This window comes from Urocitellus parryii, chromosome X (genome assembly GCF_045843805.1).
Source record: "Urocitellus parryii isolate mUroPar1 chromosome X, mUroPar1.hap1, whole genome shotgun sequence".
NCBI classification, from domain to species: domain Eukaryota; kingdom Metazoa; phylum Chordata; class Mammalia; order Rodentia; family Sciuridae; genus Urocitellus; species Urocitellus parryii.
The window spans coordinates 92,206,016-92,327,911 of record NC_135547.1 but is presented as its reverse complement, the minus strand read 5'-3'; the positions used below and the strand labels follow the sequence as shown (position 1 = coordinate 92,327,911).

Here is a 121,896-nt window from a genome sequence, read left to right as displayed (position 1 = left end):
TTCTTTCAGACATGTTTCTGAGAATTTCAAATTAACAATAATTAAAAACAAAAACAAAAACAAATTATCTGGGCATGGTGGCTCATACCTGTAATCCCAGCAGCTCCCGAGGCTGAGGCTGAGGCAGGAGGACCATGAGTTTAAACCCAGCCTCAGCAACTTAAGTGAGGCCCTGAGTAGCTCAGTAAGACCCTGCTTCCAAATAAAATACAAAAAAGGGCTGGAGATGTGGCTCAGTGGTTGAGTGCCACTAAATTCAATCCCTAGTTTTAAAAAAAAAACACAGCAACCATTTCTTTTAAATATTTGAAAAGTTTTAGGTGGATAATTAGGAGGGAGAGATTGGAAAACCAGTCAGCCTGTTTGGGTTTTCATTTTTGTTTTAATACAGATGGCCTCCAACTTAGATGGTTCAATTTAAGAGTTTTCATCTTTAAGATGGTGCAAAAGAGATATGCATTCAGTAGAAACTGAACTTCATTTCTTTCTTTTTTTTTTTTTTTGTATTTTGTTGTTTTCGTTGGTACTGGGCATTTTACCACTGAGCTACATCCCTGGCCCTTTTTAATTTTTAAAATTTGGAGACAGGGTCTCTCTAAGTTGCTGAGGCTGGCCTGAAACTTGTAATCCTCCTGCCTCACCCTCCTGAGTTGCAGGGATCACAGGCATGCACCAGTATGCCTGGTGTAAGGGTTTTAATGTGATGATGAAGATGCTGATGATAAAACCCAGGTCACCTTAAAAGGCCTTCATGTCTTGACAGGTACTTCAGGGTCCTTGGCTGATGTCTTGCCATTGTGAGGGGGTTGGAGTGAATCTATGAGATAAAGGACTGCCCTTGAGTCAGCTGTGCCCCTCAACCCTTCCATCCTATCTCTACCTTCCCTCCCTTTAGCCCCTCTCTACAGCACATGAGCAGTGAGCTTCAGAGAGGATTTTACTCATCTTTTTGTAAATATTGGGCAAGAGTCAGAAGTCTATCTTCAAATACTGCCTAGAAATTAAAATTTTAAAACAAATTCAGTCATATTTAAGTGATTTAAAGTTAGAAATATACCCCCCCACACACTTGGAGCCCCTCACTGAACTCCAACAGCAGTTGTTTCCTAACCTTGAATGGTACTGAGGTGGCCCTGCACTGGGACATGGGGATTCATGGGTCTGGGCATTCAATTTCAGAAAAAAAAAATATTTTTATGAAAGTTTCTAACCTATAAGAATTTGCCAGAAATCAAAATGTTTAGAATTATGTTTGAAGCCACTTTTTGCCATGCATTTTTTATTGAGGTATATTTTACATACAGTAAAAATGTATACCCATTTTCAGCATAGAGTTCAATGAGTTTTGATAAATACATACAGAACATTCCTCTCAACTCCAAAAATTCCTCCATGTCTTAGTCTGTTCTCTGTTACTAAAATAGTACACCTAGGGCTGGGTAATTTATAAAGAAGTTTATTTTGGCTCATGGTTCTGAAGGTCAGGAAGTTCAAGAGCACTGTGCTGGCATCTGCTTGGCTTCTGGTGAGGGCCTCATGGTCCACAGCAGAGGGGAGGAAGGTGGGTGGAGAAGAAGGGAGGCGAAAAGGGGGCCAGATGCTTTATAACAACTGATTCTCAAGATCAAGAAAGACATTCATCCCTCTTACAGGCTCCACGTCCCAATACCCCTACATGGAAAACCAAATTTCACCATTGGTGAAGGCGATCCCCCACTCACTGTCTTGACAGGGTCACAGTGAGAAAAAGTGCTGGCAAAGCCGCTTTCCCACTGTCTTGACAGGGTCACAGTGAGGATGAATGCTGGCAAAGCCACGCTGGTTGGTGGGTAACCGAAACCATGAGACTTTTTTTTTATGTAATTGGGACTTTTCATTTTCATGCTTATGTTCCTGACAGGAGGCATGAGCATGTTAAATGCCAAACAAATTAAATTTCAGATGGCTAGAACAGAACAGGTAGTTCATGCCTTGGAGGCTGTTCTACTACCCCTCAGCATATCAAGGACAAAGTAGAAGGCTGTTCTTCTATCTCAGTACATTGAGGACAAATCTGATAATGGACAACAATCATCCTCTGAAAGGTCATGAGAATTTTAGGCACCACATTGATTATATCAACTAGAACCCAAGCCCATATTTCCGGCCTCTTAGAAAACCTAATCATTATGCTTATTTTACAAAGTTTACCACATGCAGTCTCATTTTTGATTAAGGAAAGTTATATTATACACTTAGGAAAGTTAAAACATATAAAGATATATTCTTCTCTTTTTATAAACCCCTTTTTTACTTTACATAGGGATATATGATGAGCATAGTTAATATTGGTGGAAAGTGGATTGATGTTTAGAACTTACTTTCTATTGAGAAAGATTATAAAGATATGAGAACTAGTGCACCTTGATTGAGAAACAAAGAAACTCTTTGAGAAAGCAGCTCAACCAGTTTTATGAGAATAAATTTAGGAATTAACTAAAATAGCTTTATAAGACACAATTTTAGAATAATGTTAGAAATATTATTTTATTTAGATTCTTAAGTTTAGAAATTCTTAAGTTTTTAGTTGTATGGGTTTCTGATATGTTTTAAGAATGATTTATAAACTTTAGGATGTTTTAAGTATAAGATTTAAGGGGACTTTTTTAGATGGGAATTTTAGATTAGAAATAAAGTACAAGTGTACTTTAAACTTAAAGGTTAATGATGGTTAGGAGACTTAGAGTCTGGTTACGTAGTTTGGCATTAGTTAATAAGAAAATAGCATATCTTGGGGAAAATAGTAAATCTTGGGAAAATCTGAAAAATGTAAATTAGTGACGTATTTTATTAATGATTCTGTACTTTTAATAATTAAATAACTAAAGGTCATATCCTGGAAAAATGTAAATTAATGTTACATTTTTTTGTACCCCCAATCATGGTTAAGGAAATGTCATGTCTTGGCAAAGTTTTAAATTATATAATCAATGACATATTCTGAATCTATAATGATGAGAAAAAATGTAATAAAAGATGACCCAGAGAAAGCTGCATTAGAGCTCTCTCTCTGGAGATTGCTCCAACAGAACGACTCCTGTCTCATCTTTTCGCCAACACCACTCATCCTTCAGGACTCCCTGGACCCCGCTAGGGCAGGACCCCAGCACACCATGATTTGGGGTGGCGAAAAACCACATCCAGACCACACCAATGTTCTTCATATTCTCCCCCCAAAACAGAAAGTAATCTGATTCCCTTCTCTGTAGATTCGTTTTGTCTGGTGTAGAATTTCATACAGCAGAATTTCTCTTTGGTGTCTGGCTTCTTTCCCTCCACATTAGGTCTAAGAGATTCATCAACACTGTTCCATAGTTCGTTCCCTTTCATTGCTGAGCAGTATTCCTTTATCTCTGTCAGTTCTTTTGTCAGATACTTAGGCTGTTTCCAGGTTTTTTTTCTGATATGAAGAAAGCTAACTGAACATTTATGTAGAAGCTTTGGTGCAAACATTTTGCAGCTAGCTCATCAGAACCTACTTTGTGCACCTCTTTTTGACTCTGGTTCAGTGATGTCATATTGGTAGCTTGAAATAGCCACAGTGGGAATCTAAATGCCACAACTAAAAAATGCTACAAGGAAGAGCTCTTTTTCTTTCCTGCTAACATCAGCATACCACTGGACATATGTTTTCAATTCTCTGAATTAAATACCTAGAAGCCATATTGCTGGGTTACATGGTAGGTTTATATTGAACTTTATACAAAGGTGACAAACTGTTTCCTAAGAGACTGTACCATTTTACACTCCTGATATATGAAATGCTTCAGTTGCTGCTCCACATTCTCTTCAATCCTTGGTATTGTCATTCTTTTTAATTTTAGACATTAAATGGTGAAGATCTGCACAAAAAGGGGGAGGTGGGAAATGGAAATTATACGAAGGCCTGGTAAGTAGAACTTCTAAACTTCTGTTTTGTTTCTTTTTTTTTTTTTTTTTTTGGCTTGGGATTGAAACCAGGGGAACTTACCCACTGAGCCACATCCCCAGCCCTTTTATAGTTTATTTAGAGACAGAGTCTCACTGAGTTATTTAGGGCCTCACTAAGTTGTGAGGCTGGCTTGGCACTCAAAATCCTCCTGCCTAAGTCTCCTGAGCCACTGGGATTACAGATGTGCGCCACCACACCTGGTTTCTATTTCTTTTAATAGAAAAAGTACTCAGTGAAGCAAGTTGAGGCCTCCTTACCTAGTGACCTTTCTCTCTTCTTTCTCATCTGGAGCCAGATACATGGATGAAACTCCTAAGGAGACAAGGAGATAGGGATATTGTTTATATTGTTTGCATTTCAAAGAGATGGCTCCAATGTTCTTAAGGAATCAAAAAGGGATGCTAAATGTTTAACAGGAGAATGTTATCACTTCAAAGACAAAAGGCCGTTCAAATAATTGGGGAAATAATTAAAAAGAAAATCTCCTGCCAACCCAGTAAAGACTCTCCACAAAGATAGAAAAAAAAATGAAAAATTTCATTAATGTATAAGCATTAAACTAGGCTGTGATTCATATCACAAGAAATCTGATAACACATTTCTTTTTTTTGGGGGGGGGGGCGGACTACTGGAGATAGAAGTCAGAGGCACTTGACCACTGAGCCACATCCCCAGTCCTATTTTGTATTATATCTAGAGACAGATTCTCACTGAGTCGCTTAGGACCTTGCTAAATTGCTGAGGCTGGCTTTGAACTCACAATTCTCTTGTCTTGGCCTCCTAAGTCACTGGGAACACAGCCATGTGCCACTGTGCCAGGCCTGCTAAGACATTTCAAAGACAGAAATGTCATGCTTTTATGTAGCCAGGCAGATATACATGTTTTCAAAATAACTAATAACTTGTCCTCAAGTAAGAAACTTGACAGCACCATTTGGGACACAGAGTTCATCCCAAATTCAATTGGGATTGCAACCTGTTAATTAATTTCCTTTATCCAAAAGAAAACTAAGACTGTAATCTCTATGACATTTGGATAACAACTTGGAGCTAAGCTTGGAGGCTGAAATTCCTTCAGAGGCAGGGAGATAGGGTTGTTACTTTCATTGTTTACATTTCAAGTAGATGCCTCCAAGGCTCTTACGAAAACACAATTGTCTTTATCCAAAGGAAAACTAAGATTTATATCTCTATGACAAGCCCGTTAACAACTTGGAGGCAGGAATACAAAATTCCCAGAGAGAGGGAGATAGGGATGTTATTTTCATTCTAAACCTTTCAAAGAAATGGCTACAAGGCCCTTAAGGAAAACACTCTGAAAACTGTAAAACTGGCAAGACATCTACTTAGCTTTTAAAATGATTTACATACGTCTCAATCGGTCAGAGAAAAATTTATAATTTTTTTCTGAAGTAAATGATCGAAGAAAAGATGGGCAGGGGAGGGGTCTTTTTAAAATTTTTCTTTAAGTTGTTGATGGACCTTTATTTTATTTATTTACATGCGGTGCTAAGGATCAAACCCAGTGCCTCATACATACTAGGCAAGTGCTCTACCACTGAGCCACAACCCCAGCCTGGTCTTTCTTTTTTGATACCAGGAAATAGTTAACTTTCAATTTTTTAAAAAATTTATCCTACAATACTGCCACACATTGACTGCTACAGTGCTCCATTCCAGATCCATGTTTCCCTCTTCACCTATCTTTCAAAATCCTCATCAATCCCTTTACTAAAGGAAGCATCCCAGAACTACTGTTCTGGTCACCTCTCCAAGGGCCAGACCCCCAGCCCCCAGTCACTCCAGAGGAACCACTGTAATCAAAGGCTATGACTAGTTTCCTAGAGCTGCTAAACATTGCACATCATTTTGGTCTGATTTCAACCCATTTCAAAGATAGTAAAACTGAGACACAGGAAAATCCTAAAAGGATGCTCAGGGTACTACCCCCAAATTGCATTTAAGGATTTCAACGCTCGCAACCGCTAAGGGCAGCCTCAAATGACCAGTGTGTGTGTGGGGGGGAAACCTTCGTTATTCCAGGACACAATCGAGGGTAAAAACCCTTCGCACGCAGTTCTCGCCCGACTGCGCCTGCGCGAGTCAGAGCGTGCGAGTTTGCCCCAGACACTGACGTTACTGGCCGCCCCTCCTAATCCGGAACACGACCAACATTCCGCTGGTCCTGCCTTGACAGGCGTGGCCGTAATCCAATAAAAATGGAGGGCTGAGTCCCTCTGAGCCAATGGCAAAAGTTTGAGGGGAGGTGGAGGCGGAATGTGAGAGGAAACAAGAAGACAGGCCCAAGATGGAGGCGGTGGCGGCAGTAGCGGCGTGACAGGTGAGGGCGGGCCCGGTAGATTTCGTTTCTGGAGCGGCCGCCAGGCACAGGCACGGAGCCCGGACCAAAAGCTCAGCTCCAGGATGGCTGCGCCTGTACTCAGGCGCCCCCCGCCCGGAACTGGAGGAGTGGTTTGACCCGGGGCGAGACCATCATCAACAGCGGGGGCGGGGTGGGTAGACAGGAATAGGCGGGCAAGGCTGTGGGATGGTTTCGCCTGCAGCGAGTGCCCGCGCGCCTGCGCAGAGCCCGAAAACCTTCGGGAGGCGGGACCAGGCCAGAATGGGGTCTGGATCGTGAGTGTGGTTTCCAGATTCAGTCTTGAACTCCTTAGAGTGTCTGATAATTTTCTTACTAACTCCAGAGACTTAGTGGGGATGCCCCCTCACTCCTTGGCTTCCTTATTCTGGATCAATGTTTATACCCCTAGGGAAATATCTGAGTATTCCATTACCCCTCTTTCACCTTCCCAAGCTCCTTCCGTGATCCACCGCAGAATTTACGCCAGTAATCTGTTTGTGACCCCTCATTTGTTGTCAGGGGGAATTTTGGAGACTCCCCACCCCCACCTTACTTCCATTTTCTCAAATCTACACCATTATCTTCCTTTTCTTTTCCCTATGCCAAATGTCTGGTGAGCCACCATTACCAACCCCGTTTGGCCCAATGTGTGGTGACTCCCATTATCCACCGTTCTCCCCATTACAGTCCCTAGTGACTCCTATTACATATGTCCAGCATACTGTCTGGTGACCTCCATTAAGCACCTATCACAATATTTGTGATCCTGCCATCAACTTTATACCCCAGGGCTTAGGGACACCCATGATACCTTTATTTTCCCAAATTAAGGGCAATATCTAATAATCCTCCCATTTCCTTTCCTCCCCCTGTGACTGCTCCTTCACCACAGTGGTCACCCCCTTCTCCATTAAAAGGCCAGGACAGCCTGTTCATGCCCATTATGTAACTGACACCCCCAGTGCAGTGCGTGCTGACTTCCCCATTAGTCCCTGGCACAAAGTCTTGTATACTCCTGTATCTTCCAGGACAGTGTGTGCTGCTTCTCATTGTGTCCCTGCTGCCTCTCTGCTGCAGTGAGTTTGGAGATCTTGTCACCCAAGAATGAGACAAACAGCAGGAGAGTCTAAGCAGAGGAGGGACTGAGTAGACTTCAGATGTTAACAGGATCCTTAGGCTGTTGTATGGAAATTAGGCTGCAGAGGACAGTGGGAATCTGGAGATGGAATTTTTTTTTATGGTACTGGGAATTAAACCTAGGGACACTTTACCACTGAATTGCCTCCCTAGTTCTTTTGCTTTATATGTTAAGACAGGGTCTCACTAAGTTGTTGAGGCTAGCATCAAACTTGAGATACCCCTGCCTCAGCCTTCTGAGTCATGGAAATTGCAGGCATACACCACCATGCCAGGCTAGAGATGAAATTTTTATGTATTTATTTGCAGTGCTAGGGATTGAAACCCAGGACACTCTGCCACTGAGACATATCCCTAGCCCTTTATTAATTTTTAATTTTGAGACATGGTCTTGCTAAATTGCTGAGTCTGATCTTAAACTTGCAGTTTTCCTGTCTCAGCCTCCTGATTCACTGAGATTATAGGCATGAACCACCGTACTGGGCTGGAGATGGAATTTTATTTTATTCCCTGACACTTTGCTTGTAGAATCATTGTTTGACCTCTGAAATTCTCCTCTGTTTACTCTCTCCTAGGAGCCTCATGGCACCTGCCCAGCCTCACCTCAGACCATCTTGACAAAGTCTTAGGCTCCATGGAGCCGCCACGGGGCCCCCCTGCCAACGGGGCTGAGCCGTCCCGGGCAGTGGGCACTGTCAAAGTGTACCTACCCAACAAGCAACGCACAGTGGTGAGTCACAGAGGTGAAACTCTTAGGGGTTGTGGATGGACCCAGTTATAAGTTTTGAGATTGGCAGGGTGACAAGGGCTTGGGAGTGGCAGGGTGACAAGGGCTTGGGAGTGGCCATTGCAGAGGAATGGGATTATCAGCTGGGGCTGTTTCTGTTGGGCACTGAGGGCCTCTGCCTCTGCATACACACATACAGGTGACTGTCCGGGATGGCATGAGTGTCTACGACTCGCTAGACAAGGCCCTCAAGGTGCGAGGCCTCAATCAGGATTGCTGCGTGGTCTACAGACTCATCAAAGGGTAAGTGTGACAGTAATAATAAGTAAGTGTGGGTGAGCATAGTGGCACACACATGTAACCTCAGTGACTCAGGAGGCCAAGGCAGAAGGATCACAAGTTTGAGGCCAACCTGGGCAACTTAGCAAGACCCTATCTTATAATAAAAATTAAAAAGGGCTGGGATGGTACCTTAGTGACAGAGTTACTTGCCTAGCGTGTGCAAGACCCAAAGTGAGATACTCAGTACCACAAAAAAGTGACTCCCATGCCACCTACTTGTACTCCCCAGAGTCATCCCTTTCCTTCTTTACTCTGTTGTGAAGCCTTGCATTAGTTCACTTAACCTATAAGCTTATCCATCTTTTATGTCATTACTTCATTAGTTCATTGACCTGGAAGTCTGCAACTCATTATCTTCTTGGCCCCAAGTCCTCACCCTGCAGTCACCTCCTTGCAGAGTTCATCTATTTTGCTTTTTCACGATTTCATGAACTCATGAGTTTTCTCCTTCCTCAGCTTCTCCATTTGCTGCTGAGTTGGGCTTTATTGACTTTCCATAGATTCCCCTGTTCTGGGGTTCCTTAATTTTTTATCCTGTTCATACATTGCATTTTATATTTTTAACTCCTTATCAGCCCCTTTCCCAGGCTGGCTTGGCACTTCTTAGATAGTCTTATTTGCCTCTTACCTTGTAATTAAGACAATAGACCCTTCACACAATCTCCTGGTGGCTCCTGGCAAGTCACTTCCTCTAATCCTATGTCCCTATCTGTAAAATGGGGACAAGGATAGTGACTAATTTAATGAGAATTAAACATGCCAAATATTAGTCCATGGATCTGGAGCTCGGAGGGACTTTGGGGGCTTCCCTGCCTCCCATGATCCCTACCCACCTTCCTACTCATTGCTCTCCATGTCCCTTGCAGGCGAAAGACAGTCACTGCCTGGGACACAGCCATCGCCCCCCTGGATGGTGAGGAACTCATTGTGGAGGTCCTCGAGGATGTGCCGCTGACCATGCACAATTTTGTGAGTGAAGCGTGGACAGAAGCAGCAGGCCATGGGGGTGGGAAGGGCCCTTGACCGGGCCTCAACCTTCCCTGCTGTGTGGAAACAGGTACGGAAGACATACTTCAGCCTGGCTTTCTGTGACTTCTGCCTTAAGTTTCTGTTCCATGGCTTCCGCTGCCAAACCTGTGGCTACAAGTTCCACCAGCATTGTTCCTCCAAGGTTCCCACAGTCTGTGTTGACATGAGTACCAACCGCCGACCGTGAGCCTGGCCTGGGGTGGTTGGGGGAATGGGGAGGGCAGAGACCAGCCATAAGGCCCTTGTAGACAGCTTATCTGTGTTTTCTTGTTTTACACCCTGAATGCCCTCAAGGATCTACCACAGTGTCCAAGATTTGTCTGGAGGCTCCAGGCAGCATGAGGCTCCCTCAAACTGCCCTCGGAATGAGCTGCTAACCTCCCAGGGTCCCAGGTAGGAATACCTTAGGGGCACTGGGGGAGAAAAAAATCTGGGGGTCCCTGCAGACCACGGACCATACTTTTATTCATTTATTTAGTTGACAAACATTTATTGAGCATCTACAAGAGTAAAGGTATGGAGCTATGGGATCTTGGGCAATTTACCTAATCTCTCTAGGTGTCAGTTTTCCCATCTGTTAAAAGGGAATGATACGGGGGATGGGGATGTGGCTCAAGCGGTAGCGCGCTGGCCTGGCATGCGTGTGGCCCGGGTTCGATCCTCAGCACCACATACCAACAAAGATGTTGTGTCCGCCAAGAACTAAAAAATAAATATTTAAAAAATTCTCTCTCTCTCTCTCTCTCTCTCTCTCTCTCTCTCCTCTCTCACTCTCTCTTTAAAAAAAAAAAAAAGGGAATGATACTTTTTACCACGCAAGGCTCTAGTGAGGATTCAGTGAGGTAAAATGTGTAGAGTGTTTAGAGAATTACCTGGTATAGAATAAATAATAATTTATTATTATTAATTATGAACATATAAGCAGCTAACTACTACATTCGTTCTTCCAGCATAACCTTGTGCAAACCTTTCCATTTTGAAATACATATTACTTATCATAAATTACTTTCCTTTGATTTTTTATATTAAGTATTAAAATGATACATAAATAGATGTATATAATATATAGGTGTGTATTTTATAGTGTTCATACTTAATATGGTTTATTTTTATTATGTGTTGTATTATGGAATATTTTTCTATATACAAAACACCATATATTTTTTATAATACATAAAAGGGTAAGTTTAATTTGGGATATATGTGGATTAATTACCTCTGAATTTCAGAATAGTGAAAGAAACATTAGAAAATCTTTTCATAACATTATAATTTGTATAATCCACATATGGTATATGACATGTTACATGATGATATGTTTTACAACATTACCGTTGTAATACAAGGTGTATTATACAATACATATTTGAATATTATATGTCATTGTAATATATAATTATGAAATTCATATCTTAACCTTTTTCCCCACATCTTTGTCCCTCACTGTCCCTCCTTTAGGCCTTCAGTGTCACCTTCTTTGAGTAGCCTCCCCTGACACCCCCGGGACACTTTCTATCCTCTTATTTTGTTCTCTTTTTCCCATTCTTGCTCCTATCACCTGTGTTCTCATTATGTATTTCTTTATCTTGATTCCTCTCTTCCTCTGCTGGAATATTGGCTCCACAAGGGCATTTATTTGTTTTGTTCACAGTTTTATCACTTACACCTAGAATGGTTATCTGATACGTGGCAGGCACTCAATAGGTGTTTCTTGAACAAACAAATGCCAGTATAACCAGTTGGCATTTGCTGTGAATGAGCCAAAGGCATGTTTGGGGTGGCAGGGGTGGGCTCCCTGGGTTTTCTGCTTCATTCCATAACAACTTCCCAGCCTTTTTTCTGTCAGCCCCTGCACTCAGCACCATGACCGGGAGCACTTCCCCTTCCCTGCCTCAGCCAACGCCCCCCTGCAGCGCATCCGCTCCACATCCACTCCCAACGTCCACATGGTCAGCACCACAGCTCACATGGACTCCAGCCTCATGCAGGTGAGTGGCAAGGGGGGCACTGGAGGAGCATGGTGCAGGGGGTGAGAGCCATTTCTATTGGCCTCCATGTGCTCACCTTGATTTCTGTCCCCCATCTTTCAGCTCACTGGCCAGAGTTTCGGCACCAATGGTGAGCACCCACCCACCCCACTCCATGCTTACACTCTGTGCCTTCTCTGCCCTGCTGCCCCACTTGCCTCCACTCACATCCTCTCCACAACTGCAGCTGCTGGTAGTAGAGGTGGTGGTGATGGAGGCCCGCGGGGGAGCCCCAACCCAGCCAGTGTGTCCTCGGGGAGGAAGTCCCCACATTCCAAGTCACCTTCAGAGCAGCGGGAGCGGAAGTCCTTGGCTGATGAAAAGAAGAAAGTGGTACACTCAAGCGGGAATCTTGGGAAGGGGGCACTGCAGGCTGAGTGACATGGGTTGAAGGGTGTGGGCAGGCCCCTCAGATGATGCCCATCTGGCCCACAGAAGAACCTCGGGTACCGGGACTCAGGCTATTACTGGGAGGTGCCACCCAGTGAGGTGCAGCTGCTGAATAGAATTGGGACGGGCTCGTTTGGAACCGTGTTTCGCGGGAGGTGGCATGGTGATGTGGCTGTGAAGGTGCTCAAGGTAGCCCAACCCACTGCTGAGCAGGCCCAGGCCTTCAAGAACGAGATGCAGGTGCTCAGGTGAGGTCGCATGTTTGTGTGGATGGGGTGGTGGGGAGGGGCATGGCAGGTGTGGCCTTGGTACGTCTCTGGGAAAAAGCCATGCTTGGGGTACTTCTTGGATGTCATCTACATTTATGTCATATTGGAACCATAGTCAGAAGTCATTTCTCTCTGAAGGATGTTCCTTTTCCCTTTGGTCAATGGGCATGTTTAGATGGCCTCCATAATTAGAAAAAAATATATACCTTTAGATGACCTCTGATGATGCTGATATCAGCATGGATATTAATTAATGGCTCTGCTTCCTAATTTGAGTCTTCTCATTTGCCTACTTTGAACTAGGCCTGGGATAGGCTTTCATTGTCATGGTCATGGTCATGGGCATGGAGGTGAAGAGCATAATGTTAAGTAACAGTAGCTCCAGGAAAGCTCATGGCTTTCCTTCCTCACTGTTGTGCAGAACCATTCATGTTATATTTATTGTGTTGCAGGCTTGGTTTTGTTTTTATTTTTTATTTTTTCGTACCTGGATTGAACCCAGGGGCACTTAACCACTGAGCCACATCCCCAGCCCTTTTTATTTTTTGAGACAGGGTCTTGCTAAGTTGTTGAGCCTGGTTTTGAACTTGCCATCTTCCTGCCTCAGCCTCCTGATCCGCTGGGATTACAGGCGTGTGCACGCAGCCACAGGCTTGCTATTAATTATCATAATGCCTTGATACAAAGAACAATATTGTTAATTACAATCATAACCATAAGATTAAGATCATTAAGATTATAATCATAAGATTATAATCATTAAGATTATAATTGCTATGATTAATGTCTATTAACATATTTAATTTATGCTGAGAAACTCAGGTGTTCTCTTTTTGTGCTACAGTTGTTACATAGCATAGTACTATATGCCTGTGTTCTATATAAGCAGAATGGTATACATTTTTTTGTGTGTGTCTGTGTATGTGTGTGTGTGGTGCTGTTGATGGAATGCCATATATACACCCTGCCAATGAGCTACACCTCCAGCCCCCAGGACTATATAGCTTCTGCTACTCCTCAGGATGTCAGCATGGGCTCTTCCTCTCTGTCAAATGGACACAATTATGTTATAGAGTTGATATTATCATAATTACTTGTTCCATATTAATATTTATGCTGACAATGGATAGCACAGTAAGAAAACTTTTATTCTTATTTCTTCTCTGTGAAATGGCAGTGATTGGGAGCATGTGGTAATTTCCATAGACTTACCACTATTAAGAATTGTCAGCTGGACTGGGGATGTAGTTCAGTTGGTAGAGTGCTTGCCTCACATGCACAAGGCCCTGGGTTCTACCCCAGGACCACGCACAAAAAAATACTTAATTAATTAAATTAAATGCAGTACTGTTTAAAAAACAAGAATCCTCAGCTGGGCACAGTGATGCATACTTGTAATCCCAGCAGCTCAGCAGGCTGAGGCAGGAGGATCTTGAGTTCAAAGCCAGTGTCAGCAACTTAGTAAGGCCCTGAGCAACTCAGTGAGACCCTGTTTCTAAATAAAATATAAAAAAGGGCTGGGGACATGGCTCAGGGGTTATGTGCCCCTGGGTTCAATCCCCAGTACCAAAAAGAATCTTTATGTGCTCTGTTTTTCTCCCTGACATGATCAAAATTTCAGAGCATCATCAAAGTTATTTGTGTTTGTTTTGCCATTTTTAGTTAATACTTTGATAAGGAATGAAACTTTTCTCATAAATTAGGGTAAAATGATTTGTGCCTGGTAGAGTTTCTGTGAGATAGATCCAGGTACACAGGAGCAATGACAACAAGGACAGTGATGTTTTCAGTGTGCTTACTATATGGTCAGCCCTGTTCTAAAGCACCTTACAGGTTGTTTACTCACTCATCTATCCCCATATCCCTATAAGTTAGTCACTGTAACGATCTCAGTTTTACAGTTAAGCAATGTGAGGACCAGAGAGGTTAAATGTCTTCCCCAAGGTTGCACAGCGAGGAACTGGTGAAGCCTAGATTTGAACTCAGGACATGAATCTATACTCCAAGCTCTACCTCTAAGCCTCTCACAGTGATTAATCACTCTCACAGTGATTAGATACTATTAATCTAATAGTATCTGCCTGTCTGTGGTCTGGGATTGGGGTGGGACATTACACAGGGGAAGGCTATAAGCATTACCTGATACCCATATTTTAGCCCTGCATTGTCAGTATAATGATGTCATGTCAATGAGGAAGGTTGGTATTCCACTTTTTCATTTGTAAAATGGTCACAGTAGTCCCAGTCTGAGGTGTGGAGGGTATTAATGATCAGAGGTGCTGCTGGTAGGCAGAGGGGTAGGGGCATTAATCCCTCCCTCTAGCTTTGGTTGGGAGACTCTCATGAAGCAACTTAGGATATAGGGCCCCAGCAGAGCACCATAGCCCAGTAAACATCTTACAAATTCATGGACTCTGGCAACAGTCTGGCCCTGAGCACCTGAAAAGCCTGGGGAATGGTCCAGGCGATGTATGACAGTTGTTGTTTGTCTTCCCCACCCCTGAAACTCCGCTTTCTACCTGCAGGAAGACACGGCATGTCAACATCTTGCTGTTCATGGGCTTCATGACCCGGCCAGGATTTGCCATCATCACACAGTGGTGTGAGGGCTCCAGCCTCTACCACCACCTGCATGTGGCTGACACACGCTTCGACATGGTCCAGCTAATTGATGTCGCCAGGCAGACTGCCCAGGGCATGGAGTGAGCCTTTTGCCTTGGGGACTAGGGAGGGGTAGTGGGGAGGAGAGTAGAGGAGGTAAGTAGCCTCCAGCCAACTCACCGCCTACCTCTACCCCACAGCTACCTCCATGCCAAGAATATCATCCACCGAGACCTCAAGTCTAATAGTATCTGCCTGTCTGTGGGGTGGGATATTACACAGGGGGGAGGCTCTTGTGTGGGGATTTCTGAGGATGAATGGGGAAGGGTACACGTTGCCTGGCTCCTTGTTGGATATCAGAACTGTGGCTGGTAAGGGGGCCTTAATGGGGTGCCCTTGGTTAGGAGTCAGAGGTGTGGCTGGTTTCGGTACTCTTGGGGACTGTGGTCAGGTTGTGAGATGTAGCAGTTGTGAACATTATAGGGAGTTTCTGACCAGGGTTATAGATATGGTTGGTTTAGGTGCCATTCAAGGGGCTTTTTGGTCAAGAGTCGCAGTGGGACCAAGTGTGGAGGGCATTAATTATGCATAATTTTATGATATTGGGGGCTTCTGATCAGGGTCAGAAAAATCACTAATACCAGACATTAATGATAACCTTCCAGTCAGGGTGATTGATAGGCTTGACTATTGGAAATCTATAGTGGCCCTTGACCCCAGTGGACATCTTCCTGCATGAGGGGCTCACAGTGAAGATAGGCGACTTTGGCCTGGCCACAGTGAAGACAAGATGGAGTGGGGCCCAACCCTTGGAGCAGCCCTCAGGCTCCGTGCTTTGGATGGTGAGTTGGGTCAGGCTGGATGGGGAGGGGCATAGGGAGACACATGTTCCTAGATTGGGACATATGGAGCCAAACAGACAGGGATGCCTGTGACAGTGTGGGTGTTATGTTTCACCTTGTGGGGGTAGCTCCAAGTTGTGCCAGTGTGGCCAGCCAGATGTGGAACTGTGGGCCACATCTGCTGTCCCTCATGCTTTCCCTGCCCCATCTGGCCTATCGAAGGCGGCTGAGGTGATCCGTATGCAGGACCCAAACCCCTACAGTTTCCAGTCGGACGTCTATGCCTACGGGGTTGTGCTCTATGAGCTCATGACAGGCTCACTGCCTTACAGTCACATTGGCAGCCGTGATCAGGTAAGCCCTACACATTACCCATGGTTTCCCTCTGTCCTTCACACCCCATATCCCTTGCTCTGCACAAAGAATGGTACACTTCACCCAGAAACCTAGAATTTTCTGGAATGAGAACTCCAAGAGTTAATCCCATAAGGTATCCTATGCCAACTTCCCTCCTTCCCCTACATCCACAACCTCTGGGACAAAAGCCTTAAAGCCCAGAATCCTCTGAATCTTGTACCCAGAATGCTCTAGACCCCAAGATACTCAGAAGCCTTCCAGAGATTTCCTAGGCATCTACAGTCTTCTCTGGGTACTCAAAATACTACAGGTTCCCAAAACCCAGAATTCTATTTCTTTGAGAAATAAAATCCCCCATGCTTCCAGAATATTCACAAATACTCAAAATCACCCAGACTTTGAGTATCTGTCAGGCTCTGGGATCCTGGTACCCATAATTTTGTAGGCCCCAGAATCTCATAGTTCTTTGGGTTCAGGGCCTAGAACCTCCCAGGCCCTCAGGAACCCAGAATCCTCTGACTCCTAACCAAGGGCACCCCATTAAGGCCCCCTTACCAGCCAAGTGTCTGGGGGAAGGCTTAAGGGGAACACTCAGAGTCCTGCAGAAAATGTGGACTCAGACATTTAGGTCCCAGACTTCCATGGAAATACAAGTTTCCCCAGATTCAGAACTGCATGTTTCCCCAAGGCTCAGTACTTTCTAGGTTCTAAGCCCCCTAGACAACTGTGGACTTAGTCCTGTATACCTACAATCTTCAACAACCCCAAACTTAAATTCTTCTATTTTGTAGCAGAGAAACCTCCCAAGTCTTCAGAGACTCATAATTCTCTGGGCCTTAATACCCTGGAGTTCCCCCTATTCCCCCAAAATGAGCTTTCCACATCACTCAAGACCCCAAATTCTCTGCATCTAACAGCTCAAACCCTAAAACTACCCCATTCCTGCCCCTCCCTCAGATCATCTTCATGGTAGGCCGTGGCTATCTGTCTCCGGACCTCAGCAAAATCTCCAGTAACTGCCCCAAGGCCATGCGGCGCCTGCTGTCTGACTGCCTCAAGTTCCAGCGGGAGGAACGGCCCCTCTTCCCCCAGGTGAGCTGGGTAGGAGGACTGGATACCTTGATAGGGGGACTCCAAGGCAGAGGGAGAGTGGGGATGGAGCCAGATGTGAATGTGAATTGTGTCAAAGGCTCAGATACACTGTGTGTGTGTGTGTGTGTGTGTGTGTGTGTGTGTGTGTGTTTCCCCATTAGGCTGGGGCCTGGGGTGTTGGGGTGCCCATGGAGCTCCAGACACTCCTCCTCATCCCCACCTGCCCCCAGATCCTGGCCACGATTGAGCTGCTGCAACGGTCACTCCCCAAGATTGAGCGGAGTGCCTCTGAACCCTCCTTGCACCGCACCCAGGCTGATGAGTTGCCTGCCTGCCTCCTCAGCGTAGCCCGCCTTGTGCCTTAGGCCCTGCCCCCAGCCACCGGGGAGCCCACCTCAGTCTGCCACGCCATGGAGTCCTGCCTACCAGCCAGTGTTCCATCTCTGTCTTGATACTGCCTCAGGATCCCACATCTCTCACCCTGGGAGATGGTGGTGATCCCTTTGAGCTCTTCAGTTCCTCTGGAATTGGGGGACCCCCCCCCAAAGACTGAGACTCCTGCCTCTTCCATAATTTGGTTTACTCTTGGCTTTGGGGAATACTTCTAAATTTGGGGTGCACCTCCATCTCCACTAGCTGGAATTTGTGGCAGGGATTCCACTTAGAACCTCTCTGGAATTTGTGCCTAATGTGCCTTCACTGGATTTTGGGGTCCCCAGCACCCCATATGGATTTGGGGGTCTTCTGTGTCTCCCCTGCCAGTCAAGGACTCCCCTCTTTCTTCACCAAGAAGCACAGAATTCTGCTGGGCCTTTGCTTGTTTATTTTGCTTCCCGACTCTTCTCTGGGGTTCAGAGCCGCTGAGGGGAGGGAGTCCAGGCAAGGAGTGGAGGTTGGGGGGAGGTGCAGACCACACAAACAGCGTCACTGCACGCATCACCACAGGCGGCACGATGAACGAGGACCACATATGCCAAGCACGGCACAAGAGGAGGCCACGTCAGTCACAGACACAGACATCACGGCAAAGGTGGGGAAGTGGGAGACCATTGGCCTTCCCTGTGCAAAGGATTCTGGGTGGATGGGTGGAGTTTGCATATTTAAAGACAGCTGTCAGAGGCAGGAAACTCGGGAGGGGGGTCCCTGGGGGAACCGAGGGGTCCTAGAAGTGAGAGGAGCTCCCAGTGTGTTGAATGGTGTTGAGAGGAAGAGGGTGAAGGGAGATTTTTATGGAACTGTGGTGGGTGGTATTTGAAGATGTGGGTCTCCAGAGAGATGGGGGATCCATGGAGAGGGTTTTAAAGGTAGGGGTTTCTCAGAATTGGAAAATTTTGATGAGGAACAAGGTGTGCTGGAGAGATTTAGGACCAGGAATAGGTTTTGCCAGGAGTTTCTGGACTCAAGGAGGGCATTCAGTGGTGTTAGGGCCAGAAACAGGTTGCCTGGTATTTGGGAGCTTCCAGGAAGGAAATATCCTTTGGGTTACTGGGAGTGGAGGTCTTAAGGAATTTGGAGATTCTAAAACAGTAGATCTTGAGGTGACCAGGAGCAGGATTCTAATAGGACTTGGGGATCCCAAACGTGAGAACTGGATTTAGGACCAGGTGTCACAAGGGACTTAGGCATCTTGAGGAATGATAAGTGGGATGTTGGAGAACCAGGAGAGGAGTTCTCAAGGAATTTAGAGATTCCAAAAGTGAATAATGGATTCAGGGCCCAGAGAGGGTTTGCCCAGGGATTTGGGGATTCTCAGGGTGGGGTGTCAGTCGGAGAAGAGGCTGGCGAAAGACTTCCTCAGGCTGCGGATGGTCTCAGCTTTCACCTCGTCCTGGCTAAGGCTGGGCCTGGGCGGGGCTGGCTCTGGAAGGTTGAAGGCATTGGTCAGAGACTGGGATTTGCTAGAGAGAGACAAGGTGGAGGCGTGGGAGGAAGGGGGGAAGAGGAAGGGGAGGAGGGGAGAGAAACACAACGTTACCCCAGGCCCGGCCCCAGCCCTGCCCCTCTGATCCTGGGGCTGTGCCTCTGACCTTTCCCCCCACCACCACCTCGGGCCTGAACCCTGATGGATTCTTGAGGCTGGGAGGACATGTGGGATGGGCGGAGCCCAGGGCCAGGGAGTTGAGATGTGGGGCCAGCTGGGGAGACTGAGATGCAAGGTGTGGAAGTGTGGGATTGGTGAGAGGAGTCATGGGCTGAATCATATCTTTGAATTCTAGGCTAGTTTGATATGAAAGGGGAGATGAGGTTTTAGGGGGAGGGGTTTGGATTGGACCAGAAGAAGTAAAGAGAATGGTGTGATGATTTGGGAGGATACTGAGGTAGGCCAAAAGGATTTGTGGTGGACCAGAAATGAGCCCATACTTTAGGCGAAAGCCTGAGGCTCTACTGCTGAGTGAAATGATACAAGGACTATGAGTCAGTGAGGAGGTGTTTTAGGGATGGGTTGGGGGGAAGAGGCAGGGAATTTGGCAGGGAAGTGCTCAAAATGGGTCAGCCAGGCGCCTGGGTTGGGCCAAGGACCTGGAATGGGGACTTTCCCAGGGCCTGTTGGGAAGAATCTGAACTGAAAGAATTTCTCTGGGATTCTGGCACCAAATCCCTGGAATGGAGACAAAAGGATCTGGGATGGAGGGGAGGAGTGAAAGCCCAGGGGAGGGGTTTGGCTTCAGCTCCCACTAAATAGGTCCATGGTCTGAGGAGCATGGGAACTAGGGCTGCCCTACTGGGGCCAGAGCCCGCTTTGTGAGCAGCAAGGTGAAGGCTGCTGTAGGAGTCCCCTTACTTGAGCTGGGGGTGAGGGGGTCCCCCGGCAGCGGCGGTGGCAGGTGGCGGCACGTCCTGGCTGGGTTTCTGGGCCAGCTGTGGTTTGGCAGGACGTCCAGCGGGACCTGGGCCGCTAGGCCTGGGCTGCTGCGTGGTGGGTGGCCCAGTGCGGGGTCCGGGACCTGCCTGGCTGGCTTGGCGTGTAGGACCAGCAGGGCCTGGGGGTTTCTGGGGAGGGCCTTGGCGCTGCGGCCCACCAGGTGGGGCCCCTGAGGCCTTTGGTGGAGCTGGACCAGAGACAGATGTTTGTCGGGTAGCCTGTGGGGGGCCTGCCTGGCGCTGGGGAGATGGGGAGGCAGGTGGGCGGGCTGCTGGAGGCGCCCCAGGGCCTCCTGCCACTGGCCGGGATTGGCGGCCTTGACCCTGGGTCATCTGTGCAGCCTGGGATGCGGGCTGCTGGGGTGCGGATGTGGGACTTGGTAGGCGCTGAGGCAGAGGGCTGCCAGCTGGGGGTCCAAGGCCCGAAAGGTGCTGCTGGCCCTGTGGTGGAGGGCGCTGTTGTAGTGGGGGTCCCTGGCGCTGGGGCCCTGGGCCAGGCTGTGGAGGGCCACCTGGGGGACAGAGAGAGAAGGCACATATGAGAGGGAGCCAGTGAAAGATGGGGTCTACTTGAGACCAGAGGGGCTGAGAAAGCCTGCCCTCACTTACCCTGGGGCGGAGGTCGCTGCTGAGCTGGAGGCCCTGCAGGCTGCTGGGAGGTCTGGCGGCCCAAGGGAAGGGCCCCTGGGGATGGAGTCTACGGCAGAGGAATGGAGAAGACAGGTTAAACATAGTTACCAACCTATGGAGCACCAGCCAAATCAGGGTGACATGGATTCCCTCTTTGCTGGGTGTTGCCCCATTTGTGGCCAGATGAGGAGATATGGGGTTTTGAGGCTACCATCCCATACTCAGGGGTAGAGAAGCACTCAGGGAAGTCAGGGTAGCAGTGAGTTATCATTTTTTAAACAACTGGCAGTTATAGCCACATGTGCATTAAGGTGATGCTAGTTGAACCTCTGGTTATAAAGTTTTAATTCCTACACAATTGCCAGCCTCTGCCACCTTAACAAAACTGATTATGCTCTGCCATCTTAGCCTACTGATTATGGGTTCAATGGGGTATCTTGACCAAGGGCTGGCCTCCCTGCCAGTAGCTCAATGCCAAGGGCCTTACCTGGCTGTGGGAGCCCCTGCCAGGGGAGGCATCCCTCTGCCGCTGCCGGGGCAGGGCCTGAGCCATCTTGTTGACCACGAGTTCCACGATGAGCTGCTTATCTTCATCCTGGTGGTCACCTATAAGAGGCATGGAGGATCCCACCACCTGGGGGATGAAAAGGGATCCAGTGAGTGGCAAGGCAGAAAGTGCATGTGAGGTGACAGTGAGAATACTTTTGCTTGGCAAAAGCAAGGCACTGCAAGGAAGTGAGCTCCAGTTTTTAAGTGGCCTTGATTATTTCCTGTGAGGAGGGCTTGTCTGTTATGAGGCACCTGACAGCTTCCTAGGTACATTAGAGCAGGGTCTGCAAATCAGGGCCCTTGGGCCAAATCTGGCTTGGCATGCTGCCTGTTTTTGTATGGGCTATGAGCCAAGGATGGTACCAGGGATTGAAGCCAGGGGCACTTAACCACTGAGTCACACCCCCCAGCCCTTTTTTATATTTTAAAAAAATTTTTAGTTGTAGATGAACATGATACCTTATTTTATTTATTTATATTTATGTGGTGCTGAGGATCGAACTCAGTGCCTCACTCATGCTAGGCAAGCACTCAGCCACTGAACTACAACCCCAGTCCCTCCCCAGCCCTTTTAAAATTTTTTTTGGAGACAGGATCTCACTGAGTTAATTAGGGTCTCGCAAAGTTGCTGAGGCTGGCTTTGAACTTGCAATCCTCCTGCCTCAGCCTCCCGAGCCGCTAGGATTATAGGTGTGCGCCACCGCACCGGGCCTGATATCTTTTAATGGTTAAAAAAAAATGAAAAGATTTGATGACATGTAAAAAATAAGAAATTTAAATTTCAGTGTCCATAAACAAATTTTGGACACAAATACATACATTGTATCCCCATCACACTTAAGGTGTTTACATATTGTCTTTAGCTGCTTTTGCAGAGTTGAGTCACTGCAATAGACAGTATGGCCAACAAAGTCCAAAATATATACTGTCTGGTTCTTTATAGAAAATGTTTGCCAGTCCCCACTTTATATTTGCTAGGTGCTTTGTCTTTTACAACATGCTTCACCATTGGCCCAGTTTCACAGAACAATTTCAAGGTAACTAAGTGCTTTGCCATTCATCAAGATATCTTGATTCACTGAGCACTTTCTAGTTTAATACGTTTTACCATTCACCAAGGATGTCCAAGTTCATAGAGCAGGTTAGTTTTGGGGGTTTTTTTTGGTTGGTTTTATGGTGCTGGGGATGGCCCATGACCTTGTGCATGCTCCACAAGCACTCCACCACTGACCTACAAACCCTGACCCCAGCTTAGAGTTTAAGTGTTTTGACATTTGCTAGGGATGTCCCAGTTCACAAGGTATTTTACAGTTTACCAAACACATTGTCATTTGCTGAGGACTTTCAGAGCTGCAGAGTGCTTCACAGTTCTGTGTGTTGATGCTATGGATGTGTTCCTCACTCTGTGCCCCACTGATCTCTGGGTGCTCCCACCTCAATGATGTGATCCCTTCCGTCCTTTCCATGCAGTGCTTCCACCGCGCAGATGTCCAGTCCCCCAAAGATCTCCGAGCATGTATCCACCCACAGCTTGTACCTGCCAAGAAGAGGGGCAGGGCAGCCTATCAGCGCTTTGCTCAGGTGCCCACACTCCTGCCCTCCCCCCTCCCCCACCCCTCCCTTCCTCCACCCCTCCCCCTCCCCCACCCCCACCCCTCTTCTGAGTTCAGGTGCCCCACCTGTCAGACATGGCGATCTGCTCAAGCATCGCAGAGCCTGTGTTGGTCTTCCAGTTCCCTGACACTGACGTCCTCCTGGAGGACAAGAGAAGAGAGAGTTAGGGGGTCTCTGGGCTGCATGGGACAGAGCAGGGGACCCCTTCCTGAGCGCCCATCTCTCCACTCACATGTAAGCTTTGTAGTTCTGCCCAATCTTCTGGACACGCACATCATATTTGGCATCAATGAAGGGCTCAGCAGTGGCATATGTCTTGGTCAGCGCCACAACACTTGCAATGTCCTGAAAGTCGTGCTGATTGTCCACTTTGACCTATGGGCATAGGGGTGGGGATCAGAACAGCAGTGGGGAGTGGGTGCTCCTGGAGTGGTGTGTACACATGACACACAGTACATTAAAAATTAGGTGGGCACTCTAAAGCACTCAAGCATGCATAATTGTGGGTCTCCTGTTTTGTCCATGGGCACAAACACAGAGTTGGGTATATACAACTCTATGAGCATGCTAAAAAATACCACTAAATTGACCATTTTAAATGGGTAAGTTCTAAGGCATGTGAATTCTCAATAAAGCTGTAAAAAAATCCTTTGTGTCCATACAGTATGCACATATGGGCAGCCAGACACAGACCTGGTTGTATACACAATATACAAACATAGAAGTGGGACACACTCAAACTTACAAATTACAAGTCTGCTTATACACACACAGACAAAATCAGCTAGATGGCAAGCATACTGGACCCCAAGACCCTGGAACATAAAAAATGACTTGGTGCATATTCAGCACAGAGACATGCATATCCACACAGATACAGTGCTGGAGATGCTAACATGGTAACAGGACGTACAAAATTGGCTGAACACACATTAAAAAAGTAGACTGACAAAATAGTTGAATATGAGAAAGCAAAAATCTAAATAGATGAAGACATCCCAGGACACACTGTCAAACTTACTGGTGTGCACTGAGCTCACAAAGACACACACCTACAAGACCATAGTGCCAGGAGCATTCATGGCAAATACGTGCACACCACGAGCACACACCCCAGCTGGAAACTCACCTTGCCCATTCCCGAGTGTGCATGCCCCATCTTCACAACCACAGGGTACGTTGTGCTGCTAAGCTGGAGGGGACAAAGGCAGAAGAGGCATGGTCAGGGAAGGAGTGCCAACCACCAAGAGTGAGTTGGTGTTCAGCAACCCAATCCAGCATGAGCCACAGTATGAGCATTTTGCAGAAAAGGTGGGTTAGACCCAGTCGGGCAGCAGCTGGGAGTCACACAGCATCTCCAAGCTCAGATTCAAACCCAGTCCTGCCTGCCTGTCCCTCCCTCCACCCACTAAGTCCCACACTTCCTGCCCCTGGTTTCCCAGGGCAAGGCATGGGATGAGGGTGGGGGACTTTCCCAGAAAAGAGAAAGTTTGTTTTTACAGTGGATGGATGACAGTGAGGTGAATGTGCATGTGTGTATGGGGGTGTGGTGGTTAGCATGTAGCAATCGGACCTCTCAGCCAAGCATTGTATGTAAGCCTCATCCACACACGTACACAACTTTCGAGACACACAAACCCTCAGACTTGATCTACCCAGCCAAACCTAGAGATGCTCAAGCACGTTGAGAAGACCAACCAACATATGCCCAAAGCACACATAACTCTGGGGCTACAGAGACCCACACAGTCATTCCCCACAAGGCCATTCTGCCATCCGGGGGCTCAAAACATGGACAGAAGCCAGTACTCCTGGACTCAAACACACATCAGCGCCCTTGCCCAAACCTGACTGACAGAGAAATGCCCAGATCCTTTGGGTCACTCATACAATACAGAGGCTCACACAATTTTTCAGGCACATGCATGCAACAGAACTGGGCATATATTCAACACAGGCACACATGGAACACTCCTAGTCACATGCACAACCAATAGAAGGATCTACACAACAAACAGGAGGAGCATACACTTCTAGGTCTTCACATAACCAGAGCTGCATAACATAGACCCATGCCACACTCTGGGGCACACAAAAAGTATATCAAGACACACACACACACACACACACACACACACAAAACATGCCTTGCCATATGTGAAACACAGATATATGCACAATCAGAGATATCCACAACTCTCCTAAGTTTACAGACAACACTGCTGGGCATTCACACACACATTTAGGCACCACAGCACATGGGCACTTGTGCAGGGCCCCTGCCTCCTGCTGACAGGGTAGAGATGGCATTCCCGGAGGGGCTGCTGGGGCGGTGGTGGTTCCCAGTTCCCGACAGGCACAGGAAGCTGGCAGACTCAGAGTGACCAATTGACCTTCAGGCTTTGCCCTCCCTCTGCACCCCTCCTTCCTCATTTCTCAAATGACTGGCGTCACTGAAGGGGGGCAGGAGGACTTAGGCATGATGTTAAGACTGCGGATGGGGGAGGTGAGAGGAATCCTCCAGGCATCATGCCAGAGAAACAATCAGACGCATGTGTGACATTCTACTCAGGCAGACGCATAGCACACACCAGTGGATGATACATTCTTGATTGCATATGTGTCCTACAACTCCCAGAAGCAAACAGCAAAAAATAATCAGGCATACCTGACTCTCAGGGATGGGCTTACAACACACAGAGGGGGCACACATGCAACTCCCAGCAGCAGAAACATAGCAGAGAGCTGTGTGCGCACATGCGTAACCAGCTCCGCTTTCTAGGTCTTTTTCATAAACCGTCCTTGCTTCCCCTGGACCTGAGGCTGAACACAATGCTGTGGATATGTGTAAGTATGTGCCCTTCCAGGTACACACTTCAGGGGACTTTGGATCCCTAGATTTGAATCTTTCTTTTTTTTTGTACCAGGCATTGAACCCAAGGGTGCTTTACCATGGAAACACATCCTCTCCCCTTTGTAAATATTTTTTTTTAATTTTATTTTAGAGACAGTGTCTCACTGAGTTGCTAATTGCCTTGCTAAGTTGTTGAGGTTGGCTTTGAAATCGTCATCCTCCTGCCTCAGCCTCCCATGCCACTGGGATTACAGGCATGTACTACTTAGGGTCTTGCTCTGTTGCTCAGGCTGGTCTTGAACTCCCGGACTCGTTTGATCCTCCTAGCTGGGTGCAGTGGTACACAACTGTAAACCCAGCTACTCAGAAGGCTGAGGCAGAAGGATGACAAGTTCAAGGCCAGCCTCAACAATTTAGGGAGATCTTGTCTCAAGATGAAATAGAAGAATTGGGGCTGTAGATCAGTGGTAGAGCACCCCTGGGTTCAATCCCCAGTAACACAAAAACCAAAAACAAAATAAATCAAGGGATCCTCCTTTCCACCTTAGCCTCCCCAGTAGCTGGGACTTTCAGGCAGGCACCAATGGGCCCAGCTTCCATACTTGAATCTTGGCCTCTCCTCTGCCTAAGGCCATTTGACATCCCAGATAGTTTGGTTAACCCTTCTGGGACTCAGTTTCTTGTTGTGTACAATGGGCACAATCAGACCAAGCACTTGGTACATTGTGGGGATCATCCCTTGTATACATGACAACTGGTCCCTTTGGGCCACCACACCTCTCCAACTCCCTAGATGGTCACAGATCCAGACACCCCTCTGTGAAACCCACATCCACCTCATTTCAAACCTGTGCAATAACCCAGATCCATACAACTCCTCAGAAGTAAATAGTCGGCAAAACTGAGTGCTGACTCAGATTTCAGAGATAAAGAGTTGGCGTCAGAATCAGGGTCAGTGAGGAACCAAGACAGGACTTTCCCTGTCTTCACTTCTCCCTCAATCCTGCCATGGAGTTACTCAGACCCCTGTCTCATTTACTCTCACTTCCCGACTTTCACAATCAGCTTCTACAAATTTTTGGTTTTCTTTCCTTCCTCCTTTTATTGTCCCTCCAATGTAGTTATTTCTTCACCCTCATTCCTGGGCAGATGGCTCGACCCCTATTGTGTCTCAGTTTCCTCATTGTGTAATGAGTATATGAACCTTATCTAGGGATGTCGGGAAGAGTATCAGCTAGCATTAATGAACAAGGAGGTGGGTCACCGGGACTGATTGAAAGAGATAATGTACATACAATGGCTTCAGAGCATACCTTCTGAAGTGCTGATAGTGGTTTGCATTGTGTTGTTGTGGTTATTGAACTAACCTCCCTAAGTTAACCAAACTTAATTAGCAAGGAGGTAGCAGACAGTGAATGAGATAATTTACACTAAGTCCAAAGCCCACAGTACACAGTAAGTACTCTGTAAGTGGCTGCTGTCATCATCCTCTCATCATTATTGGTCTATCCTCCCTAAATTGACCAAGAATGTTCATCAGCCCTCAGAACCCTCCCCAGGACACCCGGGAATATTCCTGCATCATTGGGAAGCTGGTGGGCAGGGGTTGCCTCATTCCACCCCCCACCAGGGGTGTGGAACAGTTAGTGGGGTAGGGGCAGGGCAGGATGGGGTGGGGAACAGGTTTTTACTGACTCACTAACTTCTTTCACCACCATTCACTCAACCCCCCTCCTAATGCTCTCTGATGCTCACTAGCACCATTCCCTGCCTTCCAGTACTGTGCCATACTTGGGTTGGGGTCCCAGAGTCACTGAGCCTAGATTCAAACCCAGCCATGCCTTGTCTTCACTACCTTTATGTCTCATATTTCCTCATTTGTAAAAAGGGAATCCTACTTGTTTCCACCTTCAAGGCTTGTTGTGAGCTTGAAGTGAGATAAATAACTATGCTGATTGCCTGGTACAGAGTCAGTGCTATATAAATGCTATTTGCCTGAGTATGTGCTTTTATTTGTTTTTGTGTTTTTTATTTGATCTGCGGCACTGGGGATGCAACAGAGGGATTCATGTGTGGTAAAACAGTGTTTTGCCACTGAGCTACACCCTGTCTTGTCTTGTTCATGTGTTTTTTGAGAAAGGTTCTAACCCAGGCTGTGGCTCCATGCCGCCCGGTTCCAGTCTCAGTTCTACCACGTATTAACTCTATGTTCTTGTATAAGTCACATAAATCTTTTTTAAATTTTATTTATTTATTTTTGGTGGTGGTAGTGGTTCTAGGGATTGAACCCAGAGATGCTTTAACACTGAGCTACGTCTACTTTTTAAAAAATATTTTTTTAAGTTATAGATGGACACAATACCTTTATTTTTATGTGGTGCTAAGGATGGAACCTAGTGCCTCATACGTTCCTGTTAGGCAGGTACTCTACCACTGAGCTACAGCCCCAAACTCTCCAAGTCCTTTTTATTTATTTTATTTTTTAAAAATGTTTTTATTAGTTATTGATGGACCTTTATTTATTTATATGTGGTGCTGAGACTCAAACCCAGTGTCTCGCACATGCTAAGCAAGCGCTCTACCACTGAGCCACAACCCCAGCCCCTTATTTATTTATTTATTTTATTTTGAGCCAGGACCTTGCTTGTTCGAGCCTCTATCTTGTTCGATCCTCGTGCTTCAGCCTCCAGGATCACTGGCATTACAAGCATATGCTACCATGCTTGGGAAGTCACGTAACCTCTTGGTGCCTCACTTTCCTCACTTTGTGTTTCTCCCCATTCGCTTGCCTTATCTCCCTCCACCGCTTCTGCTTAATTTGTCCCCTGTCCACCCCCTCACCAGAACGTCAGACACACCAGGAATGGAAGGGGGTTTTATGGGCTCCGCACACAGTTGATGCACAATGTTGAAAGAATGAAATAAGTCGGGCTTCGGCCGTGGGGAATTTGGGAGATGTGGGTGATTGGAGAGAACTGGGCGATTTCAGGGACTTGGCGGACTGTCGCCTCTCCTAGGAGGCCGCTAGGCAGGAATGCTCACAACGTGGAGCTGGGGGAGGGGTGCGGCGGGCGTGGCGGGCGGGAGGAGCGGGCGGGCAGAGGAGGGTGGCTCTTTGGGCTGCCCTGCTCTGATGGTGGGCGGATGAGTAATAACATCCAGGAAGCCTGCAGGCCTGTGATTTCCTCGCCAACCCCGCCCCTCGCGTGGTGGACATTTATCCTCTACCGCTCAGGCCCTGCCGCCATCGCCGCAGACCCAGCGCCTAGAGATACAGCAGAGGTAAGCGGAGATCCGTGTGTCCTGGTGGGGCTGGGGCTGGGCCCGACTGGATCCTGTCCGTGTGCTGGCTGCTGACCTTTCTACTCGGGTGCCAGATACTCTGCCTGGCCTGCGAGTACCAGGATCCTGTGCTGGTTGGGGATGAGAGGGGGCACGGAAAGGGGACGTCTGGAATTCTTCCCCCCAAACCGGCACTCCAAACTCCCTTGAACCCCTGGCATCCATCCCCAGCTTCCCCAAACCCATGACCCCCTAATACCACAAAGGCTCCCCAGCCTTCTAACTCCCTGGAATCCACTCATTGCCCCACTAAGTCCCCCACTCCAAACCTCTGCATTCCCTAAACTCTCCCTATCCCCAAACGCCTCCTTCCCCAAACACCTAAATCTCAAAACTTCCTCTGCCCTCACATCCCCCAAGTACCTCCATCACCTTTAGCCCCCCACCACTTCCCCTAACCCATTGGACTCCCCAATTCCCCCAGCTCCCTAAAACCCAACCTCCTCCCAATTCAACTTTTTAAAATCCCCAGTCACCTATATCTCAATATGCATAACCCCTGACCTCCCCCAAACTCTTCTAGACCACAATATCCAAATTTCTCACCCCCAAACTTTTCAGCTTCCAGACTTTCCCAACCCCCTTAAATCCTCAAACTTCCCAGGCCTCTTATTCACCAAATGACAACCTCAAAATTCCCCAACTCAGTCCCCTAAATTCCTAAACTCTCCCAACTCTAAATCCCCACACTCCTCTGTGCTCCCCAACTCTTTAAGATCCCCAAACTTCCCAACATCTCAGGCCCAAATCCCAGGCCCATAATTCTCCCTCCCCAGGCTGCCAGGGGTCAGCAGATCAGCTGGGCTGGGGGCCACCTGACACTTCTCTCCCCTACAGAAACTACCATGGCCCCTTTTGTACCGCTGGCCTCTGGCATCCTGTTGTTGTCACTGATAGCCCCCAGCTGGGCCTGCACCTGTGCCCCACCCCACCCACAGACAGCTTTCTGCAACTCCGATGTTGGTGAGTTTGACCCCTTCTCTACCCACACACTCTGCTTAGCTTTCCCTCTCAGTCCAGAGGGTCTCACAATGGTGGTTAACTCTAGAACAATTCAGCTCGCCCCTGCATATCTCTGTTGTGGCTACAATAGCATCCTGATTTCCATGGATGTGCTGGAAATCAGGATGCTATTGTATTTTGTGCTGGCTGCTCCTTCCACTGGTACACCCTTCCCCTCAGGTATCCAAATGGATGACTGCCCCAAAAGTCACCTTCTGGGGTGGATTTACCTGAACATCCTGATTAAAATGTTAGCTCTTGCCCCCTAGTCCTGATCCTCTGTTAAAGTCAGATTATTCAGGACCATCCCAGTAGGTAAGGGACCATGGCAAGGGAATTTTGCAGAAGGGAAATAGATTGGGTTCAACTCCCAATATAGCATGGGTAAATGGGAATCTATAGCCAATGATCAATTGAGAGGTCAGTTAATGGAACATCACTAAGAGAAAACATCAGGAGTAAGGGAGTGGACTTCTGACCTAACAATGTTCTTGCTGAAGACAGGCCAGTGTGATCAGACATCATGGGGAAGAATGAGGAACCCCCACAGATATTGAGGGGAGTTAAATGAAGGTGGGGTAAACTGACCTATCAGGGTTCTTTCCTTAAACTGAATTTTACAAGAAAGTGAACAGATGGGCCTGGGAGAACATTCAGGAACCTGACTCAAGTTTGGTCAAGCAAAGAATCTTTGCCGCCTCTTTACCCAGCTCTGTAATTCCCAATTGCCCTTAACATCTTCTAATTCCACAAATTTATTTATTTTGTTTCTTTTTAATCTGTCTCCTAGCTAGAATGTGAAGGGACTTCAGTGTTTTGTTCACTGTTGTACCTTTAAAGCCCTGAACAGTGCCTGACATGCAGTAGGCAATCTGAAATATTTGTTGGGTGCATGAACAGATGAATGTACAAATGAAAAAGGCTTAAAGTAGTGCCTGATGAAGATTAGGACTTCAATACATAGATGAATCAATTAACAGATGTATAAATCACTTAGCATGCTGTCTGGCACTCATTAATCCCTATTTGTATCTGTGCTTTACTGGTATTAATATGATGATGATTTTTATTGGTTAATGCTGTTCCTTTGACTCCTTTCCTTCCCCTCCTCTCCTGCAGTCATAAGAGCCAAGTTTATGGGGCTCCCAGAAGTCAATCAGGACATGGGTTACCAGCGTTATGAGATCAAGATGACAAAGGTATTCCCCTGCCCCCTCCCTAGCAGTCCCCAACATCTTCCTCCTCCTCAAAACAGAAGCCTCCGGCCACAGCGGGTTGGTGAGGAAATTGTGATCTGGGGAATTAGGTAGATGACTTCAGGGAAGAACGAGGAGTGGGAGGATTATGTCAGTAAAAGAGACTCTTCCCCTCATCCATCAACAGATGTTCAAAGGCTTCCAGGCCTTGGGGCCTGCCGCTGACATCCGGTTTCTCTACACCCCCGCTATGGAGAGCGTCTGCGGATACTTCCACAACTCCCAGAACCGCAGCGAGGAGTTTCTCATCGCGGGTGAGGCTCCACCCCTTCGCCCTGGGCCACACCAACCCGTTCTCAGAAGCTGCCCAGCAACCGGGTGGGGGTGAGGCTTTGAAAGGAATGGTCTCAGTTGAAATTGGGACCGCCCCAATTTCAGCCTATCAGAAGGCTGAGACTTTGCCTAGTTGGGGGGTCTATATGCCCAGGGCGCCAATCAGATGTCGTCCTGTCTCCTGACCGAGCCAATCAAAAGCTCCCTGTTGGTCCCCCCCCTCCCTCCCAGGACAACTGCAGAATAAGCTCTTGCACATCACCACCTGCAGTTTCGTGGCTCCCTGGACCAGTCTGAGCCCAGCTCAGCGCAAGGGTTTCACCAAGACCTACAGTGCTGGCTGCGAGGCATGCACAGTGAGTGCCTGAGCTCTGCCTTCCACCTGGACATTGTTCTTGGGGTTCTTTCCCAAACCGTGGGCTCATTTCTTGCCCCCTCCACTGGCTATTCCTTGTCCTTGTATCTGCTTCCCAAACCCATGAGCTGTCCCTGCTCTCTCTTGCTATTTCCCCAAACCTGAGATTGCTCCCTTGGAAATTCTTGTTTATCCTCTGCCCTGTGTCTGATAACCTTGGGACTGCCTGCTCCTTGACGTCTTTACCTGCCCCTCTAACTCTCCCTGGTGATTATTCTGTAATCCCACTTCCAGTTCCTGACCCCTGGGGGAGATATATATATATTTTACTTCCCTAGAACATCTCCAACAACCCAAAGTGTTGTTCTCCATACCTACCAACTCTCCCCCAGCGCATCTCATTCTTGCCTTACAGTTGACTGATCTACTCGCCAGGTGCATTACATTGACCTGGCCATTCTAAGACTGTTCCCTGATACCCCCGAATGTCCTGTGATCCCAACGACTGAGAGGCCTTACTACCTATCTTTTGCTTAAATTCCCTGCACACCTGCTCTTCCCTACTACTGCCAATTGTTCCTTGCCCCATGGGAAAATTCGCCAGTCTGCTTGACTGATCCCAAGCGACTATTTCCTAACCACTTTTCTAGTACAATGATCCTTTCACTGGTTTCCTGTTCCCCCAAGGGGAGGGTTTCTTCCTGGGTCTCTCCAGCAGCTCAAGGTTGCAAGGCAAAGAAGGGAATGTTCTCCACAGGAGGGAGGAAGAGAAGGAGAAGCCCTCAAAGGTGAACCTCTCTCCTCTCTTTCAGGTGTTTGCCTGTTCATCCATTCCCTGCAAACTGGAGAAAGACACTCAGTGCTTGTGGACAGACCAGCTCCTCGATGGCTCTGAGAGAGGATTCCAGAGCCGTAACCTAGCGTGCCTGCCCCGGGAGCCAGGGGTGTGTACCTGGCAGTCCCTACGAGTCCGGATGGCCTGAAGCCTGCCTCCAGTGGAAGCTAAAGCCCACATGGTGTTTGCCCCCTTCCAACTCCCAACTTTTTTTTCTCCAAGATGATGAAATAAAGAGCTACCACCCAGCAGACACTGTCTCTGTAGTGCTTGGGAACAAACCCATGTTAGTGATGAACTGGTGGGGGTACCCTGGGACCAATGAGGCAGGGAGGGATGCAAGATGTTGGGTTTGGGGCTGGAGGTGTAGCTCAGGGGAAGGGTGCTTGTTTAACACACACAGGCCCTGGATTCCACACTTAGAAAAAAAAAATGTTGGGGTTTTATATTTTACATAAAAGTTTATGTATTGGTAATATTTTTTTTTTTGGTACTGGGGATTAAACCCAGGGGCTCTTAACCACTGAGTCACATCTTCAACCCTTTTTATATTTTATTTTGAGACAGGGTCTCACTACATTGTTTAGAGCCTCACTAAATTGCTGAGGCTGGCTTTGAACACGCAATCTTCCTACCCTAGCCTCCTAAATCACTGGGATTATAGGCATGTGACAGCTCCTGGCAATAATCTCAATATTGGCCTTAGAACTGCTGATCTGCAATATCAGTAATAGTTATTTAATATGCGTAAACAATTCCAACTTAATAAATAGTTTCTCTACTCAACACTTTAAAATATTTTACTATAATGATTTCTAATTCCTATTTGCCCAGGATTCTCTAGTTAATAAGTTATCCCACAGCTGTAAATTCCCCTATTCACAAATCTCAGCAGTTCACAAACTCCTTGACAAAAGCCCAATCAATTGGAAAAAGCTCTCAGGCATTCTCCTGATGTTTGTTCAGTAGGATTCCCCACCCAAACCTTTGTCATGTCCCCACCCTTAGGCTTTGTAGTATAAATCTGTCTTGAGTAAAAGGGTCCCCTACTACAACCCAGCCAGGGAAGAAGGGGTAGCCCTGGCCCTCCATCCATGGCCTGCAGAAGATTACTTACTTAGGGGTTATTTGGGGTATAGAAGAGGTTGAATGGAGAGAAGGTATGATCCTGAAATCCCCAAGCTTTGTCCTAATCTCCCCTCCCCTTTCCTCCTCTCTATACTCTTCTGACCAACTCTGGAGGAAACTGTGACAGCAATTTAGTGCAGGTAGAGTTCACAATCTGGAACAACCAGATATATCAGCCCATAACCTCTACACTCCTTCCCCATGCAGCTGTCTCCTCATCTAAACAGGTCTCTGGACCTGATCCTCACTTTTATGGCTCATCTTCCTACATAGAACCTGGGTCTTGGTGGTGCATGCCTGTAATCCCAGTGACTCAGGAAGCAGAAGCAGGAGGATCTAACTTTGAGCAGCATCAGCAACTTAGCAAGACCCTATCTAAAAAGGGGAGAGGATATAGCTCAGTTGTGCCCTTGGGTTCAATCCCTAGCACTGCAAAAAATGAAACAAATCAAAAAACTGAGTGAGAGACCCTCCAAACACTCCCTTCCTAGGTCTCCTTGCTCCTACAGTTGGGCCTAGGCTCTGCTAAGCCTTCCCAGTCCCTGCATCCCACCTCTAGTATCCAAAGGTCCTGACTCAAGGGAGGCTGTAGGAGTCAGAATTTCAGATTGGGGCAAACACTCAGTGGAACACCTAAGTTGGCCCTTGAAAAAGGTGATAAGTTATCCCACAGCTGTGAATTCCTCTATTCACAAATCTCAGCAGTTGATAAACTCATTGACAATGGACTATCAATTGGCAAACAGCTCTCAGGCACTGTCCTGATGCTTGTCCAGTGAGGATTCCTGACAGAAACCTTTGTCAGTGTCCCCACCCTTAGGTGAATGGGGAAAATATGTCTTCTTTGGTGAAGAAACCCCCCCCCAAATTCTCTCCCATCCAACTACGTGTTGCTCCTACCAATAAGAATGTGAGTCTTGGGTTGGGGGCATGCAGCTCAGTGGTAGAGTACTTGCTTAGGATGCTCAAGACCCTGGATTCAATCACCAGCAGTGGAAAAAAAAAATAGGTCTCCTCTAGGGTATCCTGAGTCACCAAGCATGGACCCCTCTGTCCTCTGTGGTCCTGCTGCAGAGCTTTCTACACTCCTAGGAGGTTACCTAGGCCCAAATTATGTACTGGATCAGGATGGGCAGATTTTAAATACCCACTTGCCTCAGGAGGGAACATCCATTGCAGTAACAATATTTGTGTCAATATCCGTGTCTCCTCAGGGGATTGGCCCCCAGTCTACTAAAAGGAGCAAACAGCAGCCTTTGCTGATTGATGTAACTCCAAGGGAAAGGCCTGGGTCCTGTTTTGGCGCTAGTGACCTTGTTGCTGATAGTGAGACTTCAATAGCTCCTGATTATTCACTAAACCTTAGTACCAACTCCCTGCACTCTTGAGTTGCTCTATGATTTCAGGGCTCATTCTTTGAGCCCTTAGCTATCCTAGCCCTGGGGAGGAAGGTGCAGTAGAAGGTGGCAGGGGAAGGATAGAACCCAGTGTGGTGATCATTCTGATAACCAGTTTACCCCACAGATGGGTCCTGTACCCAGACCCAGTCCAGCATGGACACGGCTGACTAGTACTTCAGTGTACATGGAGACCAGAACAGCATACAAGGCTACTTCCTGAAGAGAACTGGCATAAGCTCCTGGCAGGATCTGCAGTCTTGGGATAATCACACCCCCACCACCCTTCTAGAAAATCCATTAAAGTGAACAGCCCCCAAGCATTCAGTGTGTCTCTGTGTGGATCTTTTTGGAGACTATGATGGCCAAGAGGAAGCATGTGGAGGAGTCACAGTAATATGAGGTGTGCAGCATGAGATCTAGCTCAGGGTAACTTGGGGACTGGCCCTTCCCTTACCTGAGCCTCAGTCTTCCTGCTTAAAAATGGGAATCACAGCCCAGTGCAGTGGCGCATGCCTGTAATCCCAGTGGCTTGGGAGGCTGAGGCAGGAAGATCTCAAGTTCAAAGCCAGCTTCAGCAAAAGCAAGGCTCTAAGTAACTCAGTGAGACTCTGTCTCTAAATAAAATAAAAAATAGGGCTAGGGATGTGGCTTGGTGGTAAGTGCCCCTGAGTTCAATCTCTCTGGAACCAAAAAAAAAAAAAAAGGGTATCACCAATCCCCAAAAAACCAAAGGCCAAATGTTCTCTCTGATATGCAGATACTAATACCCAATAAGGGGGTGGAGGGAAGAATACAAGTTCATTGGATTAAACAAAGGGGAATGAACAGAAGGGAGGGAGGATGGGAATAGGAAAGACAGTAGAATGAATCAGACATAACTTTCCTATGTTCATATATGAATACACGACCAGTGTAACTCCACATCATGTACAACCACAAGAATGGGAAGTGATACTCCATGTATGTATAATATGTCAAAATACATTCTATTGTCATGCATATCTAAAAAGAACAAATAAAAATGGGCATCACATCTCTACCCAGAGTCCTTCAGAGGTTGAAGGATGATTATGAGGAGTATTTGCCCTTGAATATTTTTCAGGGTTCCATCCTGAGCACCACACATGTGCAAACAACAGACAAATAAACAATCTCTCATAACAATAACTTAATGTGCAATATTACTGACAGTGACTTAATTTCTAGACAGGAAGTGTAGTGTACTGATTGAGACCATGAACCCTGGGCTAGGGATGTAGCTCAGTTGGTAGAGTGCTTGCCTCACATGTACAAGGCCCTCGGTTCAATCCCCAGCACCACAAACAACAACAAAAAACCATGAACCCAGGAGGTAGGTCATCTGCACTTAAATCCTGTCCCTGCCATGTCCTAGTTCTATGTCCTTGGGGAAAACCATATTGCCATTCTATGCCTCAGTTACCACATTTGTAAAATAGGGATAAAGAGTGTGTCCAACTCATAGTGACAATGTGCTTATTAAATGAGATCATATAGCAGTTATAAGTAGTATTTATAGTAAGTATAAATTAATGTGTAACTTTAGTAGTGATAATTTTTTTTTTGTGGTGGTGGGAATTGAGCCTAAGGGCACTCTACTCTGAGCTATAGCCCCAGCCCCTTTTTTACACTTTTTTTTTCTTTTTTGGTACCGGGTATTGAACCCAGGAACACTTAAACACTGAGCCGTATCCCCAGACCTTTTTCATATTTTATTTAGAGACAGGGTCTCACTGAGTTGCTAAGTGCCTTGTTAAATTGCTGAGACTGGCTTTGAACTTGCAATCTTCCTACCTCAGCCTCCCAAATTGCTGGGATTACATGCATGTGCCACCACACCCAGCTCCTTTCTTACTTTTATTTTGAGACAAGATCTCACTACATTGCTGAGGCTGGCCTCAAACTTACAATCTCCTACCTTAATTTACCAAGTCACTGGGATTACAGATGTGGGCCCCAATGATAATTCTTATCAGTACTGCTTATTACAATATTACAAATAATATTTGATATTAGAAATAGTATATAGGGGCTGGGGATGTGGCTCAAGCGGTAGCGTCCTCCCCTGGCATGCGTGGGGCACTGGGTTCGATCCTCAGCACCACATAAAAATAAAATAAAGATGTTGTGTCCACCGAAAACTAAAAAATAAATATTAAAAAATTCACTCTCTCTCTCTCTCTCAAAAAAAAAAAAGAAATAGTATATAAAACTGAAAATAAGGTATATTAGTAGCAACAATTTAATGCACTCTAGAAATCTTGGTTTAACTTACAATCATGATAATCTTGAGATGTTACAAATATTTAATATGCTCATTTGAAATACTATTATTCTTATTACAATGTTTGCATAATGCTTTCCAGGGTGCATTTCCCTCCACCCACATGTCAACATTTTCAAAGACTTCTGAGAAAACCTATCTCCCACCCTATGATAATGTTCCCCGCTATGCAGTCCTCATTGTGGACAAATCCCTCCTTTTATAAATCTCTACTGTTGTCAAGACTACAGATAACAAATCTCTAAGCCCTTGGTAAATCCTTCCTTTGATTAGTCCCCTCTCCTCACTGAGACAAATTCCCTCTTCACAAATACCCCACTAAGAAATATCTTCTTATTCATAAATATTGCATTGCCATCTCCCCATTAATCTCCCCTACTGACAAATCTTCTCATTCACAGCTACCCAGCAGGAATCTATTGCCTGCTGATGACCCCAGCCACAAATACCTCTGTTCATAACTATCCACCCATCGGCATTGCACCAGTTGAAAAAATCTCTCTGCTCCTGAATATTTTTTTCATGAATATTTTTCTATGAAATAATTCCCACTGACAGGCTCTACTGGCAAATCTTCCCATTCACCCATTTTGACCCACGGCATGTCTCCCCATTGTCCAGTAAGAATGATAAACTCCCCCCTTCATACCTGCCCAGCAAAAGGCTCCACTGATGAGCCCTCTCATCAGTGTCAAGTCTTTCCATTTAGAAATTTTCACTATTGATATTTGTATCATTGATAAGCCTGTTTTAAAAAATCTATTCAGCCTATCACAGTGGTGCATGCCTATAATCCCAGCGATTTGGGAGACTGAGGCAGGAGGATTACAAGTTTGAGGCCAGATCAGGCTATTTATCAAGGACTTAAGAAACTCTGAGTGACCCTGACTCAAAAATTAAAGCATAAAATAAAAATAGCTGGTGATGTGGCTCAGTGGTAAAATGCCCCTGTGAACCATTCCTAGTGTCAAAATAATAATAAATATAAAATAAAAAAAATAAAAAAATAAAATAAAACTTTTTCTATTCAGAAAAACCTACCTATGCATATATTCTTTATCAATTGCCCCTTCATCCTTAAATAATTCCATTTGGAAAATATTCCTGCTAGAAGAGCTCCCAACAAACTACCCCATATGGTGAGCCATCTCTGGCCACTACCCAGTGACAGATGGAGAGGTCAATTTATATAAGACCTGCCTTTCCTTTTTATTAATTGTGAATGACACCAATATCTCACTATTCAGCTCTGAATACCTTCTATGCCAGTAGAGGTGGTAAAAATCAGAGAACCAACCTTGATTACACGTAGAACCTTCCTTCTGGATGTGGGGGTGAAGCCTTAGCATTTTGTTTTTGTTTTTGTTTTGGTACGGAGGGTTAACCTCAGGAGAGTTTTACCACTTTCCGTTTCCAGCCCATTTTTTCAAATATTTTTTTAGGTGAAGATGGACATAATACTTTTATTTCACTTATGCATTTTTATGTGGTGCTGAGGATCGAACCTAGGGCCTCACACATGCGAGGCAAGCGCTCTACCACTGAGCCATAACCCCAGCCCCTCCAGCCCATTTTTTTTTAAAAAAATATTTTTTAGATGTTAATGAACCTTTATTTTATCCATTTATCTCTGTGTGGTGCTGAGAATCAAACCCCGTGCCTCACACATGCTAGGCAAGTGCTCTACCACTGAGCCACAACCCCAGCTCAAATCCAGCCCATTTTTTTTATTTTTAATTTTGAGACAAGGTCTCACTAAGTTGCTGAGGTTGGCCTTGAACTTGCAGCCCTCCTGCCTCAGCCTCTTTAGTCACTGGGATTATAGGCATGTGCCAATGTACCTGACTAAGCCTGAGGTTTTTTTTTTTTTTTAAAGGAAGATTGATTGAAAGTTGGTTTAAGAAGCTGTTAGAGCCCAGATATATTCCCAATTACCAATTCCCTGTTCCAGTAGAAGGCTAGAGCTACTATCCCCTGAGAGGGTAAAAGGGGGCTGGTTCATGTGGGCAGGAATGCCTTAGCTCTACCTCCCAGTGTTGACTATTTATCGACCACTGAGCTTGGACCTCCTGCTAAGGCTTTGTGGAGAGCTACACCTCTGACCTAAGGAGGTGAGTCCCCAGACTCAGTGTGCTTTCTCCCCAACACACCCTGGGGGCCTCCCCCTAACCCTAGGAGAGCAATATTGTTAGATAGATGCTCCCAAAATACTCTCATGATTGGGGGTGACATGGACCAAGGACATGTCTTGCTTCAATCCCCCATCCTCATGTCCTGCATGCCCCTGCTATGAATCTCTGCTTTGTTTCTGACTCTAAGACCACTCTTGGGCAGTGTAAAGTGCAATTCTTGTGAAGTGCAGGTTTTCATCCCTTGAAGAGCCTGGAGGGGATAGAGGTCATGCCTCACTGACACCACACAGCATTATGAGTTCAAAATCACCAGGGCTGGGGGATAGCTCAGTGGTAGAGTGCTTGCCTAGCACGCCTGAGGCCCTGGGTTCCATTCCTAGCACAAAAACCCAAACCAAACAAAACCAAAAGCTACTGATAGGACTCAGACTCTAACCCTTAAAACCATAAATGCTTCTCAGTCCCAGTTTCCTCCCCTGTTGTTTCCCCCTCACAGTCTCTAATCAAGATCTGAATCTCTTATTGATAGAAGCACCCCCAAATAAAGAGCAGTATTGTTTTATATGTGTTTGTGCATGTGTGTGTGTGTGTGTGTGTGTGAGAGAGAGAGAGAGAGAGAGAGAGAGAGAGAGAGAGAGAGAATACCTACCAAGAACAACTGCAGTAACACCCATGAAGAGAGGTTCCCTTTAGGAATTTCTCACTGCCAGTCACTCAACCTATCCCCACCCTGTATGGACTCCCTCTGAACCAGTCCAGAAAAAAAGAATTTCCATCTCTGGAGGATTCTTGTCACCAGGTGCCCCAGTGAAGATTACTGTACCTCCAATTTCAGTGGACCGCAGCTAATTCCGTTCCCAACCAACAATGTCCTGAATCTTTGAGATTGGCCCCTTGGGGATCACAGTGTGTCCTAGTCAAGGGACATCTGGTCACATCTTAACTGACCCTCAGGGTATGACCTCTGTCTCCTGCAGACTCTTCAGGGGATGAACACTTGACCTTTACAAGATGCAAGAATGTGTCCTTGGAAGGGTCTCAAGGAGAAGCATAAAGAGGGCTTCCTGAATAGCCACAGGAAAGGATGCAACTGGGCCTCAGTGGGTCCCTCAATGTTCCTGCAGTCCTGGCTGCTCTAGCTCATCCCCGTTCTTTCTACTGCCTGCTTCCAGTTGCTGTTCCCTGCTTCCTCTTCGCTTTCCTGGCTCCCTGCACCCTGCTTCTCCTGCATGGCCCCTACCCTGCTCCTGCTCCAGTTCTCTATTCCCCATTCCTTGTTCCATCTCAGTTTGTGATTCCTCTTTATTATTCCCTGTGTGGTTTCACTGTTCCCTGGCCCCTCTGCTTGGCCTTAGTGCCTGATGCCTTTATGACGACAGCATGTGAAGCAGTGCCATGCCTAAATTGCTTCCAGGGGCTTGGCCATTCCCAGAATCCCAGTCTTGCACAGCGCCCAGAGTGGCATGTGCTTCTCTGAGCACTGGCAAAAAGAACATGAGGGACTGGGGCTGTAGCTCAGGGGTTGAGCGCTTGCCTCACATGTGTGAAGCACTGAGTTCAATCTTCGGGGCCACATTAAAAAAAAAAAAAGAAATAAAATAAATATACTGTGTCCATCTACAACTAAAACAATATTTTAAAAAAGAGGGCTGGGGTTGTGGCTCAGTGGTAGAGCACTCGCCTAGCACGTGTGAGGCCCTAGGTTCGATCCTCAGCACCACATGAAAATAAATACACAAAATAAAGGTATTATGTACAACTAAAAAATAAACATAGAAAAAAGAACATGAGGGCTGGGGATGTGGCTCAAGCGGTAGCGCGCTCGCCTGGCATGCGTGCGGCCCGGGTTCGATCCTCAGCACCACATACCAACAAAGATGTTGTGTCCGCCAAGAATTAAAAAAAAATATTAAAAATTCTCTCTCCTCCCTCCCTCTCTCTCTCCCCTCTCACTCTCTCTTTAAAAAAAAAAAAAAAAAAAAAAAAAAAAAAGAAAAAAGAACATGAAACCATGAACTTGGCTGCCTTCCTTCGTGACCTTCCTCAGACTTAAATCTCTCTGAGACCATAAACCACTCCCAACTGCCGCACCACTGGAAGTCTCCTGAAGACCATCAGCTTCTATCTGTGCTGCAATTATGTTCAAGTACTATTTCTTGATCTGGGTACAGGTGACAGAGTTTTTCATGATGAAAATTTAACAAGCTGTACACTTAGGATGTGTTTCCTTTTCTGAATTTGTCATATCTCAATAAAACTAGCCACTCAAAAGAAATTTCCAGGGCTGGGGTGTGGCTCAGTGATGGAGTGCTTGCCTAGTATGTACAAGGCCCTGAGTTCCATCTCCAGTATTGCAAAAGTAATTAATTAATTAATTAGTTAATTTTTTTCCCAACTTATGAAAGACTATTTTAAAAATTGCCAGGCGTGGTGCCCTTGCTTTAATACCAGCTACTTGTGAGGCTGAGGCAGAAGGATTGCAAGCGCAAGGCAAACCTCAGCAAACCCTCAAAATTAAATTTTTGAAAAAGGGCTGGGGGTACAGCTCAGTGGTAGAACACTCTTGAGTTCCATCCCCAATATGGTGCGTGTGCATGCGCATGCACACACATATACACACACAGAGAGAAAAGAAAAAAGTAACATCCCACCCTATTGACAGATCTCCCATGCACCTCTTTCTAGCTCTTCACTCACTCCTTCCCTGTCTCCTTCACACAATTTTCACATCCTTGACCCTGTTGATTCTCACCTTTGGTCAATGGATGCTTTCCTTTCTTTATTTCTTTTCTTTTCTTTCTTTTGTTTTTGTTTTTTTGTACCAGGGATTGAACCCAGGGGTGCTTAACTGCTAAGGTACATCCACAGTCCTTTTTATTGTTTTATTTTGGGACAGGGTCCCACCAGGTTGTTAAGGCTGGCTTTGAACTTGACATCCTGCTACCTCAGTCTCCTGAGTCATGAGAAATACAGGCATGTGTCACTGCAACTGGCTGCATCTTTTCTTTCTTTCCTCCACAGGGAGCAGGACTCCTGGGTCCAGAGAAGGGACTGGAACCAGAGAGGCCTTGGAATTGGATACCATCTGCTATATTGTGAGCCCTCCATAAATATTGCCTGCACCATAAATCACCTGATTTGAGATGGCAAGGGAAGGGGATTCCCTATTCCCAGAGAAGCCCCCACCCCTGGTCTGCATGACAAGGTTGATGTGAGCAGATCACTATGCTAAGGGAGTTGTGGTGAAGAGAAGTTAACCTGTGTTTAATAGGATTGTTCCACATCTCCCCTGTTCATTGGTGACTATTTAGACACAACAGAGCTGAGCACCCCCCAGAGGATTCCTAGTAGCCTGCAACCTGGATAGAAATAGATGGACTATCAGAGTCCCAATATGTGACTCTCATCATAAGATGGAGACTGGGTGACCTTCCCAACAAAGCTTCAAAGTACAGGATGGAGGAAGACTGCTTCTACAAATTCAAACCCAGATTTCGTCCCTCCATGACTCATTGTAGGGCAGGAGATGAAAGGGGAGAGGTGGTGGCAAGCTGGCTTGCAGGGAGTATAACATCCTTGCCATTTCCTACCATTAACTCTGTCCTTTTTTCCCAGACTCAGAAGTCCTGCTCTCTCTGTCCCTGACAAAAATAGCCTGTTCATAAGTATAGAACAGCCAAGAGGTATAACTGCCCTATCAGATTCAAGACTTAATGAGAAAATGTTATCAGGATGCTGTCGCATTAGTATAGGTATGGGAAAAGTGACCAGTGGAACAGAAAAGAAAGTACAGAGCCTTCCATACACATATTTGAATTTTTTTTTAATATAACAGAGGTGGCATACATGCTCAGTAAAGAAAAAAGGATTACCTATAAGGAAAAATATGAAGAGGATTCGTATTTAGCTGCTCTGGTTTAGATATGATTTGAGTGTATCCCCAAAGTTTCAAGCTTCCAAGTTTGGTCACAGTGTGGCAATATTACAGTGTGGAATCTTTAAGACGTGGGGCATTGTGAAAGGTGGTTAGGTGACAGGGGATGCAGCACTTAGAAGGGATTAAAGTTGTTCTAATGGGACTCCAGCTAGCTCTCTCAAGAGTGAGTTATAAAAAGAGTGCTCCTGGCTAGGGAAATAGTTCAGTTGGTAGAGTGTTTGCCTCACATGCACAAGGCCCTGGGTTCAATCCTCAGCAACACACACACACACACACACACACACACACACGTGATCCTCATCCCCAAATCCCTCTGGCTTCCTGACTTTCGTGTGATCTCTCCCTCATGCAAGCATTGTTACCATGATGACATCTACCATGTTGTGATATAGCCAGAAGATCCTCACCAGAGCGGGTGCCATGCTCTTGAATCTCCAGAACATCAAGATAAATAAACCTCTTTTCTTTATAAAATACCCAGTCTCAGTTATTTTGGTATACCACACAAAACAGAATAAGTCACATCCTTACACCGTATGTGAAAATCAATTTCATATGAATGAAGAATTTAAATGTCACATATAAATCTTTACTAAAACATTCCTCTTTTCCCTAATAACTTGAGTTGACACTTTAATCATATAGTAAATTTCCAAATGTTACATAGAGCTATATCTGGACATCAAAATTTTGTCCCTTAAATCTGTCAGTCTGTTTATGTGTTAGCATCATACTGATTAAATTATAAAGGCTTCATGATGTGCTTGGTGACAGAACTGTTAAGACTCCCTGTAGGTTGGTAGGGTTAGTTTCCTCACATTGCTCATCTTTCTCAGGGTTTTTCTGATTATTCTGACACGGTGGCTTTTCTATATGAATCTTACTATTAATCTGTCTAACTCCAGATAAAAGTAATATGTGTATATTGGGGAATCATATTATATTTTTAAATTAAATAAAGATCTGAGGAGGTGAATTGACATCTTTATGATGTCAATTCTTTCTAGCCAGGAATACAGAATGTCTTTCCATTTCCTTTTCTTTTTGCGGGGACAGGTACTGGGGATTGAATATAGGGTTGCTTAGCCACTGAACTATGCCCCAGCCCTTTTTTATTTTTAATTTTGAGACACAGTCTCACTACATTGCTTAAGGCCTCGCTAGATTGCTGAGGCTGGCTTTGAACTTTCAATCCTTCTGGCTCAGCCTCCAAAGTGGCTGGGATTATAGGCATGTACCACGATACCCACTCCATTTTATTAAATCTACCTTTACATCTTTCAGGAGTGTTTAAAACTTTTCCTCATATAATTTTGCACATTCCTTGGGAATTTATACTGAAATATTGGGGGTAGATACTGCGGACTGAATGCAGGGGCACTTAACCACTGAGCTACATCCCCAACCTTTTTTATTTTTTATTTTAACACAAGGTTTCCTTAAGTTGCTTAGGGCCTCACTAAGTTCCTGAGACTGGCCTTGAACTTGCTGGGATTACAAGCTTGAGCCACCATACCTGGCATACTAAAATATTTTATGCTGGGATCAATCCCAGGAGCATTCTGTCACTGAGCTACATCCCAAGCCCTTTTTATTTTATTTTTAGAACGGGTCTTGCTAGCTGGGCACAGTGAAGTATGCCCATAATCCCAGTGGCTCAGGAGGCTGAGACAGGAGGATGGCAAGTTCAAAGCCAGCCTCAGCAAAAGCAAGGTGCTAAGCAACTCAGTGAGACCTGTCTCTAAGTAAAATACAAAATAGGGCTGGGGATGTGGCTCAGTGGTTGAGTGCCCCTGAGTTCAATCCCTGGTACCAAAAAAAGAAAAAAGAAAAAAAAGAGAAAAAAGAAAGAAAGAAAGAAAGAAAGAAAGAAAGAAAGAAAGAAAGAAAGAAAGAAAGAAAGAAAAAAGAAAAGAAAAGGTCTTGCTAAATTGCCCGGGTTGGCCTCAAACTTCTGATCCTCCCACTCCAACCTTCCAAGTTGCTAGGATTATAGCACTATGCCCAGCTTTTGTTGTTATTGTAAAAATGTTTTCTCTTCCATTATATCTTCTATCTGGCTATTTGTGTATTTGAAAACTACTGATTTGTCTATGTTGATTTTTATAATTTTTTGATTGTTTGAATTAGCTTTTTATTGGTTCTCTGGGGGATTTCTAGGTATACTATCATATCATCTATAAGTGCAGACATTTTATGTCCTCTTTATCAATTCTTACGCCTATAATTACTTTTCCTAGTTTAACTGCATTGGCTCAATACCTCCAGGACAATATTAAAAAGGAAATGCCTTCAGTCTTATCTAAAGTCTTATTTTCGAGTTGAGATAAACAAATTTATCATGTTAATGTGGTATCAATTGATTTCTAGTTTTGAATACTTATATCAGAATGAATGTTGAATTTTAGCCAAGTGTGACAGTACGTGACTATAATCCCAGCTACTCAGGAGGCGGAGGCAGAAAGATTGCAAATGCAAGGCCAACCTGAGCAGCTCAGTGAGATCTTGTCTTAAAATAAAATTTAAATAGGGGCTGGGGATGAAGTTCAGTGATAAGATTGCTTGCCTAGGATGTACAAGGTCCTATGTTCAATCCTTACTACTGGGGGGGGGTGGATACTGAATTTTGTCACTTTTCAAATATCTATAGAAATAACCATATGATTTTCCTCTTAGATCTATAAATATGTTGTATATATTCATGCATTATCTAGAATGAACCATTTCTGTATTTTCATAAGGAAATTCTCTTGGTCATGCTATATTATTTTCTCCATCTTCAAAATAACTATATTATTTTCTTAATGTGGTTTTGAATTTGTTTGCTAATATTTTATTTAGGATTTTTGCATTAATATTCATGGGTGAAATGGTCCATGTTTTTCTGTTACAATTGCTCCAGAAAATAACATGTAAGTTTCTCTTCATTTTCTATTCTTTGGAACAATTTATATGGCATTGAAATAAAGGGGTCTTTAACTAGTGAATATATTGATCATGATGGAGGGTAGGGTTTGGTAGAATTCCCTTGTGAAACTATTTGGGCCTGATGGGTTTTTTATGGGGCAGTTCCTTAATAACTTACTCTATTTCCATTTTTTTCAGTGCTGAGGATTGAACTACAGCACCATACATGCTAGGCAAATGTTCTACTACTGAACTAAATCTCGAGTTCTCCATACCTTTGCAAGAAGCTTAATAAACAACAGTCCTGTAATTCTGGTGAAAACCAGCAGCCTAATGTTAAATAAAAATGTTAGGTGGCAATTGTTTTGGACTAAGCTCTTGCACTAGGCTCCAATAGACTAGGTTGAAAAATCAAAATGGCGTCACTCATACTAAAGCTTCCCATCATCCAACCAACACTAAGATGCTAACTGATTTTCCAAGAAATCAGGAGAGAAAACCAAATTTCACACAGACAGGTCTCAGTTGGCATGATGATGAAGTTCCCTTTGTATTTTGTACAGGGGATTTAACCCACGTGTGCTTTACTACTCAGCTACAGCCCCAGCCCTTTAAAAAATTTTTTTTGTAGTTGAAATGGAAAGCACGCCTTTATTTTATTTGTTTATTTTTTTTAATGTGGTACTAAGGATTGAACCCAGTGCCTCATGTGCTAGGCAAGCACTCTGTCACTTACCCCAGTCCCACCAAGCCCTTTTTATTTTTATGTGTATGCCATCACACCCAGCCCCCCTGTTTTAACCTCTACAAAAAAGATAACCTGAAGTAACCTGATATTAACCAATTAGTTATTTTTCTATTGTTCTGTGTCCCTTTTAAAATAAAGTAATTTTGGAATGACCTATCCAAATTTTTTCTTTGTTTCTGCTTTCTTTAGCCTTTCATGATCTATAAGACTAATCTTCTCTGCACAGCTCATCAGAACACTTACTCTACAATATAGGAAGAAGCTGACTGCTTCTAGAATTACAAATAAAGCCAATTACAGATCTTTAGACTAAATTGCTGCAATTTTGTCTTTTGATACTAGAAACCACTGGATGAGATAGAACAGGATTGGATTTCCTCCAAAGCCTCATTCCAAGAGAAGTGTCTGACCTTGAAGCTCTGCACAAGGAGAGAGTGAAGGCTAATGCAAAGTTGTAAATAGCCTGAACGAGAATTAAAGGCATGCCTCAACATGCACACCGAGCTCATTAACAAAGGCTGGTGTTCCAGATATTTAAAGAAATGTCTCACCAATCATTAGCTAACCACTAAGCTAATGGAGCGGAGCCTTCAATGGCCACACAAAGAATACAGACTTTAAAGAATTAATTCAGGAAAGTCACGCAAAAAAGGAAGCAAAAACAAACCCTGGGGAGGAAAGAGAATCTTTGCCTTATTATTATTATTATTATTATTATTATTATATTTTTAGTTGTAGGTGCACACAATACCTTTATTTTATGTTTATACAGTGCTGAGGACTGAAGCCAGTGCCTCATGCATGCTAGGCAAGTGCTCTACCACTGAGCCACAACCCTAGCCCCCACATTATATTATTAAAAGGTCTAGTTTTAAACAAAAACTTTTTTTTGATCCAGGGATTGAACCTGCAGGTGCTTACCACTAAGCCACACCCCCAGCCCTTTTTATATTTTATTGAGAGACAGGGTCTCACTGAGTTGCTTAGGGCCTAAGCCAAGTTGCTGATGCTGGCTTAGAACTTGCAATCCCCCTGCCTCAGCCTCCCAAGTCAGTGGGATTACAGGCATCAACATCACGCCCAGCTAAACAAAAAATTTTGAGACACGCAAAGAAACAAAGTATGGCCCAAACAGAAGGGAAAATTTAATCGATAGTTACTACCACTGAAGAAGCTCAGATGTTGGACTTAATAAATGGACTATAAATCAGTGATTTTAAATATTTTCAAAGAAATAAAAGAAAGTGTGTCCAATGAACTAAAGGAATGTATGACTGTTGTCCTAATAAATAAAACAATATCAATAAATAGATGCAAGTTATGTGAAAAAATCACTAGAGGAATTCAACAGTGGATTTGAGGTGTCTGAGAAAAGAATCAATGAACCTGAAGAAAGGTCAGTTGAGATTATCCAATCTGAGGAACAGGAAAAAAATAAACAAAATGAACAGAGCCTTAGGAGCCTGTGGAATACCATAAAGCATATCACCAAGCACATAATGGGAGTCCCAAAAGGAGAGGTGGGAGAGAAAGAAAGGCACAAGAAAGAATATTTGAAGGAATAGTGGCTTGAAACCTCCAAACTTGATGAAAAACAATGATCCATGCATTCAAGAAGCTCTCTGAACTCCAAGTAGGACAAATTCAAAGAAACATCACCAAGACATGTCATGAACAAACTAATGAAAGACAAAGACAAAAAGAGAATCTTCAAAATAGTAAGAAAGTAGTTACTCATTGTGCCCTCATCATTATTAGCAATCTCATCAGAAACTTTGAGCTGGGTCCTGTAATCCTTGCTACTCGGGAGGCTGATGCAGGAGTACTACAAGTTCAAGGCCAGTCTCAGGTGCTTGGTGAGACCTTGTCTAAAATTAAAAGAAAAAGGACTGTGGTAAAGTACCTCTGGGTTCATTGCCAAGTATTGCAAAACAAACAAACAAAAAAAAGGGTTGGGGATATAGCTTAGTGGTACTGCCCCAGCATGTATGAGATCCTGGGTTCAAGATAGGGTCTTGCTAATTTGCAGAGGCTGGCCTTAAACTTGCAATCCTTCTGCCTCAGCCTCTCAAGTAGCTGGAATTTTCAGGTGTGTGCCAACATACCTAAACTTTTTCCTGATTTAAAAGACAACTACATAAGTTGCAATTACATCATGTGTTCATGAGCACACAATGTGTAAAAATGTCATTTGTATGATGGTAGTAATAGAGACATGAGAATAAAGCTATGTAAGAGCAACATGTTTTTTGTTATTGAAATTAATTTGGTATTAATTCTAACTACAGTGGTATAAATTTGAATGTCAATTATAATCTCCAGGGAAACCACTACAAATAATTTACTATTTATTTACTTGCTGTGCTGGGACAAAACTCAGGACCTTGCACATTCGAGGCATAAAAATAACTAAGAAGAAAAACAGAAAAGTGTTGGGTGTGGTGGTACACTCCTGTAATCCCAGCAGCTCAGGAGGCTGAGACAGTAGTATGGCAAGTTGAGGCCAGCCTCATCAATTTAGCAAGACCTTAAGCAATTTAGTGAAACCCTGTCTCAAAATTTAAAAAACCAATAATAAAATAAAAAGGGGCTGGAGATGTAGCCCAGAGGTAAAGTGCTCCTTGGTTAAATCTCTACTAGCAAAATAATAATAATGACAATAATAATAAGAAAGAAATGACAAAATAATTAAAATTATACTAGAAAAAACTTATTTTACACAAAAGAAGGCATTAATGAAGGAATAAAGAAATGCAAAATACATAGGAAACAAAAGAGAAATATCAAAATGGAAAACATGATCATCAAACATAAAGCTGAAGGGTGTAGGTCAGTGGTATATTGCTTGCTTACCTAGCATGTGCAAGCCCTTGTGTTCAATCCCCAGTACCACAAAAGAAAAAAAATATTTGCAAACATACATTCTACCATATCAGCAATTACATTAAATGTAAATAAATTAAGCATTCCAATTTAAAAAGCAGAGACATGCAGAATGGATGAAAGACATGACCCAACTATATGCTATCAATAGGAGACTCTTTTTTTTTTAAATTTATTTTTCAGTTTTCGGTGGACACAACATCTTTATTTTATTTTTATGTGGTGCTGAGGATCGAACCCAGCCCCCCGCGCATGCCAGGTGAGTGCGCTACCGCTTGAGCCACATCCCCAGCCCAATAGGAGACTCTTTTTAGATTCAAAGACTCAAATAAGTTCAAAGGGAATGGATGATAAATGATTTACCATTCAAAGAGTAACCAAAAGATAGCTAGAATGCTCATACTAATGTCAGATCAAATAGACTTTAAATCAGAAATTTTTACTAGAGATAGAAAAGGGTATTTTATAACATTAAAAGTGTAAATCCATTGAGAAGCCATGACAATAAACGCAATGCACCTAACAAGAGAGACCTCAAATACATTAAATCGAATACATTAATCCAATAACAATAGAGACTTCAATGCCCCACTTTAAAAAAATATGTGAAAGAACTAGACATAAGATTAACAAAGAAAGACTTGAACATGCTATAAACCAACTAGATGTAACAAACATCTATAGAGCACCTTACAACAGCAGAGTATACATTCTCTTCACATGAATATGGAACATTCTCCAGACAGTCTATATGTTAAGCCAGAAAACAAATCTCAATACATGTAAAATAACTGATTTCTGCACAGCAAAGGAAACAATCAACGAAATAAAATGGTGCTGAGTGTGGTGATTATATGCCTGTAAATCCAGCAACTTGGGAGGCTGGGGCAGGAAGATCACATATTTGAGGCCAGTCTCAGCAACTTAGTGAGACCCTGTCTCTGGGGATATAGCTGAGGGGTAAAGGACCTGAAAATAATAGTAAAATAAAATAACATAGAGACCTATGGATTGGGAAAAAAATTGCAAACCAAATATATGAAAAAGGGCCAATTTCCAAAATTTATAAAGAACTCATAAATCCAATAAATTGAAAAACAAATAACTCAATTAAAAACATGAGCATGGCTGGGGCTGTAGCTCAGTGGTAGAGTGCTTGCCATGTATGTGCGAGGCAGTGGGTTCAAGTCTCAGCACCACAAAAAATAAATAAATAAAGGTATTGTGTCCATCTACAACTAAAAAAAAAATTTAAAAATGGGCAAAGGACATAAATTGACATTTTCCCAAAGAAAACATAAGTATATGTAAATATGTTCAAAATCATTAATTATTAGAGAATGCAAATCAAAATCACTAGGAGATATTACCTTACACTCACTAGGATGGCTGTTAACAAAAAGTCAATAAGAAATTTTGATAAGGTTTGGAGAAAAGTGTTTTTGCACTGTTTGTGGGAGTGTACATTGGTATAGCCATTATGGAAAACAGTATAGAAGACCCTAAAGAAAATCAAAATAGAATGACTATATTATTCAGTAATTCATCTTCTGGATATTTACAAAAAGGAAATGAAATCACTACCTCATAAATCTATTTTCACTCCCATATACATTGCAGCATTATTCAAAATAGCCAAGATACAGAAATAAGCTCCCAACAACAAATGAATGGATAAAGAAAATGTGGTATACACTATAAAAAGAATATTATATGGCATTGAAAAGGACATTTGCCAAAACATGGGTGAACCTGGAGAAATTTAAGTGAAATAAATCAGACACAAAAAGAAAAATATGGTGTAAATCACTTACATGTGGGATTTTAAAAAGTCAAATATATAGACAGAGATGGAGAATAAAAGAGTGGCTACCAAGGGTCAGGGTGGCAGGAGGAAATGGAGAGATATAACTCAGAGGCTATAATATAGCAGATACATAGGATGGATAACTCTAGAGATCTAATACATAATATGAGAATTATTGTTGTTAAAACTATACCGTATTTGGAATTTTGGCTAAATGAGTAGACATCAGGTAGTCTCCCTAAAAATAAGAGTAAATATGTGAAATGGGATACATTACTTTGTGTAACTTAGGGATGATTTTTCTATCTATCTATCTATCTATCTATCTATCTATCTATCTATCTATCTCATTAAATATCATGTTGTATACTTTAAACATGCATAATAAAACTTATTTTTTAAAATGTGGCCAGGCATGGTGGCACATGCCTGGAATCCCAGCAGCTCAGGAGGCTGAGGTAGGAAGATCTCAAGTTCAAAGCCAGCCTCTGTATCTTAGTGAGGCTCTAAGCAACTCTAAATAAAAGATAAAAAAGGGCTGGCGGGGGGGGGGCGTTGGGATTGTGGCTCAGTGGTAGAGCTCTTGCCTAGCATGTGGGAGGCACTGGGTTCAATTCTCAGCACTACACATAAATTTTTTTAAAAACAGGTAATGTTTGTCTTAACAAAACAAAGGGTCTGGGGATATGTTCAGTGGTCCAATGTGAGAGCACTGAAATTATACAGAATATTTGTGACCAAATGAAATGAAATTAGAAATCAATAACAGAAGAAAATGTGGGAATCCACAAATATGTAGAAAACAACCACCACACTCCTAAATATCAATGGATCAAAGAAAAAAATCACAAGGAAAATTAGAAGATATTTGAAATGAATGAAAACACAACCTACTAAAACTTACAGGATGCAGCTAACATGGTGTTTAGGGGAGATTCATAATTATGGACTTATGAAGGATTTATGATGATTCATCTTATAATTTTTCAACTTTACAATATGAAAGTGACAAACATTCAGTAGAAACTTTATTTCAAATTTTGAATTTTGATTTTTTTTCTCTGGGCTAACAATATGTGGGCAGCAGCAGTGAGCCACAGCTCCCAGTCAGTTATATAATCAAAAGGATAAATACCTGGTACTCTACAGTGAACTAGGTTGCCAGCATTTTTTGATATTGTGTTTTGTTTTTGCATCTTATCATACCTACATACAAGATACACATGAGATATCCAATACTTTCTTATAAAATAAGCTTTGTGTTAGATGATAGTACCCATCTATAGGCTAAGGTAAGTATTCTGAGCGTGTGTAAGGTAGGCTAGGTTACCTATGGTGTCAGGTAGGCAAGGTGTGTTGTATGTATTTTTGACTTATTATATTTTCAAATTACAATGGGTTTATTGGTAGGTAACCCTGTATGTATTAAGGGGGATCACCTATATTTAAAAAGAAGAAAAATATCAAATAAATAACCTAATCTTTCATCTTAAGAAATGAAGGAAAGAAGAGCAAACTAAATCCAAATTCTTTCTTTGAGAGTAATATTATCCAGATACCAGACCAAAGATATTATTAGAAAAGAAAATTACAGGTCAATATCATATATGAATATGGATACACATGATCCTCAACAAAATACTAATTGAATCCCACAACACATAAAAAGGATTTATACCATGAACAAGTGAGATTTAGTTTAGAAATGCTAATGTCTACACCCAGACACATGATTAACAAGCTCATGAAACTATCAACTTCCATGAAAATCAATTAACATAATCCATCATATTAAAAAAGGACAAAATAACATGATCATGTCAACAAACACAATTTGACAAAGTCCTCATGATAAAAACAACCAAGTAGGAATAGAAGAGGGATTTCATCAACATTTACCAATTACTATATGCTAGATTCACTGTTCTTAGCACTTTACATTAATTTTGTAATTTAATTTTTACATCAATTCTTTGATGCAGGAATGATTATGACATACATTTACTAGACAGGTAAACCAAGGCATCAGGTGTTTAATTAACTTTTTCTATGTTAAGTAGCTAATAAATTGTGGAGGAAACATTTCCAAATCTGGCTACAGAGTCTATGCTGTTAATCACATTCTACTGTACTGTCTCTCAGAGAATGATAAATGATAATAATGATAAACAATTTGGATTTCCTTACAATAAATGATTTAATTCTTATTGTAAGTAAATTTAATTCATAACACTATTAATATATATCAACAACCATAACATGCATTAGAGACAAAGATTGTAATATTAGTAGCAATGGGGTAATGTTAAGTTAATGTTGATTACTTACTTGCAATTTAAGTCAGAAAATTGGTAATAATTATTTACAGAAGTAAACACAATTTATCACATTGGTAAAACCTTGCAAATTAGTTGTAAACTTTGATGGTATTAGTAACAATGGTTCAATTTTTATCTGTTACTACAATTTGATTTATAACCACAGTACTCATAATCTATAATATTAATCAGAACTTTAATATAAGTAATTATTTATAATAGCAATTGGATGTTAACATTCTTATTAGGTAGATAATATAATTCAAAATATAGATGATCATGATTTGTTTATTTATTTATTTATTTTTGGTGGTACTGCAGGTTTCATCCTGGGGTTCTTTACCACTGAGCAATACTCCAAACCCTTTTTATTTTGAGACAGGGTTTTATTAAGTTGCAGAGGCTGGTCTTGAAATTGGGATCCTTCTGCCTCAACCTCCCATGTATTTGGAATTACAGGCATGTGCCACGACACACAGCCTCATGGTATTTATTAGAAATCTTTCTTTTTGCACTGTCAGAAATCGAACCCAGGGCCTCATACTTGCTATTCAAGTGCTCTACCCTAAATTACATCTCCAGCCCTTATGTTAGTAATCTGTAATCTTAATTTGTAACATTAGCAACAATCTGTATCTTACAAATATGATCTGTATTTTACATTGTTTGTACTAATTGTTTGATTTATTTTAGTAATTACAGCTTAATTTACAACACAAGAACTAATAATTTATACTGATAAACTTGATTGGTAATACTAGTAATAAATTGTAAGATCAGATGTTAGATTTGATATTAGTAATAATAATTCACTTTATATTACTGAGCAAAGAATACTACAAAACTGGTGCTTGTAAATCTTTTTTTTTTTTTTTTTTGTACCAGGGATTGAATCTATGGGCACCTAACCACTGAGCAACATCTCCAGTCCTTTTTTTGTGGGGGTGGGGTACCAGGGATTGAACTCAAGGGCACTCAACCACCGAGCCACATCCCCAGTCCTATTTTGTATTTTGTTTAGAGACAAGGTCTCACTGAGTTACTGAATTACTCAGTTCCTCACCATTGCTGAGGCTGGCTTTGAACTTACAATCCTCCTGCTTCAGCCTCTGAGTGGATTCTAGGCATGCACCACTGGCTCCTTTTTTATTAATCCACTTTGAGTTTATTTTTGTGCATGGTGAGAGATAGAGGTTTAGTTTCATTTTGCTGCATATGGATTTCCAGTTCTCCCGGCACCATTTGTTGAACAGGCTCTTTTCTCCAATGTGTGTTTTTGGTGCCTTTGTCTAGTATGAGATAAACTGTATTTATGTAGGTTTGTCTCTGTGTCTTTTATTATGTACCATTGGTCTACATGTCTATTTTAGTGCCAATACCATGCTGTTTTTGTAACTATAGCTTTGTAGTATAGTTTAAGATTTGGTATTGTGATGCTTCCTGCTTGATTCTTCTTGCTAAAGATTGCTTTGGTTATTCTGGGTCTCTTATTTTTCCAGATGAATTTCATGATTGCTTTTTCTATATCTATAAGGAATGACATTGGGATTTTAATTGGAATTGCATTGAGCCTGTACAGCTCTTTGGGTAGTATGGCCATTTTGAAAATATTAATTCTGCCTATCCTGGAGCATGAGAGATCTTTCCATTGTGAAGTTGCTTAGGGCCTCACTATGTTGTTGAGGCTGGCTTTGAATTTGTGATTTTCCTGCCTCAGCCTCCATAGTCGCTGGAATTATAGGTATGCACCACCATACCTGGCTATAATTTGTATTAGAACATAATTTGTACACACACACACACACACACACACACACACATTTTGAACTACTGGGGATTGAAATCAGGGACACTCTATCACTGAGCTATATCCCCAGGCCTTTCTACTTTTGGGGACAGAGTCTTGCTAAGTTACCCAGGCTGGACTTGAACTTGCAATCCTCCTGCTTCAGCCTCCTGAGTCACTGAGATTAAAAGCATCCATCACTGTGCCTCCATATCATAATTTATATTATTATTAATAATCTGTAGTAAAACCAATAATTTCTGGTGATACTTGTAATTATGATGCTATGATTATTTAACAAGAGTTATAATTTAATTCTTCAGATTCATACACAAAATTTATATTGGTAACAAAAATTCATAATATAATAATTTATAATATTAGTCATTATAATTTTTTTTTATTGTTGGTCGTTCAAAACATTACATCTAACTTGATATATCATATTTCACAGTTTGATTCAAAAGGGTTATATAATTTATGATATTAATAGCCAACAATTTATTTCTATTTGTAAATAATTTAATTTTTAAAAATTTTTTTAGTTGTAGATGAACACAATATCTTTATTTTATTTATTTTTTTATGTGGTGCTGAGGATAGAACCCAGTGCCTCACACATGTGAGGCAAGTGCTCAACCACTGAGTTACATCCCAGCCCCTAAACAATTTAATTTATAATATTGTTGCTGATTTTTTACAATCTTTTTAAAAAATATTTTTAGTTGTTGACAGACCTTGTTTTTTTATTATTTATTTATATATTTATTTATTTTTATGTGGTGCTGAGAATCGAACCCAGTGCCTCACACATGCTACGTAAGTGCTCTTCCACTGAGTTACAATCCCAGCCCACTTTTTTTTACAATCTGAATTTGAAATATGGGTAAAATTTTTATCAAGAGGAACCCCTGATAATGTTAGTAACAATTACTTGATTTCTGTATGTGATGTAATCTGAGTTCATTACATTAATTCTGTCAATTTACATTAGAAATCAATTTTTAATACTGACAAGAATAGATAATGTGAGCATCAGGAATTGATAAATATTGGAATTAATTATTTATTTCACATTTGTAACCATTAGGAAATTCATGGATCAGGTTGAGCATCCCTAACCCATAAATCTGAAATCTGAAATGCTTCAAAAATCTAAATCTTTCTGAGCTCTCATATGATACCACAAGTGAAATATTCCATACCACAAGTGAATATTTCCATGAATATTCCATATTCCAAACCTCATGTGATGGGTTTCAGTCAAAAAACAGGCTCATGAAAAATATTGTATGAAATTACCTTCAAACTATGTGGATAAGATATATCTGAAATATAAATGAATTTTGTATTTAGACTTGGGCCCCATCCCCAAGATATCTCATTATGCATATATAAATATTTCAAAATTCAAAAATAATCTGAAACACTTCTGGTTCCAAGTATTTGATAAGTGACACTCAGCCTGCATTAATAGACCTGTCACAAAGGAACTTCACACCTCCACATACTTGCAATAGTGGCTCTCTCTGATATCATACCATTGATAATGCACCCACTGATAATATTGCAGTAGCTCTGGATCTTTTCCTTCTTGCCCACTCTACTTCCCCTTGACTTACCATTTCTTTGTGATTGGGGTAGAAGGTCTGGTCTATCAGAGGGAACTCCTCTGTTCCCAGTTTCTTGTGCAGTCGAACCATCTGGGCAAACTATGAGAATCAGGAGACATGAGTCAGAGACATGGATCCTTCACTGGAAGGGTGTCTCCAAGCTGGAACCCCAAGTACTACAGTCTGGATCTGCAATGTAATCTAGAGGCTCACACTATTGGGAAGTGGTGGTAACTTTGATAGACAAGGCCTTGAAGAAGATTTTAAGTCATTGGGTGCATATTTAAGGGAACAGCTTAGTTCTGCCATGCTCTTCCTCCATGATGTGCTCCCTCACTACAGGATGAAAGCAACAGGACCAATCCATCATGAACTGAAGCCTCTAAAACTGGAAGCTAAAACAAACCTTTTGACTTCATAAGTTGATTCTCTCAGGAATTTGTTATAGTAATGGAAAGATGACTGATACTAAGCTTCTAAATGTCCTCAATTCCCATAAGCCATAGAGTGGCTTCAAGTTCCCATATCCATGTATGAGCTAGTCTCTCTGCCAGTAGCATCCTTCCTGTCACTTACCACCCAGGGCTTGTCACAGAAGTTGTAGACAGAATGCAAAGAATTAACGCTGGGTATTCCAGCATACTGCAGCCCAATGACCAAACTGCGGTAGTCTCCATTGCGTGCCATGCTGAAGGCATGCTGGCGGATCAGTACAAAATCTGGCTTCAGAGACCTGTGGGAGGGGCAGTGGAAGGAGAATCATGGTCCATTCAGAAGCTCCCTACAACCCTTGAGACTGAATTTCTAAATCTTTACAACTGCCAGAAATTGTAAAGTGGTTTCTTACCTCTGCACACATGCACAAGCTGTTTCTTCTGCCTGGAGCAGAGTTTCTACCTTTTTCCCATCTGTGATCCTTTTCTACCTGCTGCCCTCCCCAAGGTCAGCTTGCAGCTTACCCACTCAGCTTTGGCACCCCCTGGTCACAGTCTCTCTCTATACCAGCTGTCCTCAAGTATACTGCCCAGAATAGATTCCAGCCTCAGGGACTGTGCTGTGCCTGAAACATTACCTCCCCCTACCCAGATACCTGCATGAATCACTCCTTTACCTCCTCAGGTCTTTCCTCAACTGCCTTTATATGCCACTGGGCCACCCTATCCAAACTGAAAACCCCACCCCCATTCAACAATCCCTATTTGTGCTTTATGGCTCTGTTTTTTTTTTTCCTTTCTTAGCACTACATTTTCTTATTTCTTTGTTTATTGTGTCTGTCACATAGTAGTCTGAAAATATCACGAGGGCAGAGGATTTTTGTCTTTTTTTTTTTCATTCTCTGCTAGGTCCACAGCATGTAGAACAACTCTTGGCACACAGAAGTTGCTCCATAAATATTTGCCAAATGTAAAGACCTGAGAATGGCACCTGGCAGGCAATAGATGCTTAACAAATTTTTGTTGGATGCATATTTGAAAAGTTTGGCATGTAGCCTGCTGGGATTCTTGGCTCTTTTTCAGAAGAAAAGAAAAGCTAACTCCCCACATTCCATGCCTAAATTCTTGCTCACAGAGGAATGGGTAGGGAGATGTTTTTTTTCCCTCAACACTAAGGGAGTCCATATACCTCTCCCATGACACCAAGGTCCCTTTTAATACTCACCGCACAACTTTTACCCCATTCCGCAGAACTTCCATGTCCACAGAGAATCCACCATTAGCATGAGCCACAAGGTTGAGATCAGAGAATTCAGCCTGGAAAGGAAAGAAAATTGGTGATTCACCCATGTCATACAAAAATGGCTACCCATACAGGGTGCAGTGGCACATGCCTGTAATCCCAGAGACTTAAGAGGCTGAAGCTCATCACAAACTTGAGGCCAGCCTCAGCAACTTGCAAGATCCTGTCTCAAAAATTTTAAAAAAATGTCTGGGGATGTAGTTTAGTGGTAGAGTGATCCTAGGTTCAATCTCCAGTGCAAAAAGAAAAAAACACTCAGTTCACAGTATAGATAGTTGAACCCCAAGTCTATCTGCCCCAACTTACCTGTTCTACTTTTATGTCAATTTCTCCATGGATCTTTTTCCCTTTGAAGTATTTTGCCCTAAGAGGAAAACAGAAGAGCACATCTGTTAATGCTGAAATCTTAGAAAGAAAGACATGATCCAGGCTTGTCCCTTGACCCCTTTGCCCCTTCAGTGTCACTACAGAAACCATAAAGTGCTTGAAATACTTTGAAAAAATTAGCAGTGCTTTGTGAACAATAAAGTCTCCTATTATCCTTACGGAGGTGTTTAAATGTCAAAGGATGTTTCAAATTGTAAAATACATTCTTAAACCATAAGAGAACAGGTATTTTCCAAAATACCATCTGCTCATAACACTGCTATTGTCAATGTTCTTGAGAAGTTTTGCAAAATGAATAGTGCTATGCCAATTATAACAGTCTTTGAATTTGGATCGAGGTTTTTGTAAGTGGCAAAGAACCTCAGAGAGTATATCTATATAAAGTGTGCCTATGGTTGTTTATATTTCAGTCTGAGTATGTCTCAGTGCCTATGTTTGCTTGTGAGGCCTGAAGCATCTCTCTGTTCTCTGGCCCTTTCCCAAGGAGGAGCACCTTGACCATGGATGTTATGTGCTGTGAAGGACACAACAGCCATGGATGTACAGCTGTGTCTGAAAAGGAGCAGCAGATTGAGTGGTGCAGGCTGGGGGTGGTTCTAAAGAAGCTGTAGCCAGCAATGATGGTGGGTAGGGAGAAATGCAGCTGAGGATGAGGGGAAGTCATGGGAAGGAGGAGGGGCAGCAGCAGCAGAGGCGCATCACAAACTGCTATGTCATTGTCACCAGCCCCATCCCAGCTGAGCCAAGTTTCTAGTGGCTTCTTTCCCTACACCCAGGATTCCTACCTGACAGGCCTCTCCACAGATGAAAGCTCATCTGCAAATAGGTTTCTCATAGAAGGGGGATGAGGAAAGGAGACACACTCAGGACCACTGGTCACTGGCATGTGTACAGTCAGGTCTCTGACACATATACACTTGCATAAATGAGAACTGACATACACTAGGGACCCCCAGTACAGCTATTTCCTTTTCTTTTCTGTGTCTCTGTATCTTTCTGTTTCCTTCCGTCTGTTTCTGTCTCACACACCTTCATCAACACTCTCCCCTTCACAGGTATTGAAAATAATTTCTGATCTGCACATCTTTCATCTATAAATTGATGGCTAGTGTGAACAATAAGTGTGTATCACTGGTTTTCAAGCTTTTCTGACCATACGTGTGCTGGATATTGTGGTGTTCTGCTCAGGCCTCCTCTTCAGGGCCAAGATATCTTGAATATCAGTTGCTGACAGCTGTGGCTTTGTCCTCACAGGGAACTGTCTTCTGTCACAGGGTGTGTTGGTTAAGCTTAGACCTATTTCTGAGGGCAGCCCTTAGCCAATTTCTGGTCTCTGAGGGGGTACAAAGCCTAGCCTTCTTGCCTCATTTTGGACCAGCTCTGAAGGGCCAATCTGGCTCCAGAGCCCTTTCTCTGCCAGGGATCAGCTGAAGCCTCTGATTCAATCACATGGTGGCTCAGCCTTAAGTTTCACTGAATTTTATGTTTCTCACAGATGCAGAGCCCAAAGCACCACATGCAAATCTCCACCTCAGGGTCTATTTCCAGGAATCCAACCTAAAACAGGGGGCCAGAGAAGTCAAGCTCCAAAGAAAACTCTAATAGGATTCTGGAGCTGGGTCAGCATAAATGGGAACTGACATATACTAGAGATGTTAGTGATGGGAGGTGGATCACAGATAGCCCCTGATATGATATAGTCACACAAATACTTTGCAGCAGGTCTAATCCACATTCCAAGTCAGATGCCATTTAGGCCATAAGTAGATCTTCTGAGATTAGAAATGTTAGTAGTGGGAAGAGAGGCAGTGTAACCTATTCTCCTATGAGGAGGATAATAGCACAGGACCCTAAGGTTTGGAAGCAGCAGTGACTTTTCCTGATGATGGTCTGTAATAGGAATCTGGTGGAAAGTAGAGAACCAATTGGTGAAATATCCCTGGTACTTGAGAGATATGAGGGAAATTAACCAGATTGGGATGATTGATAAATGCCATTGATTAGCTGCAGAAATATCTGATATGCTCAGGATGAATAATCACCAATTCAAGGCAAAATGTGAAAGCTGGAGGATCTCCCTGACTACATTTAAGGAAACCTTAATCTGCAGCCAGAGTAGACAGAGGAGAGGACCAGGCTCAAGATTTAATTCTAGGGCTGGGGTTGTGGCTCAGTGGTAGAGCGCTCGCCTAGCACATATGAGGCACCACTGGGTTTGATCCTCATCACCACATATAAATAAATAAATAAAATAAAGTATCATGTCCACCTACAACTAAAAATTAAAAATTAAAAAAAGATTTAATTCTAAGTGTGGAAGACCTTCAGAGAAGGTTAAATTTTCAGACTTACAATCTTAGGACAGGACTGGGACCCTGAGGCTTGGGATGGAGATATCTGAGCAGCTAAAGTTAAACACCTTGAACTCAAAGACTTACTTGAACTCATTGTGCCTGGAGAAGCAGCTGACATCCCCATGTGAGAATATGGACCTTCTCTCTGCTTAAACATGCCTTATAAGTCATTGCCATCCCTCTCAGAATCTACCCCCACTTCCCTTCCTGGAAAAAAGACCAATAACAAGGTCCTGCTCAAAGTGGGTCGCCTGGATTCAGGGGCCCACCCTGTTGTCACTTCCCCAGTTCACAAATGCATAATTGGAATGACATGTTTAGTAGTTGCTGGAACTCCTACATGGGTTACTTGGCCTGTGGGGTAAGAACAATTGTAGTAGGTAAGTGCAAATGGAAGGTTCTGAAATGGGACACACCTGCATGCCCCAATCAAATCAGAAAATTGGGGCTGTAACTCAATGGGTAAAGCACTTGTCTAACGTGCAAGAGACCCTGAGTTTGATCCTCAGCACCATCAAAAAATAAATAAATAAAATAAACAAACAGTAAATCAAATGCAAAGCTATATGCATCTAGGGATGATGGCCACTCAGAAATATCTAGGCAATGTAGGAGTGATGGTTCCATCTTATCTACCTTAACCAGTTTGGTCCTAGAGGAGGCTGGATGGATGTGGAGACTGCTGCAAGTACATCCAAGTAATATCTCAGATTGTAGTTATTGTACTGGACATGCTATCATTGCTACAGTAGATAAGTAAGACCTCAGGTATGTCACTGATTTGCTGAATGCATTCTTTTCAATTCTAATTAGAGGATCAGAGACAGTTCATATGTGGGACTGACAAAAATATTCACTGATGGTCTTGCCATAGGGCTATGTTATCTTTCTCACCCTATGTCACAATATAGGCAAAAGAACCTGGACCATCTGGACATCCCACAGACTATCACACTGGACAATTATATCAATTACATCATAGTGATTATGCAAGATGAGCAAGATATGGTTAGAATATTGTCGTGATAAGACACATGTGCCCCAGATTGCAGGAGAAAAACCTTACAAAGACTCATTAGTAAGATTTTTGTGGATCCACTGGTCCAAAGCATGCCAGGGTAATCCCTCCAAAGGACAGGACATATCATTTAATCTTGCAACTTCCACCATGAAGAGCAAAGCAAAATACCCAGTATGCCTCCATCAGTTCTGGAAGCACCACATTCCGTACCTGAAAATAAATATTACTCTTTCCTATGTTTCTGGTGACGTGTAAGGTTGCCAGCTATGAGTGGGGGCCAGAACACAAAAGGGATCTGCAGCAGGTGCAGTCTATGGTGCAAGAAGTCCTGCCACTTAGGCCATATGATCTGGCAGATCTTACAATACTGGAGGTGTCACTAGTGAAGAAAAATGGTGTGGAGACTATGAGAAACCCAAATGGGAGGCCCTTGGGGTTCTGGAGCTAGGCCATACCATCTGCAGCAAAGAATTATGTGCCTTTGAGAAAAAAATCCTACTGCAGAACTGAGCTCTGATAGATAATGCTTGACCATGGGGCACCAAGTGACTATGCATCAGGAGCCCATTATGGGCTGGGTTCTTCTAGGCACACCATGTAAAAAGGTCAGATGGGCCCAGCAGCTAGGATTGACCCCATGCCAAGAACAAGAAATCTGCATGAGCAGGGAACCCAGATCCCCACCCCTTCCACAATTGTTATGCTGGTGCCTCCCTCAGCTAAGGGACTCCTTACAACAAGCTAATGAATGATGGAAAAGCTTATGCTTGGTCTTCAAATGGATTGTCTCAGTCTGTTGGTGGAAGCCCCACTTTGAGTGAAAGACAATGGCAGTGATCCTAATGGCAGATCTTTGGGCTGCCCACCTGTCAGTTTTTGTGAAAAGAGAAATGGCTCAAGATTAGAATACATATATTTGTTTTTGTGCAATGGTGAATGGCTTGGCTGGTTGCTCAGAGGCCTGAAAGGAAAAGGTTGGAAGATCAGGACAAGGAAGTGTGGGGCATAGAAATGTGGGTGGACATATGGAAGTGGGCAAAAAGGGAGGAGAGAAGATCTTTTTATTGTGTGTTAACACCCACCAGGCAGAATCCACCATGGAAGTAGCACTAGGCAACCAGGTAGACAGGATGAGTCAGCCAGATGATGTCAGCCAGCCTCTCTAATCAGCCGCCCCAGTGCTAGCAGATGGGCACACAAATGAAGTGGCAATAGCAGCAGAGAAGTAAGCTATGTGTGGGACCAACAGCATTACAGCTGAGTGTCCAATCTGCCAGCAACAGACATCAACATTGAGTCTCTGATATGACACCATCCCTCAAGAAGACCAACCAGATACCTGGGAGAAAGCTGACTACATTAAGCCCCTTCCACCCTGGAAAGAATAGTGATCTATTTTGACTGGAATATTCTATGTATGGTTTGCCTGTTCTGACTAAAGGACTTCAGCCAGCATCACTGTCCAAGGGCTTACACAATGTTTGACCCAGCAGCATGGGATCCCACATAACATTGCATCAAACCAAAGGACACATATTACAGCAAAGTAAAGAAATGCAAAAGTGGCCTGTGATGCCAGGCATGGTGTCACATGCCTGTAATTTCAACTACTTGGGAGGGTGAGGCAGGAGGATTGCAAGTTCTGAGGCCAGCTGGGGCAACTTGGTGAGACCGTGTCTCAAAATAAAAAATAAAAAAGGGCTGGGGATGTAGCTCAGTGGTAGAATACTTTGCTACCATGTTTGAAGGTCTGGGTTCCACTCCCAGTACTTCAAAAAGAAAAATTAAAAAGTGGACTGTGGCCATGGAATCAACTGATGAGCTTATATACCAACCACCCAGAAGCCACTGGCCTGATAGAATGACATTGCTTGTTGCAGTCATAGCTAACATAGCTAAGACCCTATCTTGGGGTTGGTACCATGCAAGAGTCGGTACCATCCTCCCAAACACAGTAAACTCGAAATCAGTGTCCACCATATGTGCTGTGTTCCTAATAGGTAGAGTACATGAGTCTGGGAACTCGAGGTTAAAGTAGGAGTGGCCCAGCTTACCATCAATCCCAGTGATCCACTTTTGGAATTTGTGCTTCCTGTTCCCTCAGTGCTCTGCAAGGTTAGAGGTCCTGCTTCTCCAAGGGGGAACACTGCTACCAGGGGACACAGCAAGAATCCCATTAAACTCTAAGTTATAATTAACCTGGGCACTTCAGGTTTCTCATGTCGAGTGAAGAGACGTCACTCTCTGGCAAAGTGACATGACCTTGATTGTTATGAGGAGATACGGCTTCTGGTACATATTGGGGACAGGGAGGAGAATGTTTGGCACCCAGGCATGCACTTGGGTATCTGTTAGTACTCCTTGCTCAACTTTAATGGTAAGTGGACAAATAGAGCAGCCAGAGCCTTAGAAGTGGGTGAGGACACAAGGCTCAGGTATCCCTCAAAGATGAGGGAATGGATCACCGATCAAATGAGACTCTGAGACCAACAGAGATGCTAAGTGAAGGGTCTGCTTCCAGGGAAGTCTATCTAAGAAAAGAAGCCACAATAAGAAATATAGTTTATATAACTCACTATATACACATTTACATAATAATCCATGAAATACACACATATATATTATATAAGACATATGTTACACAGAAAATAGAACTTGGGCTATGTCTTATATAATTTATAACACACAAAATGTTGTATATTATATTTTATGTGTATATGTCTCTAGAATGTATAGTAGAATGAATATGAGTATACATATATAATTCAAATAAAATTTCAGTAAAGAATTACCTTACCATGTGCAATCCAGTTTTATATCTCCTATTCTGTTTTATTCCATTTCGTGAAGAAAAATATACACATATAGATGTATTATACACCATAAAGTCATTATATAACATGTGCATTATATAGTATATGTCATATATCTTATTGGAATAATAGTTTTATTAAACAGCTCCACTTATTATGTGCAACATACTCTGTTATTTTCTACTTTCGTTTATCCTCCTTCATGAAGAAAGTGACATTCTGCTCTTAAGCCAGTATGTGACCCACAGTTTGAAAAATACTGGACTAAATTGTCTCTAAAAGGGAGAGATGTCTCAACTCAGATGTTGCAATTTTAAACCATGCAGGAATTGAGACTCAGGAAGAAACAAGATTGGTGAAGTTTCGGGGAAGGTGTCAGACTGTACTGAGGTGTGCATTTATTATAAAGTTTGTAAAGCTCCTCCTTTTCCAGGTTGAAATCCCCGAAGCTTTCACAGTTCTGAAAGTCTGCAAGTTGGTGTTTCAGGGCTCTGTTCCCACGCTGAGCATCTAGTAGACACTAAATAAATATTTGCTAGAAGACTGGAAGAAAATATTGGAGGAACTGTTAGGATAAAGAGGGGCTTCTGGGATGCAGAATAGAAAGGAAGGCTCTTGCACTGAATTCAGCAGGTGCTGGCTGGACAAATTAGAAGGAAAAAAAGAGAAAACATTGGAGTTGTTATGGAAAGGGGAAAGGACTTGTCAGTATTTAGTAGATAATAAATGTTTGATGGAATGCAGGAAAAAGCGATAAGGAACCTGTCTGGAAGGTCAAAGAGGAGAAAGGAAGTCTAAAGAAGGGGGTTACCAGAATCCAACAGGGGCCTCATTAATGTTTGTTGACTTCAATGGAGCAAATTTAGCCAGGAGGATAGCACCTAGGGGAATGGACGTTTGTGAAGGAATTATCTCATGCGCTCAATAAATGCTTTATAATGTAGATGGAGAAAAGAGTGAAGCAGTCTGCTGCAGGATGGACATGCGTTTATTTGAACAGAATACAGAAAGAGATTAATAAATGCTTTCTGGGTTAATAGGAGGGGAGCACAGCTGGGAAGATGGCTAGGTGGAGGAGGGAATATAGTCAGAACAGATGGGAAATAATACACATCATGAGCTTTCAGGACTGTGTAGTGTGAAAGGCAGCATAGAGATTGTTAAAGGGGGGATTAGGACCACAGAGGGGGAGGAGAATATGGGGCTCTTCCGAGCATCCAATAAGTGCTCATTAAATGATTATGGGGTTGAATGCAGGAAAAGCTACAGTGAAGCCAACAAGTGGTTGGGATTAGAAGTAAGGGGAGCTGAAGGAGGGTTCTTCCTAGAATACAGTAGTGCTTAATAAGTGCTTCTCGCATTTTGACACATGGAAAGTATGCAATAAATATCTGTAGAACAAATAAGACAAGCTGTAGGGTAAGGGGTCCTAGGGGGAAGGGTGATCTAAATAGTAAACAGATGGTACTCAATAAATTTAGGCTGAAGTAGATACTTGGAGAATGCGCTCTTGAGGTAGGGGCAGAAAATTCCAGAGACTTGGAAAAAAGATATTGAGAATGACTCATAGAGTAGGTGCTCCAGTAAATGTTTACTGGTTTAGATTGACTAAAAGCCCCTTTGGTTTGGACTTAAGACTGGGAGGGGGAATTCTAGGGGTATTGAAGGGAATGGGAAGATGTAACCCTTATAAAATGGGCTCTGGATTTACTGAAGGAAAATACCTCGGGGAGAAGGCTTATGATTGGGGCAGGTTCTCCTAGTGGTAATGGAGGGGAATATACTCCCTGTATGCCATAGGCATTGCATATGTGCTCCCTGACTCCACTGCAAGAAAAAGACTCTGGGGAAGAGGCATGAATATACAGAAGGCACCTCATAAATGCTCATGGGAGCCATTGGCCTGTGTGGAGAGGTCTAAGGTTGGGTCATGCAAAAGGTGCTCAATACATGCTGTGAGAAACCACTGAAGGAAAAGGCATTGGGCAAAGGATTTGGAGATGGGGCTCACACTGCAGCAGGTAGTTGATCAAAGCTAGATGTATTCACCAAAGGAAAGTCCACTAAAGAAGCAGTTTGCTAATGGAGGTGGGGATACAGGAAGCACTCAATAAATACTTTCTAGATTAATTGTAGGAAAAGATGTTTTAGGAAAGAATCTGATGATGAGTCACATAGAGAAGGCTCAAAAATGCTCATGGAATTCACTGGAAGAAAGTGATTTGTTTGAGAGAGGCCTTGGGGGATGGAACATACATCAGGCACTTAATAAATGTTTTCTAGATCCTTTGAAGAAAATATGTCCCCTTGGAGAGAGGCCCTGGAGTTGGGGCATACAGAAGGCATTCAATCAAGGTTCACAGGATCCATTAAAGGCAAAGTCTTGGTGAAGAGCTGGAGTGGAATAAACAGCAGGCACATCCATCAGTGTTTACCAAATGGTTTAAAAGGTCTCTGAGGAGGGGCCAGGGGAGACACATTGCGCTGACTGTATACATGCTCATAAGACCTGTTAGAAAGAAGGTCTGAGGGCAAGGGTTGAGAAAACAGTGTATGGTAATAGGCTCTCAAAAAATGCTCACAAAATTCATTGAGGTCAAAGGCCTTAGCGAAGGACTCTTGGGTGAGGCATACTGCAGGTACTCCATAAATACTTACAAGATTCATTAGAGGACTCGGCCTTCGGGGCAAGAGTGGGGCAGGGGTGGCAGGGCACATTTGGCTCTTGAAGTCTCACAGGATCTACTGAAGTCAAAGACTTTTGGGAGAAGGATTGAGGAAGACGTACACGACAGGCAAAGATAATTGCCCCCTGAATCCATCGAGAAGATTTTGGGAAGGCAAGGGCAGGACACACAGGAAGCGTCCAGCATAGAAATTTACAGGAAAATAATTTGGGTGAGGGGTCAGGTGCCAGGCACATAAGCGGCGCTCGATAATTGCTCGTTCACCGTGGAACTATCTGGGGACCCAGGCCCACGGGGAGGCGCGGCAGTGGCTTACCAGTCTGTGTGCGGCTCGTCGATGACCAGCAGCACCCTGGCGGCGGCGCCCCCGCGACCTGCGCCCCCAGAGCCGCCGCCCACCTGCTCGCTGAAGGTGGCGGCTGCAGCTGCCGTGGTCTGCTTGACCGCGTTGGACAGCGATGAGAAGAAGCCACCGCCCCCCGAGGACCCTGGACTAGGGGCTGCCGGAGAGGCCACAGGGGCAGCTGTGGAGGACCTCTCGGCTGTGGCAGTCGCGGAACCGGGCGTGGCTCCCGGGCTAGCGGCAGAGGGCGGCGGGGGCGGCTGCGGGCGCTGCAGGTCTGTCATGTACCCATTCGGCAGATTGGCCATGAAGTTGCTGTCCGACAGGCGGCGCCGCAGGTAGTTCATGGCTGCGGCTTGGGGCAGGGGGTCCTAGGGGCAGTCTGATCAGGACCCGCGGGGGCGGACCTCACGGGGCCCAGGAGCACTGCTGCGCTCTCAGGCACGACGCGACTCCTCTGCTGCCCGCCGCAGACTGAAGCAGCGCTGAGTCGCCGCCGCCGCAGCGCGGATGGTCGCGCCCGTGACTCCCTATCTCGCGCCTCGCGTGGTGCAGTCCGGCTGGACTCACGGCGGCGCGGACGGGACCAAAACGACTGGGAAGGGGAGTTTGTAGAGGAGCGGCTACTGACGTCAGCGCGCCTTCAGTGCTGGGGCGGTGGTGGAGCGCGCCGGCAGGCGGGGGCGAAGGCGCTGTCCGCGGTGCTGAAGCTGGCATTGCGCACGCGCCACGCCGCATCCTGTTTCCCCTCCCCCTTCCAGTAGAGGATGCGCAATTTGGGGAGTGGGGGTGGGGTACTTGTCCGGAGGGTCGGGGTCGTCCGGCACGCACATACCCAACCACCTCATCCTGTTTCTTGCATCCACTTGCACTCATATACAAGAACCTCACCCCACCCCAAATACTGGGCTTTTCCAGTGTTGATATTCACGAGGTAAGGTATTTGGGGGGTGGGTGTGGAGTCACACTCGGAGACATAAAAGTAGAGATATAACCCCCGCAGCGAGGAGTGAGGTCACACGCAGTGTCCCGCGCGGAGATCAATCTCCCATGTCCATACAGTCTTAGCTATGCAGAGAGAAGGGCATGGGGGCAGTGTAGACAGCACCAGATAAGTGGAGGTGGAGACTTGGGCAGTGTACACACCCTTGCCTCCAGTGGCCGAGGGTCTGGAGTCACACAGGAATGACACACACAGAACACACACCCATTTAAGTATACAGACATAAACTCAGTGTAACTAACACATGAGCATGTTGAGTACACACATGCATACATACATGGACAACATGCTGACACACAGAGACCTGTAAAAGCTCACACAAGCGTGGACACCCAGACAAAACATGTACCCACAGATGATCATGGAGACACCAAGATATGCAACACAGACATATTCCTTGTAGCACTAGCCTTGATGCATGTTTGCTCTCCCATTCCCACATACAGCACTCAGTCTACATGCCCCATCTCTCTTCTCTGGACACAGTTCAAACTTGGTGTCATTAGTGTCCATGATTGTCTTCCCCTGCACTTGAAAAGTTTCCACAGAGGCAGGATGCCAAATAATATCTGCACATGAGCAAATGAGATTTAGGAGCCCTTCTGTCAAACCTGTAAGATTCTGACTTCAATAAAAACAAATGTTTGTTGACTGACTGTATCCAAACCTCACAACAATCCTATGGTGGATAATATAATTTCCATTTTACAGATAAGGGAATCCAAGAACTCCAGGTTATTCCCAAAGGGTCATGTTCAGTTTACCATCTCTATATATTTTTTAATATTTTATTTTTTGTTATAGTTGGACACAATATCTATTTTTTTATTAATTTACTTTTATGTGGTGCTGAGGATTGAACTCAGGGTCTCACATGTGCTAGGCGAGCACTCTACCGCTGAACCACAACCCCAGCCCTCATCTATATGTTTTTTTAAAAGAATGTGCCAGGAAGCTGGGCATTGTGGAGCTTGTCTGTAATCCAAGAGACTCAGGAGGCTGAGGCAGGAGGATTGCAAGTTTAAAGCCAGCCTCAGCAATTTAGTGAGACCCTGTCTCAAAAATAAAAGGGCTTAGGGATGTAGCTCAGTGGTAGAGTGCCCTTGGGGTCAATTCCTAGTATGGGTGGGGGGGAGTGGAGGAAGATAGAACAGTCAATGCCTGTATGACTAGAACAAAATGAGGGGGTTTATGATAGGGGACAAGATCAGAGAGGTTAGCAGGGACCATATTGTATAGGGCCTTAACGTATTGAGCAATGATAACGGATCAGATGAGGTGGCAGAAGATAATCCAAGTAGACAGATGTGGAGTCTTTTGCCTGGGGGATTTTCAGGTTAATCATTCACTTATTCATTTGTTCATCCTGCTTCATCCATCACTGACCTAAGACCAATAGTGTGGGAACTGGAGTCACAGTGCTTGAGTTCAAGACAGACTTTCACCATATGGTTGGGAAAGTGACTAAATCCCTGACATTTTTTTTTCTATCATAAAAAGGTGATCATCACCCGCAATCTCTGTACTTTAGCATGTGCTGTAACCTCTGCTAGGAATGCCCTCTCCCTTTCTCCCTCTCTCAGGGGACTGCCTATGGCCAGTTTCCAGGAACCACCCACTCAGATTCCGTTTCTTCTTCCCTAGGCTCCCACAGTCCCCAAGTTAGACATCACCTAAATCATCCTTTTTACTGTCTCTGACGTCCCATCCATCTTCAGTCCCATTTCCAGGCCTTTTCTTTGGCTGGTCTTCCCTCCTCCCTCCAGGATGCACTCTTGGCATTCCAAATGGGAACTGCCCACAAATTGGTTTCTTTGAATATTTTGAAATATGTGCTTCCACTGCTAATAAAAAAAAAAAAGCTGTGTAGGTCCTGTGATGACCTCTCTGGGGAACAGGAGCAGTTGCAGACCTCTCTGGCTCCTTTAGGCCTAAATTTTGGCTCCTTAGGACTGCCTTCAAGCTATGCCTCTTCCTAGGGACCTGGTTCCCAGGTTCCTAGTATTTGTAGCCTCCAGGTGATTTGATTGCTAGTAATATTTTGTAGATTGTTTTGTGGGAGATGTAGATTCCCCCCAGGAGTATTTTAACTCCTGGAGGCAGAGAGGTAAGGCTTCTCTACATTGTCTCCATCTTCTTCAGCAGGAATAAGCATACAGAAAGGCCAAGAATGATTTTCCTCATTGTTAATTAGGAACACATCTATACATACATATCTATGCCACTTTAATGTGTGTGTGCGCGCACACACACACACACACACACATACATGCTCTATTTCACAGTTAAGACACATGCACAGTTGTAACCTCACACCATTCACATATATTCAATACATTCTTAATTCTTGCACAACTCCATAGGTCTATAGCATATAGACACACAAAGATATGTACCTCATAATGCACACACAGAGCTGCCATTTTCTTATACACACATCTTTCTGTCACCTTGTAGTAGCCACCAGAAACCCTCACTTTGACTTAGTCTTGCCAAAATGACCAAGTACTCACTGACGTGTCTTCACTTCAACCCATCCATTAGCCCATTTTACATAATGGGAAGTCCATCCAGAGAAGTCAGATAAGGGTGCTGACAAAGACTCCAGGTGTCTCAAATCTCTCACCTGACACTTCACACAGAGGGGTCCTCTCTACCCACTGCACAGTTTTGAACTCTGCTTCTGATATTTAAGCACCACAATCCATGGTGCTTCAAAAATGTCTAGCCCACTACCTTTCTGTGGCTAGTTTCTCCTTTGCAAAATGAGGATTTTTCTCCTTTGCAAAATGAGAAAAATAATGACCCTCATGGGTTTGTTGTGGATTAAATGAGTTCATGCTTATGGAAAGCCTTAAGACACTACTGGGCACACAGTAAGTACTTTCTAAGTATTGGCTATTGCCATAATTATTGTAATGATCCCTATGTGGGTCATCAGGAGGGGCTCAGCATTCAGTGAGTGGTAAATTAATAAGCAAATGCTAAGAGCACTGGGGTCTGGGTTTTTTTCTCTTCATTGTGCAGGCACGTGCTGCTCTGATTCCTCTTTTTTTCCTGTGTCCCCTGATGTCCAGCACTATTGTTAGTATACAGTAGGCGTTAAGTGTTGAATAGATGTTCGAATGAAAGGAATGCCTATTCTGAGTCTGTTCCCTGGTTCAGATGTCCTCTCCTTCTACCAGCCCTCCTCCACCCCAGATGCCCAAACTTAGCTTTAGCATACAGCAGACGCTTAAGTGTTGAGTGAAATGAACAACTGCTTGAGGAATATGTGTCTGGGTTTGTCCTAGGGGCTCCTCCAGACGGATGCTGACTCTAACTTCTCTATACCCTCACCTCAGCTCAAAGCACATCATACCCACTTCCTCAGTCCGCCCCCAGCCTCCCGAAGCTATTTGTCACTGGTAATTGTGGTGTTGGAACTGGGCTGCTGGGGAGTGGGTGGGTGCAGGTGCTAGCTCGGCAGGGCGCCAACACTGGCCACGCCTCTGCCGCTGTTCATGGTAGATTGACATGGAATTGGCCAGCGGAGAGGATCTGGTGGGTGGGAACTTAGGGAGCTTCAGGAGGCAGGGAGATAACAACTAGCCAGAATTCTGGCCAATCAAGAAGTACTTGCCAGAGGGAATAGCCAATCATGAAATCCACAAAGCAAAGCTCTGCAGAGGGACGTGCTGAGCAGTCCTCAGGTACTAGAGGGTCCAAGACAGCATTAGGGCAGTGGCAAAGGGAAGTTGGGGTTTGACACTTACTTTCACACCTTCTAAGAAGCAGCCACAGTGGAAAATACTGTTTTCCATAATAGGCTGCTGTGACTTTCCTCTAGAAGATGCTATTGCCTCACTTTGGGGGAGGGGGTCAGGTTGCTTTTCCTCCTTTAAGGAATCTTAGAAGAGCCCCAAGAGGATGATTTATTGAAGTCTGAGAGGTAAGGGGAGCAGAGTAGAAGTGACAGATATTAGGATTTTTATTCCTCAGGGTCTGTGCAGGCAGGTGCATGTAGACATGGCCGTTGCTCCTTCACCACCAGCTTCTGCCCTTGCAGCTCCTCACACATTGGCCGTGGATTCCCCCAGAAGGTCACATTCTTCTCACCCTGACCTTCCACCGTGGAAACAGTGGGCCTGGGATGATAAGGGGAATGGAAGAAAGAAGTTCAGGGAAGGCAAGAATGCATTCAGTAAATTCTTAATAAGTAGCTGGGCATGGTGGCGCACGCCTGTAATCCCAGTGGCTCGAGAGGCTGAGACAGGAGAATCATGAGTTCAAAGCCAGCCTCTGCAACAGCGAGGTGCTAAGCAATTCAGTGAGACCTTGTCTCTAATAAAATACAAAACAGGGCTGGGGATGTGACTCAGTGGCCGAGTACCCCTGAGTTCAATCCTCAGTACCAAAAAAAAAAAAAAAAAAAAAAATCTTAATGAGTGCCCACTGTGTGCCCAGCTCTATGTTTTAGATATGGTATTGGGCTATTTCTTTAGCTCTCCTGTGCCTGTTTCCCTTATCTACAAAATGGTAATAATAGGAATAATAATATCAATACACACTTCACCAGGATACATGAATTAACTCAGGTAAAGTGTTCAGAGTGGTGCCTGGCACAGAGTAAGTGCTCAATAAATGCTGGTGGGTGTTAATTGTTGATAGGAGCTACCTTCTCTTACCTCTAAAATCCTTTATCTTTTCCCATTCCCCACCTGAAAAAACCCAAATATTTTGTCCTGATATTCAAGGCCTTGATGCTAGGCCCAAGTCCCTGCCCCAAGCCAATGTCTCTGCTTCCTCCACTTTATATAAACTCAGTCCCATGTCCGGAAAGACCTTTGCCTGGATTATTTTTCCCACTAAGCAAGCCATCCATTCACTTCCATCCCAAATTCTTTCAGCTGGTCCTTCATTCATTCAGCCTCATACTTATTCAAGTCCTTTGCACCTCCATTCAACACCTCTAGCTCATCTTTGGGACCTACTCTGAACCCCAGAGCTAGAAGATCATGTCCCAGATGCCAGGCCTTCCAAGAGCTGAAAAAGCCTGCTTAACAAGTAGCTTGATGTACCTGAAAATAAGGAAGGGATAGGTATTTTAACCTTCTCCCACACCTGGGCCACTCTAGTCACCAGTGATCACTTAGTGTGGCCACTCGTGTTTTAGACCGTGCTCACTGTCTTAATGCCAGCAATGTCTTTTCTGACCCCTGCCTTCCCAGGAAGCCCTGATCAACTTCCTGGACCCAGGATATGGTGTCAGTCCCTTTGCCATGCACCAGTTGTTCTGTGTATGCATTCTGTCAGGGCTCTGCTCACCTGGATCCCTGGAGGAATTCATGGATCTGGGTTCTGTAACTATGGCCCAAAAGGACAGTGAGATGCTAAAGGAGTGACTGGAGTCATGGGTGACTGGGCAATTCAAAGAATGGTAACCCAGAACACAGAAGGAATGGACACATGAAGGACTGAGCGAATGGGAGAACAGCTGAGTGACTGTGTGAGTGACTAAAGGGCACAGATGCTGTGAATTATCCCCAAGTATCTTCTTTCTCCTCTTAATTTCTTGCTTTTTCCTGCAGCTGGGAGATGGCACTCAGTAAGGTAGGCACCTTAGACCCTGTGGTGGAAGCCCTAGTTGGGGGTCTGACTCTCCCACCTTCAACATCATGATTCCCTCCCAGGCACCCATTGCCCCTTCACTCACGAGAACTTGGGGAGCAAGGCTGTGCACTGGCGCTGGCGGACACGAATGGGGTTGGGTCCACATGGGGGTGTACACAATCCCCAGGTACTCCACTGTGACCACTGGCCTTTCACTGTAACAAGGAGAGGGAATCACAGAGTGAGAACTGGAGGTCTCAGTGGGAAGACAAGAGGGAGACTGCAGGGACATGGTGGTCCACAGCACAGGTGGAAGTCTTTGCCCCTGTGTGGGCTGCCCACCCTCACAGTGTTGTCTATGGGGGCACTCACAGAGGCAGTTCTGGATATTGTAGCAGTGTCGGATATCCTGATAGTTCCCAGCACATCGCTGTCCATTAAACTTGCGGCCCACACAGGTCCTTGTGCGTGTCTGCTGGCCTGGGATTTCCTCACAGCTGATAGACTTCAAGTTGAGGCGGGAGCAGATGCTCCACTTTCCCCAGGCTTCCCACTGTCCATCCACTGCACAGACAGGTTAACAGGGGCTTGTATCAAACTAACGAGTGAATAAAGGGAGCTCAGGGGAAGGAACGAAAGCTGTTGGAGAGAGTGGGGGTGATCAGATGTGAGAATGGGGGACCACAGGTGAAACTAAGGTATGAGGATGGAGAAAGGAGGAATTAGAGACAGGAAAGCCTCAGTAATAGGAATTGGGCAACAGATGGGCAGGAGGTGGAGACCTGAAGCATGGACATGGTACCTCCTAGTACTGACCAGGGCAGGGGATGGCTGTTTTGCAGATGTGGGTCCGGGTAGCATCACCAACACAGGCGGGGCCCCCATGCTGGGGCACAGGGTGATCACATGTCCTTCGTTCCAGGGTCTGGCCCAGGCCACAGGTCACAGAGCAAGGAGACACAGGGCTCCATGGCCCCCAGCCTCCAGCCACTGTTGGAGGAGTAAAGGGAGTAAAGAGAAAGGCCACCCCAATCTCCCCAGCCCCTAGACTCTGAGACAGACTGTCCCCATATGAAAGCCTCCATTATCACATGGTATAAGAACTCTATTCCCTGAAATGACAGACCATCTGTGCCCCGACTCAAAAGGCTTGTTGGAGGAGGCCCATGTCAGCAGCCTCATCCCCGAGTACCTGGACAGGGTGGCAGGCCAGTGCAGCCCCGTTGCTCATTGGCTGTTCCTGGGCAGGGCTTCCCAGGAGGCTGCTTGGAGGGCTCAGGTGCAGAGCATGTGCGGCTTCGTGTTTCTGTAGGCTTGTGGGGTCCACCATGGCAGGTGCCTGAACAGGGGCTCCAAGGGCCCCAGGCAGCCCAGGCCCCATGTGCTGTGGTAGGAGTGGGAGGATGTACACATGGTCAGGCTTGCTGAATCCTTTCTACCTAGCAGTTCCTGGCTGAAACTCCACATACCCACCCTGGGTGCCCCCATCAGTGTCCTGTGGCTGCCTTCACTCACTGGGGCAGACCTTCTGGGTGTCGCAGGGCTTTGACTCCTGTGCCTCTCCTGGGCAGTGGCCCCCACACTTGGGGGCAGGGCGATCACATAGTCGCTTGCGGGTCTGGATTCCTTTGGAGCAGGTGACAGAGCAAGGCCCCCATGGTGCCCATTCAGACCAGCCACCCATCTCTGTCGGAGAGGAGAAGGGCAGATGGTATAGAGGCAGAGATGTCAATCAGTGTTCCTGGCTTTCTTGTGTGCCCCATATCAGCTAATCCTGTCCCTACATCTCATGACCCCAGACTTGGCCCACCATTACTGTTCATCTGGACTACAGCAGCACCTTTCATCCTGGTTCCTCTGCTTGACCCCTGTCGTTCAGTTGGTCATCTTCCCAAACCCAGTAAGATTGAGTTTCTACCCTGCCCACAATCCAAATCACTGACTAAAGTCAATGTCCTCACCGTAGCTTCCCTCACCTTTCTAGCCTCACCTCCCACCACTCTTCTCCAGTCACCAGAATGCCCTCAGGTCCTTGCAGCATCAGGCACAGGCTCATCCTCAGGGCCTCTGCACTGATTCTTTTGGTGCTGGGGCCAGGTGACGGGGAGTGCTTGCCCGCCTTGTTGATCCTCCTCACCAGGACAGCAGGGCTGGTCTTCACAAGCCTGTAGCTGCCACTCAAGGGTCCCAGGAGCCACCTTTTCAGGGCAGTGACCACCTCTGCCCATACAGCGCCGATGTCGCAGCTGGGAGCCTTCAGAGCATGTCACTGAGCAGGGAGCCCATGAGGACCATGGTGACCATCGTGGGAGCCTGTGGAGAAGTACACATGTCCTATCCTTGTGCAAACTGACAGGATGGCATGTGGAACTCTAGAAGCAGGCCCATAAGTGGGTGCTGTGTAAATGTGCAGCATGGATCCAAGTGTACCTACCACTTAGGGATACTGCAGAATTGAATGAGCATAGGTGGGCATATAGCTAGGTGCTTGATAAATGTCACTTTCCTTCATAACCAGGGCCCTAAAGTTACCCCTGGAAATCCTCAAGGACAAAGCCAGGGATACAGTAAGCAACCTTAAGGACTAGAAGTCCAAACTGCTGCCAGAAACCCAAGTGGCCATTGCCTTGCACAGTAGCAGGCAGACAGGAAACATTTAATAGGAGTCATTGTGCCAATGAGTTCACACATCCCCTCAGAAATACTCCGGATCATCAGGTGCCATAATGCATACCTGTAATTCCAGTAATTTAGGATGCCGAGGCAAGAGGATTCCAACTTTGAGGCTAGTCTCAGAAAACTAGTGAAACCCTATCTCAAAATAAAACTTTAAAAATAAAGGACTGGGATGTAGCTAAGTGGTAGAGCACCCCTCAGTCCCCACTCCAAAAAAAAAAAAAAAAAGAAATACTCTGGATCTATTCCCATCTCCTTCACAGTAAGGGTATGCTCTCAAATGCTAAATAGATATGACCTGCCAACAAGACTAGATACAAGCAAGAGCTGCTCTCAAAAATACCCAACTTTTTCAGGCATGGTGGTGCACACCTGTAATCCCAGAAACTTGGGAGGCCAAGGCAGGAGGATCTCAAATTTAAGACCAGCCTTGGCAACTTAGTAAGACCCTGTCTCAAATAAAACAAAAAAGGGCTGAGGATGTGGCTCAGTGGTAGAACACCTCTGGGATAAATCCCCAGGAAACCGCCCCCACCCCTGAACAACCACCTCCTCATCCCTGTAGTGTATCTGAAATATATGGTAAGGAGTTAGGAAACAACAGGAAATACATCTGGAATATAGTAAGGCTCCATACACGTAAGCTACAGGAAATCATGATTAGGAGACTAGAACTACTCTAGAAATCCCTGCATTGCATTTAGTATGGAGGAAATGCTCAAGGAATGTAAGGTATCATCATAATTAGGGGCCTGGAGCTACCCTCAGAATTCCCCCAAACTCCTCCCCTTCCATGTATAGATGTGTCTATATACAGTAAGCACTCGATAAATATGAGCTGTCATCACAATTAGGGAACTGGAGTTGCCCTCAGAAATTTGGCTATGTCTAGAGACAGTTTTGGTTTTCTCAACTGGTAGGTATTGCTTCTAGAGTCTAGTGGAAGGCCAGCGATGTTCCAAAATAACTTACAAGGAACAGGTCAGCACTCGCCCGCCACCCCCAACAAAGAAGTTTCCAGTTCCATATGTCAATGGTGCCAAGGTTGATATACCCTCAGCTGGTTATGATCATGGCCTTCAGGGTCACCATTGGAGGTCCCAGAGAAAGGATGAGCTTAGTTCTGAGTCATGGACCTTTTTGCCCCCTGCCAACCCCAGGTTCCTCCGAACCTGCATGCCCGACAGAGCCCACTGCCACTCTCCTGGAAGGCATAGGCAGCATTGAGACAGCAGTCCTCCACACTGACGCCTCCCCCTAGGAGGCCCTTGCACTTGCCAGAGTCTTCTTCATATTGGCTGAAGCAGAGCACAGGGTCTGAGCCTGTAACAGGACCAGGGGGAAGGAATGGTCAGGAGCATGGTGGATCTGAGCCCCCCAGGCGGACAGCTGGGCTCCCACTCACTCACCTGTGGTTGGCAGGGTGAGCAGTAGCAGCAACAGTGACTGAGGGGCCTGCGCTCGGGTAGTCATGTTGAGCGTGGCGCCCCTGTGCCCTCACCAGTGAAGAGGTCTGGCTTTATCTGGGCTGACCTGCTTCTGGAAAGAGGAACCTGCCACAGGAGGAACTAGAAGGATATCATGCAGGCCGCTTGAGCTCTGACCTCTGTTTTGTCCCCTCAGACTCCTCCTCTTCTCTCTCCTCCCCATTTCCTGTGTTACCCTTGGTTCTGTTTTGTTTGTCACCCAATCCCCAGCACCTCATGCTGTTTCTCTGCTCCACTCAGCAACCTTAGTGTTCAGTCCTCACTTCTTGGACAAGTTCTTAATGAAAGGCAATGGAGCTTCAGCGTTTAGAGCAGGATGAATCTTATTGATGTGCGACCTTGGACAAGTCACTTCAACCTCTCTGGGTCTGTTTCCCTGTATGTAAAATGTACAATCTTGACCACACTATAGGGTCAAACTCATGGGGGTGTTAAACAAGGGTAAAATGACAATGGCCCTCCTCATGGGTGGCAATTGCTTCATCTTCCATCCTGACTTAACCCCACCCTCCTCTTTCCTAAAAGTGAGGTTCCCTGTGGTCAGCATATGGGAGGAGGTTACAACAAGGGAAGTGAGAAGGGGAAGTGGCAGGGTGTGGGGAAGGATTCAGAAAGGGTGGAATTGGGGATATCCACTGCCCTGGGGGCCCAGCTAAGGACACCTTCAGGGGTTGGGGCAGGGGTGAATAGGAGGAAATCAGCTGAGCCATGTTTAATCAGAGTACCCTTGGGCAGGTACCACTCCTCCTGCCTGCTTCCTCCTCGGTAAAATGTATACACAGAAAGCACCTATGACATAGTTGTGTGGGTTTGTTGAGAAGATTGGGAGTTAAGATATTTAGAAATCCTTAAAACAGTGCCTAGCATATAGGAGGTGTCCTGTGTTTGCTGTGTTGATTCACTGAACATTTATTGAACACCTATTGGAAGCCAGATATAGTTCTTAGCATTATATGGAACAGAGGGCAGGACAGAAAAAAAATCCTCACCCATGATTTCTACTCTAAAAGGAGAGACAGACAATAAATACCATCTCCTTCACAGTGGCTGTTTCCAGCTACCCTTCCTGGAAACTTCCTGTTACTCTCCAGTCCAGTGACTCTCAAACTTCAGTGTGCATCTGAGTCACCCAAAGGGCTTGATAAAGTTTCAGATCACTGGGTTCCATCCTAGTTTCTGATTCCACAGGTGTGGAGTAGGGCTCAAGAATGGCCATTTTAAATGAGTGCTGTGGTGCACACCTGTAATCACAGAGACTTGGGAGGCTGAGGCAGGAGGATCACTAATTTAAAACCAGCCTCAGAAATTTAGCAAGGCCCTAAGCAACTTAGTGAGATCCTGTCTCTAAATAAAATATAAAAAGGGCTGGGGTTATGGCTCAGTGGTAGAGTGCCTAGCGCGTGTGAGGCCTGGGTTCCATCCTCAGCACCACACAAAAATAAATAAATAAATAAAAAGATATTGTGTCCAACTACAACTAAAAAATATTGAAAAAAAAAAAGGGCTGGTGACGTGGCTCAGTCATTAAGTGCCCATGAGTTCAATCCCTGGTACCAAAAATAAAAATAAAAATGCACATTTCACATTAGGTGACCCTGGGGGCCATACTTTGAGAACCAGCACACTGGTCCCTTGAGCCTTCTTTATTTTTGTGGGTCTCATCTAGAGAAAACAATTCTATATGCTTTCTTTCTTTTTCTTTTTTTAAAGAGAGAGAGTGTGTGAGAGAATTTTTTAATATTTATTTTCTAGTTTTTGGCGGACATAACATCTTTGTATGTGGTGCTGAGGATCGAACCCGGGCCACACACATGCCAGGCGAGCGCGCTACCACTTGAGCCACATCCCCAGCCCCTACATGCTTTCTTTTACTGTTAATAATGAACTTCTTTTCAGCCCATTTTCCTTGCAGGTAAAACTGTGCCCCTACTTTCGTTTTTCATAAGCCCTAACAAATCAAATTCCAGAGCCTACTCCAAAAACAACAATCTTGTGGGATGGGGATATAGCTCAGCAGTATAGCACTTGCCAGTGTATGCAAGGCCTTGGGTTTCATCTCTAGCACTACAAAATGTATAAAAATAATCTTTTTAACAAGAAAGGAACCTAAGATAGCAAGGCAGGGGCTGGGCTTGTAGCTCAGTAGTACAGTGTTTGCCTAGAATGTGTGAGGTACTGGGTTTGATCCTCAGCACCACAGAAAAATTAAAAAAAAAAGTATTCTGTCCATCTACAACTTATCTATATATAAAAGGACAGCAAGGATATGGATGGATGGAGATTTCATATATATATGTGTGTGTGTGTATGTATATGTATATGCATAAAGATAGCAAAGCAATGCCTAATTTCTCTTGCATTCATGGAGAAAGAATACCATTCCACAAATTAAAACAAGAGAAAAGAATTTGGTCAGGTGTTGAAAACAAGTTCCTCAAGAATACTGCTCTTGTTTTCTGGGTGATAAGGTGTGTGTGAATATTTGTATCCATTACAGATGTACTCTGTTCTCTGAGAATATAAGCCTGTCTCTGAATGTTTGCTTTGAACAATGGGTCTTGTTAAGATTCTAAGACTTCAACTGTCAGTTCTGTGTTACCCAGTGAAAACAAACTCCCCAAGAAACCTGCAATTCTGCCTGGCTGCTTTATTTAATCACCTGTTGCCCTGGTAATAATGTTATAATCGATATTTCCTTTGTTCCTAAACTGCATAAATACTTAGGATTCCCTGTGGATGAGAACTGTCGGCACTTTCATTTTCTCCCACACACGTTTAGGCATTGAAATGACTCGGCAGATTCCTTATTTAAGCAAAGAGCTAGAGACTTGTCTTATTTAATTACCACATTACTGCCTGATATAATGTATTTATCTGTTTCTTGTCAGTCTCCCTCACTGAATATTAGCTTCACTCGGGCAGGGGGTTTGGGCTGGTTTGTTAACTGCTGGGTCTGCAGGGAATCAGATGGGTACCAGCAAACAGAAGATGCTCAATAAATGGTTGCTGAGCAAATCAATAAATGAAACAAATGAAACCTGAGATTCTGGTAAGTGCTAAGAGAAACAGTATGAGTTGGAGATAAAAATCTGGGTGTCATCTTGGGGGATAAAGTCCTATGTCAAGTGCTGGGACCAGAGAAGACTACCTAGATGCATGAGGAAAAGGGGGTGTCAGACAAAACCAAGGGGAACCCCAGCATTTCAAGTTTTGGAGAACTGGGAAAAGCCAGACGAGGGGACTGAGCGGAAGAGGCCTGTAGCGGAAGAGGCCAAACAAAGGCAGGTTTTTTTTTTTTTTTCCCCCCTCTTAGGTCTGGTACATTCCATCCATGACCACTCATACACTTTCTCATTTGGTCTCATTTTCTCTTGTGCTTTATTTTATTACCCATACATACACACACAGTGTAGAAGCTGGATGTACAGCTTCTACTATAGTCTCTTATGAACAGGTTCACATACATACTCATACACTCAGACATTGTCACTTACTCAGGGAGTCATTTCTCTACCATTGATCCCTAGTGCCACGACAGTCTCCTGCTAGCAGTTTCAAACACACCCAATCACATCTTAGAACCTGTCTCATTTGGTCAATATCGCCAATATTTTCTCTCACCAGTTTTTCACATATACACAAAGATAGTCACACTCTCTCACAACATGAACCATTTCATTTGCCTCGCCATTTTCTCACACAAATAGTCACTCATTTACAGTCACCACTAAGAACTTTCTTGAACACACAGTCACTATCTCTCCCCTCCCTTCTTACTTAAGCCACTTACACACGCCCCCACAGTTCCTGATTGTAGCCTCTTACAGCCTTCCAGGAAGACTCACATGCACACAGTATCACCATCTTCAGACACTGTCTCCCTCACCACACCCCACATTTCTTCTCAAGGTGCTTCCACCACACTGAGTCCTTGGTTCACAGGCTTGAAAAAGGTCTTTCACAAAAAGTTGCCTATCTATGCACAAAACTGGTTCCTTAGATGCTGGCTCATCCACCCATTCAGCCACTTCTGATACATGCAGCCATTAATTCACAATGGCCACTAGGCTCTTGATAAGTCTCCCGCAATTATCCCCCCATGCCCTGTGCAGACATGTACACCATCATTTTCTTCATACAGTTGGCTTATCAGACACAGGCCCACACTACAGCCTTGCAAGTTTCTCATGCACACTGATCATGTGGTTGCTCGGTAGTTTCATTGGCTTGGTGTCAACTTCTCAGCTTTTACACAAACATGCAGTCTCTTATTTAGTTTTATGACATATTTCATAGACTCACACACTCTCAGACACTGCTCAGTTGTCAGGTTTTTCTCCCACAGTCGCTGGCTTCCAGTGTTTGTTATTGCTGTTCTCTCACACACAGTTTCTCTTTTCTCTCAGACAGTTTTGTGGTCTCTGGTATCACTGCAGTCCTTCAGTCTCACCAGAACCTGTGGAGAGGCTGCAGCCTTAATTGTAAACCAGCTGCCCCCAGTCTTAGGTTCACACACACATGCGCACAATTACAGCCTCTCAGATGATCCTGGAAACCACCACCCTCTGTTTCTGTCTTGACCACAGTCTCTATGAAACATTTTCACACACACATTCTCCTACCTTGGGTTTCTGGCCTCTTGGCTTCACAGCCACTCTCTCACACAATCAACTCTTGTGTGTGCACTCCTACAGCTTTAGCTGTCCCTTGGACCTCACAGAGTTTCATATAAAAGCCATTTCTCAAACATCAAGTCGCCTAAATAGGCGAGGTGAGGTTTCTCACCTACATGTGGTCCCTGGTGATCTTCACCACTACTTTCCTGCCCACATAGTCTCTCACATGTGGTTCTGTTCACTCTGACTTGCTCAGCATCAGCGTGTCCAACAGTGACCAATCTGCAGTTCCTGTTACCTTCTCCTGAACTGTATCTCATACATACCGTCATAGGTTCTTGTATAGTATCTTACTCATTCAGTCTCAAAGTGAGTTTCTGAAACGTAGCCACAATTGCTCTCATAGATATGCTGTCAAAAGTTTGTGGTCGCACATCTGCTTTCTCTCACATGCACGACACACTATCACAACTTTCCACAGTTTCTCTCGCCACACCCAGTGACCAACTGGCAGTCTCTATTACTATTTCTCTCACCACTAACCTCTGCCTCAACCTCATTGCCCTTCACACAAAGTCGTACTTGTCACACTCAGCTTGTCCCAAAGATAATTGGAGAAAAAAAATGCCAGCAGCCTCCAGCAACACCTTTAAAAATATATATTTACAGGAACAATTCCCCATTCTCTGGGACTCTTAGAAAAAAAGGTCCATTTTGGGGAAGTAAAACAAACAGAGGAGACGAGTGTAGCACCGTCCCCGAATCAACCCCCAGATCCCCAGGCCTGGGTTGGGCTGGTGCTGAGAGGAGATGAGCTCAGGTGTCTTTTGAACCCACCCTCTCCAGCCTGGAATTGAGACAAGACAGGCTTTATGTCCCCTGTTCCTCCCTCCCAACTCCAGGGACACTTAAAGGGTCCTTTGTACCCGCCCGCAGGAAATTGGGGGGCTGGGAGGGAGGGAGCTGAAAATACGTTTGGTATCAAAAATAAACACTTGGGGGCAGCATGAAGATCACCCCCAAATCCCTTCCTTCCCACCCACCCACCCCATCAGATATAGGAAGAGATGCCTCCCTCTCCCCTATTGAAAAGCCCCATTTAAAAATAGATTATACTATCAAAATGGCAGGGGGTGAAAGACAGGGAGACTTGGAGTACTGGTTGGAGGGGTCCCCCAGACGGGGACCACCCCCGAAAAAAACCCTCCATTGGGAGGTAACAGGCAGGACCCCAGGGAGTTTGGCAGACAAAGGAATGGCTTCTCAGGGGAGAGAACAATAAAAGGGTGTTCCTCCCTGGCCACAATGTTGGTCGAATAAAGGACAAGCTGTCTGAGAGAAAGGTTGGGGAGGTGGAAATTCCTCTTTCCAGGGTGTGATCCTTTCTTGGTCAAGACTCCTAAACCATTAAAGCGGATAAATTCTTCCTGAACCCTTGGGATGGCCAGGAATAATAAAACAAAGCAAACTAGCTCTTCTACCCACACCCCAAAATGGAGACAGGGCTCCCTCATCTCCCCAAGGGCAGGCTGAGAAATAAATAAAGAAAAGTCCTTCTCAAGCCAGACCCCGATTGTCTTGTCTTAGGGAAAAAAAGTAGGGAGATGGGGGAGATGTCTTAACCACCCCCCTAAAAGGGTTGGGCCAGGCTCCTCCCAGTGGCCTTCAAAAAATAAATAAATAAACCGCCCCTACCACTGAAGTAGGAGACGTGTAAGGGCGGCCACTGGGGGACTGACGAAGAAGAGAGAAGTTGTAGGTTTTCGGTGAAGGAGTTAGTGAGAGATCCTTCTTCCCAGGAATTCCCCACCCCATCACAACCAGAGCTTGAGTCTGTCAGTTGAACTATGTTTCTCCTTGAGATGGCTGGCTGGAGAGAAGTTCAGGGTCACAGATGGAGTGACCCCAGAAAGGGTTGGTGGTGGCGGTAGTCATGGCTTCTGGGGCCCTGGGGAGAGCACCACGGGGGTCGAGAGGCCATCCACGCTGATGGAAGGGATGTGCACCTGGGCGCTGCCACTGGACGGAAACTGGGAGCAGAAATAGGGAGAGGTCATGAACAGGGGCCATTCTAGCATCTCTTACCCTCTCCAAGATGGGGGAGGGTGTTCTACCTGGAAGGAGAGCTTGGCTGGGCTTCGGGGTGCGATAGGACTCAGGGTGCTCCAGAAGTGAATGCTGGGGGGCAGCGAGCTGGGCGTCAGCAGCACCGGGGTCTGCAGGGAAAGGAATGGTCAGAGCTCAAGTGAGTAGAAGGTAGGTGAGGGAAAATGGAAGGAACCTGGTCTCAGCCCCACCATATATTTCCAACTCAGACTTTCATGGCCCCTCCTCAAAAGTTCAGACCCAGAATACAACTACTGAGGTCACATCCATGACATCTCTTCAACTCTCACACATCTACCCTCTCCCAACTCCTGAGAGCACACCTCCAATTGCTGAGAACTCACTAGGCAAGACCATCCACCAGACTTTACATGCTGCTGTCAAACCTCAGAGTCACCATTCCAACAGTCCACCTTCCCACTCTTACTTCCCATCACAGGAAACTCAATAAGCAAATTCAATAAGTAAACTCAACAAGCAAAAAGCCCCACTCTGAAATCCCACAGACTCTGGGCCCCTCAGTCCCCACCCACAAAGTCCCCAGAACTGCCTTTCTTTGATCAAGCTCTATTCTTCCAGCCCTTGCCTCAGCACAGCCAATTACACAGGAAGGCCTGACCCTCTTCCAAGACATCCTCCTTTACTTTCCTCTATTTCCTGTCAATCACATGCCACAAGCCAATCCCATCCATCCTGGCTGCCATCCCTGCCCCTGCAGACACTCACCAATGTATGCGTAGGTAGCAGGGATGGCGTCAGTGCTGGCCCTGGTGCCTGCACACCAGAGCCAGTTCCTGATCCTGGAGTCCGTTCGGGTCCTGGTCCACCCAGCAGGCTTGGGCTGAGTGGAAGCTCCAGGTCCCGGGGCTTCCGGCCTTTTTGTGGCTGGGTGATTTCAGTGGTGGAGGCCGCAAGGCCACCCACCTGTGCTGTAGTTTCCATAACAACAGCGGGCATCCGGGCTGGCATGCCCTCTGCAGGAGGGACTTCGGGACCAGCCTTGGCAGCTTCTGGCACAAACCCCACCTCCCCTGCAGCTCCCAAGTCTTCCTTGGGCCCTTCCACTTTCACCTCTGGGGGCAGTGACCGGCCCAAACCTGGCTCCACATTCAGTTCTTCCGATTTCATGTTTGGGGCCTCAGGCGGAGTCAGGATGACCTGGGAGAGGAATGAGCACAAAGTGCATGTGGAAGGGTTGTTGGGGTAGATAACCCTTCTCTGGTGGACCACCCATTGAGTATCCTGGGAATCAAGATTTGGTAAAGGAGGCACATCATAGTAGGTTCTCTAACAGGTCATGGGACTTCTTTTTTTTGGTACTGGGGATTGAACTTAGGAATGCTCGACCACTGAGTCACATCCCCAGTCCTATTTTGTATTTTATTTAGAGACAGGGTCTGAATTGCTTAGTGCCTCAGCAACAGCACTTTGAACTTGCCATTCAGCCTCCTGAGCCACTGGGATTACAGACATGCGCCACAGTGCCTGGCCATGGGATTTCTTCATGGAAGTGGGGCAGAGGACCCAAGGTGAGACAACCTGATGGGGGTAAGACTCAAGAGGATACCACCCTCAGTTAGGAGAACAATGGTTGGAAAAAATTATTTTACAGAGTAGCAGCATCTTCCTCATTTGGAAATTCATTAAAATGCAAATTTTAGATGAACACATGGCACATGCCAGTAATACCAGCAACTCAGGAGGCTGAGGCAGGAGGATGGCAAGTTAGCTGCTAGCCTCAGCTACTCAGTAAGACCCTCACCAACTTAGTTGAGACTCCGTCTCAAAATTAAAAAAAAAAAAAAACATAAAAAAGGCACTGGGGATGTAGCTCAGTGGTAGAGCGTCCCTAGGGCCAATCCCTAGTAGCAAAAAATAAAACAAATTAAAGAAAAAGAGAAAATTCCAGGACCTCTCCCCAGGCCCACATCAATCAGAAATTCTGGGTGTTGATCCATTGTGGATCTGTGGCTTAATAAGTCATCCAGGTGAGCACTGAAGGCGGGGAAGCAGTGCACTAAACCAATGATACAACTGAGCACTTACAACATGTTGGGTAACTAATTATTGCACACTTGTTCTCCCCTTCCCTTTTTAGGATCTGTACAGCTCTTCTCCCCATTTTTTTCTCCAGAGCACTTCTGTGTCACTCCTTCCACCATTATGCCCTTTAACAGGACTTCTATGTCTCTTCCACTACCAGCCCTGCCTCTCATTTCAGACCTGTGCATCCATCCTCTTTGTCTCCCTGGCCCTTACTTCATTTCCATATTCCAGGACTTACCTGCAGAGGCAGGCCAGCCTCTTCTGCATCCAGACAAGCCTCCAAGGGGTTTGGACTGGTGCTCCTGCTCCCTGAGGGAGGTGCTGCTGCTCCTGCAGGGGTGGTGTTAGGAAGCACGGAGGCTGGCCGAGGATGAGGGGGTGGCTGTGGCTGCAGGGACTGGATGGTGAAGGTGGAGTAGAGGCCGGAGCGCATGTACTCATTCCGGCTGCTGCGTGCCAGACCGCCTGGGCCTGCTATTCCTGCACCCTTGGGTGTGCCTGGCTTTCCAGAGGCAGTGTCCCCGGGGGCAGCATGTACAGCAGCAGGGGCCACATTTGCCACGGCAGAGGCTACAGATACCTCGGCCTGGGGCAGGCAGTCCTCTGTGGAGCACCTTGCAACCTCGGGGTAGGACACAAACTTGTAGACAAACTTCTGGCCACTCACTTTGCGGATGATATTCTGGGAAGGGAGGAGATAGAACCGAGGACTTTAGAAAAAAGGGTTAGGGTGCAGGGAAGGTGTGAGAGATGTTACTCTTCTCTTGGCATCCTCCTCCTCACTTGCTCCCATTTTTTTTTTTTTGTACTGGGTATTGAATCCAGGGGTGTTTGTCACTGAGCTACATGGCTGATCCTTTATTTATTTTTTTCTTTTGAGACAGGCTCTCAATAAGTTGCTAGGGATCTTGATAAACTGCTGAGGCTGGCCTCAAACTTGTGATCCTCCTGCCTCAGCCTCCTGAATTGCTGGGATTACAGGCATGTGTGTACCATTACAGCTGGTTGTCACACTTGTTCCCAATTTGCTCATCCCTGCCTCAATATGTGGGCTTCTTCCTTTGTTATCCTTTCCCAGATTTCCCTCTCTGGATCCTTCCCCAGATTCTCCTCCTTTTCAATTTCCCCTTCCACAATTCTTTCTTTATTCTCCTTCCATCGCTCTTCCTCCAAGTCTCCCTGTCACTCTTCTTCTCTACCTGTCCAACTCTCCTACCCCCACTGGCTCCATTTCACAGTGGGATTCACTTAGGGGAAAAGATGAGAACCACCTGTTCCTCCTGGCTCCAAGAACCACTGGATAATAGGGTTGGGTATTGGGGCTATCTGCCAGGACACAGTTTTTGAAACTTGCTTGTGCAATAAGACATGAAACTGACTACTGACATAAATGTTGGAAGAGACTAAATTAGTGTTGATGAATGTAGGTAATAAATTATTGATAGGATTATTTAAAGCTATAGACATAGGGCTGGGGTTGTAGCTCAGCGGTACAGCACCTGCCCAGCATGTGTGAGGCCCTGGGTTCGATCCTTAGCACCACATAAAAATAAATAAATAAAGGTATAAAAAAAGAGCTATAGACACAGATAAGGAACAGGACAAGGTCACTACAGAGGATAGGGTGAAGCCTCATTATGAATTCTGTGATGGGGATTTAAGCTAAAGAATAAGAAAATGAAGTAACTGATAAGCAATTAGATGAGAACATTGAGATATTGGTATCAATACTGGGAGGAAGTTCTCAAGGCTGACTGGGATAGGTCTCTAAGCATGTTTGGGGGTATTTCGGGACATATCTGGTCTGGAATGTCTCAGGGATGTTCTGGTGGTCTCAGAACTGGAATAGAATGAGGTAGTCTCTTAATATTGTTTTGAAAGTTTTAGCAAGAGGAATATGATACAAAATGGAAGAAATGCCAAAAATTATTAAGGGTGTGAAGCCCAGGTCTGCAGCTGTTGTGGGGAGCACACGGAATTTGGATGAACTAGTGCTTTCTGGGGAGGTCTTAATGTTACTCAGGTATTTAACAGGGTGGGGCTGTATTTCTCAGGAGAGAAAGGAAAAGGGATTTTATTAATATTCTTTTGAAAGTTTCACTTACGTATGGAAATAAGATGAAATAACTAGTACAAATAATGCAAGGAGGGGAAATCCAGCACTGGTCTTGGCGCCTGAGAACACCAGTCAAGGAAAACTTAAAAATGTAGCTATAGGAATAGGATAATAGAATGTAAAAACTGATACAAATTTTGGGGTGGATCAATGCTGCTCTGGGAATCTAAGAGTATGGAGTGTGGAGCTGACATTATACCTGTTGTTCTGGAGGTTTTAGATAAAGGAATAGAGAAGAAAGAAAAATAACTGACAAAATTAAAATATATTGGGAGTTCCACAGAATGAAGAAAGGTTAGTGTAATACTTTCAGTGTGTTTTTTTCCCCAGTATTGGGGATTGAACCCAGGGGCACTCTACCTCCAAACTATATCCCCAGCCCACCTTTCCCCTTTATTTTTAAAATTTCCAGAGAGGGGTTGGGGTTGTGGCTCAGTGGTAGAGCACTTGCCTAGCATGTGCGAGGTGCTGGGTTCGATCCTCAGCACCACATAAAAATAAATAAATAAAAATAAAGGTACTGTGTCCAATTACAACTAAAAAAGAAATTGAGAGACGGTACCACTCATTCTCCCAGGCTGGCCTTGAACTTCTGATCCTCTTGCCTTATCCTCCCATATAGCTAGGATTACAGGCATATGCCACTATGCCCAGCCTGTCAGGATAATTTTGATTCTAGGAATAAGATTATGATATATTCTGGAGTAAGAGAAGATTATGAAATAACTAAGGAAGCCCAGCACTGGTCCAGGAGTTTCAATGACATAATAAGGACTGGTCATAATTGTGTTTTCCCAGTTTGGGCAATAAGAACAAGGCACAAAAACAAAATGTCAGGCAGGGCATGGTGGGACAGTTTTGCGTTGGGGATCTCAAGAGAGTAGGGTGAGGAGGAGTCAGTACTGATATTGCTATAAAAGTTTTAGGCAGGGGCTGGGGATGTGGCTCAAGTGGTAGTGCGCTCGCCTGGCGTGTGTGCAGCCCCGGGTTCGATCCTCAGCACCACATACCAACAAAGATGTTGTGTCCGCCGAAAACTAAAACAAATAAATATTAAAAATTCTCTCTCTAAAAAAAAAAAAAAAAGTTTTAGGCAAAGTAGTAAGACACGAAAAAAAAAAAATAACTGAGATAAATGTTCGGGGGCCTAGCCTTAGTCTGAGGATACAAGAGGAGGGGATGAGAAATGATATTTTAATATTGTTTTCAAAGTTATTGCTATAGCAACTGATACAAGAAAATTAAATTTGTTATAAATTTTAGTGGGTCCCTGCCCTGGTCTCATAGTGCATACCTTGTCATAGTAGTACCGCAAGGCCCGGCTGAGCTTGTCATAATTCATGTTGGTCTTGTTCTTGCGCAGCCCCCATAGCCGGGCCACCTCCTCTGCGTCCACCAGCTTGAACTCACCACCATCCCGTGAAGTCCAGGAGATGATGTGGCCATTGCCTTGCTCTCTCAAAAGCTGCAGCAGAAACTGCCACAGCGTCACAGATGGGTCCATCGCTGGGGAAGCGCTCACGCCATCCCAGAGGTACCTGGAGGACAAATAGCTCAGAGCTGAGAGGCTGTAGACAGAGAAGGGGGTACAGGACAGGAAGAGAATTCCTTCCTTATTGTCTTGTCTCTACCTGTCCCCAAACCCCATCACCCTTCCCTAAATATCCTCAAATGTCTAAGCTCCCCAGTCTAGCTTTGGATGCCTCCTGTAACAGAATGAGAATTTGAGGATGGTATAAATGTATTTTATATGTACAATAAATGCAAATCTTTGGGGGTCAGAAGGAAGACCATGTTTGGCAGAAAAATGCCACTTGGGCCCAAAGATGTCCATATCTGAATCCCTAGAAGCTGTATGTTATGCTACATAGCAAAAAGGAACTCTGATATGAAATTAAAGTTAGAGATTTTAAGATAGGGAGATTATTATGGTTTATTTGAATGAGCTCAATTTAATTATATGAGTAGAAGGAAGCAGAAAGAGAACTCAGAAATGGGATGCCATCTCTTGGGATGGAGAGATCTCAAGTGTGAGTGGGATTCAACCTGCCATTTTGACTCTGAAAATGGAAGAAGGGGGCTCCCAGCCAAGGAATGTGGGCAGCCAGCCTCTTAAAGCTGAAACAGTCCTTAGCTGACAGCCAGTAAGGAAACAGGGACTTCCATTCCTACAACTTGAGGAATAGAATTCTGCAAACAACCTGAATGAATAGGAAATAATTCTCTCTCCTATTGCCTCCAGAATGGACCACAGTCCTACTCACACCTTGATTTTAGCCTGGTGAGACCAGTGTTAAATTTCTGACCTATAGAACTTGAGATAATAAATACACTGTTTTAAGTAGCTAAGTTTACAGTAGGACTAGAAAACCAGTACAACCCCCCTCACTTGACCCCCAACATCTGTACTTTCTACCACATAGATGTCAAGCTTTTCAGGAGGTACCTTTTACCAGTCCCTGCAAATACTGTTCATGCATGTGGGGATCCCTTCCTCTGCTTAGCAGTCTTCCTCATTTTTAAAGTCTTGGCGTAAAGGTATTTTCCTTTATGAAGACATCCTGAAACTGAATGCCCACTCTCCTCTGTTGTTTTATCCCCTAGTCTTCTGACCTGTGACTATTCTTGTATATTTTCTGTTTTTGTTGGTACTGGGGAATGATTCCAGGGTCCTGTGCATGATAAACACACAATCTACCCCCAGCAGTTCTCCTTCTTGATTATAGCAGTAACTAACATTGACTGACTGCTTAGTACATGCCAGGCACTGCTCTAACAGACAGGCAATGTGGCCTACTGGACAATCACCCAGGCTCCAGCCAGACTAGTCAGGTTCCAGATGCTGGGTCTGCAACTTATTAGCTGTGTGACCCTTGGCCTATTCTGTAACTTTTTTGTACTTCAAATTTTCTCACTGATCAAATAAGGATAATGACATGCCAACCCCTAAAATAGGAGTAATTATTAACTATTGTGTGGATTAAATATAATATGCTTGGGGTATGCCAAATGCTAAATATTTGTTTCTTATTTATTCATAATTTCTTATCCACTATCTTCAATTCAAAAAGCTCTAAAAACAGAAAGCTTCTTTGTAAGTCTTTTGACAGCAAAAACTGATTTAAAACAAAACAAGGCCCTTTCTGGTCTTTATCAATCCTTACTCAGTGTGAATGTTCATACATTCTGCTGCAGAAATATGAACGCAGCTGATGACAGAGCTTGCTGAGGGTGTTATGTAACACATCATATGTGCACCATGTTACCTTTCTCAAATCTGAAAAATTCGCAGTTCTGAAATACACCTGGCCCCAGGGGTTTTGCATAAGGGAATGTAGACCTATATTGTTATTTTTATACACATTGACTCATTTATCCCTCATCACAACACTGGAAAGTAGCTATCCTGATTATCACTAATTTATAGATGAGGCAGCTGAGGCACAAGATGTCTACGTGACTTCCACAGGCCACCCAGCTGTAAGTGGCAGAGCCAGCCATTTGGACCCAGGCAGTTGGGTTCCAGTGATCTAAGCTTTTAACCATCAGGCTAAACTTCCCCTCACACTTAACTACTACCTCTTAGTATGTCCCTCAGACAACAGGCTCCTCCCTGTCACTCCATCACTGCTCTTTCCTGACAAAAAATTGAAAATAAACACGAGCCTCCTGTTTTCCAAGGGAATGAACTTTAATCAATCAACGGTCCAACTGCCTGGGATGGTTGGATTAAGAATAAACCTAAATCGGAAGGTTTCAAAGAGCCTCCATCTATTATTTACAGCTTCATTCTTTAATCTGCAAAATATACAATGTGATCCTCTTACTCCTGAGCTAGTTTGAAGTCCATTCAGTTCACAAAGTCTTAGGCAAGTGTCACAAAGGCCTGAGTGCCAGATTAGAGACCTCACTGAGTTTATCTCGAAGGCTGCTTGTTTCAGAAGCCCAGAAAGTTCAGGGTGCCCCCTGGTGGTGAAGAGAGGCAATTGTGCCAGTTCCTCTGTGCTGCGGCAGAACCTATAGCAGCTAAGTGAAATCTGACAGTCTTAACAGCACGCAGGACTGAGTTTTGCTTATTATCACTTCTCCCACCCAACCCCTAATAAGATTTCTAGTAGGGCTGGGGTTGCAGCTCAGTGATGGAGCACTTACCTCGTATGTGTGAGGCCCTGGGTTCCCTCCCCAGCACTGCAAAACAACCAGGAGTTCTAGTAATCTGCCTTACCCAGCTGGGTTTACTTTTCTTCATCTCATTCATTTAGCAAGCATATACTGAGTGCCTACTATGGGCCATGGATGTCAGCTCCAGTGGGATTCACATTTTAGTGGGGCAGACAAAAGAAGAAATAAGGCAAATAAGTATAGAATGGTATATGGTGATAAGGGCTATGGTGGAAAACATCAGGCAGGAAAGGAGCTGTTATTTTTTCCAAGGACAGTCAGAGAGGACAGGGCACTGAGGAGGTGGCTGGCACCTGAGCAAAGACACAAAGGAGGTAAAAGAGTGGGGCTTGTATATAAATGGGAGCAGCCAGGGTGGAAGACTCTGAAACTGGAGCGCAGGACAGGCTAGAGAGAAATGAAGCCAGTTCAGTGGAAGGGCATGAGGTCAAGGGAGGCAGTATGAAATGAGAACAGAAGGGTGCTGGGGGCCAGACTGAGTGAGGCTTTTTTGGGCACTGTCAGGACTTGGTTTCTGGGTGAGACAGGAGCCAGGAGAGGGTTGAATAGAAGTGTTTGACAGGCTGTGACTTGGATTTTAACAGGATCTCTCTTGCTGTTTTGAAGACAATAGACCATGAGTAAAGGGGCTACTGCAATAGTCCAAGCAGAGACAATGGTGGTGGCAGTCGAAGTGCTGAGAAGTGGCAGGGTTCTGGCTAAAATCTGAAGACAGCAAACAGATGTGCTGACAAGTAGCATGGGATGGGGGTGGGGGTGAGAGAGAGAGAGGAGTCAAGGGTGACTCTTGGTTTGTGACCTGATCACCAGGGAGGATAGCATCATGATCAACTAAGAGGGGAGCACTGTGTGGGGGGGTAATATTTTTCTTTTTTTGGTACTGTGGTGCCTAATCATTGAGTCACATTCCCAGCCCTTTTAAAATATTTTATTTAGAGACAGGGTCTTGCTAAGCTGCTCAGGACCTCACCATTGCTGAGGCTGGCTTTGAACTTGAGATCCTCCTGCCTCAGCCTCCAAAACCACTGGGATTACAGGAGTGTACCACCACACCCAGTGAGATAAGTTTTGAGGGAAGAGCAGAAGTCTCGTTTTGGAGTTTCAGAAGCCCATTAGACACCTATGTGTGTGCTATAAATACTAATTTTAAAATGCAAACCAGTCATACTGCCCTTACTGTGCAATGCACTGTTTTAATCATTTGACTTATTTAGTCTTCAAAACACTAAAGGGTAGATATTATTATTTCCTCCATTTTCCAGATGAGGCAATGGAGGTACAGAGAAGATAAGTAAATTGCCCCAAGTCGCACAGCTGGAATGTGGCAGAGCCTGGATTCAAACCCAGGTGGACTGGCTCCAGCAAGCAACTCTAGCCACCCTTCACCCTCACTTCCCCTGAAGAGAAACACAGAAGGGTAGGATCCTAGAGGGTAACAAGGATGCTGTCCTACATAGAGTGAGCAGGGAGGGCTTCCTTGAGGAAGGGAGGTAGCAAGCCATGCTGACATCTGTAGGAAAGGTACTTGCAACAGAGGGACAGTGTGTACAAAGGCTCCAAGGTGGCCACAGTTCTCAGGAGCGTTCTCACCTCTGAAAATACATTCATGCTCTTCTCCCTGCCAGGGGCCATTCCTTCCACTGATGAACTCTTCATGACACAACCATCATGTTCCAGGACCTACCAGGCAGAATTCATTCTTCTTCTAAATGAACCAATACATCAAATAACCTGGCTACTCTTGCAAATCTCCTCTTTGGAGAACAGTCTCATGTTCCTCTGCCCTGTTCTGTCCGTGTGGCTTTGAGCAAGCACTCAGCCTCTCTGTACCAGGTTGCTCATCTGTAAAATGGGGATATTTTACTCACAGAGTTAAATATTCTCAAAAAATCATCTACCTCAAGGGCTTTTATGAGGGTTAAATGTTAATATACATGAAGGGCTTAAAAACATGTCTCTGGCACATGGCAGACACTCAAAAATGTAAATCATTAGAGTGTCAGCATCTCCCCGCCCCCCCCCCCAATCCTACATATCAACGTGGCCTATACCACTACAGACCATCTGGCTGCCCTCACCTCTGTGACTTCAGCTTCTATTCCTCCCCCCACTCTTCTACAGCCATAATGGCTTCCTTGATGTTCTTTCTATATGGCAGGCAAAATTCCACCTCAGAGCTTTTGCAATGGCTCTTCCCTAATTTCCCTGATATGGTTCCCTCCCTAATTTCTTTCAGGCCTCAATTCAACATTTATCTTTCCAAGTGTGGCCTTGCCCTGTGCCAAAGATTTCAACCATTTCAATACTCTATTCCTATCTGCCATAATTTTTCTACTTAGCACCTGTTTAACATACTATCTCATTTTTACTTATTTTGTTTATATAATCTGGCTCCCTCTCTTTTAATAATAAATGTTCAAAAAGGGCAGGAATTTCTGCCTATTTTGTTCCCCCCACATCTCAAGCACTTGGAAGAATGCCTGGTATTCAGTACCAGGTGCTCAGTAAATATTTGAACAGTCCCCAACTTTAGTGTGTGTGTGTGTGTTTGTGTATGTGTGGATTGGAGATTGAACCCAGGGCCTTGCACATGTTAGGCAAACACACTATCACTGAGCTATATCCTCAGTCTCCCAATGAGCTATATTCCCAGCCCTTTTTAAGAATTTTGTTTTGAGACATGGTCTCACTAAGTCGTCCAGGCTGACCTTGACTTTGTGATCCTCTTGCCTCGACCTCCCAAATTACTGAGATTACAAGCATGTAGCTGGGATTATAGGCTTGCACCACCATGCCTGGTTCCCTGGCTTTAACTAACATCTTAATTAGCTACATATCCTTTCTTCTCCATCTGCTCCACATGCTGATGTCTGAATGATAATATTTCCCTATTTATTCACGTAACAAATCTATCTTGAGTACCTACTGTATACCAGGTACATTTTTTAGGTGTGGAAGACAGAGTAGTGAATAAGCAAATAAAACCTCTAAGTCCTCACGGGACTCCCATTCTAATGAGGATAGACAGACAATATACAAACTGCAGTATGTCAGACAGTGATAGAGGGCAAAGGGACAAACAAAGCAGGGCAGGGGCCATAGTCCTGCTGGGTGTGAAGGATCAGATGGTCAGGGAGATGTTCACTTTATTTTTACATAAACAGCATGCTTCGAAACATTTTTTATATGTGTGCCTTTATATAGTGTATTTCAAGCACCACAGTGTGACAAACACATGCTTTACTGAAATAACACTACCCAGATGCAATGAAATGAAGTCTCTTAGAAACATCTTTTCTATCTGTGCCTTTATAAAGCATATTACATACACTTCTGTGAACACATGCTTTTGATAAAATAACATTTGCCTTATTCACAAATCAACTGATATTCGTGGAAATATCATACGTGTGTCTTTACATAGTATGTTCCCTGCACCACAGTGTGGTGAACACATTCTTTCAGGGTTGGCAACAGAACAGCACCCTGGATGCAAATGTATTGGGGCAGAAAGAACAGCCAATGCAAAGGTCCTGAGGCTGATTGTTCCTGCTGGTTTAAGGAACAGTGACGGGGAAGCATACATGGCTGGTGCAGTTACAGGACAGGGAGGTGATGGGGGCAAAGCTGAAGAGGTGACTTGTTTTAGTAACTCACAGGTATTCTTTTTTTTTTGGGGGGGGGTGCCAGGGATGGAACCCAGAGGCATTCAACAACCAAGCCACACCCCCAGCCCTATTTTTATTTTATTTAGAGACAGATTTCACTGAATTGCTTAGCACCTTACTGTTGATGAGGCTGGCTTTGAACTTGAAATCCTCCTGCCTCAGTCTCTGGAGCCAGTGGGATTACAGGTGTGTGCACCGGGCTTCTTTCTTTCTTTCTTTCTTTTTTTTTTTTTTTTGTACTAGGGATTCAACCTAGAGTCACTTAATCACTGAGCCACATCCCCAGTCCTTTATTTTATTTTTTATTTTGAGACAGGATCTTACTAAGTGGCTGAGGGCCTTCCTAAATTGCTGAGGCTGGCTTTTTGAACTGGCAATCTTCCTGCCTCAGCCTCCTGGGCCACTGGGATTATAGACATGTGCCACCATGCCCAGAACAGGTATTCTTTCTTTACATGACTCTCCTGTTTTAGAAATAAGGAAACAGGTGCAAGGAGAAAGTGGTTAAGTCATTTATCTAAGGTCACACTGTTGCTGGTATTGGGGGTGGGTGGGTGCTAAGACCAGGTGTGAAACAGAAACAGCTCTGAGGGCACAGGGAACAGAGAAAACAAAACCATGGAGATGGAAACTAATGCGGGGCTTCTTGTGGGATGGGATTAGATGAGAGGTGAACCTCAAACTACATCCTGTACCCTGAGTACTTATTGGAACACCTTTAAAAAATATTTTAATTGTAGATGGACATACTTTATTTTATTTATTTTTATGTGGTTCTGAGGATCGAACCCAGTGCTAGGTAAGCACTCTACCACTGAGCCACAACCACAGCCCCTGAAATACTTTTGAGTAAGGTACTTAACCTCTCTGTGTTCCAGTTTTCTCAGTACCTATCTCACAGGGCAGTGATGAGGATTAAATGAGTTTGTGAATATAAAGCACTTTGCCTGGTACATAGCAGGTACTCAATGAACATTAAGCTCCTATTGGCATTATCATCAATATCACTAATGTATCCACAGTGAGGAAGGATGTCTTGGTGGTTAACAGTGTCTATGAGGGAGTGCAATGTACACTAAAAAGCTCTGGGTTCAACAAGTACTCAGGCTTATCTACTAAGAGGTAAAGGACAGGGAGGATCACAGACTGATCCAGCACAAGGAATGAGAAGAGAAATAAAAATCTACAGGCTGACCCTCTTGAAGGAGAAATTAAAAGAACTGGGAAGATATGGAGAGTTTGTGTGAATGAAAACATAGGGTTTACAGGAAACCCAATGAACACATTCACTACAAAGGGAGGGGGACGTGGTTAATCTTTTGGGAAGGAAGGAAACAGAAAAGTTCACTGACTCCTATACAACAGTGGAGGAAAGGAAAAGACATCACACAGTGATTAAAAGGAGAGACGGACAGGGCATAGACTGGGCTACTGATCCACTATTAAAAAGAAGAGAGAAGCCCAATAACTGGAGTCTACAAATAAAGAAGGAGCAATGGACTGATAGGGCAATGGTCTGATAACTAGGGAGATGTGAATATAAGCATGCAGACTGATCAACTATAAAATTAGGGATTTGGATAAAGCCATGGACTGATGCACTGGAGGTTGGAGGAACCAGGAATATAAGGTCAGATGGAAAGAGGGGTGTGTGTGTATGGGGTATGGCACCAGGGACTGATTTGCTATAAGGACAGGAGAGATGGAATAAACAGGGCCACAGACAGGACCCCTGAAAAGTTAAGGCTAAGAGAAATACACTTAGACGCCATCTACTATTAAGGGGGTTCAACAAGCCACAGACTGGTTCCCAGTAAGTGGGGGGTGGGGGGGGGGTAAGAGCATGGACGAGTCCACTGTAAGTTGGGATGGGGAGAAACATAAGCACGCAGACTGAGCCATTATACTAGCAGGAGAGGGCGTCTAGGCCACAGTCAGATCCACTATAAGGGGGCAATGCCACACATAGGTCCACCAGCCTTGGTGGTAGGGAGTCGAACACCAGCAGGCCACCGGCCAAGCCACATCCTCCGCGCGGGGGCGGGAAGGATACGTGGGGTCACGGACTGGGCCCTCCACCCTCCAGGCCCAGGGCTCACCTGTGCGTGGTGCGGCGGCGTTGTTAGCAGCTCCGGGGGGCGGGGGCTCCATACGCGGCCCCACCGCCCCCCAGGCCCGGGATCTGAGGCGGCGGCGGCGGTGGCGGCGGCAGCGGCGGTGGCGGCAGCACCTAGAAGCCGCCCCTGCCTTTCCCCACGGCTCACGTGGGCCCATGGGGGAGGAGACAGGCGTCCCGCCGCTCGCTGATTGGCCAAAGAACCACAGCTCTACTGCACAGCTTCTTTGCTTGGAGAGGCGGGCTCTACCTCAGAAGTCTATGCTGTGATTGGCTGAAAGGCCAATGATTGACAGCAGACTGCCGTTTGAGTCCTGAGAAGACGCGTTTGGCCTCGCTGGTACTTCGTGCTGATTGGCTCAAGACTGATAGATCATGGGCAATTGACAAGACCCATGGGAGCCAGCCTCACGTTGATTGGCCTAAAGGGGATAGATGGCAGACAGCCTAAAGTGGGTGGGTCTGATATTCATCTGATTGGCGGATGAGACTCCTAGACAGCTGCCAAAACACCGAACAGGCGGCGCTGCACGCCACGCCGCTCAGCGGAAGCAGGACTTATATAGAAAAGGGCGTAGAAGCCAGCAAAGAGAGGGTTGGGTCTGGCTCTGCGTAGGCGGGCAGGGTAACTCTACAGCGATTGGCTAGAAAAGTCGTATTTAGACCGCAGCAGAGGTAGGAAGGCGGGATAGCTGGCAGACATGCAAAGGATCGTTGAGTGGCAGAAATTAAACGGCTAGCAGGAGGGCAGGCTCCAGTCATGTCCAGATTTATAAGAGGGTGGAACCTGGCTCTTGGTTGATTGGGGGGTTAGCTGGACCTAACCTAGATTAGGGGCTGGACTAGGGAGGGTGGGATCTGTGCCTATTGGTGGAGCTGGATCCATTTAGAAGCAGGGGTGAGGCTAAGGTTGAGCTAAGAAGGGCACAGGGTGTTATTTAGGGTACTGGAGGAACAGCTGGGGTACAGGAGAGGGATAAACCTTAGGACAAGGAGGAAGAGGCTGAATAGGCCCATTCTCTATGGCAGTTCAAAGGGTGGTGTCCTGGAAAAGGAATGAAGGGTGAGGGGAGGGTCCAGGTTACCAAGCTGAGAAAGGAGGGAAGAGCATAGAATCAAGTGGCAAATACTACAGTAGGACTTTCAGGGTGCTTTAGAGGTTTCACACTGAGACTGGACCACTGGGTCTCCCAGTAACTTAGTGCTCTACACAAAGGTCACCTTGGCAACCAGCAGGGGTTAAGGGAAAAAGAAGGGCCATGTGACTCAAAGGCATTCAGGCTCTTTAATGTTGGAGGATGGAGAGAAGTAGTCACTGGCGAGGAGTCTCTGGGAAATTCTGCAGGCCTTGTAGTTCTCTAAGTCCCTGCAAAAGAGGACAGAAGAGACTGAACAGGGGCTGGGTTCAGGTCCCACCCCACCTTTGCTCTGACTTCCCCTCCCTTGGCTCCAGTTTAGAGGGAAAGATGCTCCTTGCCTTCTTTAGGTCACCACTCAAAATAAATCTGGGGATAGTCTGGGAGTGGAGTGAGCTGCTCTCACCTCTAGCAACATGTGGATATGGGCCTTGATATTCATGGAGTCCTTGGTGAGGCTGTTGCTGAGCCTGGAGAAAACAAACAAGAAAGGGCAAATTGGGCCCCACTTATCATTATGAGGATAAACATTCCTCATTGTATCAAGAACTATCTACATCCTGGTTAACTTTTGCTCCACCTGCTCCTATGGAGATTTGGTTGACTGTGTCTGGACTTTACTGTTTCAAAGACTACTTAATACCTACTGCATGCCAAACAGTTTTAAGCACTGGGGAGATGATGCAAACACAATGAACAAAAATCCTGGGCTCAGGGAGCTCAAATTCTTGCTAAGAAGGGATAGACAATAAATGATAGAAAAAAACTTAAACAATGAGGGAGGGGGATGATAAGAAATAGGGGATGGGGCCTGCAATTTTAAACATCCCAGAATACTCAGGGATGGCTTCACTGAGAAGCATTTGAGTAAAGCATAAAGTAAGTGAAGAAGTGAATAGTGTGGCTTCATAGAGGATAAGTGTTCCACAGACTCAATGGCCAATATGAAGGCACTATGGTGGAGTGTGACTGATGTTTGAGGTATTGCAGGGGGCCATAGGCACTGGAAAAGAGTAAGCCAAATAAGATTGTTAGAGGTGAGAAAATGAGGGATGCAAATTCTATAAAACTTACAAGGCCATGGTAAAGACCTGATGCTAAGTGATATGGGTACCATGGAGGATTGAACAGAAGAGGGAGGCAGAATAACTGGAGTTTAATAGGCTCCATCTGGCTGCTGAGCTAAGTGACTGAGGACAAGGAGAATTAACATGGAAGTAGGAAATCCAGTGAGGAGGATACTGCATTAGCCCAGTTGAAATGGGGCATGGTGGTACTTGCCTGTAATCCCAGCTACTCAGGAAACTGAGGCAGGAGGATCACAGGTTTGAGGTAAGCCTGGGCAACTTATCCAGACCCTGTCTCAAAATTTTTTAAAAAAGGGCTAGGGATGTTGCTCTGTGGTAGAGCACTTACCTAGCACATGTGAGGCCCTGTGTTCAATCTCCAGTACCACAGGGAAAAAAGTGTATGTGTGTGTGTTTGTTTATTCCAGTTGAGAGATGGGGGATGTAGTAATAATAGCAGGTCATGAGAAATGATTGGATTTGGATATATTTTGAAGGTCGAAGCAGTTTGCCAAAGTGTTGGATGTCAGATGTGAGAAAGGGGTCATGGCTTAAACAACTAAGAAGCTGGAGTTGCCTAAAACCACCCTAGCCCTGGGCTGTTGAGTTATATAAACTAGTCAATTCTTTTTGTCTAAGCCAGTTTGGATCAGGTCTCATCTAAAAGAATCCTAGTGGATACAAAGGGTCAAGGAACAGCTTCTGAAGAATGAGAATGAGTTAGATGGAGTAAGAATTAAGTAGTAAGAGGGTCTCTTCCACAGAAAGGCCAAGAAGCAGGAAAGAGCCTTTTGAGGAGGAGCCAGGAGGTCAGTGTTAAAAATAAAGTGAATGATGAAGGGAGGTAGATTAAGATAAGGTCCAAGAGGTAAGAACAGACTAGATCACACTGGATCACGATAGCATAAGGAATGCAGGTTTTATTGTGCTGAGCTACCTGTCAATATAGAAGTCGGTTTGAAAGATAAATGAAACTATATTCTGTGCAAAAAACAGAGAGCAGCAAGATAGGGTGTTAAGTTGGAAAAAATAGTATGAATCCAACTATATACCTGTATCTCCCAAATTTATATTGCAAGCCCAGACTTCTCTCCTGAACTTGACCTGGGAGTTTTTAACTACTTCAAAAAACTCCAGTGTTTAATAAACACCACATACATCCCAAGTCCTATACAGAACTCCTGACCTAGCCCTCCCAATCTGCTCTTCCTGTCTTCTCCATCTCAGGTAATGGCAACTCCATCCTTCCAGTTGCTCAGCAAAAATGTAGATTCTCCTCCCCTTCCCCTTTTTGGTGATGAGTTTAACCTAGGGCTTCTGCATACTAGGCAAGCACTCTACCACTGAGCTACATCCCCAGCCCCAAGATTCCTCTTTTTGCTGGGCACAGAGGCACACACTTGGAATTGCAGTCACTCAGGAGGCTGAAGCAGGAAGATCACAAGTTCAAAGTCAGCCTCACAAGCGCTAAGAAACTCAGTGAGGCCCTGTTTTTTTTTTGTGTGTGTGCTGGGAATTGAACCCAGGGCCTTGGGCATGCAAGGCAAGCACTCTACCAACTGAGTTATATCCCCAGCCCAAGGCATTGTCTTTAAATAAAATACAAAATAGGGGCTGGGGATGTGGTTCAAGCGGTAGCGCACTTGCCTGGCATACGCAGGGCACTGGGTTCGATCCTCAGCTCCAAATAAAAATAAAGATGTTGTGTCCACCGAAAACTAAAAAATAAATATTAAAAAAATTCTCTCTCTTTTTTAAAAAAAATTACAAAATAGGGCTGGGGATGTGGCTCAGTGGTTGAGCTCCCCTGAGTTCAATCCCCAGTACCCCCCGCCAAAGGATTCTTTTCTCACAACCCAGATCCCAGAAATCATTTTATTTAAAATCACAGTTGCTCTATCACAAGCAATGTTTTCAATCTCTATACATGCTCTTTCTCTAACACCACAACATCTACCATGCAATGTTATTTACTTATTTACTGTCTGTTTCCCTTCACTAGAACACTGGCTATGCAAAGGCAATGATTTCGGTCTGTTGTGTTCCCTGCTATATTCCTGAGAATCAGAACAGCATATGGCATAGAGTAGGCAACTAATGGATGTTGAATGAATTAAGTGAAAGACTACTTGACTCAAAGGACCTAAAGTCCTCAAAAGATGGTTGCTTTAAGGTTTAGGTTAGAGAGCAAGAATATTTAGGGAAGTCTGGGGTTGTGGCTCAATGGTAGAGTGCTTGCCTGGCATGTGTGAGCACCACATAAAAATAAGCAAATAAAATAAAGATATTGTATCCATCTACAAAAAAATGAATATCTGAGGTAGTACTCAAAGAACAGAGGAATGAACTTAATCTGCTCCTCAGGACAATTTGAACTTCAAAAGAGGACAAAATTGTGGGGCTGGGGTTGTGGCTCAAGTGGTAGAGTGCTTGCCTAGCACATGTGAGGCACTTAGGTTTGATCCTATTTTATTTTATAAAAATAAAATATATTGTATCTACCTAAAACTAAAAAATAAATATTTTTTTTAAAAGAGGACAAAATCAGATAATGATACAAGCTTGTCTATGAAAAGCTATGCGTTCACTCAAGAAGAAAGGAGATGGCTAGGTGGCTCTGTGGTAGAGCATGTGTTTAGCATGTGTAAGACCCTGAGTTTGGTCCCCAACACCAAAAAAAAGGGTAGTGGGTTCAGGGTGGGGGAAGAAAAATATAAAGCTCATCAAATGCTAGTTGTACACAAAAGGAACATTTGCTCTGCTACTACTGATTCAGGAAGAACTGGCAGTTTGAAATGTGCCCCAAGTAGCCAAGTATTTTAAAGAGGAGGGCTACCCAGACTTAAATCCCCATTTTCTAAAAAGATTAAATCTTTAGAAAGGTCTACTAATCATAATAAAGTAATATGAAAGTCAATCACACTTGTTTTACTTTTCTTTCTCTTAATGTTTTTTTTTTTCCCTAGTACTAGGGATTGAACCTAGGGGTGCTCTACCACTGAGCTACATCCCCAGTCCTTTTTATTTTGAGACAGTTGTTCAGGTTGGCCTCGAACTTGTACTCCACCTGATCAGTGGAATTACAGGCATGCACCACTGTGCTCAGCCTTTCAACCACATTTTTTCATCACACTAATAAACCAGGGCAATATATCAAGATCAGCCAAGGCCTTGGGATGTAGCTCAGTGGCAGAGTGTTTGCCTAGTAATGAATGAGGCCTAGGGTTCAATCTCCAGTAGAGAAAACAAAACAAAACAAAACACAATACCAGGCAAGGGGGCAGACATTGACAATTTAAATAACTCATTCTGGGGACAGACATAGATTCTCAAAAAATTAAAATCTGGGCTGGTGATATAGCTCAGTTGGTAGAGTGCTCACCTCACATGCACAAGGCCCTGGGTTCAATCCCCAGCACCACACACACACACACACACACACAAAAAAAATAAAATCTATTTAAAAGGCTCAAGAATCCTCACATAGAAGGAAAGCTTTGTTATAAAAACTGGACTTCATCTAAAAGATCAACTGTTTAGAATTGCATTGACCATGAAAGCAAGCCCCCTGGTCAGGCTATTTGCTAATTGATCTGATAACCAAGATTTAGAAATCTCAGCAGGTCCCAAGTTTACTAACACTGAAACCCTGGAAAAGTTTGAAAAGAGAACAATTACTGAACCCTAATGGAGGCAACACTAGAAGAAATGAATATAGGAATAAACATAACCAAGAAGGGATTTTAAACCAAGTAGTATTACTCTTCTAAGATGTTATTAATCTAAGTATAATAATCAATGCCCCCCACACTCATTTCATCTGAGCCATGCTTACCCCACTTTGCAGTTTCTCTAGCATGCCAGGCACACTGTCTCCTTTGTTAGGAATGTTCTTTCCTAACCAGCCCCCAGCTTGTTCATTGAACCAAATGACTCAAATGTCACTTCCTCTGGGGGGGCCTTTTCTACCTACATTTGAAATCTCTCATCCATGCTCCAGTTGCTCTTCCCTGCAGAAAACCTAAATTTACCTGGAGCCCACACATTCCCTACCAGTTCCCATAGAGATCTGCTTCGATCATCACTTCAATTTTCTTCCAGTATACACTTTTAAATTCACTCAACAAACACAATGCCATGCTGTGTACTGTTTTAGTCACCTGGGATATAGACAAAATTTCTCCATTTATAAAGTTTATAATCTAACTGGAGGAGATGATTGACATGACAAAGAAAGAAATTACATAGTTAAAAAAGAGGTGATAGGGCTGGGGTTGTGTCTCAGTGGGGGAGCGCTTGCCTAGCATGTGTGAGGCACTGGGTTCAATCCTCAGTATCACATAAAAATAAATAAGATAAAGGTATTGTATCCATCTACAACTAAAAAAATATTTAAAAAAAACAAAAAAGATGATAAATACTAAGGAAAAAGAAAAAGTAGGAGAGGAATAAAGAGTACCAGAAGTTGCCAGTTTAAAAGCAGGTTACAGAAGGCCTGAATGAAAGAAAGGAAGCTACATAGGAAGAACACTGCTGGAGAGAGAACATCCATTGCATTTGCCCTAGACTGGGATCATTCTTGTGATGTTTAAAAGACGACTGTGAAGGTCAATGTGGTAAAAGTATGGTAATTGAGCAGGAAAAATAGCTAAAGGTAAAGTGAAAGATAACTTGTTTTACTGTTACTGATTAACAGGCTGAGACTTTATAGATCTGACCATAATTATAAGTATGCACATATGTATGCATAATATTGTAGGCCCTCTATAATGTAAACCTTTAAGGAACTCTTTGCTCTTGTTCCCTGCTGCATCCCCACTGCCAAACATAAAGCCTGCCATACAGAAGATGCCCAATAAATGCCTGTGTGAATGAACAATACAAAGACCATTTACTGAATGTTTATTATGTGCTACATCTGAGGCTGAGCTTTGATTCCCCACTCTCAGCTTCAGCTTTGAGGAGGAAGGAAGTACCATCCCAGGAAGCCATGGAAAAGGAAGAACAGTGTTGAAAATGGTGATTTTTACTATGTATATTTGTGTGTGGTGTTGGGGATAGAACCCGCGGCCTTATGTGTGGTATGCAAGTGTTCTACCACTGAGTTACACCCCTGGTCAATGGTGGTGCTTTTAGATACTGTCCTCCCGGAATGAACTTACTCTGTGAGGAGAGAGCTCTTACGATCAATGAACTTGAGGGCTTCTGCGAGTGTTAACTCCAAGAAAAAACCATAACCCAGAGCCACGTAGATGCGCGAAGTATCTGGACTGAGGAGAGAGGTCAGAGGAAATAGGGGGAATACTTATTATGATTTAGCATACCACACAGTTTATTTAAGATGTTTCCTATTCCCTCCCTTCCCCAAATTGAGGCTCTGGAAGGGCAGGGATCTTGTCCTGTTTTATTCACTGACACATCCCCAACACCTAGCTTATATCCTTATGTAATATAAAACTTAGCACAGTGTCTGGTATGTAGAAGATTTGAAAAAAATATTTGTTGCGTGAAGGAAGGGGTAAGCTGAACCCTGTGGGCTCAGAGGGGCGGGTACACACTCACACCACTGTGTCAACGAAGAAGTTACAGCCCAAATCCACCTGCATATATAACTCCGAGTGTTTAGCTTCCTGTGGGGCCAGGGAAAAAGAGGTAGGGATCAGTGGTCAAATTTTAGGCCAGGTGACAAGTTTTGGTCTGGGGTCCCTCTTCCCATCTCCTTCCCCCACAACACACAAACTGGTATCCAATCCTGAAGTCTTTACCTGCAGGCGCTCAATGACATTTCTCAGTTGAAGGTATTTGGCCAGCTGCTCATATACCTTGTCTCGATGATCCAGCACCTTTCTGATAAGATGAAAATACAATGGTGACCAATAGGAAGCTCTTTCGCTTTTGGGATATCACATATCATGCCCTAAACAAGCATTTAGCTCAGAAATTAGGATTTTGAACACTGGGTGATACTTCCTGCATTTGAATCTGGGCTCTATCCTTTACTAGCTGCATAACTTTGGCAAATAAGAAATCCATTTGGGACTCAGTTTGTCCATTTATAAAATAGAGATGACAGTATTACCTCGTAAGAATTGTTAGGATCGAATGACTGTTTATTACAATGTGTTTAGAATAACACTTGCCAAATAGCAACTACTATATACTTGTTAGCTATTATTTATTACTAGTATTACTACACTCTACTGTCAATGTTTCCTGCCAATCAAAATGGCCCATTATCCCAGAAAAAAATCTTCACTCCCTTTTAGGACAATCATACAATCCTAGTTCTGAACATTACTTCCTGTTCAGATTAATGACAGCAATAACAGCTCTTCATACTCATTGAGTCTCTGTGTTTCAGGCATCCACACTAATTCCTTTTTAAAAATGCCTATTTGTTTTATTTTTGTACTCTCAACATTTTTCTTTTTTGAGATGAGGTCTGGCTCTGTTGTCCAGGGTGGTCTCAAACTCCTGGGCTCAAGGGGTTCTCTTGCCTTAGCCTCACCAGTAGCTGGGACGATAAGGACACATCAGTGAACTACTGGAAACTCAAAACCACTCTATGAGAAGATTCCATAAACTTCCTTATTTCACAGATGTGGAAAGTTTATAAGGCACAGAGACGAGGTGAAGTAGAAGTATTCACAGCGATGGCAAAACACGCAAGCCAGGACGAGAACCCAAGAACTCTTAATTCTGGAAACTTAGCTCTAGTTCAATAAATAGCATCAGAGCCCGCGCATGCGCCGATACAGTCTCAGTTACAAACACCACGTTCCAGCCAAATCGCACCCCGGATGTCGTCTCCTACTTCCCACTAGAAAGGTGACAGGGCCGGGCTCCCAACGCCTCACCCACCAATCCGAAGGCTTGGCACTCACTCTGAACGCCCCACCCACCACGTGGAAAGTTCGAAACGTCCCGCCTCCGGGCTGTCACTCACCTCAAGTCCCGCTGCAGCACGTCACTGATGAAGGCCTCATAGCGCAGCACTTTCTCCCCCGTGGCCTCCAACGCCCGCCGTTTAGGGGGCGTCGCCATGATAGGCTCCTGGGAGTGGGAAGACCACGTTGAGCACTTCATTTTTGCCTCACACATAGTTTATCTCCACCCTCTCAATGTTGGGATTGGGCTCGTGCGGTTCATGTTGGGGGGTCCACCTTCTGCCCCTCCCAACTCAGGGACTCGTTTACCCTGGGACACTCAAACGCCGCCCTTACCTTAGGGCCGCCGGCAATAAGAGACGTTGGTAGGAACAGCGGCTTCCGGGTGGCGCGGGTGAATGACGTAGTGGCAAACGTGCTGGCCAACCAAATAGCCAGGTAGGGAGGGGCGTTCCTTATCCGAAGTAGGCCATAGGGAAGAGGAGAGGGGCGGGGTTTTACGGACTCCGGGGAAATCACGGAAGACTCCAGAGGAGTTTGCGAGCACCGACTTGTGTCTATAAGTAGGCCAATGGGGGATTGCGAAAGCCGCACGTGGAGCCTGTAGGGATGGTGCGTGGCAGGTGGAGGTGGAGTTTAATGGGATTTGGCGGGTTCTGGGGAAGGCAAAACTCACAGGCTTAGGTAGGGCGAGGGAGTGAAGTGCTTATAATTTTAAAAGTAAGTTCTCAGAAACAATCGGGCAAGAATTATTTATGGTTCTAGTCTGTGAGGAAACGCGTATATGCCGTGTGATCTGTTGTTCTGGATGTTGGTGTTTTTTACACGGCAGGTTTGGATTTTACTCCAGTAACGGGAATGAATATGAACATTTAAAAGGTTTTAAACGGAGACAAATTTTCTGAAATTCGTCTTCAATGACTCTAGCCCTGTGGCTCTCAATTGATAACTGAGGCTCAACTGGAGACTGACAAAACGCCGTGTCTAATCACCTCAATAAGGGAAAAGGAGGGTCACTGAAGTCCTCCACTGAGGATCGGCAAGCTCTACTTAGGATTGGTTCCTATGTTTTTATTTAAATGTGTCAGTTTTTTTCTGAATGCATTTTTAATACTTGAGTGCATACGTTTGTTTTTCTTCTTAGGAAACGATAGGACCTAATCCAGCAAGTCAAGGCCTGAATCTGGAAGAGAACCCAGAGGCTAGAATCCTCCAAATGTTATTCGCGCATGGTAGGCCCTAGAGCACTCACCCCTGACAAGTAAATTTTCCTGGGTAATTTGTGCATTCAGTGTGTAAAAGCAAGGTTTTATTGGACTTTTTGTTTTTCAAGTATTCAAAACTTAAGCAAGGGTTAGGGCTGTAGCTCAGTGACAGAACATGTGCCTAGTTTGTGTGAGGCACTGGGTTCGAATCTTAGCATCCCATAAAAATAAAGGCATTCTGCCCATCTACAACTACCAAAAAAAAAAAAAACTTAAGCAAATTGAGGTTTTCTTTGTTCTTAAGATGATTGTAAAGGCAACATTGAGACTTAGTTCTTTTTTTTTGTAAATCTCATGTTACATGTGGCTAAAATTACATTTAGGTTGGAAAGGACACTTGATGTAAGAAAAGAAGCAAATGAAGGAAACAGAAGAGGCTCAACAGCAAAACAGGTTTATTTGGGACAAACCTGTGCAGGAGGCCTATTGGAGACAGAGACCCATCTGCCATTGCTAGGGGGCTGTCAGGGAGGTCCTCACCTCCATTTTTTGAGGTGGTCACTGTTCCACCTTGAACCAAGTGTTTTCCTTTCTTGGTATGATGGTGGGATATTGTTTGGGGTTTCTTTGCATGATAATAGACTATTGTCTGTGGTTTAAGGTTGGACTGAGTAACCTTGAGGTGACTCTTGTTGGAAGATGGAGGCTGTTTCAAAATGGTGTTGCCAGTGTCAAGTTCTTCCTAACACTTGGTAGTTAGACAAATATTATCTAATTGATCTATATCACTTTCCTTTGAGAAGAGAGGAAACATTTATTATCTTTATTTGGCAAGGAGAACTGTAGACAGTTCAAATGGGTGGGAGATGGGTCTTTGCTAGTCTACTAACATATTTCACAATTTTTTAACTTAAAGATATTACTAGCTGGATGCAGTGGTGCACACCTATAATCCCAGCGACTTGGGAGACTGAGGTAATAGGATCATAAATCTCTAGCCTTATGCTCCAAGCCTCAGTAAGGGTGTTTATACTTCCATGGGGAGTTCAAAGCCAGCTTAAGCAATTTAGCAAGGCCCTAAGCAACTTAGTGAGATCCTGTCTCTAAATAAAAAATAAAAAAGGCTGGGGATGTAGGTCGGTGAAGCACCCCTGGGTTCAATCCCAAGTTCCAATAATAATAATAATAATAATAATAATACCAACTTTATTTTACACTTTAAACCTACAGAACAGTTTACAGTGAATACCCATAGAGCCTTCTCTAAAATTCAATAATTGTTAATATTTAACTACATTTGCTTTCTTTCCAGAATGTTGTGGGAACTGGACCAGTCAAGAAGCAGCAAATAATACTCAGAGAATGGAAGAATTCAAACTTAGTTTATTTTTTTGGTACTGAAGAATGAATCCAGGGGCACTTAACTACTGAGCCACATCCTCAGCCAAGAGACAGTCTCACTGAGTTCCTTAGTGCCTTGCTTTTGCTGAGGCTGGCTTTGAACTCTTGATCCACCTACCTTGGCCTCCCAAGCTGCTGGGATTACAGGTGTGCACCACCACTCCCAGCTATTAGTGCAGAAAGACCAGGATGGATGGAAACTTCACAAATCAGCTCAGTTCTTTTATTCAGAAATGGAATCATGGTTCTGATGGTGGTGAGTATGGTTCTGATGGACCCACTCTCTTTGTGGAAAATGAGCCACTGAACAAAGAAAGGGACTGGGCATATGTAGGTTATCCTGAGAAGTGAATTAATGAGTGTGTCAGCTTGGGCAGTCAGTTTTTGGGGGTCTGTTTTACTAGGCGAAATGGGAAGGAGTGTGGCCTCAGTAGTCAGTCTCTGGGATTTATCTTGCTGGGCCAGATGGAGGGCTTGGGGTCAGTAGTTGGTATCTGGAAAGGGTTTGTTTAGGGAAGGATTTAATGCTTTAGCCCTTTCCCAGAGACTTCCATTTTAGGTTTGATGGACTCCTCCTTGATAGACCCAACCTGATTTTCTCTCAAAATTGGGAGCCATCTTGTCACAAAGCCATGAAAAGATAATTTCGGCTTTACTATAAATTACTGCAAATTCTGAACCTGCTTGGAATGCCTGCCCGTGCCTTGAACTCACCCATGCCTGGCTCTCTGACCAGATAGCAGCTTTCTCTGAAACTTTAGTGACACCTCATAAATATTGGCCTTCCCTGGCCAGACAACGACTCTCTCTGAGGCTCTAATGGTCCTCATAAATTCTGATGTTGGGGCCAGCAAAAAAAAAAAAAAATGTAAACTACCATTAGTGTGATGCTTGTCAGAGTTCTGTTATCTGTAACCCCCCTTTTGTGTAACTTTCTGGGCTATAAAGCTGGGCTGTAGGAAAGGTGGGGGGCTGTCTTGTTCCCACCGTTTTGGGAGGGAGAGGCAGCCCGGCCGGTCGAAATAATAAACTTGCTTTAATTTGATTTTAATTGGAGTCAGTGGTCTTTTCTTGCATCCTGGTCTAACACTCCTCCCCAGGGTTTGTTTTATCATTGGGAAAGAATGTACTGGAAAAGGATCAATGCTCTTAATTTATGACTTTCTCACTTCTTTTTTTTTACATATAATGATTTTGGGGTTTGTTGTTTTCCATATCTAATACAGGCCAAATTTTGGTTTTTTTTTTTTTACGCTGGTGGGCCCAGACAAGATCAAACTCCAAATTCTGAGCCCCCATCCCCAGTTTTTCACAACATTTATAGGCTTTCTGTGCCATATAATTTCTAGTCCACATGATAGAAGGCTGTGAGTTTCTAGTAGGATGCATGTTTGTAGAAGCACAGTGCAATAAGGAGAAAAACTGATTCTTCTCACAGGCCTCTGATAAATCTCTAGCCTTATGCTCCAAGCCTCAATAAGGGTGTTTATACTTCCATGGGGAGTTGTTAAATTCCTAGAGGTAGTTATTTACAACCCAAAAGGTAGGGGCCTATGCTTGCTTAGGTTTCCTGAAGGAGGGCTGAAAGAAAGGGTAGAGGAACTCACCCTTTCCCCAGGCACTACTTTTTCATGATAGTGTTTTTTAAATACTTTTTTAAGTTGTCAATGGACTTTTATTTTACTTATTTATTTGCAGTACTGAGAATTGAACCCAGTCCCTCACACGTGCTAGGCAAGCCTTTACCAAATCCCAGCCGATGATAGTATTCTTATAATTTCATTTCATAACCAGATCTGGTTTTGCCATCCATCACAAGACCACATAATAATTGTTGACACAGATGCATAGTATCTTATCCTTCAGATGGCCTCAGATGTTTGAGTCACTTCCCTTTATTGGAAATTTAAATGTGTCCAACTTTAAAAATTTTTTATTATCTAGGATCAGATAACAGTCTTTGTTTTCAGATTTTTGTGTGCAAGTATGATTGTTTCATGGTGATAAATTTCTAGAAGTAGAATTTATGGATCTAAGGAAGGTCATTGCATTGTAAATCTAGTATTAAATGACTATTGTATGCACACTGCCTTAAAACTTCCTTATCTAAGATGTACATCAGGGGTCAGCAAGCCTGAAAATTATATGAAATTCAAATTTCAGTGTCTAACAATAAAGTTTTATTGGGTCACAGCCATACCCATTTATTTGCATACTCTTTGTGACTGTTTTCATGCTACAGTGGCAAAGTTGAATAGTTGTCAAAGAGCAAATGTTCTGGAAATTCTAAAATATTTACTACCTGGCCTTTTACAGAAAATCTTTTGGTTTCCTGGCATCCCAAGAGGCAAGGTGTTCTGCCAATCCCACTTCTTTAGGATCAAGTCAGTCAGCACTACAGAGGCTAGGGCTGTAACCAAGTGGGTCTCTCTGGCTTGCACTGGTGACCTGTTAGCTTTCCCTTCTTCTTATGAGAAGACACTTCTAGTTTGATCCTTTAGGGAGATGTGAGAGACACTGCTGAACTATCACCAGCCAGAGACCTGAGATCAACTTTATCTCTCTTGTCTCCCTTTGTATTATTTCTCCTTTCCTTACAGTCTCATAGTCCCAGACCTCCCTCAGCTCCTACTTAATAGATCTCTGAATTTGTCTTTTCCTCAGAAGAAGAAATGACTAAGAATCAGGTGAGTGTGTATTTTTGATGGCTAGTGATGTGCAATATCTTGTCATATGTATTAGTTCGGTGGCCTACACCCCTACAGTCGCCTCCCCACCATACCTACTTCCAAGCCATTCCTCCCACGATGCCCCTAAACAAGCAGGAAATAGCCAGACGAAATTCGCGATTTCTCCTCAGACCCTTCTCCTGTCCCCTCTGTGGGTCTGATCTAGTTCTGCCCAGGAGTGATTATCTCAATAAAGCCTGTTCAGCGGCCCTTTTAAATCTGCCTTCTTTGGCCGCTGCCTGCCTTGTCTGATCTGACAATATGCTTTTTTATCATCTCTTTATCCTCTTTGGTGAAATATCTCTCCACATCCTTTTTTAAAAAATTTCTAGTTGTAGATGGACAAAACACCTTTTTATTTGTTTATGTGGTGCTGATCATTGAACCCAGTGCCTAAATATGCTAGGCAAGTGCTCTACCACTGAGCCACAACCCCAGCTCCCTCTCCACATCCTTTGTTCATTTCTAACTGTATTTTTTTAAACTGTTGAGTTTTGAGAGTTCCTTTTGACAGTTCTGCTTCCCACATGTTGAAGTTTGAACATTAGAGAATCATGCCAAGGCAAGCATATGAAGCAGGGTTTATTTAAAAATTGGTAACATAGACTTCTCCCCTCCCCAGAGGGAGAAGGGGGCCATAGCTGGTATCCTGGTATCCCAAGAAGAGAGGTGTTCTACCCTTTTATATGTCCTAGACTTCCTTTGTTCTCCTGCCTTTTCCCCCTTATCTTTTCTCCTTCCTGCATATGTGACTAGGCCCAGTAAAGGCTTGGTGGGAAGGCCGAAAAGGTGGGAAACAGGTGGGCTGAAGGGGGAAGGGCTGGGTGGATTAGCCAAGGACACATTAACAACTTTATAGCTCCCTGTAGGGAGGGGAAATTCCTGGGACAGGTTGCCTTGGCAACAGGTTGGAGCTGGGGCAGGTTCTTGATAAGATGCCTCAGGGGACAGTCTCCAACTTCCCAGACTCACTCAAAATTGGCCTCCTTGATCTGACCTGACTCAGTTTACCTATCTACACTGACTGCCTGTCTAATTCTGGCCTCACTTTCATACTTAAGTTTTTTGTCAGATATGTGGTTTACAAATATTTTCTCCCAGTCTGTAGCTCATCATTTCTTTTTTTGCCCTCTTAATGGGGTGTTTTGTACGTGACTTTTTTTTAATATTTATTTTTTATTTGTAGGTGGACATGATACCTTTATTTTGTTTTTATGTGGTGCTGAGTATTGAACCCAGTGCCTCACACATGCTAGGTGGACACTTTACCTTTGAGCCACAACCACAGCCCTGTAAATCGCTTTTAATTTTAATTTTGAAGTCCAGTTTGTGTGTATGTGTGTGTGTGTATATATATATATATATATATATATATGTTTTTGTTACTGAGTATTGAACCCAAAGGTGTTTTACCACTGAGTTACATCCCAAGCCCTTTTTATTTTTTGAGATGAGTTCTTGCTAACTTGCCCAGATTGGCCTCAAGCCTGCCTCAGTCTCTAGTAGCTGGGACTATAAGTATGTGCCATGATGCCTGGCTTCCTTTAGCCATTCTTGCAAAGTAGGTCTGCTGGTAACAAATTTTCTTAGTGTTCCTTCATTTAAAGAGTGTCTTGATTACCCCCTCATGCCTAAAGTATATTTTTGCTGGTTAAAACAATTCTTGGTTGGCCTTTTCAAAATTTTGTCACATTTATTTTGCTCCCTCTCTCTGGCCTCTAGATTTTCTTTCTGCTTTTTAAAAAATTTACTTATTTATTTTATTTTATTTTATTCTTAGATGGACAGCATTTCTTTATTTTATTTGTGTATTTTTATGTGGTGCTAAGGATTGAACTCAGTGCCTCACATGTGCCAGACAAGTGGTCTGCCACTGAGCTACAGCTCCTGCCTTTTTTTTGTGTGTCTGTGTGTGTGTGTATTAGTAGGGATTTTACCCAGGAGTACTCCACCAGTGAGCTATATCCTAGCCTTTTTTAAAATTTTTTGAGACTCACAATGAAAGACCCTAGCCCAGTTAGCCCAGTTACCTAAGGCCAAGATATGAAATCAAGATACCGGGCATGCCATAAACAGGCTCAGGTGCTGGACGTGCTTTCCACATAACCGGTTGAGAAAGGACAGAGCACCCGCATCCAGGAACAGATAAGCAGGAACAGAAAGAATGGAATGCAGACCTGTGGTTTTTGGAATGCAGACCTGTACCCCCTAGGTGGCCTATATGCTAGATTTAAAGAAACCGGCTGCTTCCCACGCGTGGGAAACCTGTCCTAAACCCTATAAAAATCTCTGTATCCCCAAGCCCGGTGTGCCAGTTCACCAAAGTTCGGCTGAGGTTCTGCTGGGCACCCGCAGGCGCCTGTGTCCCAATAAACCTCTTGCTTTTGCAGCCAGTGTTTTGTGTGATTCTCCTTGGACAGGGAAACGGGGGTCTTTCAACTAAAGTGCCCTGGCTGCCTTGAACTTCTGATCCTCCTGCCTTATGCTCCTGAATAGCTGGGATTATAGGTGTGTACCACTGCACCTGGCTCTGGCTTCTGTGTTTTCTGATGAGAAATTGAAGTATGTTGATGAAAACTGGGCATGGTGGCACACACCTGTAATACCAGCAGGAGGCTGAGGCAGGAGGATGGCATATTCAAGGAATTGGCTTACTTTACTTAGGATGATACTCAAACTCTATCCATTTACATGGAAATGCCATAATTGTATTCTCTTTTAATGCTGAGTAATATTCCATTGTATATATGTACCACAGTTTCTTTATTCATTCATCTATTGAAAGGCATCTAGGTGGGATCAACAGTTTACCTATTGTGAATTGTGCTGCTATAAACATTGAAGTGGCTGTGTCCCTGTAGTATGCTGTTTTTAAGTCCTAAGGGTATAGACCAAGGAGTGGGATAACTGGGTCAAATGGTGGTTCCATTCTAAGTTTTCTGAGGAATCTCCATACTGCTTCCCATACTCAGAAAATTGATTCCTGGATCATCTGGTAGTTCCGTTTCTAGTTTTTTGATAAACCTCCATACTGTTCTCAATAATGTCTATACTAATTTACATTCCCATCAACAGTATATAGGAATTTCATTATCTCCAAATCCTTACTAGCATTTGTTTGTTTTTGTAATACTCATTCTAACTGGGTGAGATGGCATCTCATTGTAGTTTTGATTTTCCTGTTGAGTAATGATCTTGAGCATTTTTTGATATATTGTTGGCCATTTGTATTTTCCTTTGAGAAGTATCCATTGAGATTAATTGCCCATTCTATGTTGGATTGTTTTTAATTGTTAAGTCTTTTGAGTTTTTATTTTTTCTTCTTTTTTCAGTACTGGGGATTGAATCCAGAGGCACTCTACCACTGAACATCCCCTCCAGCCCTATATATAAAAATATTTTTTTTTTGAGATAGTGTCTCACTAAGTTGCCCAGATTTGTGATCCTCCTACCTCAGTCTCCAGAGTAGCTGCTCAGAAAGTTCTCTATATATTCTGAACATAAATTCTCTGTCAGATGAATGGCTGGCATATATTTTCTCCCATTTTGTTGGTTGTAATGATTGTTTCCTTTGCTGTGCAGAAGATTTTTATTTTGATGTAATTCCATTTGTTGATTTTTGTTTTTGATTCCTGTGCTCTTCGGGTCTGATCCAGAAAATCATTGCCTGATTCAGTATCTTGAAGTATTGTTACTCCTATGTTCTCCTTTAATAGTTGTCAGAGTTTCAAGTCCATTTAGGTCTTTGATCCCCGCCCTCCTTTTTTGGTACTAGGGATTGAACGCAGGGGTGCTTAACTGCTGAGCCACATCCCCAGCTCCTTTTTACAAAATATTTTATTTAGAGACTGGGTCTCTCTAAGTTACAGAGGCTGGCTTTGAATTTGTGGTCCTCCTGCCTCAGCCTCCCAAGCTGCTGGGATTGCAGGCGTGCACCACCATGCCTGGCATCTTTGATCCTTTTGAGTTGATTTTTGTACAGGGTGAGAGATAGGAACAAGTTCCAATATTCTGCGCCATTGTTTGTTGATCAGTTGAGTATAGACATGTGGGGTTCTATTTCTGGAGTCTCTTTTCTGTTCTATTAGTCTATGTGTTTGATTTTATGCCAATATTATGCTGTTTTGGTTACTATGGTTCTGTAGTATGTCTTCAAATAAGGCCTCCAGCTTTACTCTTATTTCTTTCTTTTATTAATTGATTGATTTTTGCAGTACAAGAGATTGAACCCAGGGGCTTTAAACTTGTGTTCCTCTTGCCTCAGCCTCTGGAGTAGCTGGGATTATAGGCTACATGGTGGTTCACACCTATAATCTCATCTACTTGGGAACCCAGGGCCTCACATGTACTAAGTAACTGTTCTACTACTGAGCTACATTCCCAATTTTTTCTGTGTCCAGAAATATGTCTATTTCTTCTGTATTTTCCCATTTGTTAGCATATGTTTTTTAAAAATAATAATCCTTTATGGCCCTTTACAGTACTGAGAATTAAACCCAGGGGCACTTAACCACTGAGCCACATCCCCAGTGTGGGAGATGAACCCAGGGCCTCACACATGCTCAACTCTTTTTTATTTTTTATTTAAAGACAGGGTCTCACTAAGTTGCTTCAGGGATTATAGGTGTGCACTACCATGCCTTGGTAAATCGCCCAGGCTAACCTTGAACTTGCAGTCCTCCTTTCTTAACTTCCCTAGTTGCTGGAATTACAGGATACATCACTGTGTCCAGCAAGAAGTACACTTAAACTCTTTTTGTTGTTGTACTCTTTAGATATACATGACAGTAGAGTGTAATTTGACATACATGGAGTATAACTTATTCTAATTACGATCCCATTCTTGTGGTTATATGTGATGTGGAGTTTTACTGGTTGTATATTCATATATGAACATAGGAAAGTTATGTCTTATTTATTCTACTGTCTTTCCTAATGCCATTCTCCTCCCTTCCTTTAATTCCCCTTTGTCTAAGCCAGTGAACATCTATCCCCTGCCCTTATTGTGTGTTAGCATCTGTATGTCAGAGAGAACATTTGGCCTTTGGTTTTTTGGGACTGGCTTATTTTACTTTCTATGATAGTCTCCAGTTCCATCCATTTACCAGCAAATGCCATAATTTCATTCTTCTTTATGGCTGAGTTGACTCTAATTCTTATCCTTGTTTTTCCATGGGTAGAATGATTTTGCTTTGTACTGCTTTTTAGATCTTCTTATTGTCTTTGGTTTTCAGCAGTTTGAATTATTATATATCTAGGTGTCAATTTATTTGTTTTCATCCTGCTTGGAATTTTCTTAGATTCTTGGATATGTGATTTAGTGTCTTTACTACTTTTGAAAAAATTTTGACCATTATTTCTTCAAAAATTTCTTCTGCTCTATTTTGTCTTCACTTCCTGTGTAATTCCAATTACACATATATTGCATGATTTGATATTGTACGTTAGCTTTTGGGTGCTCTTCTGGTTTTTTTTTTTTTGTGTGTGAGGGGCAGTGGCAATTGAACTAAGGGGCACTTGACCACTGAACTACATCCTCAGCCCTATTTTGTATTTTATTTAGAGACAGGGTCTCACTGAATTGTTTAGCACCTCACTTTTGCCGAGGCTCGAATTGAACTCACGATCCTCCTGCCTCAGTCTCCTGAGCTGCTGGATATCCTCCTTGTAATAGCACTTACTTTGGTACTGAAAGCCACTCTTACTTTGGGTCCTGGTCCCTAGCATCATCATCCCTTCTAAGGCTGTGGTTTCACATGTGCTTAGAAGCACCATGGATTCCATTGAAGGCCATTAGTTAAAATGGTACAGATAGTTTGTGTGTTTGGTCTCCATGAGTGGTGTTGTTGGGTAGAGAATATGGCAGAAATATTGGGGTGCTTCCTAGTAGGGACTGTCATTTTGGAAAGGTTTCTGTTACATGCAGAGAAGGAAGCTGCCTTGCTTGAATTACCAAGGGGTCAGAGGTAGAGCTGTGGTCCAATGCTATGCAGGATTCCTAGACTAGGAGATTTGGGATCTAAGCTATAGAGATCTGTGGTATTTATAGAAGCTGAAGTGCCCCTTTGTTTATGACATGGTGGCAAGGCAGAAAAACGTATCTCCTAAGAGATACAACTGTGTGGGGGAGTGAAAATTCACATGGAACCATCCTCTTTTGAGTTCCAACATGGGAGAAAATGGGGAAACCGGGAAAGCCCAGTAAGCTACAGGGAGATACCAGTGGAGAAGGGAGAGATGTCAGGGTGGTATATTTCCTTCCTGGTAAATAATCTTAGTAGTTCTGGAGCGTTTGGGATGGTATAGTCTTCATGTGGGAGATACCACTGGAGAAGAGAGAGAGAAGTCAGGGCGACAAAGTTTTGCCAATTAGTGCTACCAAAGGGAGATGGAAGGAGAAGTCAATGTGAAGGGAAAATACCAACCTTTAGGAAACTTAGGGGCATGTCTACTATTATTCAAGCATTTACTGATTCCATGTATACTTCTAAGCACTTTCTATGTATTGACTAATTTATTTCTCTAAGGTATGTGGACTTTGAAGTACAGTTATAATTGCTTTCCCAAAACCCAGACTAGAGATAAATATAGCCAGGTTTTCTTCTAATACATGTATATGGTTTTATTTTTACATGTAGACCTTGGTCCATTTGGAGTTTGTTCTTATTTATAAGGTATGGATCCCATTTAATAAGGTGTGGATCCCATTTAATCTGTTTCTAAATGGCTGTTTCAAATACGTTAAATAGTATCTACCAAAAATATATATTCCCAGAACCTGTGAACGTGACCTTAATTTGAAAAATTGCATATGTAATTAAGGATCTTGGGATGAGGTCACCC

General features: G+C 44.3%; 6 protein-coding genes and 1 long non-coding RNA gene across 8 annotated transcripts; 3 read left to right on the top strand and 4 right to left on the bottom strand.

Annotated features, from left to right (window-relative positions):
* The first annotated feature begins 6,226 nt into the window (after positions 1-6,226).
* Positions 6,227-17,969, top strand: Araf (A-Raf proto-oncogene, serine/threonine kinase). Its single transcript, XM_026381364.2, has 16 exons — positions 6,227-6,311; positions 8,045-8,199; positions 8,396-8,499; positions 9,405-9,507; positions 9,596-9,750; positions 9,862-9,960; positions 11,414-11,555; positions 11,658-11,685; positions 11,782-11,927; positions 12,030-12,232; positions 14,779-14,955; positions 15,055-15,101; positions 15,578-15,696; positions 15,919-16,050; positions 17,011-17,145; positions 17,376-17,969. Exons 2-16 carry the CDS (start codon positions 8,104-8,106, stop codon positions 17,508-17,510), a joined length of 1,821 nt encoding a protein of 606 aa, XP_026237149.1. The 5' UTR covers positions 6,227-6,311; positions 8,045-8,103; the 3' UTR covers positions 17,511-17,969.
* A 595-nt stretch (positions 17,970-18,564) lies between these two features.
* Positions 18,565-69,367, bottom strand: Syn1 (synapsin I). Of its 2 annotated transcripts, none has more exons than XM_026381362.2 (13): positions 68,994-69,367; positions 59,722-59,779; positions 59,338-59,429; positions 58,255-58,411; positions 57,688-57,777; positions 23,930-23,992; positions 23,033-23,175; positions 22,866-22,940; positions 22,621-22,723; positions 21,125-21,271; positions 20,617-20,704; positions 19,928-20,519; positions 18,565-19,043 (listed from the first exon to the last, which is right to left on the bottom strand). In XM_026381362.2, the coding sequence occupies exons 1-13, from the start codon at positions 69,365-69,367 to the stop codon at positions 18,908-18,910; spliced, it is 2,118 nt and encodes a 705-aa protein (XP_026237147.1). In that variant the 3' UTR covers positions 18,565-18,907. The 2 variants fall into 2 exon arrangements, with proteins under 2 accessions (XP_026237147.1, XP_026237148.1); XM_026381363.2 differs by having other exon boundaries at positions 18,978-19,005.
* Positions 28,789-32,962, top strand: Timp1 (TIMP metallopeptidase inhibitor 1). Its single transcript, XM_026381366.2, has 6 exons — positions 28,789-28,936; positions 29,834-29,959; positions 31,118-31,197; positions 31,382-31,508; positions 31,759-31,883; positions 32,695-32,962. The coding sequence occupies exons 2-6, from the start codon at positions 29,842-29,844 to the stop codon at positions 32,863-32,865; spliced, it is 621 nt and encodes a 206-aa protein (XP_026237151.1). The 5' UTR covers positions 28,789-28,936; positions 29,834-29,841; the 3' UTR covers positions 32,866-32,962.
* Positions 69,368-73,953: 4,586 nt separating the features above from the next.
* On the bottom strand, positions 73,954-79,819 carry Cfp (complement factor properdin). Its single transcript, XM_026381369.1, has 9 exons — positions 79,701-79,819; positions 79,464-79,614; positions 77,753-77,928; positions 77,131-77,301; positions 76,808-76,999; positions 76,432-76,605; positions 75,988-76,179; positions 75,719-75,830; positions 73,954-74,150 (listed from the first exon to the last, which is right to left on the bottom strand). Exons 1-9 carry the CDS (start codon positions 79,762-79,764, stop codon positions 73,994-73,996), a joined length of 1,389 nt encoding a protein of 462 aa, XP_026237154.1. The 5' UTR covers positions 79,765-79,819; the 3' UTR covers positions 73,954-73,993.
* A 5,631-nt stretch (positions 79,820-85,450) lies between these two features.
* Positions 85,451-100,783, bottom strand: Elk1 (ETS transcription factor ELK1). Its single transcript, XM_026381370.2, has 6 exons — positions 100,612-100,783; positions 91,957-92,200; positions 88,785-89,228; positions 87,227-87,658; positions 86,509-86,610; positions 85,451-86,424 (listed from the first exon to the last, which is right to left on the bottom strand). Exons 2-6 carry the CDS (start codon positions 92,164-92,166, stop codon positions 86,326-86,328), a joined length of 1,287 nt encoding a protein of 428 aa, XP_026237155.1. The 5' UTR covers positions 92,167-92,200; positions 100,612-100,783; the 3' UTR covers positions 85,451-86,325.
* A 1,111-nt stretch (positions 100,784-101,894) lies between these two features.
* On the bottom strand, positions 101,895-110,154 carry Uxt (ubiquitously expressed prefoldin like chaperone). Its single transcript, XM_026381367.2, has 7 exons — positions 110,055-110,154; positions 109,778-109,884; positions 108,597-108,678; positions 108,394-108,461; positions 107,994-108,101; positions 102,171-102,234; positions 101,895-101,994 (listed from the first exon to the last, which is right to left on the bottom strand). Exons 2-7 carry the CDS (start codon positions 109,873-109,875, stop codon positions 101,941-101,943), a joined length of 474 nt encoding a protein of 157 aa, XP_026237152.1. The 5' UTR covers positions 109,876-109,884; positions 110,055-110,154; the 3' UTR covers positions 101,895-101,940.
* Positions 110,155-110,243: 89 nt separating this feature from the next.
* Positions 110,244-113,338, top strand: LOC113176825 (uncharacterized). Its single transcript, XR_003300091.2, has 3 exons — positions 110,244-110,330; positions 110,863-110,950; positions 112,236-113,338. It is a non-coding gene; the product is annotated as an uncharacterized LOC113176825 (long non-coding RNA).
* The last annotated feature ends 8,558 nt before the right edge of the window (positions 113,339-121,896 follow it).

Excerpts from the sequence above, each read along its gene's own strand:
- Araf (XM_026381364.2), top strand. The coding sequence starts at position 8,104 with ATGGAGCCGCCACGGGGCCCCCCTGCCAACGGGGCTGAGCCGTCCCGG. Across the intron at positions 9,508-9,595 it reads CGCTGACCATGCACAATTTT|GTACGGAAGACATACTTCAG; the intron begins GTGAGTGAAGCG and ends GTGTGGAAACAG. Across the intron at positions 12,233-14,778 it reads AACGAGATGCAGGTGCTCAG|GAAGACACGGCATGTCAACA; the intron begins GTGAGGTCGCAT and ends TTCTACCTGCAG.
- Timp1 (XM_026381366.2), top strand. The coding sequence starts at position 29,842 with ATGGCCCCTTTTGTACCGCTGGCCTCTGGCATCCTGTTGTTGTCACTG. Across the intron at positions 31,198-31,381 it reads ATGAGATCAAGATGACAAAG|ATGTTCAAAGGCTTCCAGGC; the intron begins GTATTCCCCTGC and ends ATCCATCAACAG. Across the intron at positions 31,509-31,758 it reads CGAGGAGTTTCTCATCGCGG|GACAACTGCAGAATAAGCTC; the intron begins GTGAGGCTCCAC and ends CCTCCCTCCCAG.
- Syn1 (XM_026381362.2), bottom strand. The coding sequence starts at position 69,367 with ATGAACTACCTGCGGCGCCGCCTGTCGGACAGCAACTTCATGGCCAAT. Across the intron at positions 58,412-59,337 it reads AATGGGGTAAAAGTTGTGCG|GTCTCTGAAGCCAGATTTTG; the intron begins GTGAGTATTAAA and ends CCCCTCCCACAG. Across the intron at positions 20,705-21,124 it reads GCAGGGGCTCCCACAGCCAG|ACTCCATCCCCAGGGGCCCT; the intron begins GTAAGGCCCTTG and ends CCTCTGCCGTAG.
- Cfp (XM_026381369.1), bottom strand. The coding sequence starts at position 79,764 with ATGACTACCCGAGCGCAGGCCCCTCAGTCACTGTTGCTGCTACTGCTC. Across the intron at positions 77,000-77,130 it reads CACCCAGAAGGTCTGCCCCA|CACATGGGGCCTGGGCTGCC; the intron begins GTGAGTGAAGGC and ends CTCCTACCACAG. Across the intron at positions 75,831-75,987 it reads CAATATCCAGAACTGCCTCT|TGAAAGGCCAGTGGTCACAG; the intron begins GTGAGTGCCCCC and ends TCCTTGTTACAG.
- Elk1 (XM_026381370.2), bottom strand. The coding sequence starts at position 92,166 with ATGGACCCATCTGTGACGCTGTGGCAGTTTCTGCTGCAGCTTTTGAGA. Across the intron at positions 86,611-87,226 it reads TGCTACCTACGCATACATTG|ACCCCGGTGCTGCTGACGCC; the intron begins GTGAGTGTCTGC and ends CTTTCCCTGCAG. Across the intron at positions 86,425-86,508 it reads CAGCCAAGCTCTCCTTCCAG|TTTCCGTCCAGTGGCAGCGC; the intron begins GTAGAACACCCT and ends TTCTGCTCCCAG.
- Uxt (XM_026381367.2), bottom strand. The coding sequence starts at position 109,875 with ATGGCGACGCCCCCTAAACGGCGGGCGTTGGAGGCCACGGGGGAGAAA. Across the intron at positions 108,679-109,777 it reads GTGCTGCAGCGGGACTTGAG|AAAGGTGCTGGATCATCGAG; the intron begins GTGAGTGACAGC and ends TCATCTTATCAG. Across the intron at positions 108,462-108,596 it reads ATGTCATTGAGCGCCTGCAG|GAAGCTAAACACTCGGAGTT; the intron begins GTAAAGACTTCA and ends CTGGCCCCACAG.